General features: G+C 39.6%; 1 protein-coding gene across 2 annotated transcripts; it reads right to left on the bottom strand.

Moving 5' to 3' along the window:
- Nucleotides 1–3,374: 3,374 nt before the first annotated feature.
- On the bottom strand, nucleotides 3,375–115,869 carry LOC126470144 (ERI1 exoribonuclease 3-like). 2 transcript variants are annotated; one of them, XM_050097759.1, is made up of 7 exons: nucleotides 115,795–115,869; nucleotides 115,530–115,691; nucleotides 75,298–75,432; nucleotides 44,555–44,752; nucleotides 17,510–17,606; nucleotides 16,890–17,075; nucleotides 3,375–6,209 (listed from the first exon to the last, which is right to left on the bottom strand). In XM_050097759.1, exons 2-6 carry the CDS (start codon nucleotides 115,656–115,658, stop codon nucleotides 17,011–17,013), a joined length of 624 nt encoding a protein of 207 aa, XP_049953716.1. In that variant the 5' UTR covers nucleotides 115,659–115,691; nucleotides 115,795–115,869; the 3' UTR covers nucleotides 3,375–6,209; nucleotides 16,890–17,010. The 2 variants fall into 2 exon arrangements, with proteins under 2 accessions (XP_049953716.1, XP_049953715.1); XM_050097758.1 differs by lacking the exon at nucleotides 115,795–115,869 and having other exon boundaries at nucleotides 115,530–115,782.
- Between the last annotated feature and the right edge of the window lie 28,310 nt (nucleotides 115,870–144,179).

A 144,179-nucleotide genomic window follows, 5' to 3' on the forward strand; every position in this document is an offset into this window, starting at 1 on the left:
GCATACTGCTTCTTAATATTACACCTTAACATTTAACCAATGTGAAATGTTCCACAAATTTACCACTTATCTTGTGATAAAATACCATTATATTCTCTCTCTCTTTGTTATGGACATTATCTTGAAAATACACACATTTAGAGAACTGCCATCCATAATACTGAATCAAATTTTGTCCAAGTCATTCTCTACTTCCTGACAGTGTCCAACAACATAGTTTCCTGTAGACAGCGGCATAAGGAAAACAATTTGATATTGCTCCTGATCCTAGCTGATAAACCTTTTATGTGTATAGAGATCATTAGTGATCTTACTATGCTTTCTTGAGGCACACCAGATGTAACGTACACTTCTCTTTAATATTCTCTGTTCAAAATAAAATACTAGGTTCTGTTAGTAAAAATTTTTCCCACCAATTTCATATCTGTGAAGATACTCTTTATGACCACATCTTGATCATTAGTTAACAGTGTGGTGCAGTGTCTAATGCCTATGAGAAATATAAGAACATTGGATTTATCTGTTGAATAGTATGGTGCTGTATAAAATGTCTTTCAGAAAGATAGGAAAATGGACTCTACCTGTTTAGATGCATTTACTGTTTGCTAGATATCTTGTGGGAATAATGCAAGCTGTGTTTCACCCAAATAGTTTTTCCTTAAGGTATGCTGATACTTTGAGATAAGCTGCTTTTTACCCCAGGAAAACCATAAAAAATTAAAGTTAGAAACTCTAAGAATGAGGCTGCTATTAATAAGGCAGTATTATTATGGAAAGTTTTTGCAACAACAAAATTTAAGCTTCTGTTTCTAATCATTTTTATATAATGCTGTTTCACCAGAGGAGATCTTTGCTTTCTGTAGGTTCTCTACAGGTGTTACCTTATTATGGAGTGAACGGGAGTTTCATCAGCACCATTAATGGGAGTTTCGTCAGCATCATTATAATTACCTGGAATATCAACAGCCTTCACAACTATATGACAGCTACTGTTCAGACAAAAATGAAACCCTAACTTGTTTTTATTCCCATTTGAAGCATGAGATGGCTTTTGAGTCCTCCCTTGCTTTCTTATCTGTGTAGGTTGTCATCTCAGCTGTGCGCTTATACTCTGATGAAGTGCCAGAGAAACTGGTATAGGCATGTGTATTCAAATACAGAGGTATGTAAACAGGCAAAATATGGTGCTGCGGTTGCCAATGCCTATGTAAGACAACAAGCGTCTGGTGCAGTTGTTAGATTGGTTACCGCTCCTACAATGGCAGGTTATCAAGATTTAAGTGAGTTTGAACATGGTGTTATAATTGGCGCACGAACAATGGGACGCAGCATCTCCGAGGTAGCAATGAAGTTGGGATTTTCCTCTATGACCATTTCATAAGTGTACCTTGAACATCAGGAACTTGGTAAAACATCAAATCTTCAACACTGCTGTGGACAGAAAAAGATCCTGCAAGAATGGGACCAATGAAGACTGAAGAGAATCGTTCCACGTGACAGAAGTGCAACCCTTCTGCATATTGTTGCAGATTTCAATGTGGGCCATCAACAAGTGTCAGTGTGCAAACCATTCAATGAAATATCATTGATATGGACTTTTGGAGCCAAATGCCCACTCGTGTACCTTTGATGACTGCACAATACAAAGCTGTACACCTCGCCTGGGCCTGTCAACACTGACATTGATTGGACTGTTGATGACTGGAAACATGTTGCCTGGTGAAACGAGTTTCGTTTCAAATTGCATCGAGTGATGGACATGTACGGGTATGGAGACAACCTCATGAATCCATGGATCCTGCATGTCAGTTGTTCAAGCTGGTGGAGGCTCTGTAATGGTGTGGGGCGTGTGCAGTTGGAGTGATATGGGACCTCTGCTACATCTTGATGATACGACTCTGACAGGTGACACATATGTAAGCATCCTGTCTGTTCACCTGCACCCATTCATGTCCACTGTGCATTCCGATAGACTTGGGCAATTCCAGCGGGACAGTGCAATGCCACACACATCCAGAATTGCTACAGAGTGGCTCCAGGAACACTCTACTGAGTTTGAGCACTTCCACTGGCCACCAAACTCCACAGACATGAACATTACTGAGCATATCTGGGATGCCTTGTAACATGGTGTTCAGAAGAGACCTCCACCCCCTCGTACTCTTATGGATTTATGGACAGCCCTGCAGGATACATGGTGTCAAATGCCACGTCATGTTGTGGCACTTCTGCATGCTTGCAGGGTCCTACATGATATTAGGCAGGTGTACCAGTTTCTTTGGCTCTTCAGTGTAGTATGTACATTACATTTGTCCATTTGACGTAATGCAAAGAGATTTCTTTTGTGGCTCAAAATCTGTTCATCTCTAAAGGTTTGTGAGGGTTTTTTTTTAAATTGCATGAAAGAATCACAGTATAGATTCTCCCATCATTCCCATAAAGCAGTTTTTGCAGTTACCTTTTCTAATTTCGCTGAACTGGTTGACAAAGTCACAGATTCTGCAGACATTTACATAACAATTCCAAACATAATCCACAGAAAAATAGGAATGTCACTAAATGTCTTGTCAACAGAGTTAAAAGAATTTGTTCACTGGAACATCTACATGCCAAATTAAAACATCTGAAGCAGGCTTTCCAGAAGCATGACTATTTGAAAAAAGTAGTAAATAGAGTTCTGTGACCAAATGAATTACAAGAGTCAAAAAGACAGTGGAAAAACACAGTTTCATTCCCTTTTATTAAAAAAACGTAACTGCAATTAAAATTACTTCAAAGTTACAAATGTACAGCTGTTCCAGTTGAAATCTGTAAGAAAACTGTACAGGATATTCTATTTTCAAAATTTTTTTGTCTGAACTCTACAAACTTTCTTTTTCATCATAGTTCACATCTTCTGTGATGTCATTTTCTGAAAATTCTCTTTCCTCTAAATCAAGGAGATAAAGCATGAGCATTTTTATTACTAACCAAATCACACTTCACAATTTTAGCATGGCAGAAATATGTTGCTCCAACGACCCACAAAATGGAAGAAATATACACACTTTTCCAAGTTGTCCACATCATTTAACGATCAATGCTATATTTACAGTCCCCATTGAGCATCACTCAAAAGCAGGAACCGCAAGAACATATAAAGAAATTAAAGAGAATAGCAAGGAAGTTACCTTCAGAATTATGGGGAGGGGATACTTTCAGGTAGGCTAACATAGCTCATACTTTTATGGGTTCTGGCCCCAAAGTGTTAACATTACAGGGAAAAAACAAATAATATGTTTACCAAACACATCATGCTTTCTGTTGAATAAATATTAGTGCTCTAGAAACTGTCTCCAGTGTGCAGTACATAAAGAAAATATGAAAACACATAAAACTGTTCTGAGTGTATATTTTTTATTACATGCAACAAAATTCAGTTGCTGACAATACAAACTACATCACATTTCTGCAAAAACAAACAAAAAAAAAGGTCACTAAAAATTCAAGATCACAGATTTTTCCAGGTTGGGTAGGGGGAGGGGGACAATCCTACCTGGAAACTTTTGAGTGTTCAGTTCCATAGTTCTGAATTAATCCAACTCTCAAGACGTCATGCAGCTTGTATTTTATACCCCTACTGTCATTGTCAGTGACCAAACAAACCTGTGTGCAGTAGCTATTAGGGACGGTACTCACTGAGGCAATATGATGTGCAATGTGACTCGTGATACAATGCAGAAGCAACCCACATTGGTGGAGTGCATAAAAAATGTAGCGGAAATGACTATATTTTCAGAAGGATACTCACCATACAGTGGAGATGTTGAGTTGCAGACAGGCACAACAAAAAGACTGCTAAACAAGTAAGCTTTTGGCCAAAAGGCCTTCTTTTGAAGTAGACAAAACAAACACACACACACACACACACACACACACACACACAGTCTTTTTCTTGTGCCTGTTTGTGTCTCAGTGTCTCCACTTTATGGTGAGTAGCAATCTATACTTCTCATAATATTGTTGTTATCCCACCTTGGATTTTCCATTGTGTAATGTATCAAAATTGTTTTTAACACTCAGAGAGTCATACCTCTTTCCAGTTATGAGTAAATATGTGACATATTTGGAAGCTGTCCACAATGAGACTTGCAGCAACACATTACACATGAAACTATTGCCACCTGCCATGTCTTGTTGCTTGACATATTGCTAATGTGGCAACACAAGTGTTGCAGGGATGACTGACATGTCACATGACCTTTATTACAACAAGTCATATCATGTGTTGTATCGCCTCAATGAGAAAAACTCCTTAGTGAATGCAGTGCTCTTTAGTACTGATATGTAATTTATAACAATAAGTACAATTACTAAATATGGTAAAAAGATTCTTTCAGTTTTGCAAAATAAGTGCACATTGTGGCAGCAGTGTGCCAAGAAGGTGGAGCTTGCTTGTCCGCCCTCTGTTGGTGCTCAATAAAAAGTTTGCATTATGGATGAAAACACACACACAACACTGGTGTGTGTGTGAAATATTCTACCAAGAACCGATGGAACAGTCAAACCAACACAAAAAGTTTACAGATAGTATAAATTGCATTGCCATAAAAAGTACAACATCAGAACTTCATGTGGTGTGGAAATGTGCTCTCCTTCAATAAATGTCAATTGGAACTTCTAAGAAACACAGTCTTCTGGATGTGCTATAATACATATACTGACTAACCAATTCTTAATGTATTTAAGTAACATGTACAAACAAATATCACTTTCAGTACGCACAACAAAAATATTCCCTGCAATAAAAGGATAAGTCCAACAGATAAATACGGAAAACACTCTACCATTATAATTACACGTATGACACAAAATGATTATTCTTTTTGGACTGTACTGATGGACTGTTACAACAATAGTTAAAATAAATTCATATCGGCAGTATAGATACAAATCAATTCACATGTATTTTTCAGTTTTATATTCAATCTCTATATGACATCAACCTCTGCATAATATAATACTGGTGAACATTAATGCTGTCATACTCATTTCCTGTATGATTTCAATATCTACAGCACCAAAATAATAGCACAGCAGGTGAATTAGGCCACCCAGATAAAAAAGTCATATAAAGTAATATACTCAAGTTCACATACATAATACGAGGGTTATTCCAAAAGTAAGGTCCGATTGATTGCCAAATTGAAACCACAGTGAACATCAGAAATGTTTTACTTGTAACAATTAGCTACACCTTTCAGCTACTTCTCTACGTAGTCGCCGTTCTGACTTAGACTTTTGTCATAGCGTTGTACCAACTTTTCAATAGCCTCATCATAGAAGGCAGCCGCCAGTGCTTTCCGCCAATTCTCCACGCTGGCCTACACCTCGTTGTCTGTGTCAAAATGTTGTCTTCAAAGACAGCGGTTCATGTGACCAGAGATGAAACTCAGGGGGAGACAATTGCGGACTGTATTGTGGGTAATCTAACATTTCCATTTGAAAACGATGCAGGAGCATCTTCATTGCCCCTGCAGAACGCGGCTGAGAATTGTCGTGAAGACGAAACAGCACGACAGTTATGTAATGTTGGCTGCATAGCTTCAGGCGAAATTTCTCACCAGGCCCTCGTACTTGGCGGCAGACACGATTCTCTAGACATCTTTACGCACTCACTGCGAGCTCAGAAATGAGAAGAGCGACGTGATGCTAAACTGGGGTTATACTAGAGACACTACCCAACACATCTGTGCAAAGCTTTATCGGATTTTCATAGTCGTTTCCATTTCGCGACCGATCGGACCTTACTTTTGGAATAACCCTCGTAAAATAACCAACTTATCTCCTTCATATTCCACACTTCACTGTAACTTTTCAGTGACTTCAGTCATAAAAAATATGACATAAACTAGCAAAATCAGAAAACATATACATAAAGTCAATTAATACATTCAACATACTATATGAAACTTTGGCTGTATCAAAAATAGAGAAAAAATAGGAAAACATTTCAGAAATCAGATCTGACTGCAGATATTTCTGACCATCTCAACACAAACAAGCATCACATGATGTCCAAAATTAGTCAATCCTTACACAGATGTGGTGTGGCAGTTAATTTTTCCTCTTAAAACCAACACAATACTGGTATACATCAACATAAAACACACTATCCTTTGTCGTGAAGGTATATACACATTTCTTCATAATTTTAGGTAGTAATAAACCTGTAAAGAGGAACCTTGTTAGACTATTTGCAGCAACATGTATGTGCATACATTACAATGCAATGCTTAATATGCTCAAAATTACACTGCATGAGAAAAAAAGTGAAGCAACCAGAATGAAAGGCGGAAATGAAATGAAACTTCTCAGGTAGGGAAGATATCAGATGTTATTACAGTGGTTATAAAAACAAGTCAAACTTGCAAAAAACTTGGCAGTTAAACCCATTTGTCCGAACTACTTTGCTCTTGCTCTGGCCTGGATGCATGCACTCATTAAGTTGAGAAGGGATATTACTGGAGAAGGGGGAAAACGTGTGACAGAAGAAAAATAAATAGTTATAAAATGTGGCAATAGATGGCGCTGTAAACATTATACTTTAATAGTGGTCAACCAAAAATGACAAATGAATCATACAACAATGCCTAAGGTGTACATTCGACATTAAACAACCCGTACAACTCAGTGTGATGGGAAAAATCAGTTTTTTAACTGTCCTGAGGCCAAAAGCCGCATAAAAAGCATCAATCAAAATCAAACCAGATTGTTAATTTCCTTGCTACTGGCGCAAAACATGTTCAACATGCTGTCCACCGTTTTCTGCAACAAGTTGAAATTGAGAAATGTTCCACAACTAATCGAAATGTTTCCGGGCTCATGTTCAGAATGTGTTGTGCAATGCATGCCTTCAATGCTGCTAAGTTTGCAATCGGAACACTGAACACAACATCTTTCTGATAGCCCTACAGCCAGGAGTAACATGGATTAACATCAGGTGAGCGGGATGGCCAGGCTGTAGGGAAATGGCAGCTGATAATTCTAGGATTTCCGGAATGGCGCTTCGGCAACTGCTTAACCGGGTTTGCAATGTGTGGAGGTGCACCATCTTGCATAAAAATGATCCCATCCACACATTTGGAGAGCTGGAATGGTGTGGTTGCACAAAAGACACTCATAGGGCTTACCAGTGACAGTACAGGTAACAGGACCGGAAGCACCTGTCTCTTCGAAAAAATGTGGTCCTACGATAAACATTGCCTTAAACCCGCACCACACAGTGACCTTTTCAGGATGAAGTGGTACTGGTTGATTTGCGTGTGGATTTTCCATTGTACATATTCGACAATTCTGTGTACTGACATATCCTGGCAGATGGAAGTGGGCTTCGTCTGTCCACAAAATCTTCTGTGGCCAATCACTGTCCACTTCCATGCAAGCAAGAAAGTCTAAAGCAAAGGTCTCTCTCGTTGGCAGGTCAACAGGAAGCAACTCATGCACATGGGTAATTATGAATGTACACCAAAGCAGGATGTTTTGTAGGATTTTATGCACCGTGCTCATGGGTATGTCCAATGTTCGGGCAATTCTCCGTGCATGACACGTTTGCACACCACCACTCATCTCCTCCTGCATTGCTGTGACCACTGCTTATACTGACATAAAATCAATTCATTTCCTCCCTCTACCAGGTTGCACACCAAAAGAACCCATATTTTCTCCAGACCCACGGCACTCATCGGACCAACACCTTTTTTCAAACCCTTCAGTGTCCGGAACTTCTGCAGAGTGATGTGTGCACAGTGATCGTTCTTGTAATATAGCTTTACAAGCAGAGCGTCATCCTGCATTGACAGAGTCATGGCGAACGTCGCAGACGTGAAAGGAGGAAAAGCCGTGTACCTGGCGTCTTTATACCAACTTCAATGGGTCGTGCGCATGCCAAGTGTTTTCATTTACGTATTCTGACACATACAGCGCCACCTATTGATTAATTTTCGTACTATTTTTTTCATCTGCCATACGTTTTTCCCCTTCTCCGATAATATTCCGTTGCAATTTGATGTCATTCTGACCAGTGGTGTTATTTCTACAATGTTTTGAAAGTTTAACTTTAGTTATAATCACCCTGAATTTGCCATGTTTTAGAGCACTGTCCTGCTGAAAAATAGCACAACAATACTGTTGCATGAGAGGGAACACCTGAGGACGCCTGCAGTGTGCTCCCAGTATATATACCTGTTGGAAAACTAAGTAAGGCATGGGAGTCAGTACCTAGCGCAAACAAAGGAAATCATAACATCCACACGCGAGATGCGATGTGGGCAGTGCCTGACAGGCAACTGAGACTCTCCCCCACCACCGAGCACAGCACGAATCCTGCGAAGCCAGAACTCTGGACCCACAGGTATACATACTGGGAGCGCACTACAGACCCTTCATTCCATAATACCATCTGATGATGGCGGAACGGTTGTTCGCCGAAATATGGTGGACCTTTGACGATTGTGTCCAGCAGTACACCTGAGAACCTTGGAAGCATCATATATGCTGGGAAAGCCTCGGATCGCATATTACTCCATTACCGTATTTACTTGAATCTAAGCCGCAATCGAATCTAAGCCGCACCTGAAAAATGAGACTCGAAATCAAGGAAAAAAAAAAATTTTCCGAATCTAAGCCGCACCTGAAATTTGAGACTCGAAATTCAAGGGGAGAGAAAAGTTTTAGGCCGCAACTCCAAATCAAAACAAAGGTGGTCCATTATAATATGAGACACAATTTAGGTTGAATAAATGATGATACAGCTACAGCAGTTTAGTTCGAGTCATAAGCTTAGCAGTTAAGCTTTACCAGGCAGCCATTGCTATGCGTCAGGCGCTCCGTCAGTATTTATACGGGTACCCTTCCATTTCACGTGCTTCGTCTGGTTTGAATCGATTGCTTACTTTGCTTTGATCTGATAAGTGCCGTTTTCTTTGTTATAGGTATTTACGCCACTGTAAGCTGAAAATGCATTACTGTACTGTGTCATGCACTGTTTGTCGCATTCTGATAATGAGTGTTTACGGCCTGTCGCCGCTCGCGGCATGGCTTGCTTTTGTGCGCGCTACTGCCACTTACAATTTTTTTTAAAAAAAAAAAAAAGAGGAATCGTCTCATTAGCGAAACAATGGCAAGAGACTGCTATTTGTTGTTACTTACACTGCTGCTTTCTTTGATAATGATCAACAAGAACCAAATAATAAAAAATGGTTCAAATGGCTCTGAGCACTATGGGACTTAACATCGATGGTCATCAGTCCCCTAGAACTTAGAACAACTTGAACCTAACTAACCTAAGGACAGCACACAACACCCAGCCATCACGAGGCAGAGAAAATCCCTGACCCCGCTGGGAATCGAACCCTGGAACCTGGGCGTGGGAAGCGAGAACGCTACCGCACGACCACGAGATGCGGCCAACCAAATAATAGACTGCGTATGATAGAACATGTTCTGAACGAGAGTTAGGCGAAAATTTTTCTCCGTTTGAAAATCTTTGCGGCCGCTTCTTTAGTACATCAAATTCCGCACAGAAATTAGTCATCTTAGATTTAAAAACCTAGTCAATTGCCGTGCTTCATTTCTGACTGTATCACTATTAGGCATAAAAATAATACGAATATAAACATGACACGATACGTATATTCTTCCGCGTTTGCTGTTGTCTTGCTCTAGTTTCGTAGTTTATTAGGCAGACAGGATTTAAATGAGATAGCAGCAAACACGAAAGAATACATGGCAAAATGTTTATATTCGTATTATTCTTATGGTCAAGAGAATAGTGCATGTGATTCACATTTCATCAGGTTCCTATTAGCAACCATCTTTTCTCATAGGTAGGAAAAAATTCAGAACGTAGAGTTGGCCATATTGACAAACATCCCAAACAGTCTTGCCAGTCGTATTTTCATAGTACATTGAAATTCTGCTACATTCGAAGATGAACAATACGGAATTTGTATTTACTTCGTTGGATAATGTATGAAAATGGTCGAAACTCGGGACGGAGAAAAAAAAGCTCGTCTTCCACCTTTTTTTAAAATTTATTTATTGACGCAGAGGTTTTGGCGCCAGTATTTATCTTTGTGTCTACAAAGCATGCTACATATATTCGACAGCAGAAGTTAGTTGTGGCGGCACCTACTAACATTTTTCAGAACTTCTGCTTCCTTTGCACTCGACTAAGCCGCAGGCAGTTTTTTGGATTACAAAAACAGGAAAAAAAGTGCGGCTTAGATTCAAGTAAATACGGTGCTTGTTCTCGGATGGTAACGCAGATGTGAAGGTATTGTAATGTACTTGATGTAGAGTTTTAAAACTACTGTAGGCTACCGAAGACTATCAGAAGTTAGTATAGACTACGCTAGTTTTTGTAGTAGCCCTGATCAATTAAGATCATAACCATGTTACCTTTACATTAGGTATTTTGCATACTTATCAGGTGTTACCTCATATCTATCGCTTTGTTTGCATATGAAGACATGGGGGAAGAAACGATGAATCTTACTTTATATCAAAATTTTGTTTATGCTTCTGTTAGACACATTGAAGTCCATATTGTCTGCTGGTATATTTGTTTTCTCGAAAAGTAATGAGTATTAGCAGTTATAAACACATTTAGAATCATAAGACGAGGGAAAAATTATGATTGTCATGGAGCTTTACAAAGTAGACATGAATGTTTTGCATCTGTTTGAATAATATTAAAACCAGGTTCATGTTTGTATTTCAATGTTAGTAGTACTGGATATCAGTTTAAAGTATTTCCATTGTTGTTTAGATGAATTATTACTTTAACTGTTTAAAATGACAATAAGTTCAAGAGCCACACCGATTAAGTTTAGTATTCTTGAAAGTCTTGAAAGACTCATAGTGACATGATGTGCTATTTTGTTAGTGCAAAGGTGTTATTATTTCGATTTCTACAAAGGATCCAAATAAAAATGCTGCTCCAATGTGGAAACTTAATACAAAAAAAGGGCAGAAGTATGGTCGAGTATCGGATGCTACTAAGAAAATAAGAAACAACACGCATGAAACTGGAAAAAACTGTGAATGTTTTGAGAGAATTACTGAAAGTGAAAGGTAGATTATTATAAAGCATTTTAATGGATTACCTGATAGGAATGCTCAGAATTTACATTTATCTGGCCTAATAAAAGCCCATTTCATCAAACAAAGATGGAGTCATAAAAATCAAGCCGAGTCTGATCTTCATAATCATTCGTACACATACAATTTTTGGGTAAAAAGAGGTGAATTATTACATGAAGAACATGAATTCTACAATGCCTTCATAGCACTTCATGGTATAATCCCACAATGTCTGCAAACTATTCAACAACAGCTGACCATGTATGGTATGGTACGTCCTGATGGGAGAGGTAAAAACAATAACAGACCCCACTCTGTAAGTAATGAAACATGGTTAAAGGTCAATGAATATATTCAGTCCTTCAAAGGTCGCCGTATTCATTACTCCTTGAGAAAAACATCCAAAATATATTTGCCAGAGGAAGTCAGTGCAAGGAGACTACACAAAATAAATATGGAAATTAATCCAAACATGCCCATTTCATATGATAGCTAGTTATGCATTTTTAACAATGAGTATAAAATTCCATTATGTTATCCTAGGTCAGACACTAGTAGTGAATATATCAAGCAATATTGTGTACTACAAATGACAGATGGCAATACATCTGTTTAATATCCATGTTCTGACATCTGGTGATTCTGTGTATTGCTGTTATGATCAAACCATTGCAAAGAAAGGATTGGATGAAGTAGTATCGATGCTTCACCACTATATCTTCAATATTCTTCCACCTAAAGTGAAACAGCTACACATTTTCTGTTACTCTTGCGATGGACAGAATAAAAATTACAGTTTTCTGCTACATTCATTACACTGTAACAACACGTTACCATTCACATAAAATCACAATAACATTCTCTGAATGGGGGCACTCTTATTTGGAGTGTGACAAAAATATGGCGCTCATTCCACAGAAACAAATTACTGAAGTTCCTCAAAATTGGTATGCCATTATCAGAGATTGCAGAGTGAAGCCTAACCCATTCAAAGTAATTGAATGTGACCAAAATCTTTTCAAAGAGTGGACAAAATGCTTTTCTCTTCGAAATTTCTACACGCCAAAATTATCTACACCTTCAAGACCATTGAAAGAAGTTAAAATTGAAGTGCAGCTGCCGCGTCTTCTTTCTCCGAGATCAGGAAGCTACAATGGACCATGGGAAATTACAGTAATGACCATGAAGAAGAAGACAACAGAAGATAAACTAGCTGATGGAGAATTCATGTTACCTGGCCCAGCCTACTCAGACTTCATACCAGTTCCACTGTTGAAATGGAAAGATCTTCAAGTAACTATTGAACTATTCTCAAATATGTACTGGCATATTTCTATAAACTTAATTCTTCTATTCTAAAGATATTTTATACACTTTTTTTTCAGGAAATTTCAAGACTTGTCTCCAGTGAGACATCGAAAAACTATTATAAGAACCTACCTCAATGAAAAAAAAGTGTTAAAAGTGTAAACAGGTTTCATTGTTTTACATTCTTAGAAACTTAAATTTGAGTAGTCTATTACTTCCTTAAAGTAGAAACCTCATTAACATAAAATAATTAGAACAATGAATATGAAATATGTCAACAAAAATGAACACCCATCATTTTTTCTGCTTCTAAATTATCATCAATTTTGAAAAAGTGTTCATTGTTATTATTACACAGTGCTAGTAACAGACTAGTCAATACTATGCCTAATATGCATACTTCATGTTAACCACAACTGAATTTGAATTAATAAGTAAATGTTCATAAAAATTTTTTCAAAGCTTAAAAAATTGTTTTTCTCTATAATGGTAAAAAGTGACATTCATCTTTTTCCCCGCATGTCTTCATATGTGATTAGTGTCTTACTAGATTCTCCTAGAAACCAGAAGAGCTGAACCGTCTAGAAACTGAGTGGCAATATAATGGGCCACATAACCTACAGAACGTTTTTGTTCTACATTGTAGTCCTCCTGTCTGTCATTCAAAATTAAAAAGTCTTCACAGCAAAAATTAAATTGTCAATGTTTAATTTAGAGTATATTAGAAAATTGTTGATTTGTAATGCAAAGCAGAGTGACAATATAGCAAAAGTAAAAAAAATGCAATGCAGATTGCCTTTGATCATGAAGAAGAAGGTTCCACTGAGTACAAAATAACAATAATTATTATACAGACTTTTTTATGTTTGTGTGTACTTGAATCAAAAGTAATTGCTTTGGTTATATAAAAGTGCAGAAGTTACGTAATCAACTAATTTTTATGACTTATAAAATCAATTTATATTATTAAGGATATAAAATACACAATGAGCTAACACTGAATGATGTTCAGTTCTAATTATGTGTAAAACAAACAAACAAAAAAAAAGAGAAGTCATCGGCTCCCAACTTCTCTCTCATACATTCATTTATGTTTCTTGCCCTACCAATACTACCATTTACGACCGACCCTTAGTTTTAGTAAAGCACAACTCTAGCTTGGTGCACAACATGGTGATCCTCCCTTCTGATGATCAGAAGTGGTTTACCAGAATCTTGATGACGAGTATGCCTGACCATTTTCTCATGCTGGGCCAGGTCCCATTTGAATGTCCCAAAACATTAATATTTCACAATTAATCCTAATGAGGCCCCTTTCCAACACTGTCAGGTGCTGATAATGCTGTCTCATATAAGTACATGACATCTCCATTTCCTTCACAGTGATCACTCAACAGCTGATGCAGTTCATCACTCCCCTTATATATCATACCAGGCCTTGTAACAACACTAAACATTAACAACGCTAATGGACTCTGATAACTGCTCCACCTATTACAGAGAATTGCAACTCTTAATCATTTACATAGCCACAAATAGTGTGTACATGTACAAAGTTACAATGACTTCTGACCATGTCTTCAGGGTGCTTCACTACTTTTCCTAGCAGTGTATATAAGCATGGAAAAGAAGATTTCGTTCCCCAAATTTCATACTCAAAAACCATTTGATCATGAAACCATTACACTCGGAGTAATATACTTTCTGCTAAATACCCAAGTTCAAGTGGCTTGCAATATGATATTAAATTACTAATGTGGTACGTCTTGATTGTTAACTTCAAAACTTTTCCTTCAGATGGAACAATTCTCCATGATATAAAACATACTAAGCCAAACAGTATAATACTTCACTGAACACGAGGGGGAATGGGCACCAAAATGTCACAGAAATATTTTACAAAACATATGAACCCCTCAAGTCATGAAATAAATATATTGCAGTATTACTACAGTCGCCAAATAAATGCTGTAGGCCTGACAGATATTTTAGATTGCAAAAACTTTTTACAGTATATTTATGATATAAGATGTTTAGATACATATGGAAATACAAGCTGAACTGGCCATGAGGACATTTAAATTAGTCAGACATTTTTTCATATCAGCGACATAGAAATAGCTCACTGAGGCAATGTATGGGTTTTGATTGAATAATAACACAAAAAACTGACACTGAGCGTCTTTCTGCGGGCAAGTGCAGAAGTAAAGCTGTGAGTACCAGGCGTGAGTCGTGCTTCGGTAGCTCAGATGGTAAAGCACTTGCCCGCGAAAGGAAAAGGTCCCGAGTTCGAGTCTTGGTCGGGCACATAGTTTTAATCTGCCAGGAAGTTTCATATCAGCGCACACTCCCCTGCAGAGTGAAAATCTCATTCTGGAAACATCCCCCAGGCTGTGGCTAAGCCATGTCTCCGCAGTATCCTTTCTTTCAGGAGTGCTAGTTCTGCAAGGTTCACAGGAGAGCTTCTGTAAAGTTTGGAAGGTAGGAGACGAGATACTGGCAAAAGTAAAGCTGTGAGTACCGGGCGTGAGTCGTGCTTCGGTAGCTCAGATGGTAAAGCACTTGCCCGCGAAAGGCAAAGGTCCCGAGTTCGAGTCTCGGTCGGGAACACAGTTTTAATCTGCCAGGAAGTTTCATATCAGCGCACACTCCGCTGCAGAGTGAAAATCTCATTCTGGAAACATCCCCCAGGCTGTGGCTAAGCCATGTCTCCGCAGTATCCTTTCTTTCAGGAGTGCTAGTTCTGCAAGGTTTGCAGGAGAGCTGTAAAGTTTGGAAGGTAGGAGACGAGATACTGGCAAAAGTAAAGCTGTGAGTACCGGGCGTGAGTCGTGCTTCGGTAGCTCAGATGGTAAAGCACTTGCCCGCGAAAGGCAAAGGTCCCGAGTTCGAGTCTCGGTCGGGCACACAGTTTTAATCTGCTAGTAAGTTTCATAGTCAAATAAGTGTTTCAAACTTTCATACACCAATTTAGATAGATAAATATGTATGTATTTATTACGCTTGTGTGTAATTTCATAGTGTTTTTGTTTTGTATATTGGTACCTTGGTTGCTATGGGATTATTTATCAATTGTCACTTTTTATTTGTAGTTCACTGTTGCTATTTGAGTTTACACATTGTCAGTTTGTCATTGGGAGATAGTGAGTGGAGCTGTGGAAGCTAAGACATGGACTACGGAGGGGAGAAATCTGAACATTTCTGATATATTCTTCTGTTTGAGTTCAGTAGAGGAGTGACAGCAGCAGAGGCAACCAAAAACATTTGCGCTGTGTATAAAGATAGCGCCTCTGGACAGAGCATGGCACGAAAATGGTTTTCACATTTTAAGGAGGATCGTTTACACATTAGTGACTCTCCATGTTCAGGAAGACCTTCGGGGTTTGATGGAGATTATTTAAATACTTTAATCCACAATCATCCACAAAGATGTAAAAAAGAACTGGCAAATGCAATGAACCATGATCATTCCACAATAATGCAACATTTACATGCAGTGGGGAAGGTTAAAAAATCTGGTACCTGTGTACCATGTGCTCCAAGCCAAAATCTCAAAAATCACTTGGGTGGCTCTGCTTGCTCATCATCAAATGGCTCACTGACCATTCCTTTGCTGTATCTTTATTGGTGACAAAAAATTATCTCTCTATGCTAACATCAAGGAAAAGAAAGAAATGGTTGAACCCAAACACAGCAGGAACTCCCCGTACAAAGATCTGCATGGATCCACGAAAGACAATGTAACACAGCTGGTGGAACAGCAACAGTGAGGTGCACTACTAATTTCTTCCCTGACATGTAACGATCACCGCTGACACTTATTATCAACAACTGAGACCTCTTGCAAATGCAGTCCAAGAACAACAACCAGGAAGACTGTGTGAAGTGATGCTACTCCATGATAATGTCCACCCACATTCTCTTAGACTGACAAAAAAAAACTATATAGGAATTGGGTTGGGAAGTCATTCCACACCCACCTTATTTACCTGATCTTGTCCCCTCAGATTTTCCCCTTTTCACTCTCATCCTGTTCATGACAAGATGTGTGAAATTAATGTAGTTTTAACATGCTGGTGCTCCAGTTTATGCACAAAGATCATAGCAGACACCTTCCAATGACAGGAGGATTATGTCCCTCAGAGATGCACTTAAATGGAGGAGAAGTAGTTAAAGATTCATAACCAATTACTGGGTCAGTCTGTCCATAAGTTCACTAATTATCTATGTTGAAGGCACATCTGCAGCATGAAGATTCCCAATGACCCATAAAACATTAGTGTGATTTTGAGCATTTCATCTCTGGTTAAACAAACTCCATGTCATCATCCAGACACATAAATAAGCTCGTTCTGAGATATTTCTGTTCATAATGGTGCAAGTTTCATGTTGTAAGCTGCTTAACTACATACATTATAACACTATATAATGTGTATTAAAAACAAAATAAACTGTACCTCTTCAACGTAATTATTTTGCCAATTCCGTGTGTATAATCTTCAGTTCATTATTTGGCACCATACTCATGGCAAAAGAAAACACTTCTGTTCCTGCCACATCACAGTTTATGTACTGGAGCTAATTGAAAACATATCCTTTCTCTGCCAGGAGTTTCATAATTGAAACCATGTTGTAGCAGTCATCTGTAAAATAAATGACACTGTTACAAATTATAGCTTCTTAACAAGAATAGTAACAAAGAAAAAGGTCACACTACACATTATAAAATGAAAGCATTGCGTAATAACTGAAAACAGAGGTGTAATAAGGACTTCAAAAAGAATAATTTTACGGCTAACCAGAGACAAGATAAATCAGATAACACAAAAATCTGGATCTTAAGTGAGCAACATAAAGAAAAAACTAAGTAATACTGTTATTTTGTCGAAAGTTATCATGGTGGGACTGTGCGAAAATACAGTTTAAGTCACACAATAAAGTAAAACCCATTCTTAATAACTAGCATTATTAATAGTTCCCACTTCTGTATTTACAACACTAAGAATTAACCTGTAAGTACTATTTTACTTTCAAAACAACCAAATTATTAAATAAAACATATTATTAAGTATCATACCTATACCAGAATGCTGGCGGCCAGAAAATTTTATTCCAAATCTTTCCACAGCACTTTTTAAGCTGGATGGGTAATGGCCAGTTGCCCTGGCGATGCACTGATGAATGAAATAAACATATAAAATTATTTTTGTATGCACTTTGTGAATCTACCAGAGCACAATGCCCAACAGTAACAGCACCAACACAAAAAGATCTGTTTCACAGTGAATAGCATTTTTTTTTTTTTTTTTGCTGTAGATCAGCTGTGAGATCAATCAAGTATGCATATTTTAAAGCTCCACAACAGATGTTAAGAACTGTGTATGATACTAGCTTATAAATAAACTCTTGAAACAATTTCTCTCAGATCAAGAGAGTTGCTAAATCTTTAGCAGGTTCCTTCATATTTACTTGTGACTGTTGTGGTGGATGTTACATTACAGATCATGCTGCTCAGCAATCTAACAACTTAGACATAACATGTTTGCTCACTATAAATATTAACTAAGGACAAAGAGGAAGAAAGACTGGCAGAGACTTTAAGCAAAATACCTGCTCAGCACTTACCTGAAGTACACTATGTGATCAAAAGTATCCCAACACCCCCAAATACATACATTTTTCATATTACGTGCATTGTTCTGCCACCTTTCTGCCATGTACGCCACATCAGCAACCTCAGTAGTCATCAGACATTGTGAGAGAGCAGAACTGGGCGCTCTGCAGAACTCATGGACTTCAAATGTGGTCAGGTGATTGGGTGTCACTTGTGTCATACGTTTGTACACAAGATTTCCACACTCCTAAACATACCAAGGTCCACAGTTTCTGATGTGACAGTCAAGTGGAAACGTGAAGGGACACGTACAGCACAAAAGCGTACAGTCTGACCTCGTCTGCTGACTGACAGAGACCGCTGACAGTTGAAGAGGGTCAGAATGTGTAATAGGCAGACATCTATCCAGACCACCACACAGGAATTCCAAACTGCATCAGGATCCACTGCAAGTACTATGACAGTGAGGCGGGAGGTGAGACAACTTGGATTTCATGGTTGAGTGGCTGCTCATAAGCCACACATCACACCGGTAAATGCCAAACGATGCCTCGCTCAGTGTAAGGAGCATAAACATTGGACGATTGAACAGTGGAAAAACGTTGTGTGCAGTGACTAATCCTGGTACACGATGAGGTGATCCGATGGCAGGGTGTGGGTACTGCGAATGCCCAGTGAACGTCATCTGCCAGCGTGTGTAGTGCCAGTGCCAGTGCCTACATTGATGTTTCTGATGGTTTAAGCATCTTCTTGCTTCCCACTGTTGAAGAGCAATTTGGGGATGGTGATTGCCTCTTTCAATCGCCAATCTTGGTTGTGTAGGTTTTGCTGTAGACACAGGAAGAGAGTGGAACAGGAGGGGAAGATTGCTGCCCTTCAGATGGAACTAGATAAAGCAAAACAAGAGCTGGAAAGGTTACGGGTGGAGAAGGGAAAAGAGAGGTGGGAAGTGACAACAGGTTATAGAAGAAAGAGGAATAGGATGTTCTCAGACAGTGTGGTTGTGAATGTGGAAAAAAGGTTTGATCTGTTGTCACAATTGGAAACTATGAGCCACAAATAGATGTAGGAGTAGGATAGGACAAAACAAACTTTCAAAAAGTGTTTGAAAAGTAAGAAGCCAGGAAATGCTGTGAAGAAGAAGACAGTTTTGTTGTTAGGTAGTTCACAACTGTTGCAGGATGAACTAGGGTCAGGTTACAAGTTTTTTTAAACCTAGTGCAAGTCTGGGTCAGGCTATAGAGGATGTAGGCTCACTTTGCAAAGACTTCATAAAGGAAGACACCGTGATAATAGTGGGTGGGGTGGGCCAGAGCATAGATAAGAACCCTAATTATTCAACTGAGAGTGACCTGGTAAAGATAGCTTCAGCAACAAGACATACTGGTGTTGGGCTTGTGTCTGTTCTGAGGCCGCCATGACCCACCTCATTTAAACTCTTCTATTAGGAGACTTAATTTAGAGATGGAATGGCTGCTTGGATCAGATATGGGGTCTCATATCAGTGTGGTTCCTGTTGACTCAATCAGCAGGTGGGATTATACTAGGCATAGCCTCCACCTCAACAGGAAAGGGAAGGGAAAACTGTCTGGGCTAATAGCAAATATCTTGGGGAGGGGGGGGGGGGGGGGCACTGCCACAAGTTATCAGTGATTACAAGTGACAGATCAGCAGTTTTTTAGGGTAGGGAGGACAGAAACAAAACATGTTCAGAGACCAGCTGAAAATGACATTCACATTGATAAAACAGGCAGCCAGAAAACAAATTTTAATGTACAGAATCCATGCAGGCAACCTCTGGTTGAAACTAGAGATACTCAAAAACTGGCAGGAAAATTAGGGTCATCCAGTGTACAAAATCAATTATTGTTATTGCATCAGAATATCCAAGGACCAAGAGATACGCTTAATGAGTTACTTATTTGTGTTGAAGAATTAGAGTTGAGCAAACCAGTTGATATAATCTGCCTCTCTGAACATGTGACCACTTGTATAGATATGTTAAATGTTACAGGATTCAAGTTAGCTTCTTAATTCTGTAGAGAAAATATGGAGAAAGGAGGAGATGCCACATTTGTAAGAAAATGTTTTCATTTCAAGACTATTGATATTAATAAATTTAGCTCAGAGAAGCATTTAGAAGCTTGTGCAATTGAAGTAGTATTTCATAATAAGTCTTTTATAATAGTATGTTAGTTCCTACTGTGAACTTTGCTTCTAGGATATGTGAATGCTCTGAGACTGCTACTGATAACACCTTTGTAGACAGATCTAGGGAAAAAAGTTGTATCACACAACCAATAGTAAATGGGATATCTGATCATGACATGCAGCATCTTCTGTTAAATGTTGAAACTTGTCAGGATAAAAAATCTATTAAATCTGCGTACAGGAGGGTAATAAATAAGTCAAAAATTGAGAAATTCGGGAAATTGCTCAAAGACATGAACTGGATAGATGGTTACAATACTTCTGACTGAAATGGAAAATACAAAGCAGTCATTAATAAAGTTACCTCACTTTTGAAAACTGATTTCCCCTAAAGGTAGCTTACATCACACAGAAGTCAAAAATAAACTGTGTATTACACAAGGAGTAAAGATATCCTGTGGGACAAAAGGGAGACTGTATTACTATCTAGGAACAACTCTCATGTTAGAATTGTAATGCATTACAAAGAATGCAGCAAAATATTGAAGCAAGTAATCCAGAAATCGAAGCAGCTTTATTATGAGGAAAAGATAATTACATCAGGCAACAAAATAAAAACTTTATGGGATATAGTGAAGACAGAGACAGGTGGGGCCAAAAAGGAAGAGGAACAGATAGCTCTAAAAATAAATTAGATTTTGGTAACAAGTGCATGTAGAATTGTAAACCTCTTAAACAAGTACTTCATTTCTGTTGCTGACAGCTTGGGGTTATCAGGTTCGGTGAACAGTGCAATGGAGTATCTCAGACAAATCTTTAAAAATAAAGTCAGTAGACCATGTACCAGTATTTACGGATGGCTCTAAACAGGGGGACTCTGTTGGTTGTGCTGTTGTTTTCCCTGATCGTGTCGTCAAGTTACGGCTTCCTGCGGCGTTTACCATCTTTGATGCCGAATTGTTTGCGATCTTGCGGGCACTGGAGCAGATGAGATGTGTTCCCAGTCTTAATTTCCTCATCTGTTCTGACTCCCTGAGTGCCCTTCAGACCATGCAACACTTGTACCCAGCGGATACGGTCGTCCAGAACATCCACGATGCCCTACTCCACCTGCAACGGCAGGGGAAGGAGGTTTCCTTCTGCTGGGTGCCGGGGCACGTGGGTATTAGGGGAAACGAACTGGTGGATGTGGCTGCCAAAGATGCAGGTTCCCTCCCTCACGTTGTTGCATGTGCCGTCCCCCTCCATGCTGTTACCTCCCTTTTGCGTTTTCGCTTTCTGCGTCAGTGGGAAGAGGGGTGGCTGGCAGTCGGTGAAAATAAGCTGCGTCTGGTCAAGGCCACCACGCAGCCGTGGCGTACGTCCTACCAGTCATGCAGGCGGGATGAGGTTCTCCTCACTCGCCTCCGCATCGGGCACAGTCCCTTAACGCATGGCTTTTTACTCCGGCGGGAGGACCCCCCAATCTGCAGTGCTTGTGGCGTCCAGATTACTGTCTGCCACATTTTACTTGACTGTCTTTTATTCTCTGACCAGAGGGCAGTGGTTTCTTTGCCACCGGATTTGCCCTCTATTTTACAAGATGACGCAATGACTGTAGTTAAGGTCTTACGGTTTTGTGTCCTGTCCATTTTGTTGCCTCGGATTTTAGGGAGAGGGTTTTAATGTGCTGCTGGGTGACTGGCTCACCCAGGTTTTAGGTAAGAGGTCAGCCAGTCACGATTACCTCCTTGTTTCCCTTCGGTTTCTGTTCTCTTTTCCTTGTCTCCCTTCCTTTTTAGTGTGTTCCTTCTCCTCTTGTTTTGCCTCTGTCTGTGAGGTTTGTAACTGTGTCAGGCCTGTGTCTTTTAGCCATTCTCCTTGTTCGCTGTTCGTCTTAGTCCCTTCACTGCATGTGTTCCTGTTTTTATGCGTTTGGGTGCTGATGACGATGCTGTTTAGCGCCCGTAAACCTCACACACACACACACACATAAAGACAGTAAAATGGAAATAACACTCACACCTCCCAAAGAAGTAGCATCCATCATAAAATCCTTAAAATCTAAGTATTCTAGTTGATAACATATCAACGAAGTTAAAGAGTGCTCATGTGAGTTGAGTTCTATCTTAAGTTATTCATGTAATCAATCCATTATCAGCAGAACATTTCCAGACTGGCAAAAATTAGCTGAAGTTAAGCCTCTTTACAAGAAGGGGATAAAGAGATACCTTCAAACTATTGACCAATTTCACTTTTGCCAGCTTTCTCAAAAATATTTGAAAAGGTTGTGTTCAAGTGTTTCCTTAAGCATCTGACTCCAAATAATATATTGCCCAAGTCCCAGTTTGGATTTCTTAAGGATTCTGATATAGGGAAAGTTATCTACACTTACAGTGAGAATGTACTTAATTCATTAGATAATAAATGAGAGGCTTCTGGCATTTCCTGTGACCTGTCAAAAGCTTTTGACTGTGTGAACCACAGCATTCTCTTAAGTAAATTAGAATATTTGGTGTCACCGGCAATGCTGTGAAATGGTTTGAGTCTTATCTCTCTAACACAAAACAATGTGCGTCACTGCGAAATACCTGTGCAGTAAGCAGTCGGTCATCATCTGACTGAGAATTAATTACATGTGGTGTTTCTAAAGATTCCATCTTGGGTCAACTGCTGTTTCTTGCAGTACATTAATGGCCTCTCATCTGTTACATTACCAGATGCTAAGTTTCTTGTGTTTGCAGATGATACAAATATTGTAATAAGTAGCAAGTCAAGTATAGATTTAGAAATAGCTGCTAATCAAATTTTCACTGACATTAATAAGTGGTTTAAAGCTAATTCACTGTCATTAAACTTTGAGAAGACGCACTATATGCAGATCAGAACTTGTAAGAGGACTACAAACTGCAGTGCAACTTACCTCCAGTGGTATCAGCCTGTGAAGCAGGCTTCACATGAACAATGTCGAACACTGCCCAACCAAACCTATCATGGACGGATACCACACATAAAAGGCTTGAGTACAAAGTGTAAGTTTTATCTGTTGAAACACGATTTCAAGCAGACATATTTATATTCTCTTATTCATGATTTGGCCACATGTTTTGCCCCAGAGGAAGTCATGCACTTGGAACTATTACTTTTAGCAAACCCAATATTAGAAGGTGGTGTGAAAATTACTGAGAGCAGGACAATGACTCCAAATGTACTAAGATATGTCAATGATAGGTTAAACTTACAGATCAATCAACTGCACTCAGTTGTTGTGTTGCATCACACCTGCCCTCTCTTCTAGTATAGAGATGCAGTTCTCCAATGAATGAAAACCAGCTTGTCTGATAAACAGAATAGGTGAACCTCCAGTTAATCCTTCGCCCCTTTTTCTAGTTGTAGTCAAAAATAAAAATTATTTCATGAGAAGCAAATAATAACCTTTATGTCTTGAGTGCTTCAAGTAGTATCCACATCAACAACATATCCAACTGCCACCTACAAGTTCAAATGGTTCAGATGGATCGAAGCACTATGGGACTTAACATCTGAGGTCATCAGTCTCCTACACTTAGAACTACTTAAACCTAACCTAACCTAAGGACATCACACACATCCATGCCCGAGGCAGGATTTGAACCTACGACCATAGCAGCAGTGTGGTTCTGGGCTGAAGTGCCTAGAACCACTCGGCCACAGCGGCCGGCTCCACCTACAAGTAATGCTGCAGTTATATTGGAGCAGTGCAGCACGACCAGAGCAGCATGGCGTGGCAAGCAGAGCAGCAATGGTGAAACAAACCAGTGCTGTTCAGAGTGTGTGATGCTGCAAGTGATGGGGCGCGGAGCAGAATGGCACAGAGTGGTGCTGAGAGAATCAAACACGTTTGTTTTAAACAGACAGCGACCAGAGCATTTCGAGTGACTCTGCTGCGGGTAGCAGAGTCTGTATTGTTGCTGGCACTTGTGTTTCTTTTGTTGTAGTGTTGAAATAAAATTAAATGATCATATGGCATTTATTGAATGGGATACCCCCTTCGGGTTTTGGCTGCTGTATTTCAAGTCTTTTTATTAGTTGACACCACTTCAGTGACTTGCATGTCAATGATGATGAAAATGGTGATGAAGGATACACAACACCCAGTCCACTGCAGCGAACTGAACCCGAGCCCCCTTGCATAGAGGAAATGGTATCAGCTGAAGCTATGAGCGAAACTGTCCTTTATGGGACCACAAAAACAACTATCAACTCAACTGATTCATTCTAGACAAGTTTTGTGATGAGGTGGCAGCACTATTACAGACTGTAAGTACAGAACACATTTCATTAATTTCTTACTCTCCCATTGTCTTAAAATGAGAGGCGATAATAAAGTTGAAGTAGCACAGCTGAGAAACACATAAAAATCATGTTTTACTAAGTGAGAAAATGTTTTCGAAACTGTCTCATTTGCACAGCTTCATTTGAAGGTCTGTTAAAGTTTCGTCCTGTCTGATGTATGTCTTGCACAGAATGCTCAATGTCTACTGTATGTTGCTCATCGATACTTAGAGATCGTTGTAGGTCAATGACAGTGTTGTGGAGAACATGTACATTTCACATCATCATCAACAAATTCTGCTAAAGTTTCTATTGGCTTCCAAAATATGCACCACTTTGTGCTCATTATTCCAAAAGCACATTCTATTAATCATCATGGTCCAGAAAACTGTTCATTAAAATATTCATTCCATGGATCTAAAACACATTGACTGTAATATTTGCTAACATGCCCCAATGCATATGCCTCCTCTCCAATGAATACAAAAGGCAATTCAACTGATGTATTTAGTAGTGGAGTGTCTGGCAGTATATTAAGCTTCCCTTCTTGCATCAAGCGAAAAATACTAGAAGAATAAAATCTACCGCCTTCCCTTTCCTTCCCAAACCCTCAACATCGTCTCTAACGAATTTCCCCTGATGATCTGCAACTGCTAGTGGTATGATTAAATGAAAATTTTTGTAGCCGTAAAACAATGTACCGGCATTTTCTGGGCATTTTAGACCAATTTGTTTTCTGTTTTTTAGATTAGATTAGATTTACTTTCATTCCAATTGATCCGTAGTGAGGAGGTCCTCCAGGATGTGGAACATGTCAGAAAAACAACAATACATGACAAATATTTAAACTAAAACAAATAAGCTAATGTACCATTCCACAGGTCCCAAGTGGAATGATCGTCATTTTTTAATGAACAGTAAGAGTCATTTTACAAATACTATTGCACTGAATTTAAAATAAAAAAGTTTTATATTTATTTATAAGGTAAGAAACATGTAATACAACTACTGTAATACTTATTTACAATGAACACATTACTGCACTGAAATGGTGCAGAAGTTAGATTATACTTACACACACACACACACACACACACACACACACACACACACACACACACACACAAATTTTCAGTGAACACATTACTGCACCGAAATTGTGCAGAAGTTATGTTGTACTTATATACAAATCAGTTGGTTTTCCTCAGAAATTCATCAATGGAGTAGAAGGAGTTGGCCACCAATAAATCCTTTAGGCTTCTCTTAAACTGAATTTCATTGGTTGTTAAGCTTTTTATGGCTGCTGGCAAGTTATTGAAAATGTGTGTTCCTGAATAATGCACACCTTTTTGTACAAGACTAAGTGACTTTAAATCCTTGTGAAGATTATTCTTATTTCTAGTATTGATTCCATGAATTGAGCTGTTGGTTTGAAAAAGTGATATATTTTTAATGACAAATTTCATTAAGGAATAAATATATTGGGAAGCTGTAGTTAGTATCCCTAGTTCCCTAAACAGGCTTCTGCAGGATGTTCTTGAGTTCACACCACATATAATTCTTACTGCACGTTTTTGTGCCCGGAAAACTTTAGCTTGGCTTGATGAATTACCCCAGAAAATAATCCCATATGACATTATGGAATGAAAGTAAGCATAGTATGCCAGCTTTTTCATTTTTATATCCCCTATGTCTGACAAAATTCGCATTGCAAACAGAGATTTGTTAAGACGCTTCAGCAGTTCTGTGGTGTGCTCCTCCCAGTTGAATTTATTATCAAGCTGTAATCCCAAGAATTTAACACCGTCCACTTCTTCTATCTTCTTGTCATCATATGTTAGACATATACTCTTGGGACACCCCTTACAAGTTCTGAACTGCATGTAGTGTGTTTTTTCAAAGTTTAGTGACAAAGAATTGGCTAGGAACCAGTGATTAATGTCTACAAATATTTTATTGGCTGATCTTTCTAAGACTACACTTGATTTGCTATTTATTGCAATGTTTGTATCATCAGCAAACAAAACAAACTTGGCATCTGGTAATGTTACTGATGAAAGGTCATTGATATACACAAGAAAAAGTAAGGGCCCCAAAATGGAACCTTGTGGGACCCCACATGTAATTAGTTCCCAGTTGGATGATGCCTGATAGCTTGATACATGTCTCTTTCCTAATAACACCCTTTGTTTCCTCCCAGAGATATAAGATTTGAACCATTTTGCAGCATTTCCTGTTACACTATAATATTCTAGTTTACTTAAAAGGATATTGTGATTTACACAGTCAAATGCCTTTGACAGATCACAAAATATACCAGTTGCCTGCAATTTTTTGTCTAATGAATTAAGTACATTTTCACTGTAAGTGTAGATAGCCTTCTCAATATCAGAACCTTTTAGAAATCCAAACTGTGACTTTGACAGTATGTTATTTGAGATAAGATGGTTATAAAGACGACTGTACATTACTTTTTCGAAAATTTTTGAGAATGCTGGCAACAGTGAAATTGGACGGAAATTTGATGCTATTTCTTTATCTCCCTTCTTAAACAGTGGCTTAACTTCAGCATATTTCAGCCATTCGGGAAATATTCCACTGATAAACGACTGGTTACACAGATAGCTTAATATGTTACTTAGCTCAGAATCACATTCTTTAATTAACTTTGTTGATATTTCATCATACCCACTAGATGTTTTTGATTTTAAAGATTTTATGATGGACATTATTTCTGTTGGGGTAGTGAGGGTCAAATTCATATTATGGAAGTTACTTGAAATGTCTGGTCTAAGGTAATCCATAGCAGCATCTACCGAACCTGACAACCCCATCTTTTCAGTAACAGTTATAAAATGTTTGTTAAAAAGTTCTGCAACACTATACACATCTGTCACCAATGCATCATTTACTCTTAATGCTATTTGTTCCTCTTCTGTGAACATCACCAACTGCAGATGGAAAGTTGTTCATGTTACATAAATTATTTACAGTATTTAGAAAAAGGCACTCACGTGTAGAGTGGCTGGAGGCAACCCCACAACAGTCTGGTAGTTGACTACACAATACTTACAATGGTTGTATTTCCTATTGTGAATGTCACAGCGACGTCTCAAAAACTACTACTGGTTTCTAGGAACCTGTAACAATTCTCATTTCATCAGCTATTGACAACCCTTAAAAATGATGAGCCTTAAAAATAATGTTATTTCACTGGAAAAATCTGTAGTAGCTTGAATACCAGTTAGATATGAAAGTTTGGCCTATTAATCATATGACAAAATATTCTCCTCTTTGAGTACTATCATTTCCTAAAATCTTGTTTTGATATCTCAAACTGTTTGTGAGATATGAGGAATGTTACAAATATTTCATTCTGGCTTTTTTGCTCACACTTGAGTTCAGGATGAAGTGCTTAACATACAATCTATTTTCTCAAGACTGGTGACAGACAGTGATATTATTCTAAGCTTAAAGTATAATTCAGTATGTCAGCCACATTTCATATGCAGGAACGTATGACCTAACATGCACCAAATGCAAATTCATAGCAAGTGCTATTTTTCAATGCAAACTTTTTGAAATTCTTGCAGTAAGTTACTTAATTTTGAAATATCACAATAACTATGACCATTAACAAAATGATAGGCAGTTCATCATTAAGCTGGCGAGTTAACCTATGAGATGTATGAGAATCAAATTTTTTCACTGAATAGTTTCTTTTAAATCATTTGAGAAAGACTACAGATCGGCTGGCACGCATGTTTGCAGTCCATGCAGTCAAGTGAGCCTGCCCGGTGGTTGCACTGTTCCCTACCCCACTATACCCAGGCACAAAGCAGCACTGTGGCAACGGCCAGACACACAGCTCCACTCTGCATTGTTGTGCCACTACGCTATAACCCGCGACTAATAAATCATCACTTAAGCCACCTCGGTTGGGTCTGCCATTTCTTGCGAGGGCACTCTTCTCCTGATTCATATTATGTACACACTATTACCCCTCAGCTGATTCCTGGTATCAGATCTCCACATGAATTACTGATTGATTCACTAATAAATAATAAGAACGTTAAGCCAATAATAGACCAGGTGCTTCCATTTCATTGGACAAGTGGCGAACATATGTTCTCTTTGAATCTGCTCTCTTGCTTGCTCAAAAATATGATTATGTGCAAAAGGTGATCATCAGTTACCAATTAAAGGCACATTCAGCATCAAAGTTATTTACCAAAATGCCTCACAGTTCCCAAAGTTGAGAATTTATATGGCCTTCAAACATTTCCTATTTACAATTGACAAATTAATCGCTTTCTTACCTATACATGTATCAATCTAAGCCATGAAAGACATATGTCATCAATTTAAGGATTTGTTTTTGTCTCGTCTGGTCTCAAGTAACTATCAATTATGAGGCTCACATCACACTGAAACCATCAGCTTCTCCCAGTTTTGCCGATGCAAAACAGAAACTAGATCACTTGAAGTATTCAAAAGTACAGTGTTTGTGCATCACCAATAGTCATAATCTACATCTACATGCATACTCTGCAAGCCACCATATGATGTGTGGCGGAGGGTACGTTGAACCATTACTAGTCATTTCCTCTCCTCTTCCACTGGCAAACAGAGCAAGGGAAAGACGACTGTCTATGTGCCTCCATATGAGCCCAAATTTCTCTTATCTTTGTAGTCCTTATGTGAAATGTACATTGCTGGCAGTAGAATTGTTCTGCAGACAGCTTCAAATACCTGTTTTCTAAATTTTCTCAAGCTTGTTCTTCGAAACACACACACACACACACACACACACACACACACACACACACACACACACACACACACACACACACACACACTATGGATTCTCAAAACATCTCCATAATACTTGTGTGTTGATCGAACCTACCAGTAACAAATCTACAAACCCGGCTTTGAATTGCTTCAGTGTCTTCCTTTAATTCAGCTTGGTGGTGATCCCAAACACTGTAGCAGTACTCGAGACTGGGTTGCACTAGTCTTCTATACGCAGTCCCCTTTACAAATGAGCCACACTTTCCTAAAATTTTCCCAATTAACCAAAGTCAATCATTTGCATTCCCTACTACAATCCTTACATGCTCATCCCATTTCATATCGCTTTGCAATGTTATGACTCAATATTTAATCGATGTGACTGTGTCAAGCAACACACTACTAATGCTTTATTCGAACATTACGGGATTGTTTTTCCTACTCATCTGCACTAGCTTATATTTTTCTGCATTTAGAGCTAGCTGCCATTCATCACACCAACTAGAAATTTTGTCTAAGTCATCTTGTATCCACCTACAGTCACTCAACACCATCTTCCCATACACCACAGCATCATCAGTAGGCAGCTGCAGATTGCTGTTTCTCATCCACCAGATCATTTATGTGTATAGAGAATAACAGTGGTCCTATCAGACTTTCCTCGGGCACTCCTGATGATAATACAGAGACTTAGCAGCTCACTCCACTTGGGCTCAGTTTTCAAGGCTGTCACTTTACAAGCCAATATGGATACTTACTTAATAATTTACTTACTAAACTGGAAGGTGATGAATGATAGATGAAAATAAATTTATCAGACAAAAATTTGCAAATACCATGTCTTTTACCAATAGAAGCATATCTGAAAACTACAGGTAGACCTGCAGTTGGAAGTGTGTGGATCAAGTTTCCATTGAAACAAGGCAGAAGTTATAACCTCACAACTCCCCCTCCATTTCTGCCTACATGACACCTATCCCAGTAGAGGATACACTAAAAATGAATAAGTCATTCAACGTATTATAGATGATAAGGACAAATAACATACAAATATTTTTTAAGTGTAGGGAGTTAAGATTCGGATTTTATGTCTGGGTAGGGGTGCAGCCAGGGGAGAATATCCCTGGGACAATAAAAGTGGTGCGAGGTGTTCCTCCCCAACTTTACCCCATAAGTTGACTACTAAAATGAGTGCTTTAACTTAAGTAGTAATATACGTTTTCCCACATGGAGGTTAATAAACAATATGCTTTCATTACATCATCAGCACGAATACATGGTAATCACTAGCTGAAATGTAAATTATGGCGTAGGTCGAGTGGGTCTGGACATGCCACTAGGACATGCAGACTGTCAGGGTCACTCTGGAGGTGTACGGGGGAGGGTTCTCTTGTTGTAGTACGTAGATGTATGTGTGGCACGTATGATCAGTACGGATGCTACAAAGGCGCAGTTTCTCTTCGAGAGAGGCGAAGTGGCATGCCCCCCCCCCCCCCCCCCCCCCCTTCTTGATGGAGACTTTTATCCTTTGGAGTTTGTTGGCTTCCCACTACTGTAAGATACAGCAACTGTAAGTCAGATTCTGAAATTTGCACTGCCAGCACATTTATTTTGGGGATTCCATTAACTAATGTAACAGCACGATCACTGACTGAGATGCCTATTTAGGTCAGCATCCAGAGGAATGACATGGAGATTCTGGTTTGTGGAGATCATGATGGTGGAGATCAATGGCTGAGTCCATGAGTAATTGTCAATCATCTTCGAACTTCTGAGAAAGTCTGTGCAAGAGAATATTTCTGTCAGGTTGAGAGCTCTGTGCCTTTGCTTTAATTCTGCCTTGTAGATACTGCATACTTTGGGCTGTTCATAAATTTTTTTGTTGATATATCCGTATCCAACTTCTTCATTGTTCTTGGAGACGGCAGGGTTGTACTAAAGGTGGCATAGACATGAAGGGCTGAACAGAACCTATGGTGATGAACATTAGGGTCTATGTGATCCTTTATACCACAAGGGACATCCATTTGCACAAATCGAGGAATACATCAGTGAGAAAACTCCATTTGTGGGTTGTGTGACCAAATTATTATGGAGAAAATGAGCTCCCAAACCATGCCTTCTAGTGTAACTGTTGTTGTTCTCCACGTTTTCAAATGGTTCATAAAAACAACTGATGTTAGGGTTCTGGAAAAGTCACATAAGAGGGATGGTCTGACCCACAGTAAAAATCTTAAACTACATAATTGAGTGTTGTTGGAGATGAACACTCAAAGGAGACTACTGACAGGGTTCGTGCAGAAAACTCCAGTAGCAAGGTGACCTCCATGGAAATGCACGGAGTCTAGCAGGCCTAAAACTGAAGGCGCTGTTCGCCTGCAAGTGTCCATTCCATAGTCTGATTGAGTTAACGTCAATGACTGATAATATTTTACTAGAACTTGTCAACCCGCCAAGTGCACAGGCACCAAGGGATGGAAAAGTATCATGTTGTTATTTTATATCTACGAGAGGCCTTTCCTTATGACTGTAAGTGCACACTGTTGCAACAGTGTCATTTCATCCAAGTAGCATTATATAGTAAACACTACTACCAACAGATGTCTACTGTTAACATGGTGTATGTAGCAATCATGTCGTAGGTTTCGACTGTTGCTGCCTAAAAACTCGCTCATGTTCAGCAATGGCGTTTGCTACGATGTTGTAGCATGTTTAAGGTCAGTGAGCAAGTGCTAAAACAAATATGTTATCTGGCCAAAGGCTTCTGATTTTTGCTGACTGAGGACAGGTGGAAGACTGAGTCAGAGTGCTTCAGTGTAACTGATAGAATAATAAGTGAAATGAAAAACGGGTCGCACATGTATCACACCATTTGTCTGATGTTAATTTCCTATCAAGAAAACACTTTAAAAGAAAAAAGCTCTGTATATTATCTTGAAAAATGTGCAGCTGATTTTGATGCCAAATGCAGCAGAGATATTAATAGCTGCTTTCAAGTTCCAAGTGAAATGTCTGAACACGAACATTCACACAACTTCCCATTTGTAAATTTTAAGATTTTCTGAAGTATTTGTTCAGAAATGCTTATGCTAACATCAAAATAGCTTTGATAACAATTATGACAATGGAAGTGACTGTAGCATCTTGAGAATGGAGTTTCAGAAAATTAAGGATGCCAAAAAAGTATTTAAGGTCAAATATTGGTGCAAGTAGACTGTCAAATTTAGCCATCTTGTTGACAGAATAGGACACATATGCTAAATTTGACTTCAATGGCACAAACAAAGAATTTTCTTTGCTCAAAACAAGGAAATATGAAGTAAAATTAAGTAATAAGCACATTTTGGAAAGGGTCAGTTTCCCAATTCTTAATTATAGCCCTTTTTTCTTTTATTTCTAATCTGTAATTTATGTACATTCTCACTCCACAGAGGCTTGTGCGCTGATATGACACTTCCTGGTGGGTTAAAACTGGGTGTCTGGCCAAGACTCAAATTCAGGACCTTTGCCTTTCGCAGTAAAGTGCTCTACTTGCCCGTGAAAGCCAAAGGACCAGAGTTCAAGTCCCGGCCCAGCACACACTTTTAATATGCCAGGATGTTTCATATCAGTGCACACTCCACTGCAGAGTGAAAACTTCATTTTGGAAACATCCCCCAACTGCGGCTAAGCTATGTCTCTGCAATATCCTTTCTTCCACATGTGGTAGTCTTGCACGTTTCGCAGGAGAGCTTCTGTGAAGTTTGGAAGGAAGAAGGTGAGGTACTGGCAGCAGTAAGGCTATGAGGACAGGTTGTGAGTCATCCTTGGGTAGCTCAAGTCAGTAGAGAACTTGACTGTGAAAGTTAAAGGTCCTGAGTTCGAGTCTCAGTCCGGTGCACAGTTTTAATCTCCCTGGAAGTTTTATTTTCAATTTATGTACTATTAATGATTTATATGAACAAATAAAACCTGTTATTTAAAATACAAGGTGATTACAATTAAAGTTACAGTTCCAAAATGCTGCTAAGAACGACACCAAGTTTGAATGAAATATTATGGAAGAAGTAGGAAACTTCATGGAAAGAAAAAAAAATTATGAAAATTTTACCAGTACATGGTACTGTAAGCAGCAGAATATGCAAAATAAAAGAAGTGGGGTGCACAGCTGTTCCTCTGTTTGTGTCTGCAAACCACAGCATGACTGTCTCAATGATGATTAGCACACTGCCGGCAAAGCTTTTCACAAGAACAGTGACCACATGAGCTCTGCAGAAGTTCCTGACAGTTAATGTTATGAAAAAAAAGGCATTGGTCCATTGTCTGCCAAGGAACTGGAGAAAATGATAATGAAATTCAAAAGACAGGCTATTTTTAAGTGCAATGTGGCAGAGGGAGGAAAACAACTGAATCAACAGTAGAAGCGTGGCCACAGCATTACAGGAGGGGTCGAGCAATGGTGTGCAGACATGTAGTGTATGGAAAATTGCCCTAACTTTGGACATGCCTAATGCATAACAATTTACGAAACATCCTGCATTGCTAGCCATACAAAATTACCCACGATCAGGAGTTGCTTCATGCTGACCTGCCCGTAAGACAAATGTTACTCTAGAATTTCTTGCTCATATGGAAGTGGACAATGAATGGCCATGGAATTCTTAGGACATACAAAGCCCATTTTTATCTCCATTGACATGCCAATACACAAAACTGTAGAATATGGGAAACAAAAAATCCACTGTCACATTAACAGGTATCACTTCATTCTGCAAAGGTAACTGTGTGGTGCACGTTCATGGTGTAGTTCATCATAGGGACATATTTTTTCGAGGTGATGGGTCCTGTTATCTGTACTGTCACTGTCAAATGCTATGAGAGACTTCTGTGCACAAACACTATTCCAACCGTTCAAGAGCTTCCATGGGTAGGGTCATTTTTATGCAAGATAGCACTCCTCCCCACACTGACACAGCCAGTGAAGCAGTTGTTGCAAAGGCATTTTGGAAATGTGAGAATAATCAGCCATCATTTCCCCACAGCCTGGGCATTCAGATCACCTGATATTAATCTGAGTGACTTCTGATGTTGTTGTTGTTTTTTTTGGGGGGGGGGGGGGGGGGAGGAGGAAGGAGACCAGACAGCGAGGTCATCGGTCTCATCGGATTAGGGAAGGATGGGGAAGGAAGTCGGCTGTGCCCTTTCAAAGGAACCATCCTGGCATTTGCCTGGAGCGATTTAGGGAAATCACGGAAAACCTAAATCAGGATGGCCGGATGCGGGATTGAACCGTCGTCCTGCCGAATGCGAGTCCAGTGTCAGTGACTTCTGACTGTGGGGTTATCTGAAAGATAATGAATTCAGTGCTCCGATTACAATGTAGCTGAACTGAAGGCACACATTGTGCATCACATTCCGAATGTGACCCCTGAGACATTCCACTCTGTCGTGGAATGTGCTATTTCTCAATTTCAACTAGTGGCAGAAAACAGTGGACAGCATACTGAACATGTCATGTGCCAGTCTCATACCAAACACTGATTTCACTGATTTTTAAGCAGTTCTTGGCCTCATGACAATTAAAAACCAAGTTTTCCTACCCTATGTGGTACAGCCTTGCCATGGTGGATGGACTTATCTTACTGACAATGCCACAACTGTTGAAAGATAAACTTATGCAGTCATGCATAACGCACTGTTGGTTTAATGTGCTACTTGCACCATACTCATCATACTGTGATTCATCTGTCATTTGTAGCCAAACCCATTTATGTTATGACGTTTACAGTACCATCTAGTGGGAAAATTTTCATTTATTCTGTTTCCATAAAATTTCCTCCTTCTTTGATAATATTCTGTTCAAATTTGATATCGTTCTGTGCAGCATTATTTTGTTATTGTTTATAAACTGGAACTTTAATTATGATCAGCCTCTATATCTTACTAAAACACTGTATAGTAACTGCCATAAACAATAAAATATATACACTGCCTGACCAAAAAACTGTGTCATCCAGAAGATATGGTCTGATGTCACTATGACTTCATACACGTACACACCATCAGTGGGTATATAAATGAATTTCAATTCTCTGTGATGTATAAAACAGCCACCAAAGTGCATTAGTATTATTCGTGTTTAATGTTGTTACCAAGCCTGATAGGTTACTGCATTTACTCGAATCTAAGCCACACTTTTTTTCCAGTTTTTGTAATCCAAAAAACCGCCTGCGGCTTAGAATAGAGTGCAAAGTAAGCGGAAGTTCTGAAAAATGTTGGTAGGTGCCGCCACAACTAACTTTTGTCATCGAATATATGTAGCGCTACACAGGCATGTTTGCAGGCACATAGCGCTACACAGGCATGTTTGCAGGCACAAAGATAAATACTGGCACCAAAACCTCTGCATCAGCAAAAAAAAAAAAAAAAAAAAAAAGAGAGAGGAGGTGGAAGACAAGCCTTTTTTTCCTCCGCCCCGAGTTTCGACCACTGCATTTTCATACATTATCCATCGAAGTAAAAAAAAAAAAAAAAAAAAAAAAAGTGGAAGACATAGGGGGGTCATAAAAACACTAGTGTATAGGGCCAATAATATTTGTGAACCAGGCTACTTACAAGAAGAACTAATCATTTACGAATGGCCTTTGCGAAAAATGGTTATACGAAAAATGAGATTAACCGAGCACTTCACCCAAATAGAAAAATGCCTAAAAATAGGAGACAGCAACAACCATCAGCTGGAAAAGTATTTCTTCCGTTCATCCATAATATCACGGATTGCTTTGGAAAAGTACTAGCCAAGTTTCAGGTAGAGACCATTTTTAGACCTACTAAGAAAATTAGTGAATGCCTAAGATCAACAAAAGATGCTCGTCACCCCCTAGCCACCCCCGGGGTGTATAAAATTCCGTGTAGTTGTGGCAGGGTTTACATAGGAACTACAAAAAGAAGCATCAATACACGGTTGACGGAGCACAAAAGAAACTGTCGCTTGGGACATATCGACAAATCGGCAGTAGCGGAACATGTTTTTAAGGATGGAGATCACAAAATAAAATTTGGTGAAACAAGCGTGCTAGCGAGGACGTCGCACTATTATACACGTATGTATAGAGAGGCAATTGAAATCCACAAACATCAATACAATTTTAATCGTAAAGAAGAAGGATTAAAATTGGATAAGATATGGCGGTCGACGTTGCATCAATCACGTGACAATCGATTGCCTGCAATCGAGAGAACAGACGATAGCCAGAGATAGCTGCACATCGACGCCATGTGACGTATGGTGGCACCCCCTACGATCTCTATATAAGCGGCGGCCCCGGCTCCTAGCAGCCAGTCGTCGACTCACCTCGGAAGATGTTCTCCGTAGTTGAGAATGAAACGTCAGGGAGAAGAAGTTCTACAGATCGACCACGGCAACTTAGCCCGGAAGAATTTACTGATAAAGATGCCGGCCGTGAAAGCCTACATGGAATGATAAAAGTTAGATCGCTAAAAAGGAAAATGTTAAGAGACAGTAACTGACATATGCACAAATGGCGGTATTACAGATAACGAAGTAAATAGTATACAGCTTTCAGAGTGCACAGAATAATACAGAAAATTACAAAATAAATAGCTAAAGAAGCCTAATGAATGAAAACAGACTACCACTCATAATCAGCGCCCTCTGTTAGCACCAACTCCAGAACGTCGCATTGGAGAGAACTGGTTATTCTATATTCGGGTCACTGTTCAGTTTGCGACCATGTCACAACTTGCATAACCTTTGAAATCCACAACAGGGTTGCTGTTAAACTGATTGGTCTGTAGCTGCCTATACTGTGGTTTTCTTTGCTAGGTTTCAATACTGATAAAATCATACTTCTCATCCAATAGGTGGGGAAAAAGTCCTCCTGCTTGATCTTGTTAACCATCATCAAGATACTTTGATCATTTGAGTCACCAAGTTAGTGAAGCATTTGATTGTGTAAGGAATCCAGGCCTAAAGAGCAGCTTCACATTGTGCTACTGCAATGCTGAATTTCCATTCTGTGATAGGGATGTTATCGATCTACATGTGTCAGGTGTTAAAATGTAGAATATTGCAATACATAAAGATTCGATGTGGCTGAAAATTGTTTGAAGCTGAAATTTTGACTTAGTATGTGGCCGGTAATTTCGCTATGTCAAAGGAATTGGTATGAAGTACTCTTCAATCTAAAATTCTGTTTTGCAGCGGTATCTGTACCCATTGAATCAGTGTATTGTTCCCAACAATCCTACTTCCATTGTTTGATTACATAATGTGCGTTTGCTTTTAATTAGTTTATATAATTAAATGAAACAACAAGTTCACAGTTACCAGTCACCGTTTTATTTATTTCCACGACGCGTTTCGAAGGTTTAAACCTCCATCATCGGGTGGATTTACATTAGTAAGTATTACATTTGTGTGTGTGTTGTGTTACGATTTTTGGAGGAACTTGTGTAATCAGTACCTATAAAAGGGGTGAGTGTGAAAAAGCAGTGTATTCAGTGACATGTGAATATCCATACTGTAGTCATCCGATATTTGAGAATGAGAGCACATGTAGACTTGGAACAATGTTCACACATAATTTCAAACCTCTATGAAACTTATTCTCCGGACGAGCCCCACAAAATGATGAAAGCAAAAAAGGTTATTGCTTACTACTGCCACATGATGCATGACATTTTAATTTATTACTTCTTTACTGCTAACTCTGTGCCACAAGTTCATCCAAAAATCGTAACACAACACACACACAAATGTAATACTTACTAATGTAAATCCACCCGATGATGGAGGTTTAAACCTTCGAAACGTGTCGTGGAAATAAATAAAACGGTGACTGGTAACAGTGAACGTGTTGTTTCATTTAATGTCAGTAACAGTCACAGTAAAGCCTAACCTAAAAATGTTCGCATTTATAGTTTATATAATATTAACTGAGTACCTGGCATTGTCCAGATGTGTATTTATTCCAATCTTTCATTAGTCTATCTTCTCTTTCCACTCTATCTGCACAGCTCCTTCACCCCTTCTCTGTTCTCCACCCCCACCCCCAGCCTGTCCATCTCCTCCTTCCCCTCTGTCTGTTAACCTGTTCCTCCCCCTCTGTCCATCTACTCCTTCCCCTTCTGTCCATTTCCACTTCCCTTACTCTATTTCCTCCTCCCCCCTCCATTTGTCAAGTTCTTCCCCTCTCCCTCTCCCCTCCTCCTTGTCCCTTTCTCTGTCCTTTTCCTCCTCCCCCTCTCTGATCATCTCCTCCTCTCCCCTCTCTCTGCCTATATATTCCTCCTTGTCTCTGCCCATTTGCCATTCCCTCTCTCTCAGTCCATCTCATACTGTATCTGTAATCATCTACTCCTTTCCCCTTACTGTCTGTCCATCTCCTCCCTCCCCTTCTCACTTCATGTTATCACAATCACCCCAATAGGATGCTAGCAGTTCTTATCCCCACAATATTTCTTCCCCGTCAGTAACCAATTTGTGAACCCAGTTTGATTGAGATCGTTCTAGGGGTTTAGAATGAGCTTTTTACCTGTGGCTTTGTAAGCGTATGCATATGTGAAATATATTTAACATATTCCACACAAATTTGTATACATATTTCACTTGTATCTGCAGCAAATTTCACCCTGCAGTTTCACATTCGTGCAGCACAATTTCTATGAAGTCGTATCTCTTGAACTATGTGCTGTACAATAATATAATTTTGCAGGTACATTCACTGGTATATTCAGATACTGCATGTGAAATGTGTTGAGAATCGAATTAGTAGTAAAGACGTGATAAATTAAGACATCATGCATAATGTGCCAGGTTTTCACAGATCTCACGAGTTTATGATGTCATATCTCCTGAACTACATGTTGCACCATGATTTATTTTTCTATGTAAATTCAGGAGGAGGAGGAGGAGGAGTAGGAGGTGATTAGTGTTCAACATTCCATTGACAGTGAGGTTATTAGAGGCATAGCACAAGCTCAGTTTAGGGAAGGCTGGAGAACAAAAGCAAGCGTGCCCTTTCGAAGGAACCTTCCTGACATTTGCCTTAAGCGATTTACAGAAATCACGGAAAACCTAAATCAGGATGGGTTTGAACCATTGTCCTCCTGAAAGAGTCCAGTGTGCTAACCACTGCACTACCCTGCTTGGTATGTAGATTCAGCAGCATATGTTGATACTGCCTATGAAATATGTTGCAAACAGAGTTAGCAGTAAAGAAGTAATAAATTAAAATGTCATGCATCATGTGGCAGTAGTAAGCAATAACCTTTTTTGCTTTCATCATTTTGTGGGGCTCGTCCGGAGAATAAGTTTCATAGAGGTTTGAAATTACGTGTGGACGTTGTTCCAAGTCTACATGTGCTCTCATTCTCAAATATTGGATGACTACAGTATGGATATTCACATGTCACTGAATACACTGCTTTTTCATGCTCACCCCTTTTATAGGTACTGATTACACACTTTTATTAGGCCCCTGCTTGGAGGATGTTGAGGGCAGAAGATTGTGATCAGCTTGGAGCACTATGGATGATGAGACAACCACTTCCTTCTCCGAGAGCAGCCAGCTTGTAGATTATAAATGAAATCAATACATAATCGAGTAATGTGTTGCAGAAGTGTCACAAAAATTGATGGTGAGTTACTACAAGGACAAGATCCAGCATCTTCGCTCACTTCTGTAAATAATATTAATAATCACTATGCAGAACACTGCACATGGATCAAAACTGTATTCTTATGGTGCACAATACTGTTATGTAGCTAAGATTGGCAATGAGTGTACACATTCCGAAGTGGCACAAACTCTGTTGACTTCCATCAATCACAGAAGGGCCAGTGCGAGATGAGTAGGTGGTTTTACCACCCCTGCAATGATTGGCAGACAGTAGGTGATATGTGTACCAAGTCTGGTTGAGATCAATCCAGTGGTTTTGGAGATCTGTCACATCATAAATTCATATGTATGTACATCCATTTTTATAATATATATGGAATAGATTACTGGCAGAGGTATGTCTCATTTGTCATTCTAATGCTTTTTGTCTGTTTTCTATGGCCTCAGCTATTTCTTGAGACCACCATAGAATACATCACTATAGGCACGTAATTGTATCACAGATTTGACACAAAGACTGCAGAGTGCTAAGCTGATCACAGAAAAGGTGCCAGGAGTGGCACTAAAAATGCACTGGAATCTTTGTATTCATCAGATAAAGGTTGAAATCCAGAAGTTGGGTGCTTGACTAGTTGACCTCTACTCATTCCATTGTCACTGCATTGCACATAATTGTGTATGTTGACATCAGCCAGCAGGATAAGATATAACAATTCTTCCACCTTCCAATAAGATACATCCCTACTTTTGGGGGGAGGGCGGTGGGGGAGGGGTTCCTAAGTTGTGAATTATTACCAAGGCAGACAGTCCGATTCTAATGGCTATGGCCTAATGGTGGTGTTCTGTAGAACCTGCTCACTAAAAATGGATGGTTGCACCAATGTGCAAATGCCCCCTGAAGCTCCTATCATGTAACTAAAGACATGGTACTTTCAACCCGAGACATGGTTTTCCGGTAATTGCGATTCTTGCAGTGCAACACATATGTGGAGAAGGGTGACATCAATTTCTTGAGTTCTGCCAGGTGGTGGTATTAACTGCTAAAGTTCCATTGTATGAGCATTAAAAGAGAGGGAATATGAGCAGTGAAAATGAAAGGTGAGTTGTTTCTGTTTCCTCCCCAGCTTCCCTTACTATTGGTGTAACATCCTCTGTCTACAGGTACTTCTACTGTAATGGGACATTCAAGGCCCAAGAGTTGTAACAAAGAGGTTCTTGATTTACATGTTATTATTATTTTGCAAATGTGTTCAACACAATGTTCTGCCATGGTTCAGAATGTCTGCCCAATATAAGACTTCCCACACTGGCATGGAATATTATATAAGTCATGTTTCCTAAGGTGTATATCAAACCCCACGCCAATTTGGGATACCTTATACCAGGTAGACATGCCAAACTGTGCAGGAACGTTGTGTTGAACACCATTGTCATACAAGCCTGGGACAACCTGAGAAATCAGCGGTAGTTTAGCACTGCCTGATCATGAGGCATCATATGTTTTACAAGAAGACTTAAGTTTTATATTCAGCATCATATTTCTGGAACCATGTTCTTAGGGAGGCCATACATATCTGTACAGCGGGCAATCTTATCAACAGTGGTTTTCAGTTAAGCACTGCCTGGATTCCAGCTGCCATTAAATGAAAACAGAAGAAACAAGAGTTTCCGATTCATGACTCAACACAGGGAATTGCTGACGTGTGATTCAGTTTTTAAGCACAGGAGTGTCCAGTAGCACAATCTTTGCCCACAGCACATGCACGGAAGGCCTTTCTGCAGCTCCCGCCAGGGGGCACAAGTGCTGCTTTCCTCCAACTGAATCTCAATGTAGAGAAGTGTAATGTGCTGCAAATACACAGAAAGATAGATCCTTTATCATTTAGCTACAAAATAGAAGGTCAGCAACTGGAAGCTGTTAATACCATAAATTATCTGGGAGTACGCATTAGGAGTGATTTAAAATGGAATGATCATATAATGTTGATCGTCGGTAAAGCAGATGCCAGACTGAGATTCATTGGAAGAATCCTAAGGAAATGCAATCCGAAAACAAAGGAAGTAGGTTACAGTACGCTTGTTCGCCCACTGCTTGAATACTGCTCAGCAATGTGGGATCCGTACCAGATAGGGTTGATAGAAGATATAGAGAAGATCCAACAGAGAGCAGTGTGCTTCGTTACAGGATCATTTACTAATCGCGAAAGCGTTACGGAGATGATAGATAAACTCCAGTGGAAGACTCCGCAGGAGAGACGCTCAGTAGCTCGGTACGGGCTTTTGTCAAAGTTTCGAGAACATACCTTCACCGAAGAGTCAAGCAGTATATTGCTCCCTCCTACGTATATCTCACAAAGATACCATGAGGATAAAATCAGAGAGATTAGAGCCCACACAGGGGCATACCGACAATCCTTCTTTCCACGAACAATACGAGACTGGAATAGAAGGGAGAACCGATAGAGGTACTCAAGGTACCCTCCGCCACACACCGTCAGGTGGCTTGCGGAGTATGGATGTAGATGTAGATGAGTGTATTTCACACACACATACTGCCAGGCCCTGGCCAGATAACTGTCTCCCCCCCACTCAATTATTGTCAGCTGCATCTTGTAGCAGCGACAACAGTATCTATCACCATCTGAAGATGTCGAACAGCTGTATTGATGAAATATTCTGGGATTCACACAGTATGATCCGGTGGCAAACTCGAGAAGAATATTTGCAACAGATATGTTAGGAAAGCCTGAAAAATTTTATTATTATTACTATTTTGGAGTGCCAGCCTTTGACATACGACAGGTTATCAAACATTTTATGTTCCTGTATCTTCTTTTCCTTTTTAAACATCAGGCAAACTTGTGTCCAGGACGAGTGAAAATAATATGGGTAGTTTGTGGACTGTGGAGGTTGTTGGTAAGTGTGATTGTCATGTGGAGTTCAGCATTTCCATATATACTTCTGAAGGAAAGTGACATGATATATAATCAAAAAGGAAACACTGAAAACATGTCGAGCTTAATGTCATATCTCTATAACATGAACTTTATTTTTTCTGGCAAAATGTAAATATGAAGGTACCTGAGTCAGCCTGAGTTTTCTTTGAGCCTCTCTATATGCATCATACACCCTGAATGCTGCAAAATTCCATGTTTGAATTCTTCATCAAATTGGAGCATTAGGCCTCTTTAAAAGATAATTCCGTTGGTCACATCACTGCTTTTGTCTGTAATAATAGTGAGAGGGATACCTTCTAACTTTGTAGAGGCTCGATGAGAATGTGTTTCAGTCAAGGCTTTAGCAAATAAGGATACATTTTGCATTTTTTCCAAGGAGCTTGTCCATTCTGCCTCTGTCATATACTGCACAGGCGGTGATTTGTTCTCTACTGTACACAATTCCCAGTTTATTTGTGAATTGTTCTCCAATAAATGGTATTTTTGCACCTACACGGAAGTTTTGTCTACATTTATGTTGCACAAACAATACTGTCCTTAGCAGAGGGCACATAACATACCAAACTCACTTCACCTTAATCCTGTTCTACTCACAGATGTTACATATGCAAAACAATTGTCAGTACCCATCTGAACAAGCACAATTTCTCCAATTTTAACACTGTGGTCATTATGTGAGGTGTGCTGGAAAAAGCAATATATTATTTCGTTCTAATTGGAATGTGGGTTCAGCATGTTTAGCATAAGACTCTTTACGACACACACTACATTTGTTGTCTCTTATTGCAGCTTGTTAAGTATTTTTATAACACTCTCTTGACAACAAAACAAAACCATGACAAATCATGCACCTCATCTCTGAATCTTCTTTTTTCTTTTATTCTGAGTTGGTAGGGCTCCTAGACCAATAATCAATACTTAAGAACTGGTCTAACTTGGTGCTTGCCATCAAGACTGCTCTCTGATAAGGCTACACCAGAATCTAGCATATAAACTGGCCCAGAACGGGTCTGAATCAAATGGGATGCAATCTGTGGAGGGTGCAATGAGTGTGCTACTGGTTTGGCTTAGGTACTATTATCGTGGACTCTGTTTGTCCTAAGCGGAACTCTGATACAGCATGAACTGGACTTTGCTTTGGAATACAGACTAAAGTTAGATAGCACTGTTTCCGAGGAGCATCCTATATAGAACTCTTGTTGTAAATAAACCAGGGTAAATTCCCACTAGCTTGTGTGTAACTCACCTTTAAAAATGCCAACAATATGAGAAATTAAATCAAAATCAATGACTGTGCAAAAGTTTAATTTTGTTTTTGATGAAAAGGAGAAATTCAAAGACACAGTTGTTTGTGGTTACATGTAAAAAAGTGTATTCTCACATCAGACACAAACACAAGACTCTGAATTTGTCAAAACATTAGGATGAGGCACAAAAAATAATATAACTCATTTTTATAGTACTAAGAGAGCCAACTGTAAAGAATTCAGCAACCAAAAATAACTGTGGTAGAACATAAGGTTAAAAAGATATCTCTTATCTGCACAGACACTGACTTCCAATGATACCCCCATCAGTCAAGTGACCTTCCCTTTAGCAAAACAGTTGTTTCTCAATTCCATGTTAACTTACAGAGATATCTGTCATTTCTGCATCTATATGCAACTGAAAATATAAATATATTCATTTACCTTCTTCAAATCAAGCCATTTTCTCATGCAGCTTGGAACAGCAATATTTGAAATCTGGCACTGAGTTGGCAGCAGCCTTTCGAAATCCTGGTTACCATATGTTACAAACACACATCTGTTATTGAAGTCATTATTGTGAAGCCATATTCTGAACTGCTGAAAAATGCTCTCAAATGTCTCGGAGTTATCAATTATCTCCTGGAATGAAATATGACAAGAGAGAGGAGTGAAAAATACTGCACACAAATAACAACGCAAAAACTGTAAAATAGCTGTGTAAGTACAAGAAAGTAATAAATGAGAGCTAGTAATTACAATAGCAGACAGAAAAAGTGGCTACTTACCTGTTACTTAAACTAGGATAACTGGTGTGAGGCTGAGTGTATATATATTCTCCTTGCTATTCTATCTTATCCAATCACGGTTTCTAAGTGACTTATCCATCTGGCCTACTTTAAAAGCCTTCAACATCTTGCTTCAGTCCTTGTCTCACATAGCCTTAGGAAAAGGGAACCTTTAAACCCAATGTTTTATAGTTAACTCTCTTTTTAAGTGATGGTTATACTAGTGCCACCTGTGATCTTGGTACATACATAATTTTATCAACTACTTTATTTAATAGTATAAATTCCCTATAAATCAATTTTGACAAGATACAAAAAAGGATGGAAATTTATAGTTAAGGTCCTGTTGACACCTACATATACATGACTAATCTGCAAATTCACACTTAAGTGCTTGGCAGATGGTTCATCGAACTACCTTCAGACCCTTTCTTTACCATGCCATTCTTGAATAGCAATTTCTCTTTTTTATCACAATGATCATTTCTCCATATGCCAGTGGCCATCAACAAAACATTTTCACTTCTGGAGGGGAAAGTTGAAGATAGAAATTTCATGAAAAGATCTTGCATAATGAAAAATGCCTTTGTTTTAATGATGCCATCCCAATTGACATTTCATATCCATGTCAGTATCACCCCTACTTCGCAGTAATACAAAACAAGCTGCCCTGTTTTGAATTTTTTTGGCATCCTTTATCATACCTATTTGGTAAAGATCCCATACCATGCAGCACAACTCCAGAAGAGGACAGGCAAGCATAGTGTAGGCAGTCTCTTTATAGACAGTTTGCACCTTCTAAGTATTCTGCCAATAAAACAGTCTTTGGTTCACCTTTCCCACAATATCAATGTGACCATTCCAGATCAAATTGTCCGTACTGTAATCCTTAGGTATTTAGTTGCACTGGCAATGTTTGATTTATCATGTAAGTGAAATTTAACGGATTCATTTTAGCACTGATGTGGAATACCTCCACACTTTCCCTTATTTCGAGTCAATTGCCACTTTTCACATCGTACAAATATTGTGTCTAAATCATTTCGCAATTGGTTTTAATCTTCTGATAACTTTAGTAGACAGTAAACAACAGCACCATCTGCAAACACCCTAAGAGGGCTGCTCAGAGTGTCTCCTAAACCATTTAAATAGATTAGGAACAGCAAAGGGCCTACAACACTTCCTTAGGGAATGCCAAATATCACTTCTGTTTTACTCGACAATTGTGACCTTTCTGACAGGAAATCAGGAATCCTGTCAAACAATTAAGACAATACTCAATAGGCAAGAAATATGATTAGGAGACAATTTGTGGCGCAATTCCCAAATTGCCAGGTAATTTGAACTACTGAATCATGTTCTTCAACCCCAGTGGGGAAACAAGGCCTCTCCATATTCCTATAATGCATTGACACTCGCAAAGAGCAGCAGTGCTATTGCAGTTGTTTTGACACGACAGTTTTATGAGTAAAGCCCTACTCACCTTGTCCATATCCATGTTGACTGTCTACAACTGTAATGCACAATGACGCTTATGTTTCAACCCCACGTTGCCATACCAACAACAGTGCATAATGGCAAGTAATGACACTAACACTACAAATGCGAACTCTGTAGGCACAGTCTAAATATCATTCCTATAAACTTGGATACCCAAATGATAAACAGTTTTCAGTATACATTGGCTCAGGTAGCTAAAGTTTAATTATAAGCACCCTGAACTTCTAAGTTCCTTGTGTTAGCAGTGTTCTAGATTTGAATTTCTTTGGTGTAGGAATTCTGGAAAACTACATTTTGTAACTCTGTTTTAGTGGCATTGTCTCTGGTAACATTACTGTTGCTATCATGCATTGAAGGTGTGGTGTCACCGCCAGACACCACACTTGCTAGGTGGTAGTTTTAAATCGGCCGCAGTCCATTAGTACATGTCGGACCCGCGTGTCGCCACTGTGTGATCGCAGACCGAGCGCCACCACAAGGCAGGTCTCGAGATACGGACTAGCACTTGCCCCAGTTGTAAGGACGACTTTGCTAGCGACTACATGGACGAAGCATTGCTCATTAGCCGAGCCAATACTTAGAATAGCCTTCACCTAAGTCAATGGCTACGACCTAGCAAGGCGCCATTAGTAACATTGCATGTATCTATGGAGTCTCACTTATATCGTCAATAGCGATGTACCAAGGATGGATTAAAGTTAAGTATTCCAGAAGCTACGTACTTTTCTTTATAGCATTCATTACGTATCCTGTTACAGACCTATCTCTTGCCTGCGTAAACTAAACGCGTGCCTTTCGGCTACTTCCGTGGCGTGGCTGTCTTGCTACGCCACAACAGTTGGCGACGACGATTAAAACGATTTTCTTCTTTATCCTTACTTGATTTATTTGTGTCATGACTTCGCCACACTCTCCAGATGTACTGTCCGAATTTTATCGCTTGCAGAATCAGCAGACGCAGGCGTTATTGGATGCCCTTGGACAGCTCGTCCAGGGTCAACGTGCACTGCAAAACGATGCGGCCGCCGCCGCTTCACCGCTACCGCAGCCACAACATGCAGTTGCACCCCCATTTCGTCCCTATGAACCAGCTAAGGAAACATGGACGGAGTGGTCACGCCAGTTTGGATTTCATCTCACCGCCTACAGAATTCAAGGTAACGAGCGGCAGCCTCATTTATTGGCGTGTGTAGGGGTGCAAACGTACTGTGTGATAGTGAAATTATTTCCCCGACGCGACGTAGCAACTCTGTCCTACGAAGAAATTTTGTCGGCATTAGATGCCTATTTCAAAGAAACAGTCAATGTCGTTGCAAAAAGGTATACGTTCTTTCGTACAAAACGTACGGCCGGTCAGACTAATAGGGAGTGGGTTGCAACATTGCAAGGCCTTACTCGGGATTGTGCTTTTGAGTGTGAATGTGGACTCCCTTATTCAGATACTATGGTACGTGATGCAATAGCACAGAACGATTCTGATGTTCGCATACGGGAACAGATTTTGAAACTCGTCAATCCCTCCCTTCAACAAGTGATAGACATATTGGATAGACAAGACACGCTTGACTTTGCTCAGGAATCATTTGCAACTTCGCCAGCCGTGTGTAACATTAACCGGCCCGCCGGGCGCGCTGCACGGACCGGTACACTGCCCTCGCGCACGTCCACGCAGCTGCCGCCACGCTCTAAACCAGGTGTGCCGCGCCAGCATACAAATGCAGTGAAATCATGCCCGCGGTGTGCTACTAGACATTCGCGTGAAAATTAGCCGTCACGCCAAGCTATTTGCTTTTTCTGTAATAAGAAAGGACATGTTCAAAGTGTTTGCCAGAAAAAGCTCAGATCAGACAATCACAACCATTCCAGGCCTTTTGCTTCGCGCCGGAATCGCACCAAGAGTAGTAGTGTAGTAGTAGAGGGGTTTGGTGGGCGCACGACAGCAAGGTCTTCAGCGCCCGTGCAGTATCATAGTGAGGCGGGTGTCAAAAAAAAAAAAAAAAAAAAAAAAAAAAAAAAAAAAAAAAAAAAAACCTCAGAACATTGACATAAAACGGAACATAAAACACAGGGAACAATCATTGAAAAAATGTGCTCACCCACACCGAAGCGTGGGATGAAGCAGGGCGTCAGCAGTAAAACATGGACAACACAGGAAGAAAATGGTAGAGGGAGCTAAAACAATGTAGCAGATGGAAGTGGCTGGCTGACCACAAGGAAAAAAGGGAGGAGTCAGCCACACTGCAACACACTAAAACCTTCAGCCTAAAAGTTTAGGCCAGAGTCCAGACACATCACAAAACTTAAAAACCCTAGACACACACGCCTCATCGTTAGCTAAAACATAAGGTAGATCCCCATCAACTTGTGCTTCTGCCTGTGCATCACGGTATAAAATGCAGTCTGTTAAAATGTGCCGGACAGAGATGGGCACACCACAAGCATCACAAAACGGAGGATCCTCCCACCGTAATAAAAAGCTATGTGTGAAAGGACAGTGCCCGATCCGAAGACGTGTGAGGGCCACCTCTTCCCGCCTGAGCAACCGGCAGGAGGAACGCCACGGCCGAGTGGTTGACTTTACCGACCGCAGTTTATTGGCCGTCACCGCCAGCCATTCGTCCTCCCACAACTCCATGCACTTCCTGTGGAGTGCAGCGATGACTGACTGCAAGGGGATAGGACACTGGACCACATCCTGCTCCCTGCAGGCCTCCTTGGCAGCCCGATCAGCCTGTTCATTGCCCCATATGCCGACAAGACCAGGCACCCAGCAGAAGGATACCTCTTTACCCCGCTGTTGGAGCAAGTACAGTTGGTCATGTATCAGCTGGACCATCTCCTCAGTCGGGTATAGGTTCTGCAGCAATTGTAAGGCACTAAGAGAATCGGAGCAGAGAAGAAATCGATCGCCCCGAACACGATGCATCTGCTCCAGTGCCTTCAGGATCACGTGGAGCTCCGTTGCAAAAACGGTATATGCAGCAGGGAGGCGAATCCGGGTAACATGATCAGGGAACACCACAGAACAGCCAAGGAAATTCTCCTGTTTGGAGCCATCCGTGTAAACGACAGTGAAACCGTGATGCACATCTAAAATGTTAAAAAACAGTGACTGGAATGTAAAATCTGGCGTGCCATCCTTCTTAAAACGAGTCAAATCTAAAAGAAGTTTGGGTCGCCGGAGGAGCCATGGTGGAGATCTGCTCCAACCGCGACGTAAAACACGAAGACCAGCCACAGACAACGCAGCGAGGCAATCCTGTGCGCAAATCCCATAGGGCTGCGTCGCACGTTGCCGGGTATGAAATAACCGTGCCAGAGGAGGCTGAGCAACGGTATGGTAGGCAGGTGTGTAGGGTGTGGACAAAGTTTTATACGCCTGGCGTACCGTAAGTAGCCATCGCCGCATATGAAGTGGCGGTTCACCTGCCTCTGCACAGAGGCTTGGTATGGGGCTAGTTCGGAATGCCCCAGTGGCCAACCGAAGCCCTTCATGATGGACAGCGTCCAAAATCTTTAAGTACGAAGGCCTCGCAGACCCATACACCGTGCACCCATAATCGAGCCGAGATCGCACAAATGCCCTGTAAAACTGGAGCAGGCAAGTCCTGTCAGCTCCCCATGTACTGTGGCTAAGACATTTTAAAATACTTAAAGCCTGAAGCGACTGCCGTTTCAGGTCTTTAAGATGAGGTAACCACGTGAGCCTTGAGTAAAAAATGAGACCCAGAAATCTCACCGTGTCTTTAAAAGTAAGAATAGTGTCCCTCAAGCGCAACTCAGGAAAGGTTAAAATCGAACGAGAACGGTTAAAAAGAACACATACAGACTTCTAGGTGGAAAACTTAAATCCACTCTTCTGCGCCCAGTCATCCAAACGCCTAATCGTAAGTTGCAACTGACGAGTTGTCGTTGCAAGGCTTGAAGAAGAGCAGAACAAAGAGAAATCATCCACAAATAAAGAACACTGGACAGGACTTTTCACTAGGGACATAATGCTATTAATAGCGATGGCCAACAGAGTCACACTTAAAACGCTACCCTGAGGGACACCATTCTCCTGCTCAAAGCGATCAGACAGGACGTCACCAATTCGGTATCTAAAATATCGTGGCGAGAGGAAAGACTGAATAAAAAGAGGAAGACAACCACGAAAACCCCATTCGTGAAGCTGCGCCAGGATGAGACGCCTCCAAGTGGTATCGTAGGCCTTCTCGATGTCGAAAAATACACCTAGAAGGGGATGACGGCGGAGGAAAGCTTGTTGTATAGCCGCCTCCAGGAGGGCAAGGTTATCGAAGGTGGAATGAAACCTCCTGAACCCACACTGAAAGCGACTAAGGAGTTGCCGGGATTCTAACTTCCAGACAAGGCGGCGGTTGACCATCCGCTCCATGGTCTTCCCTATGCAACTAGTGAGGGCAATACTACGGTACCTACTTGGGCTCGTGCGGTCTTTCCCAGGTTTTAGAAAAGGGATTAAAACTGCCTCACGCCACGCGTCCGGAAAGTGACCCGACGCCCAAATGTCATTAAAAAGTGCGAGGAGGAGTTCTCTGTTGCGCATTGTGAGGTGCCATAGCATACTGTAATGGACCCTGTCATGACCAGGGGATGTGTCACGAGCTCCAGACAATGCAGAACCCAGCTCCCACATAGAAAATGGGCAGTTGTAAACTTCATGAGAGGTGGACTGGAAGTTCAGACTACATCTCTCAGCAATCGCTCTATGGCGCTGGAAACCTGGATCCTGACTGGTTGTTGCAGTAACTGTGGCAAAATACGCTGCCAGAGTCTGGGCAATGTCTCGCGGACCCATGTGGAGAGTGCCGTTAGTCATTACAGCAGCTATGGGGCACCTCCCTCCTCTGCCAGAAATTCTCCGGATGGTCTCCCACACAATGGAACTTTTGGTGGAACGATTAATGGTGTTCAGGAACGTTTGCCACGACCTCTTCTTGCTCTCACAAATAATGCGGTGACATCTTGCCCTCACCAACCGAAAGGCTGCAAGATTCTCAGCAGTCGGCCGACACTTGAACCGACGCAGAGCCGCACGCCTGGTCCTGATTGCAGAGCGGCAGTCGGCACTCCACCAAGGCACAGGCGGCCTTTTCCGGTGGCCTGTGGAATGGATGCTGCAGCGGCGTGGTGGACCGTGTGGGTAATATGATCTACCCACATCTCAACATTCGCACAGTGTTCGAATTGGGCCAACTGGCTATAAAGCGTCCAGTCAGCTCCACTGAGCACCCATCGCGGTGGTCTCCTTTCAGGGCTCACGTTATCTGGCAGGTGAATCCAGATAGGGAAATGATCACTGCCGTGCAAGTCAGCGACCACTTCCCAGTGAGCACTGGCGGCAAGAGCTGGAGAGCAAAGCGAGAGATCAATGGCAGAGAATGACCCAGTCGCTGTGCAGAAATGAGTACTCTGTCCTCCATTGAGCAAGTAGGCACAGGATGACAGGAGAAGCCTCTCAACTGCTCTACCCCTGGGGCAGGTAATTGCAGAGCCCCAAAGCACATTGTGGGCATTAAAATCACCACAAATAATGAATGGCTGGGGGAGCTGTGTAAGAAGGTCAGTGAGGGCCGCTTCATCAAGAGCATCATGTGGGGGCAAGTAAAGTGAACATACAGTCAATGGATGACGCAAGTGCACAGACACAGCGACGGCCTGTAAAGTCGTCGTAAGTGATAGAGGCGAGGAGTGGTAGTCCGTCCTGACGAAAATACCTACGCCTCCTCCAGCTCTCTCTCCATGCAGGTCGTCCTTTTTGTGGAGTGTATAGCCTCGTATCTCAGGGGAGTATGATGGATGGAAATACGTCTCCTGGAGACAGAGACACAGTGGTCTACCCTGAGAGAGTAGACGAAGTTCCTCCACATGCGTCCTGAACCCTTGCAAGTTCCACTGGAGTATGGGAGCCATCTATTATGGGGGTAGCACCTTCATCCTGTCTCTCCGACGGGGCGGTGAGACTGCAGCAGGTGGAGGGGCAGGCGTGGGGCGAGATGATTTCCCCACACAGACATCGGATTCCATCAACTCTGGGGAAGAGTCAGAAGAAGCCTCACGGAAAACCACATCTGCATGGTCAGACGGTTTACTACGGGATTTGACCCGCTGTTGTTGCTGTACGGGAGCTTTCTGCGGTTTGGTGGGCTTTGGGGGAGCTGATGTTGGAGTGGTAATGGCTGTACAGGGCTTCGGAACATCCTCAGATGTTGGAGGCGTCAGGGGCTGGCCCAAGTTCGCCACTGTACCTTTGTCTGCCATTCGAATAGGGGCTACTGGCTCTGAAACACTGGCTGCGTTGCAAGTGCACTGACAGCTGCATGTATTAGTGCCAACACTCACCACCTCTGTCTGCGTGGAGGCATCGACTTTCGGAGTAGGCTTCTGAACCAGGGAGGCAAAAGATGTAGCAAATGTGGGAGGTTGCATCGACTTAAAGATCTTCTTGGCCTCACCATAGGGGATACGCTTAGTTGTTTTTATTTCCTGGACTTTGCGTTCCTCTAAAAATATTCGGCAGTCCCTACTCCAAACAGGGTGGTTCCCAGAGCAATTGATACATTTGGCTGGAGAGGAGCAACCAACTCCGTCATGAGCAGCGTTACCACAGTTGCCACAAGTCGCATCGCCTTTGCATCCTAAGGTGGTATGCCCAAAACGCTGACATTTGAAACAGCGCATTGGGGTCGGGAAATAAGGCCTCACACTAAGGCGAAGAAAGGCAGCTTTCACATGTTCAGAAAGTTTCATGCTATTGAAGGTTAGAATAAAGGAGTCGGATTTAACACGATTGCCATCAACCCCCCTCATGATATGTTGAACATCAACGATACCTGCCGGAGCCCACTCACGTTGCAGTTCTTCCTTGGGAATGTCAACTAGATCCCGGCACGTCACAACACCTTTGCTGTAGTTCAAGGTGCTGTGCAGTTCAGTGTCTATGGCATACTCTCCAAGGCATTTAGCAGATTGGAGGTTAGTTGCTTGCTGGGAAGTGGAAGTTTCCACTAATAAGGTCTCATTACGTAAGCGCTTCACCGATTTTAAGGAGCCACAGATTCCCTCCAATCCCTTTTGTATATAGAAGGGCGAAACCTTCTCAAAACTACCCTCCTTCCGTTTCACAATGAGAAACACATTCGGATTACCAGAATGCATTCTGTTACCTAAGACTGGACTGTTTAAAGAAGCGCCGGAGTCAGGGGGACTGACTGCACGGGCCCTCTTAAGAGACTGGGTGTTAGAACCTTCCAGCGGCCCACGCTTTCCGCTGGGAGGAAGAAAAGAGGATTTCGAAGGATCCATCTCGGTCCCACGAGCAGGTAGGGAACTACAAGTCCACCTAGACAGAGCCCCGCGTACCTAGGTAAGCCTTATACAACTGAGGTGCGGCAGGTTCCCCAGAGGTTGCCCGCTATCGACTGTTCCACCTCAACAGCCATGCATATCATCAGCGCGCAGCACACCTTGAGATTGAGGGGTGTTTTATAGAGGTTGATTCCATCCTCACGATCCGGGCGGTCAAGCCAAGATCCCCATTCCCTGAGACACACAACGTTCCACCGCCGCGCCGCACGGTGGTCGCTGAAGTATGCTCAGAGGCTACGGTGACGCCAAGCCCGTACCCAGCAAATGAATGCTGAGCCCCTGGGGGCATCGCACCAAGAATACTCAGTCTCGTGAACCTTCGCCCATGGACATTCATGTAATTAATTCCACTTCGTCCAGTGCCTCTGTCTCTAACAGTGACTGTGTTCGTCCCACAAATACTGTGCGTCGACGTCGCTGGAAATCACGTCAATTAGCAAGTGATGCTGTCCCTGTATCAGTTCAAATTGCACGAGACAGTCGCTCTTGTCGTCAGCAGGACAATAAACTTTTTGTAGATTTGGACTTTAATTGCAAGGTCATACCATTCCAGCTCGATACCGGAGCTGCAGTTTCATTGCTCAATCATGACACGTACAAACAACTGGGCAAACCTCCGTTGCGTGCCGCAAATTTTAAGTTAAATAGTTATTCAGGTCAGAATATCCCTGTGTTAGGACAGTGCACTCTTCTTGCAACATACGAGGGACAAACAAAACTTGTGTCATTTTACGTTCTTCGTTCTTCTACTGCAGTGAACTTGTTTGGTTTAGATTTATTTCAATTGTTTAACTTGTCTATTGTAAATCAGGTCCTATCAGTGAATCAGACTGTGCCTTCCGCCAGTGTTTCTCGGCTATGTGAAGAATTTGCAGACATTTTTGCACCGGGCCTCTGGTGAGGTGCGTCGGCATCTCAATCAGCTGCGCCTCTGTCGTCGCACGGGTTCTGCCGTTCACCGTCTGCTTTCAGCGACGGTGCCGTCCAGTCAGCGCCCTGGGGACCCATCTACTGGCTCGCCTCATCCCCAGGCGTTACCGACGCTGCCTTCCATTTTGCCCCATGGCGACGCGCCGCCGCCGCCGCTTGTTCTCCCGCTGGCGCCGCCCGCAGTGGACGCGTCGGTGCAACCGCCAAGCGCCTCCCTGGGTCACGCGCCGCCGATCGCTTCCCGTGACCAGCCGTCGTCCGCCATGGAACTCTTGCCCGCTCCGGACCACATGGCGTCTTCGCGCGTCGGGTACCCCGACGCAATGGAGGTCGACCCTTCGGCCCCTCCTGTCTCTTTACGGGCGCATACACCGCATGTTGACGTGCACCCTGGACTAGGTTTTCAGGCGTTTCCTAGCTCCCCTTGGACCGAATGGCCGGGTGCGGGTGGCACAGCCTTGCCTGTTGTTAGGCTCCCCACCTCATCGCATAGACACCACACTTGCTAGATGGTAGTTTTAAATCGGCCGCGGTCCATTAGTACATGTCGGACCCGCGTGTCGCCACTGTGTGATCGCAGACCGAGCGCCACCACAAGGCAGGTCTCGAGATACGGACTAGCACTCACCTAGTTGTAAGGACGACTTTGCTAGCGACTACATGGACGAAGCATTGCTCATTAGCCGAGCCAATAGTTAGAATAGCCTTCACCTAAGTCAATGGCTACGACCTAGCAAGGCGCCATTAGTAACATTGCATGTATCTATGGAGTCTCACTTATATCTTCAATAGCGATGTACCAAGGATGGATTAAAGTTAAGTATTCCAGAAGCTACGTACTTTTCTTTATAGCATTCATTACGTATCCTGTTACAGACCTATCTCTTGCCAGTGTAAACTAAACGCGTGCCTTTCGGCTACTTCCATGGCGTGGCTGTCTTGCTACGCCACAACAGAAGGTATTTATTGTGTCTTGCCACTGGTATGTTCTACATTTGACTAGAATTTCTTCAGACTGTTAGCAACATTACTTCTTGTGTGTGCTTATACGGTTAGTTTGGAAAGAGTGCAGATTGCCCTTAAGAACGTGACAAGCGAATTTTTTTCTGCTTTTTGAAAATATATATAGTTTTTGTTTATTTTTGGTGAATATGGATGTTGCCATATTTAGTCTTGCTACAATGACCTTGTGGTCACTAATCCCTGTACCTGTCATGATGATTCGCTAATGATTACTTGTTGTTAAGAGGCCAAGTACATTATTGTAACACTTCAATTGGGCTTCTGAACTAACTGCACGAAATAATTTTTAGAGACTGCATTTAGTACAACTCTGGACAATGTTTTATCCCTACCACCAACAACAAATTGTATGAGTCAGGTACCTACTTGAGATAAGACTCAAATTTTCCTTGAACCCTTCAGCAACTGTCATCTGAGTCAGGGGTCAGTAGAAGGTACCAATTACTAACTTATTCCAGTTGTTAAGTATAACCTCTACCCATATTAGCTCACACCAACTGTCTACTTAAATTCCACTACAAGATACACCACTTCTAACAGCAACCAACAGCCACCACCAACAGAAGTGCATCTATCCTTTCTGAACATCATCAGGCTTGGTAAAAACTTTGGCTGAACTTATCTGTGGCTTTAGCCAGCTTTCAGTGCCTATAACGATTTCTGCTTCAGTGCTTTCTATATGCGCTTGGAGCTCTGTTTCTTTCTCAACACAGCTACAACAATTTAAAATTACAATACCAATGTTTCCTAGATCTACCTCCATCCTGTGTTTGACCTGTACCCTTTGAGACTGAAACAATTTTTACAATTCTGCAACCATCTAACCTAAAAAGCTGCTCACAGTCCACTCCACATAGCAACTGCCGCCCATGTAGTTGCCTCCTGTGTGTAATGGATACCTGATCTATTAAGCAGAACCTGATACCCCCTACCTTATGGTGCGAGTCAAGGAACTCTGCAACCTACATGGATACAGGACTCCCTGAGCCTCTTATTCAGAATCTCCACTCAGCTCTGTACCAAAGGCCCACAGTTGATCCTGTCAATGATGGTACATGTGGTGAGCTCTGTCTTTATGTTGCAAGTTAGACTGGCTGTCTTGACCACTTCAGACAGACACTGGAAACCAGAGAGAATCTCTTCTGATAAAAAGTGACACACATCATTAGTCTTTTTCATGGAGGGTACTACAGCCAAATATTTATTGGAAGAATGTGGCATTTTTTTCTTCACTTAGGCTTTTATTTATTTATTTTCAACACTGGTTTTGCCTTATGAAGTTATTGTCTAGTGCATATCTGTACAGAATAGAATATTTATGTTACTGGCATGAAATAAGAACACAATGGTGTTAAGGTAAATTCGCAGAAAAAATAGTTACCATTAAGTCTGGCAAATATTTAAATTGGCAGTGTCTTCACAACCTGTGTCTCAATTTAAATTAGTTTACAAACTATTCAAGGTGTTTTTACAGTTTTGACATTTATTTTGTGCATATAAGGCAGAAAATATGCACAGATAGAATACTGACCAAAGAATAAAAGTGTAGGTGTCTTAATGATATCAATATATACATAAAGAGAGGAACTAATAAAATGAAGTAAGATGAAATTATTAAAAAGTGTTACAAAATGGTAAGTTTGAAAATTTAAAGTTCGTTTAGTATATAGATAATGTTAATAATTCCATCTGTCAGCGTGGAAATCATGTGTGACTAATCTTATATGTCAGTTTGGCAATTACAAATGCAACAGCTATAGTTTCTTTTTCTTTCCTTAATTAGCCACAAGCAGAGCGCTAACAAAATTGTTGAGGTATCCTCTGTTTTTCATCTGTCCATTTGTTAATAAGTGTATCTGGCTGATTTTTAAAATGAATAATATTTTTATCTCTTCCAGAATATCCATTTTCTTCCCTTCTTTGACTGATGAAGCATTTCGAATTTGTTGAAAATGTCTCCGGATACCTGTTTGTTGTGGATATGTTTTATAAATTAGCGACAGTGTTGTTCTTACAAATTAATGTGTGTAAAACTAAATTATGGTATCAAATGAACATAAACATGTGATATGGTCTTCAGCAGAGAAACTGGAAGTGCTTCAATGGTTACATAAAGATGAGTCTCTTCATAATACTGAAAGATGACATAAAGGGAAGAGGAAATTATGCAGACCTGAAGAGGATGGCAGATGACCAGACAGCCTGGAGAACTATCATGTGAAGACCTGCCTTTAGGCAGAGCACTGATGATGATGATACTGAAAGTGAGGTAGTGGTTGGCGTAACAACTGCAAAAGACTGGAAAAAAAAAAAAAAAAAAAAAAAAAAAAAAAAAAAAAAAAAAAAAAAAAGCAGGAAAAATCTTGAATTAAAAAAAAACGGTGAATAGAATCAAGATAAAACACCCCATGCACCATACGACAGCAATTTTGAGGGATTTGCCAGATGCTGAGTCCAGTGACATAAGTGAGTGGATCAGTAAAGCTAACGTTGACTGCAGAACAGAAGAATAATTAACTGACAACCAAATCATTGACGCTGTAATTCAAACAAGTAATGAGAGTGAGAAAGATGGAAAGATGATGATGGCAATGAAGAAAATGAACCTACGGCTCAAGTATCACAAACAGACGTTAAAAATGCATTTGATATAGCCCTTCAATACATCGAACAAAGCCCTACATTTACCTCAACAGACATGTTGAGGTTTAGGAAATGGCAGAACATCGTGGCAAAATCAAGGTTGTTGTCTGCTAAGTAAAAGAACGTTACAGATTTTTTTCATCCTTCTTAAGGACAGAAGATGCTTTTACTGTGTGATTTCTCATGTTTTAAATAGTTAAGTGCAATTTTGTGTGTGTGTGTGTGTGTGTGTGGGGGGGGGGGGGGGGGGTGAGGTTGTCAATGCAGTACTGTAATAAGGTATATAGAGTCGTTAAACTTTCACGCACAGTAGCAATATCTTGCCATAAAATACAGACATATTTTACAGTACAGACACTACTGTATGTTACACTTACATGAAAGTGTTTTAGTGTGCTTTGTAACTGTTTCAACACAGAACAATATTTCAGACAGTATTTCCAGTTGAAAATTAAAGCTGTACTGTATTGTGAAGTTAAGGGTCAATATACAAGTTCCTCTGATAATTCAACCTATTTTGCATTCTGACCGTGCTCCATGTTCTGTAGGGAAGAGGTTAGCGACATTTTACTGGATTCAAAAGAAGAGTAAATTGACAAAGAAACAAACAGTCTTGCTTCTGTGATTGGAATTATTATTTATACCTATCTAAGTCATTAACAGATGGTTCTGAGTCCTGACACTGAAACACAGACACGCATGGTCGACTGGTAGAGCCGAGGTGGCTGCGAGATCAGATTCTAGACAGCGCCCTCTGAGTGTCCCATCCAGTAAACAAGTTGGGCCCATACAGCGCAGCGCCACACAGATCGACGACGCCTAGTAAAGTCGTGTATTTTTGAGCCTTTCAGCCCTTGGGACTCAGTGATATTATTGCCGCAGTGGCCACAAACAATTCGGCCTTCGAGGCATTAAGGCTTAATCCCATGGATAGTGGCTTCACACCACTGGCTGGTTGGCCAAAGTGCCTGAACCAAATGTCCAAACCTGCGGTTCCTCTCCTACTGAGCAGGAGTGCTATGGTAATGACACAGTCAACAGTAGGGTAAAATAAAGCTATCTCATGACAGCCTACCTAAATTGGTAAATAAGTAATAATTACAACCATGCAACCAACACAGTTGGAAAAATTTTAAGAGTAAATTGGTTTCTTCTGATAGTAATAACCTTTATACAAATACTAGCCAAGTATCTGGTGTTGATTGGGTATGTATTTATTCCAATCTTCCATTAGTACATTTCCTCTTTGCCTCTCTTTTTCCATCTCCGGCTCCCCCCCCCCCCCCCCCTCTCCACCATATCCATTTTCACCAGCCTCTCCCTCTGTCCACTTCCTCCACTCTCTGACCATCACCTCCCACCACTCTCTCTGTCCACCTACTCCTACTGCTAGCTACCCCACTCTTCATCATCAGCTCGTCCCCCATTTCTCTGTCCATCTGCTCCTCCTCCTCTACCTCTCTAATCCCATCTTCACCTTCCTCTTTCTTTGTCCATCTCCTCCTACCACCTCTCCCTGTCCATCTCCTCCTCACCCCTCTAGCTGTTCATCTCCTTCTCCCTCCTCTGTCTGTCCACCTACTCCTCTCTCCTCTTCTGTCAGTCTCCTCCTCCTCCTCCTACTCCTCCCTTTTCTGCCAATTTCCTCCCCCTCTCGTTTTATCTCCTCCTCCCCCACTCTCTTCCAATCTCTTTCTCCCCCTACCTCTGTGCATCTCCTTCTGTCCCCTCTCTCGGTCCACCTCCTCCTCCCCCCATATCTTTGCCCATCTCCTCCTCCACACTCTCTGTTTGTCCATCTCCTTCTCCCCATTCTCTTTCCCCGTTATTACCACAAGCCCAACAGGAGGCTGGTGGTTCTTACCATCACAGTATATCTTTTCGGATCATAGCTAATATGTGTACCAAATGTGACCGATATTGTTCCATTGGTTTAGGATGAGCTGTTTTCTAGCGTCTTTGCCTGCATACACACGTGTCGAATATACTTAAGACATATTTCACCTGTATCTCTAGCGAATTTCGCCCTGCAGTTTCATTTTTATGCATCTCAATGCTTATGACATCATATCTCTTGAACTGTGTATGCACAGTGATATAATTTTTGCAGGTGTATCTAGCGGTATGTGGGTCTACTGCCTGTGATATGTGTTGTGAATAAAGTAAGCAGTAAACAAGTAATAAATTAAAAGTCTACATCTACGTCTACATCTACATCCATACTCCGCAAGCCACCTGACAGTGTGTGGCGGAGGGTACCCTGAGTACCTCTATCGGTTCTCCCTTCTATTCCAGTCTCGTATTGTTCATGGAAAGAAGGATTGTCAGTATGCTTCTGTGTGGGCTCTAATCTCTCTGATTTTATCCTCATGGTCTCTTCTCTAGATATACGTAGGAGGGAGCAATATACTGCTTGACTCTTCGGTGAAGGTATGTTCTCTAAACTTTAACAAAAGCCCGTACCGAGCTACTCAGCGTCTCTCCTGCAGAGTCTTCCACTGGAGTTTATCTATCATCTCCGTAACGCTTTCGCGATTACTAAATGATCCTGTAATGAAGCGCGCTGCTCTCTGTTGGATCTTCTCTATCTCTTTTATCAACCCTATCTGGTATGGATCCCACACTGCTGAGCAGTATTCAAGCAGTGGGCGAACACGCGTACTGTAACCTACTTCCTTTGTTTTCGGATTGCATTTCCTTAGGATTCTTCCAATGAATCTCAGTCTGGCATCTGCTTTACCGACGATAAACTTTATACGATCATTCCATTTTAAATCACTCCTAATGCGTACTCCCAGATAATTTATTGAATTAACTGCTTCCAGTTGCTGACCTGCTATTTTGTAGCTAAATGATAAGGGATCTATCTTTCTATGTATTCGCAGCACATTACACTCGTCTACATTGAGATTCAATTGCCATTCCCTGCACCATACATCAATTCGCTGCAGATCCTGCTGCATTTCAGTACAATTTTCCATTGTTACAGCCTCTCGATACACCGCAGCATCATCTGCAAAAAGCCTCAGTGAACTTCCAATGTCATCCACAAGGTCATTTATGTATATTGTGAATAGCAACGGTCCTATGACACTCCCCTGCGGCACATCTGAAATCACTCTCACTTCGGAAGACTTCTTCGGAAGACTTCATGCATAATGTGGCAATTTTTCATGAATCTCAGTGTTTATGATGTCGATCTCCTGAATTACATGTCGTACATTGATGCATTCAGTGGAATCTGTGGATACTGTCTGTGAAAAGTGTTACAAACAGTTAGTAGTAAAGAAGTAATTAATTAAAATTCATGCTTCACATGGCAGTTTTACTGCACGAACAGTGACAATGTAGTATGCAATAAACTTTTTCCTTTTGTGGGGACTGTCAGTGAGAATACATTTTGTAAAGATTTGAAATTATGTTCAATGTTTGTTGCAAGCCACTATGTGCTCTCATTCTCAAATACTGGATGAACTAAGTTGGATAATCGTGTGTTATGGGCTACACTACTTTTCACCACCACCCCATACTCTTTGAGAGGTAGGAGGTTCTTATCCTCCCAATGATTTTTTACAGACAGTAGTGACATGTGTACCAACTTTGTTTGGTATCGGTTCAGTATTTTAGGAGATGTGGTACAAGGTTCTTATCCCCCCATGTGTACCAACTTTGTTTGGTATCGGTTCAGTAGTTTAGGAGATGTGGAACATACAATAAACATACTTCCATATTTATAATATGTATGGATATATATACATTTCTAAACCATATATATTAAAATATGTATCCTATGTCTGTCCAAATGTTTATTAGAATAATGTTTAAAAATTTGAAGTAAATCATTCAAGAACTTTTTGAGAGTTTTCCTAACAACATAAAACATTGATGTGTCTTTATAAAGTAGTATAGATTTTAAATATATATTTATGCACCACAAAAAATTAGTAGACTATGTCCCTCCAAAGGTTTATTAGAGAGTCATGTAAAAATCAGAAGTAAGTCAGGCACATACTTCTCAAGACTTTTGGTATGTCCCTGTTAAGCAGATTAGTCAAGCTGTGAATTTTCACTGCTTCTTTAATGACGCTGTCCGATTACGAAGACTTCGAGAAGAGAATTTTGATGTTTTTGTATTCCATATTTTGTCCTGTACTGAGACAATGCTAAGCCACTGCAGATTTCTCTGGATGGTGCATGTATGTTTCCTTGATTTGCAACACATCTGTCCTCCACAGTGTGACAAGTTTGTTAAAGGTATGATGACCCACAGCTACAGGGAATCTTGTAGACACCAGGCCTTCTTAAACCAAGATTATCTTTCACTGAGCTTGAAAGCAGACGAAAGATGCATTTAACTTTATGTTTCTCCAATAATCTTCTTGTTTGTGAAGAAATACCACCAATGTGTGTAAAAACAAGCATTCCTCTTTGTTTTTCACTTTCTTCCAGCTCCTCACTTTGTCTAGCACATGTTGTGTGTAAGGCATGGCAAATCTCCCATTCAGAATATCCAATCTCTACAAGGAAGGAAGGTACGGAGGTAGGGTAGCTCATCAGATAAGCTTTCTGAATCCAATATGGCTTGTGCTCTGTGGAGCAATATCCTACGCGTGCCATTTCATTGTGCTGGTTGGTGACAGCTGGAGGCCAGTAAATATAAGTCCGCATGCGTAAGTTTACAGTACACAGTGTGACCCAAGGTGCCATCCTATTTTCTCCACACCAACATGTCCAGGAGTGATAGTTCGCCATTTCTCTCCATCTCCATAGTAACCCTGATGTTAGAATGAAGACAATTTAGGTGTTGCAAAAATGAATTCAGCAATGCAGTGCCGTGGGGCCAGATGACAATCTCCATGAAATCTTCAGTAAAAAGATTGGCCACAGTGGGTGGAAAGGGCTTACCCAATGCGACACCGTCAGTGTGTTTAAAGTATTGGTCACTGAATGAAAAGTAAGTCTAAGTGAGCACGTGCTCAAACAAATCAACAAGCTCCCCTTCCAGCTTCTCACCAATGAGCAACAGTAATTCCTACAGTGGCACTCAAGTGAAAAGCAAGATCACAATGAAACTAATGAGAATATCTGATGGTACAAGTCACAAGTTCTTGAGCTGATGGACAAAATATTCTGAGTTGCGATGTTGTGCTCCCATTTTCTCACTAAAGGGCTCAATTGTGCTACGTTGGTACCCTACACTCTAACACTGCTAACTATTTGCTGAAGGAGCACAGTATCCTTATGAATCTTAGGCAATCCATATAGTCTAGAAGGAACTGGTGCCTGTGTATGAAGTTTCTTGGCCACAGCATCAAAGATTGTGCTGTTCTTGAGAAGCTCTAAAGTTCTCCGTCATAAATTGATCATGGTGGTCCTCATTTAGAAGGCGATACGCAGAGTCATTCAATAATGGCTTCATCTTATTTAAGTACATCTTTTTGGAGAGGATAACAGTTGTGTTGCCTTTATACACTGGTAAGATCACAATATTAGGTCCTCACACAGAGATTGTAGCACTGACCTCTCAGCAGCCGAGATATTATTCTTGGGTGCTGGTGCCCACGTTAGTGTGTGGCAAATCTGGAATCCTTGTTCAACAGAGCTAATAACATCCAGAAAGGGAGATGTCTTCAGGCTGTGGCAAAGTTCAGCTCCTTCTCCGAGACCAAAACTGCCATGTCAGAAAGATATCTGTCAGTAAGGTTGTACATGGTCCCTCTACAATGTTAGCCATCTAACTTTCCTTCTTACGCCCACCCAGGGCACCATACATTCTGGATATTATTAACTCTGTTGAACAGGCAATCCCGAAACTGTTCAATCAGATGGGAGACTTGCTGTGCTCTGACATGTGTGCAAGTGCACAAGAATATCTTGGCTGCAGAGAGGTCAGTGCTTCGATCTACACGAGGATCCTAATAATGTAATCGTACCAGCAGATAAGGCAACACATCTGTTATCCCCTCCAAGCAGATGTACTTAAGCAAGATGAACCAGTCATTGGACAACTGTGCATACCACTTTCTAAAGAAGGATCCCATGAGACCAAATTGCAATGGAAAACTTCAGAGCTCCACAAGACCAGCACAATCTCTGATGTTGTGGCCAAGAAATTTCGTATACATGCACTGGTTCCTCCCAGACTATACAGATTGAATAAGAATCATAAGTATACTGTGCCTCTTTGTCCAATAGTTAGCAATAATGGGTCACCAACATACAACCTAGCTAAAGATGTAGCAGCACAACTGAGCCCTTCAGTGGAAAAATGAGAGCATGACGTTAAATGCATTTTTCATCCACCAACAAAACTCAGACCTCTTTTAGGCTCAGTGAAAGATGATCATGGTTTAAGAAGGCTTGGTGACTATAAGATTGCCTACAGCTGTGGGATGTCATACACTAGAGAAACTTGCCGCACTGTGGAGGACAGATGTGTCTACCATTGACATCGTACATCTGGACTAGCCAGAGAAATCTGTAGTGGCCGAGCATTGTCTCAGTACAGGACACAGTATGGAACATAAAAACACCAAAAGTCTCCCATTGACATCTTCGTACTTGGCACCGTTATTAAAGAAGCAGGCCATGATGGCCATGTTAAAATTGCAGTAACCACAAAGAACTGTTAGTCATACATGGGATGATGATGTGGTGGTGACACAGATATTCAGCTGACAGTGGGGAGGATGGGCACATGCTAGCATGGGCATATATTTTGGCACGCAGCTCCCGACAGAGAGAACTGGTGGGGAGGGGAGGGGTGGGGGGTGGGGGCTAATGGCAATGTACAGTATGACTGACAGCCTCTGTGTGTATTCATCATCCAAGAGGTGGCATAGCTGTCTCTCTCACTATCAATCAGCATATCTCTACTATTGGTCACCGAATTTGGCGCATTCACACCTGCACACTTTCTTCTGAGACTGTCATAAATAGGAGGCTTCGGTCACAGCCTCAGCAGTGTGTTCCCTGACGAAGTACTGTGGAAATTTTACAACATCTGATATCTCACCCGAGAATCAAATTTAAAATATAAGACACACCATCCACAAAACAGAACCATTAAATATCTCTTACATCAGGAACCTATACAATTAGATGTGACATAATGCACACTGGCCAAATAGGTAGGAAATTTGGATTAGATTAAAAGAACACATGAAATGAAATGAAAATAATCAAATTCCATTTTCAGTCATTTCAAAAATCAGTCAGATAAACTTATTGACAAACAAACTGAAACAAAAAACAGAAAATATCTCTACAATTTTGTCAGCATTCTGCTTAAGGCTAATAAATAAATAAATCCATTGGTAATTCCCATGCCAACAGACGTCTCACACAATTTCCACACTGACAGATAAAAATCAATCATGTTAACTATACACCAAGCGAAATTTAAATTTTTTAACTCCCCATTTCATAAAACCTTTTAAATATTTTATATTATTTTATTTGTTTCTCTTTTCAGTATCTCCTCTTGCAGATATCGCAACGGAGCCGGGGGTAAGCTGGCATGTTTATCGAAGCAGAATAGTGTAAACAACTGCCATGGGGGGAGGGGCACAAATTATGCATGGTATGGCTAGACCCGCTGATGGAAGTGCTTACCTGGTGGTGGCAATAAGCCAGGCGGGCAGTTCTATTGCTGAGTTCAGTCACCATGGACTCAGCTTGTTCTTTACGCCATGCATAGTTTCCAAGTGTTTAGTCATCAGCCAGCTGCGACAGCCGTGTGCTGTGTTTATCTCCACACTCATCTCTACACAGTTTCAGATTTTCTGCTTCCCCGTAGACTGACTTGCACAGCAAGTTTAATTTCCTCTTACAGTGTTCACTTTCCCAGTTGATGTCAAGCCACTGTCAGACCATTCAGTACCTTGTGCTGACAGTGTTGTTGACCAGCATTGCCACACCTGGGCAGATACTAAACTCTCTTTATCAGACATCTGCCCTTTTATTCTTTGGGCAACATTATATATGTGCACAGTTCCCACCTTAGACGCACAAAATAAATATCAAAACTCAAAATACCTACACCAGTTTGTAAACCAATACAAAGTGAGAAACATATTGTGAAGATAGTGCCAATTTTAACATTTGGCAAATTTGAAGATAATAATTTTTCTACTAATTTACCTGCACACCATTGTGTTCTTATTTCTTATTGGTGACAAAAGTATGCTTTTCTGTATAGACATTCACTAGACAATGGTTTCATAGGATGAAAATGGTAGCGAAAATAAATAAATAACAGCTAAAGCAAAGAAAAAATGATTCACTCATTCAACACATCTTTAGTACCGACATGAGTCACTACCTGCAGCAATTGGCTGCCTCCTGTGCTCTTCATACCTTCCAGTAAGATCCCTTTAACACCTGGGATGACTCCCTCCTCCCCGGTATGCACCCAGAGAGCACACTGGACTTGTTCCCCTCCTTGGGCCCCACTATGCCCATAACACTGGAGCTCCCAACTACCAGTAATCCCACCCTCTGGTGAATGTCCACATCTTACAGGTCAAGAGGCTTCATCTGAAACAGGACAAGTGACTGCATCTGGCTCAAGGTCTCTATCAGCCACAGACAGCACCTGAAGCCTTTTTATCAGACAAGGCCAGGGAGGCCTTACGATCAGTCCCCTGCCTGCCACACCTAGAAATTACACCTCACTCGACCACGTATGAGATGTCAACCTCAATGTGAGTGGTAACCAGGCCAGCCACAGTAGTGGGCTGGGGTGGCATGAGGGACATGCAGAACATTCCTTGGATCCCCACATCCAGCCCCCCACAAGTGAATCCCATTGCAACAGCCTCAAGCTGCGTAACCAAGCCAGCACCGTCTTGTATGGTGCAAAACCACACTACATAGAACACAAGAAATTTACAATTAACGTACAAAAGCACACAGGCAAATCTTAATGAGTAAGTTGCTCCTACTTAGAAGCTCAAAATAAACACACAAACAATGTACTGATCTGCTGCTGCTAGTGCAGACATCAGCACCTGGCTGAGCTCTACAACAGGCAATGGCTGTTCAAATCAAAACAAATGACAGAAGTAAGACAGAGGATTTAAATATCCAGCACACAGTTACTGAAATATGAGACTATGCCTTGTAAACACAGAAGCATACAAGAAATTTTTGATTTAACTACAAAAGCACACAAACAAATCTAAATGAGTAACTTGCTTCTATTTAGAAGCTCGGAAAATGAACACACAAATGATCTAACCATCTGTTACTGATGGCACAGAGGTTGCTGCCTGACTGGTTGTTAGAACACAAGATCAGGTGGATGAATATGGGGAAGCAAACTGATCATCTCCTAACAAAAGAAACCAGCTTGGCATTCACATGAAATAATTTAAGAAAATCCTAAAGCCAAGTGGCCCACTCTTCTCAAGTAAGAGTCTAGTATCACAATCGCTGTGCCCGTTCACTTCGTAGACTCCCAGAAGCAGTTTGGGAAGTGATAACTTTTGCATCTCTTCATGTTATTCACATATTCTAAAGACACAACATGTTTATGATAACAGAGATCTTTTTGGTAACATACGTTAATAAATCATCCTTGACGGAGTTGCCATGCCATATGACAGTTTTCCTTTCTGTCTTTAAGATGAAAGTCTATTTGCATGGTAAATGTGTGTGTGTCTTAACTGGGCAATATGACTTATATGTTGATTGGTTCTCTCTTATTTTATTGTGCAACCAGCTTAAAAAGGACTACTTAGATAAAGAGGATTATTTATGCATACCGAACTTTTGAAAAACTTTGATCCTTAAACTGGTTTAATACAGAAATGCAGTATTTGACTTTCAATTCATTCCTGTCTTTACAGGACAGTAACACATACTTTTAAATTTTTATAGTGCAGTTTCTACTGTTAATAAATAATGGATACTTGATGTACCTTAAAACTATAGGTTTTGCTTTTATCATTTGTTTTACACCAGATTTTTAAAAATCACCTTGCTAATGCAGTATATTTGATAATCTGGCATTTACAGATCCCAAGCACACCAGATTATCGAGGTCCTACTGTATTTTGTCTTTCATGATATCAGCCTTGACTGGGATGGTGATGCAGAAATATATTCTCATGACGATTAGAATTAATTCCAGTTGGCATCGCCACTGTGAATGTAATATTTCAGCAAGTCACACAACTGAGATGTTTCCAGACTTTGTGCTGGTTATTGGCTTGACACTCGAGTCCAGTATGGGGAGATGTACAATTTCAGCACATTTGATTGCAACCAAATTGTGGGTGTCTGACATGTGAGACACACTACCCCTGAGTTCATGTAGGCTTACTATGAATAGGGTGTACCACAAGTACATCGATTTGAAGAAAACCCAACACCACAGATTGTTACAGATGGGCCAAATAAATTAGTTGGGGCAACTATATCTACATTCTGTGTGTGTGTGTGTGTGTGTGTGTGTGTGTGTGTGTGTGTGTCTCTCTCTCTCTCTCTCTCTCTCTATATATATATATATATATATATATATATAAAACAAAGATGATGTGACTTACCATACGAAAGCGCTGGCAGGTCGATAGAAACACAAACAGACACATACATACACACAAAATTCAAGCTTTCGCAACAAACTGTTGCCTCATCAGGAAAGAGGGAAGGAGAGGGAAAGACGAAAGGAAGTGGGTTTTAAGGGAGAGGGTAAGGAGTCATTCCTTAAATATGTCTGCTTGTGTCTGTATATGTGTGGATGGATATGTGTGTATGTGCGAGTGTATATCCGTCCTTTTTTTCCCCCTAAGGTAAGTCTTTCCGCTCCCGGGATTGGAATGACTCCTTACCCTCTCCCTTAAAACCCACTTCCTTTCGTCTTTCCCTCTCCTTCCCCCTTTCCTGATGAGGCAACAGTTTGTTGCAAAAGCTTGAATTTTGTGTGTATGTATGTGTCTGCAGTTGGTTTCGCATTCATAAATCACATTTAAATGTGAGAAGTCACATTATGCCTCACACAAGGCGACCATCATGGTGATCACTGCCGCAACTCCCCTTGACGCAGCAGCAGACAGAGGTGTATTGCCAGTGGTTTGGCCAGTGATCACGATGATGTTCAGTTTGTGAGGTGCTCAACTGCACGATCATCAGTGCCCGTACAAAGTCCCATTTTTTTCACAGTACAAGCTAGCCACTGTCACGAATGATGAGGATGATGATGAAATGACGAGGACAACACAGACAACCAGTCCCCGCTCAGAGAAAATCCCCAAACTGGCCGGGAATCATTCCCAGGACCTCGTAATTCAGAGGCAGCAACGCTAGGGTTCGGCCAGTGATAACACGGTTCTGCACATAGCTTCAAAATGGAGGTATTCACATGTGAACATTCCTAGGAGAAAGGACATTGCCAAATGCAACAGTGTTGCAATTTTAATGACCAGCAGTGTACATTCTGGTTTGCATGGCCAGTAATTTGCACAGTAGGTGTCATCTTTCTGAAGTGTTAAAACAAGTGGCTGTGACCTATTTTCAAGGTCTCTGTGAGACTGCAGTTCATGTTCCTGATGCTGTCCGGGTATGCTGATATGGCGGGGCGGGTGGGTGTTTAAACTGTTACCTGGCCATAGTGTCCTCTAGAGATTACTCACCCACTGAAAACATGTGGTCATGGGTTTCTAAGACATGCACACCATCACTCTCCAGCCATTATGACTGACGATTTCTACCCAGAGTTTAAGCAGCCTGAAATGCTGTACCTCTATGTCATCCACACTCAGATCAATTTGATGTCCAGCTGAGTTACAATTATTGTTGCTGCAAGAGGTGATAGCTTTATGTACTGTATCAGTTCAACCCTAGATGACTGGGAAACTGTGGCATGGTCAGATGAGTCCCGATTCCATTTGGTATGAGCTGATGGTAGAGTTTGAGGGTGACAGAGACCCCTTTAAGCTATGGACCCAAGTTGTCAACAAGGCACTGTGCAAGCTGGTGGTGTCTCTATAATGGTGTGGGCTGTGTTTACATGGAATGGACTGGGTCATCTTGTCGAACAGAAGTGATCACTGACTGGAAATGGCTATATTCGGCTATCTGGACATCATTTGCAGTCATTAATGGACTTAATGTTCCCAAACAAGGGTTGAATTTTTATGGATGTCAAAATGCCATGTCATTGGCCCACAATTGTTTGCAATTGGTTTGAAGAACATTACGGACAGTTCGAGTCAGTGATTTGGCCACTCAGATTGCCCAGCAGATATCCCTTCGAACATTTATGGGACATAATCAAGAAGTCAGTTTGTGCACAAAATCCTGCACTGGCAACACTTCTGCAATTATGGATGCCTTTACAGGCAGCATCGCTCAATATTTGTACAGGTGACTTCAACAATTTTTTGAGTTCATGCCAGGTCAAGTTGCTGCATTACGCTAGACAAAAGGTCTGATACGACCTTAGGAGGTATGACATGACTTTTCTCACCTCATTGTATATGCATAATAAGTCAATTTTTGTTGTATGGTATTGCAGTTTTTACGGGCAGCATTGTACATCAACACCAAAGACATATGTTTGCTTGCGTGGCTAAGGAACTATTTAATTACACAAAAAATAAGAAATCGGCCACTTTCATATAACTTAATTTATGCCAAGAAGTGCTTTGGGGTTTTCGCTCATCTTTTGTTGGTTATCTCATCTTATGTCTTCATCATTATTGATTTTATGTTGACTGCATTTTGAATGCTGCAGCTGCCTGTGCACAGTAATTCACACACACAAACTTACTTTTAGATTCACTCGTACACTGATATAGCACAGCATTTGCTATGTGCCCAACTAATGTGTTCATTTACATTTAAAAATACATCTGAAGCAAAGTTATAGTTTTGGGGTATATTTGGAATTACTATAATTATTTTTTTTTTAAATGGCAGTTGCATTTGCACAACATTGCCAACCTCCAAACCTGATGTAAGCTTATGTACAAAGGAGGAAATGAATGGTGTCCTATTCCTCACTTAACATACTAAGAAGGTGTGCTGAAAAGTAATGCTTCAAAATTTTTTATTCTGTTCTCAATATCGGTTGAGGTATTACATATCATGCATATTACTCATTCAACTTTGCCACTTCACTGAGGGAAGTTGCAACCCTCTACCACTAGAGGCTCCGAAGGAAGGAACAGTGGGTTTAACGACCCATCAGCCGTGCCCTGTCAAAGGAAACATCAAGGCGTTTTTCTGGAGCGATTTAGGGAAATCATGGAAAACCTACATCTGGATGGCTGGGCCTAGGTTTGAACCATCGTCCTCCCAAGTGCGAGTCCAGTGTGTTAAACACTGTACCACCTCGTTTGGTAGAGGGTTCAGAATTGTAGTGTGCAACATGGCAATGTGTAACTTAATTATGTCAGTGCTCTGCGAGACCCTCAGAAACTGAATGCATGAATTCTAAGAGTTAGTCCATATGTGGAGCACCCAATCCTTCAGCATGATAATGCCAGACCACACATGAGTGCTGCAACATTTGCAACAGTCTGACGGCTTGGGTTTGCTGTCATCAGTCATCATCCATATAGGCCTGACTTGGCTCCATCTGATTTTCATCTGTCTCCAACATTAAGATTGTTAAAGAACATCTTCAAAGACTTCATTTTAATAGTGATGAAGCAGAGCAAGCAGAGATGAGGTTGTTGCAGCGTCAACAAAGTCAGACATTCTATAATGACAACATCGACAAACTGTTTTTAATAGTCAGGGCACACAAATGTAAGTCTGCAGTTGTAATGTACAATAGTCAATGTTTCAGTACAACCATATAATTTTTCAATAGCAACAATATAATGGAAATTCTGTCAGATTCCACTTCTAAATTGTAGAAAAACCTTTTGTAAATTCACAATCAGCAAGAAACTAAATGAGATTCTCAATAACATGCAAAAATTTGAAGATACATACTTAGTAGAGAGTAGTTATAAACCAATTCATTGCATAAGGGGCACCCAGATTTCAAGCAGATGTGAAATGGTTCCAACTATATGGCCAAGGCCAAATGGCTGTCCCATCATTGTCAAACTAGACCTGCAGTTATATATACAACTACTTCTACTACAATATTTGCATAATTTTATATCTTTAATCTCTACACAAACATACCCTCCAAGGAAACAAAAGAAATAATTAAAAATAGCTTGTATGGGCACAAAAATCTAATTTTATAAGAAACATACGAGTTCACTGATTTGTTAACTCTAGGCTAGCCCCCCCTTTTTTTTCTTTTTTCTTTTTTCTTTTTTTTTTAAATAATAAAAAGTACCTTGAGAGATGGTTTAGCTATGGGCAGCTGCCTTGTCAGTTTACATGTTTATATTTTTATTACTGACTTAGAATATAAATTATTTAGAATGAACCATCAGCTAGTTATTAAAGTAATATGTTATAAAAGACATGTTGATGACATACTGATCTTATTCGATAGTACAACATTATAAATTGGAGACCATGCACATTAAATGAACGAAATGACTCAGAATATCATCTTAACCAATGAACAGAGAAAGGTTTAAATTTCTGATGTCTCTATCAATAAAACGTCAGGTCACACCGGTAAGTACAAAATTGTTTACTAAAAAGCAATGCTCTACAGAATGCATTAAATGCCAATGGAACCAGCTGATCAAACTTGACACCAATAAAGTATTTTACCTTTGCCTAATACTCTGCTTAAGATGGAAATCGTGTGACAAAAATAGCACAGAAGCTACGAACACTGAAACTGGCCAGCAGAGACAATAAAATGATCAATATGAAAATAATATCCATTTGTGCACATTCTCAATGACACTTTTAATGATCAAACTATTCTTTGCAATTTTCGTAAATTACTTCCACAATATACTAATCAAGTACAGTCCTACGAAAAACATAACAATAATAACGAATGACCAAAAGCACAATAATGTTCTGTTCTCCTTCCCAACATCCACCAATTTAGTAGTCATATTACTACTGTTTCATTCTTGTTAAATTACTTATTCTGTTACTGCCACCCAGTCGGTCAGTGCTTCTTTGTTAGATAATCATTTAAAGTCTATTTTTAAATACTGAAATTGCTAATACAGACATCTTACATCATTAATCCAGTATGCTGATGTTTATTTGTGCTTCACTGACCTAAATAAAAAAAAGAAAAATATCCACTTGTAAAACAATCTAGCAGTTGTCATTACAATACACACATGGCATGTTAAGCAAGGAACATGAGATCATTCATTATTTTCCTCATACAGAAACTTCTATCAGATTTGAAGATCAGTAATATTATTAAGTCTACAAACATGACTGATTTCAGAAGTAGTTTCCAAACATACACAAAAATTGTAACTTGATTTTAGGTGTATTTTCCATTGCTAACAAACATAAAGGAGAGTCACATGGCAAATGCTCTGCTATATCAGAATACCAGTGAATTTAAAAGTGTGTGTATGTAAAGCATGTACATGTGAAGCAAGGACTTCCAAGATAAAAATAAGTGGTCTTAACTTTAAATTAGACATAAATTTATAACTCAGGAAATGTGGTAGCTAAAGAAATTGTCGCATTGCACAAGGCAGCTGCAGTGTTCAAAATGTAGTTGACATAAACTTACTAATGATGGAGGCAAGTGTGTTGTGCCAACTGAATATGTGTGAAAACCCACAGCCAAAGAGTTCAATCACCAGTACAAAGGACATAATAAGAAATTAACCCTCTTGGTATATTAATGCACAACTGTTTTTGACCTTCAAATATGGTCTTGTGCTGGGGCAAGTTTCATAAAAATAATAATAATAAAAAAAAATCAACAGCAGTGAATGAGCAGGTTGCTATAAATGATTTTTGTGTTCTGCTGGAAAATGTGTTGAGTGGGCATGGCATAAAAGGAAAGAAACTGATGCTGGAAATTTGTGCACTAATCAGATGTTCAATTAGTGGTGACCACTTTTGAAGTAGCGCCCATCTGAGTCTACACACATCTGCAGAGTTCCATACACAGCTTCAAACATTTCTGTTTGTTTTCCTTGATCCTGAGGGCAAGCTCAACTAATTTCACCTTCTAGTACAGCACAAGAACACATCTGTAATTAACTGTTCATCTACAGCAACTATTCTCTTATATAACATTAATGGATAACATGACTGCTGTTCATTAATGGAATGACTGCTCTGCAAGAAAATATTTTAATGACTTCCATGCACACCCCAGTTGTGAAGCTGACTAAGTACATCGTACCTCCATGCAGTGCCATGTGCTTTTCCAATATCAAAGAACATCCTTCCTTACAAGGTGCTGTCCTCTTAACCCACCTACAGCAGGATCAGGTTAGCTAGGTCTGAACAATACTACTTGAAGCCATACTGGAAGCAACTAATTAGTTTTTTCCTTTGTAATACTCACACTGGACAGCAGTTAACCATATGCTCAAGGGTATTTCCTATGCAGTTTGTGATATCAACACTATCACAACAACTTGTGGAGATAATATTCTCCCACTGTTTTAGGAGGTGTATTATTTGAAGTTGACTGCAGAATGATTCTATTGCAGCCGATGTATATTTCACATAAGGGCCATGAAGATAAGATAAGAGAAATTGGGGCTCGTATCGAGGCATATAGACAGCTGATTTTCCCTCGCTTTATTGGCAAGTGGAACAGGGATGGAAATGGCTATAAGTTGTACAAAGTACCCTCCACCATGCACCATACAGAGACTTGGGAGTATATTACTAGATGTATATTATGGCTTTCATTAACGAATCTAGTTACATTACCACATGTAATCCCTTTCCAGGTATTTCCACCGGAAAGACCACAATAATATAAACATTTTAACAGTTATAATGGTACACAAAATTGTAGTACTAGAATTCTTTTTCATGAATTACCTGAATTATTCCAGTCCTGGCCACACAAAAATCTGACAGCAGAGGATTGCATATTGGCCTAATGTAATGGTGGAATTGTGACAGAACTTCAAATGTTTTGCCACTAACTTTCAAGCATGGAAACTCTATTATTTCCTGCAAGGTAAAATAATATTTATCAGTAATAAGCATATATAATCCTCACCAGTTATTGTAGAAACCTTAAAAGGTGAACTGAAATTGCAAAAATACACATAAAATGAACGATGTATCATTGCTCCACAGAAAATTGTACTTTTTATTAATAATAACAAAACATTATTGAATAACTGACAACACAGTACATCATCAATGTGCTGCACTGTAATAAGTTTTAAATCTTGATGTATTTCATATTCAAGGCAGAATAAGAACTCCGTTACAGTAGGTCTAATTGGCTATTATTAGCAAAGAAGAAAGGACTCATAAACTTTTTTCTCTGGCCTTTATCCTGTATCTTCAAGAGACTGGCATGTTAATTACTGGATTTGGCAAATGTTTATGGTAGAGCATGGCCACGTGCCCTTCCTGTCACTACACCTTCTCCCCTGGGACAGAATTTGTGTACCCCAACTGTCTCTATCCAGTGTTATCCTATGTGAAATTGTTCACGAATCTGGTAACTGAGGTAGAACATGTGTGCCAGCCCATTACTGTAGGAAACTGCTAAAAACAAGACACAGGCTGGCCAGCACACCAACCCTTGTTGTTAATGCGCCAGGCTGATTTGATCCAGAGCCAGCACATATGTTTGAATCCCGGAAGCGGCATGCTTATATGCACAGCTGTCCTAGTGGGTCTAAGGAAAGATGTATTAGGAATTAATATTCCCTTAACAATAAGGTCACTAGAGACAGAGCACAAGCCTTCATCTGACAAGGGTGAAGAAGGAAATGAGCCATGGCTATTTCAAAGGAATGATCTTTATATTTGCCTTAACCCTATGGTGCACATTTTCACAGTAGTGGACAACTGTTAACAGTTGCTCTTTGGTGTTTTCAATCAGTCCTGAGATGGCAAATACACACAGGGAACAACACCAGTAGGGAGTGTCTACTGGAGTGGGCTGCGTGAATATGCAGCCTCAGGACTGACTGAAAATGCCAAATAAGTGACATTAACAGTTGTCCACTGCAGTGAACAAGTGCACCATAGGGTCTGAATGAGGGAAAAACAGACTTTTTTTAATATCAACATTTCACTGAGTTGTCATGTTTATGTTGTAGTAATGGCTAGAGAATCACTTATGACTGGTTGAATACTGACTACTTTCATGCTGTCTTCAAATGCAAGAACACTAGCCAATAATTTGTATTCATCTGGGTCCACTCAGTCGTATGTGTCATAAGGTGCTATCTAATAAAATTTCACATTTTTGCAAAATTGTGTTGAAATAGTTTAAAACTAATGTTAAATTATAAGTTATGGTTTGGTGTAACGATATCAATATCTCACTAAAGACATACAGCTGCAGGTGGTATCCCACCCAAAAGCAGCACATCACTAGCCACAGCAGGATACACCACACAGGTATTTATATGAAACAAGATTCCATTTAGTCACTGACCATAAATGGCTTCAAGCATTTTTTCAACCCAAAAGCTAATATTTCATGGAGAGAGAGAGAGAGAGAGAGAGAGAGAGAGAGAGAGAGAGAGAGAGAGCAGCCTCTATAATAATGAATCTATAAGAGCCTACGGGTAAGAATGCAGATACTGATAAATTTATCACAACTTGGGGGCATGATCTGGCATTTGATAAAGATGAAATAGTTTGTCTACATCTAGAGATAAGTTGCAGGAAACTATAAAACAGTGGTTTTCAAACTGTGGGTTGCAGCTCCCGAGAACATTGTGGCCTTACAGTACGGATGCTGCAGTCATTAAAAAAAATAATAATAATAATAATAATAAAAAATAAAAAAAAATTGATTTATATGCTTTCTGAATAAAGCAACAGCACATGTGATAGCAGTGATATCTAGTGGGTCAACAATTAAGTGTTGTTACTACTGCAGAATGGTACATGGCAGTCAAATTGTATTACATGACTCCAATTGCTTTCATTCAGTAACAGTCAGCTCTAAAGTTAGTTTTATTGAATGCAGATCATTTTTAATTGTTGTTTATCTTCTGTGATATGTGTTTCTCTGTCAGGATGGACAAACTTTTAAATGTAAGTACAAAATATGATGCCTCCCTGGATAGTCATGCATGTTTAAGTGCCGCTTCTGGGATGGGGAGGTGCGCTGACGCCAAGTCGAATCCGTCCTGTGGATTAATAATAATTGTTGGTGTGCTTGCTAGCCTGGATACGGTGTTTAGGCAGTTTCTCGCATCCCACTAGCTTAATATCAGACTCGTATCTAACTCCTGCTTCAGTTATGCAATTCGCAAATATCAAGAATTAACAGTACATGCAGGCAGCTGGGGTACATACATTTTGTCCCTGGGGTAATGGAGTGGTGACAGGCAGGGCATCTGGCCACCCCTTAAATTAACCATACTAAATCTGTTCCTAAGCATGCTAACCTTGTGCCAATATGGGACAAAGGCACCAGAAAAAGAAAGAAGCACAAAATGTGTTGCTTCAAATGTGTCTTGCCATTGTAAAGACATGAATAGACAAAAATGTAATGTGTATGAAGGCAGTTACTTGAATTTTGGTTTTTACATGTAGTACTGCTAGAAATGAAAAATAACTGTGGTGTTTCATTTGTTTCTAAGTTCCAGTACGCTTCCAGTGGAAATGCTGCAGCAGTGTCAGGCCTATCAAGATGACCTCTTCAGCTGAAGTGCTAGGTGTATCATCATAACTCCATACAATGGAGCAAAGCAACATCCTGCAAAAAAACTTCATTTTTAAATCCTCCTGTAACCTTGTCAGGAGATTGCAGCAGTAAGCTCCTCACTGTGCTGGTCCTAGAAAACCATCAGCATCACATTGCCCCATAGTGGTTGGGTCTTCGCTGTTTTTGGTGGTGGTGAATTCATATCGTGTGTGAGAACCTCTATCATGTACAAAACATCCTGAAAGGTGTAGAAAACAAATCCATTCACTTTTTCCACAACTGCCTCAAATTTGATATATCGGTCTTTGAGCACTTTGGTCTCCATTTCTCTTGTGATTCCTGGTTCTTCACAGAGAGATGATCTGCCACTTCGTTCACCACTGCCTTTTTAACAGTCATACCCAAAAATTATTGGGCACGGTGATGCTGATGGTGATGGTTTTCTATAAGTGCCACAAGTCAGGTACTAATAGATTATGCTCTCGAGGAGCATACTACCACAGTCTCCTGAAAAGGTTGCTGGAGGCTGTCAACAGGCAGTGTTGAAGGGAGTTGTATAGAGAAGTGTTTCTGGTCCACAACAATGCCAAAAATCACTATCCATAGGGCACCACTATTAAACAGCTTCTTTGGGCTATCAAATTTTGCCTCACTTACACATTCTCCTGATGTGGCACCCTATGACTTCTTCCTCTTCCCTTAGATGAGGAAAGCATTACATAACAGGCATCTGTAGAACATCAATGAGGTGTTCTCAAAGTGTAATTATTTCTAGATAGTCAAAATTCAGACTGGACTTCACCAACCATGGTCGTTGCCAAGTCATCCAGTGTTAGGAAAAATATGTTACACTGAAGGGCGAATAGACAGGATTGACACCATTACCATGTTTTGTGGTTACAGTTTAATTTTGCTAGGTGACTGAATGTGTCTGATGATGTTAATATCAGTTGGTTGAAAAACTCAAAAGTAATAGTGATTTCACTATTGAGTTGGATGAATCTACTGACAATCACAATGATGCACATCTAATTTGTTGTGTGTTGTTTATATGTGGCAACAAAATTTCATGAAGATCTCTTTTCTGCACAAAAATAACTTGGAACAAAAGCAAAAGACCTCTTTGGAATACTACGTTCTTTTACAGAAGAAAATATTAACTGGGTAAATTGTGTAGGCATATTTACATATGCAGGTTGCAATAAGGCTGGCTGTTATGCTGGACTCTGATCCATGAAGATACTTCTCATGCTGTTTGGATACACTGATGCTGGCACTTCTCAGTGAATAAAACAAAGAGCATGAGCCCTGTCTTTCATGAGGTTGCTCAGTCAGTAATCAAAATTGTAAACTTAATTAAAAAGAGGCCACTTAAGTCAAGATGTTTTCAACGAATGTGCTTTGGTATGGAGACTGAGCACATTTCCCTAATTTATTACAGTAACTCTCACTGGATTTTCTGTGTGAATGTCCTGAAAAGGGTGTATGAACTCAGGAACGAACTTTACTCTTCACCTGTTCAAGAGAAACAAACGAATTCCGAGAAGTTTGTAGACAGTGACTTTGTTTTGATGCTGGTGTATCTTCGTGACATCTTTGAAAAACTCAGTTCATTGAATGCAGCCCTTCAAGATAATCTGACCAACATTCTGCAAATGTCAGATGAAATTTCATCCTTCAGAAATAGAAGAGAAAGTTGGATGATAAAGGTAAGCTGGCTGATTCGGGAAGGGGACCAAACAGCTAGGTTATCAGTCCCATCGAATTAGGAAAGGATGGAGAAGGAAGTCGGCCGTGCCTTTTCAAAGGAACCATCCCAGCATTTTCCTGAAGTGATTTAGGGAAATCACAGAAAACATAAATAAGGATGGCCGGATGCGGGTTTGAACTGTCATCCTCCCAAATGCGTGTCCAGTGTGCTAACCACTGCTCCACCTTGTTCGGTGGATGACAAAAATATACATTATGTTTTCCCTGCTCTTCACCCAGTTTTAAAAGACATTGTCTTTCAGTTGAGTGGAGAACTGAAGTATGTTTGTGGATCATTTATCTAAACTCAGTCACCACTTCATGAAGCATTTTCCAAATGAAGCACTTTGACCAACACCTGGATCAAATACCCTTTCAATACACAACTTCCATAAACACACACTACACAAGGAAAAAAAGCAGTTTATTGATCTTTCCTCAGATTCCAAATTGAAATTGAAGTTTGTTTTCTGACTACTGCTTGAATTTTGGAGCTTGGTTATGTGGGAGTATCCACAAGTAGGTAACAAGGCCGTAAGAGTTTTGATACCTTTTACAACATCCTACTAATCTGAAGTCGGTTTTTTGGCACTGGCAGTCACCAAGACAAAAAAAACTGGTCAAAAATGAATGTGGAGAAAGAGAAACAAGTCGGAATTTCCAATCTAGCACCAAAATTTGAACAAATGACAAAGAAGCAAGCTCATCCTTTCCATTGATTCAGTCGCAAGAACAAGATGCACCAATATTAAAATTTGGTTAACATGTGTTACTGCCAACAGCTAATAAAGAAATAACCCATCTTATTGATTTATTTTCAAAGTTTAAGTTTATTTATCCCACACTTTGAGTTGAATGTTATGTGCGAATGGAGCCGCAGATGTTTATGTTCAAGTCAAGGAAGTCGTGACCCCGAAAAGTTTGAAAAGCACGTCTCTAAACAATTTTTGGTAATGGCAAATATCGTAGCACAGGCAATGAGCACTGATGAAACCTTGCCCAAAGTAGTACAGGACAGCTTTACACTCATTTTTCTGTTGTGGTTTTACTCTGAATAATAAATCAGTATTGAGATTTTCACAAACTGATATTTTCGTCTTGTTGTAAGACAGGGAACATCACTGTGTTTCAACTTACATAAAATAAGAGTTAGTCACCATGAAAATATATTCAAACCAACTTCCCAATAATTTAGAATGTGTATAGGACAAAAACAAAATATTATAAATTGTACCACATTAGTCTCGTCATGTGGTGAAATACTAGAGATATCATCAGATGAACTAGCATACATAAATTTGTCTGAATACAAAGTACCCTCAGTTAAAATGTGATGTACTAACTCATACAGATGCTTTGTGAATTTGGGTGTTCTCACTGGAGCAAGAAGCTACGCATCAATGGACTGCATCCTATTTGTAGTCACGTTACATTTTTTCCTGCTTGAGAAGCTGTAAAAAGCATCATGGCCAAATAACTGCCTTTACCAGCTGCAGTTTACTGTGTATCATACCTTGCAGCCCATCTTCCTACTGACACTGGACTACGTACATCAACAGTAACAAAACTTAAAAGTAGCACAATTCATTTCCAAAACTGGTCCACTACACACACAATTAGCACTGTTATGGGATAAAATGAAATATACACTTACTGCTTTTTTGTATTTAGTACTGTTCAACCTGAACTCCAACCTGTTCCTCTCCCAGATCTCATGGTGGCAATCGAACTCCAGATTGAAGCTTGGCAAATGGTTAAACTCTGCATGGACGATTTTTCAAGGTATTATTTGGGAACACCTCTGCACTAGTATCGCAACTATCTCTTCCAGAAAGATATATGTGGTTTCCTATACTTGTGTTGAGCTAAAGAAATGATTCCAAAACACATGAGTTCACTGGGGCTTTAACTACACAATCCTAAAATGCTGAGAGGTTCTCTGTGGTTGATAAACATTTTCATAATAAACTGCAAGCCTGCAAGGGGTAGTCGTGAAGTTTTAATTATCACTTTTAAAAAAAAGTCCCTTGTAGGTATTTGTCTGCAGTAGTACCCAGTGATATCTCTGTATTACATTACCATAGCACGGTACTGGAGGAGTCAAAACAAAATGGTGTAGCCCAAGTGAATTGTCATGTGATAATTATCTGCATCTGAAGAAGATAACACTGCAACAATCTACTCTCGAGACAGTGGAAGTGTACAATAATGTGTCATCATATGACACAATGGTAAAGTGGTGCAGACGTGCGGTCAGACAAGTCTGGGTGACAAAGTGGTTGACTATCTATTTTTGAAGATCTAGGAATAACAAGAGAAACGGAGGTCCTAGTGCTCGATGACCAGTGTATTAGAATCAAGGTAATTGTGGAAAAGGTAAAAATTGGCCATGGATCAGTTTTCAACACCTTGCAGGATACTTTGAACATGACAGATGTTTTCACACATCAGGTTCTGAAATTGCTCACACACTCTAAACTCTAAAGGATCCATAAACAGAAGCAGCAGCAGAAAAGTTGCCAATCAAGATTATTTCTTTAGCTAAAAAGGAGCAAAGCAACACCCTGTAAAACACTACTCCCATAACCCAGTCAGAAAATGGTGGTTGTATGCTCCGTAAGAGTCTAATCTGTTAGCACCTCACTATGGTGCTCCTAAAAAACTATCAGTGTCACCTTGCCCTAGAACTGTTGGGTTTTCACCCTTAATGGCTGTGGTGAGTTCAACTTGTGTGTGGCAATTTCTGTCATGTTCAAAATGTCCTGCAAGATGTTGAAACCTGATCCATGACTGATTTTTCACTTTTTCCACTATTGCCTCTACTGTGATATGTGGTCTTTGAGCACTTGGGCATCCACTTCGCTAGTGATACTAGTTCTTCTCAGAGAGGTGATCTGCCGCTTTGTGGTGGGACTTCACCACTCCAAAAAAAATGTGAATACCAAAACATATCAGACAATGTGATGCTGATGGTTTTGTAGGATTTCCACAGCAAGGTGCTAACAGATTATGTTCTTCAGGAGCATACCACCACAATCTTTAGATGATGTTACATGAGGTTATCAAGACAAAGTGTCACAGGAAATTGCTTGACGGGGAGTTTTTGCTCCACAACAATGCCCCAGGTCATTATGCACACAACACAATCACATACACTGCTTCTTTGGGCTATCAAATTTTGCCGCACTCCCATATTCTTTTGACATGGCACCCTCTGATATCTTCCTCTTCACTTAAATGAGGAGAGCACTTGTGGCAAGCAGTTGCAGAGTGAAAAAGAGACGTTATCATAACGGAATGTTTCCTGAATGGTCAAAATGCAGAATTCGACAATAAACGTCACTGGCAAGTCACCTATAGTCGGGAAAAATGTGTTACATTGAAGGGTGAATACGTATAAGGATTAATACCATTACCAAGTTTCCTGGTCACATCTTAATTTTTCGAGGTGACAGAACTTTAAGCTGCCTCTTGTGCTCCATTGGTGATTCTCTTTATTCCATCAGGGAACATGTTTTCATAGCTCACCTGAGGACTGGAATGGATCAGCAGGGAGGTGAGTAACTTTTTAATTAACACATTCTTGGATGCTGTCACAGTGTTTAAATGAAGCCAGTTGGCTGCAATTGTCCATTTAGGTTTATTGAACATCTATTTTGGTCATTTCTTTCTGGTGTTGCACGAATTGCTAGGCATAGTCAGACCAACACATTCGAATGTTGGCAAGTATATGAGAAGAATTATGATGAAAATGACCAAGAATTGTGAAAAAGTGAATGCTCTACTCTGCAATAAGACGATATACAGCTTATGAAAGCATGAAGTATACATCAACTTATATATTCCGCAACCCACAGTACAATGCATGGTGATGGGTAAATTGCATTTCAGAGTGGAACTTTAATGTAGAAACCAGTACAATGCTCTTACAGACTTAGCTATCTGGCCATATTTTAGACTCAAAGAGCATGGCTCATTATGGAAGTCAAGCGTCTGAGTTCAGGCATCCATTAGGCAGCAAATAAATGGTATTTAATAGATATTTTGGGATAACATCACTTTATCACTAAATATTGCTAAGCAAAAGAAACATAGAAATTGTTAGCTGAATAAAGTAAATAGAAAGGAAGATTAATATGCTTGCTGTGCCTTGTCAAAAACTGGATCTGAAAGTTAGTGAAAGACTGTGCCAAACAGTATGTTGACTAGAGGTGACATTTCCTCAGAGAGCTGGACCATATAAGCTCTAACCTCAGGTAGACTACAGGCCTCTGTAATATGGAAGTTGTCTACAATCATACAGAAACAGTTGTGTTACATTATAAAGAAAAGTGACTGGCAGTAGTAATAACTAAACCTTACTGTAACAAAGAATGTAGTAAATTATGTGTCATTGTTGTTGAGGACTTCAATATAAAGACTGGTTTGATCATAGCTTGCCCTGCTGGTTTATCGAGTGAAAGTCTCTTCATCTCTGTACATCCATTTGAACCTACTTACTGCATTCAAGCTTTGGTCTTGCTCTCTAGTTTTTAACCAATACAGTTCCCCCAATTATTAAGTTAACTTTTCTATGCTGACTCACAATGTGTCCTAACAATCTATTTCTTCTTCTGTTCAAGTTCTACCATTAAGCTCTTTTCTTCTCTATTTGAAGGAATACTTCTTCATTAATTACTTGATCTACCCACCTAACCTTCATCATTCTTCAATAATCCCACAATTCAAGAGATTCAATTCTCTTCCACTTTTTTCTCCCATAGACTGTTACACTTCGGACAAATATTTATGTATAAGACTTCCTAACACTTAAATTTCTATTTGAGCTTCAATTCCTTTCCTAAATTTCTCCTTAGTTTCCTATACTCCTTGGTCTGTTTACAGGGTGACACAGCTACGACAGAGCACCCCACACACATCGAGAATAAATACAGTGAGGTATAGTTTTTGCTACGTTATAGCCAATAATGTGGCCAATTTTCAGATGGATGTTTTTTTTTTCAACATTTATAATGGATTATTACATTGATTTTTAATGGAACTACAGTAGATCATCAATTACCCTAATGCCAACAAATCATTAAAATATTAGCCAAAAGTGTTGCAGTTCCCAAATTCAAAAATTTGCAAATGCCATGTAGCAGTTCTGCTGATGTCGGGCTGGCGATTTCAACAGTTTCCTCCTCCCAGCCAAATGTCATTGTTGCTGTTCTGTGTAGATGTCTAAACCTTCACTTGTGACTGATTGTGATGTCGTATTGGCGTTCACAATAGTGACTAAATGTAAATGTATTGTTCTTGGTGTTTCCCATCAACTTAAAATAATTCACCAATAGATTAATGGTTATAGTGAATCCAGCACAGCTCAGAAATAACAGTGATACTATTACAAAATTTGTGAGTGTGCTTCACAATGAAGATGTGTGCTTGTACAGAAAAATTATGAAAATGGCAGAAATCCAAGATCTAGACACTGCACAAGGCTTGGAATAAGCTCTTTCTTTAACAAGAATCCATCGCTGTACCTGAAGAGGCACCAAAGCGGGTGCTTGCCACATCACAAATGGTAGCCACACTGAAACCAAATGACACTTGACATGTTTATGTGAAACTTCAAGCTGTTTGCTGCAAAATGACACATCTACCAAGTCTGTAAGTTATCTCAATAAATTTCTGTATCATTCCAAAATTGTGAAGTCTTTTTTGACTCACTCCATAAATGATTGGTTACCAAAAAAATCAGTTACTTCAACATCTCTTGTCCAAAATTGCTTCAGGCAATCAATGTTCTATTATTTTCTGTGCCATGGGTATGAGTCTTTGACAAGGACTTCATCAACAGAATAGGGATGGAACTTATTCAAATAGTAACATGATAACAGTGCCCCAAAACACTGTCCCACCATCAGGAGAAAGGGTCCCACAAATGTCTGCTCTACTGTACCACATGTAAGCAAAGGTTTAACTCAGGCAGTGTGTATTATTATGACTATCATATTAAGTGCTCAAAATACCAACCTTGAGCACTGCTACGTGCTATAAAGTGATTTTGGACACACAATACTGCAAGCTGACTTTCACTGAAACTTACCACAGCTCAGGCTCATGATACATGTTATTTCATGTCTTAAAGGATCATCAGTGTTTTCTTGTATACTTCTTGTTTTAATTTTCCCCAGATATAAAAGTACAGAAGTTTTACATCTGGTTGGTTAGTTACTTACATGCTCCATGGATCATTTTGCATGACAGATCATAATGATGTGGAACGAGTCTTTTTACATCCACATCGCAAATAGAATGAGTTGTCAAGGAAAAACTTTCTCAGTTTGCTTTAAAATTTTACTTTGCTGTCTGTCAGACATTTTATATCACTGGGTAAGTGATCAAAAATTTTTGCTGCAGCATTGTGCACCTCTTTTTGTGCTAAAGACAACTTTAATTTGGAGTAATGAATGTCATTTTTCCTTCCGTTATCGTAATTATGTACCTCATTGTTCCTTTTGAACTGTAGTGGATTACTTACAACAAACTTCCCGAGGAAATAAATATACTCATCCAACGATCTCCAAATGTTCTATTAACACAGTCTGTAATTATATGTATGGAATGGGTGAGACATTCATCATGTAGGTAACATATGGATTGCGTTATGTCCAACAGGGACGTCTTCCCATAAGTGCAGCAGTATATGCTAAGAACACTAGATACTTGTAGCTATGAGAGCTGCATTAGTAAAACAGGAACAATGATGCAATTCTTGATAAGCCTGGACCATACATTGGGAAAAGAAGGACTGTTTATCCATTTCTATCAGCCAGCAAGGAGTTTCAACTGACCAGTAGTGCATTTGCAAAGATTGATTTGACAATGTTTTGCAAATGATGGACCGTCCACGCGATAAATCTTGCAAAAAAAATGGCATGTAACTTTACTTTTTTGCAGAACCATTAGTAGAACTGGAACTAATTTTGAAAATCGATGTCATGAAGCTTTTGATGGAGTCTTTTCCTGGCCTTATCCCATGTCTTCATAGTGTTGCCTTGTTACTGTGGATTTGGCAATGTTAGTGGTAGAGCTTGGCTGGATGTCTTTTTGCCCCCCCGCCCCCCACTATGAAGGAATTTGTGGACACCCATATGTGAACGTGTGAGAATGTTTTCCAAAATGTTTGTGAATCATGTAACTGAGTCAGTATGTGGGTACCAGCCTCATATTCACCTAGTCAGATGTGGGAAATTGCCTAAAAACCTCGTTCAGGCTGGCTGGCCCAGCACCCCTCATTGGTAACACAACCAGGCAAATTCGATATGGGACCAGCAAGCCTCCCCATATCCTGCAGCATGCTAACATGTGTAGCTATCCAGGTGGGGTAGCTTTTGATAGAGTAATGTGTGTAATATTTTCAGAACACTCTTTGCCTCACACCACATGTGGATTCTATCTTACCGCTGTTGAATCCTAACTGTATCACTCTCATCAGTTACTGTTCTCTTTAGTTCATGTATTTTATTTTTCATATTTCTAGTTTCTTGAAAAGTTTTTATAATGTTTGCAAAGACAGATGTAAGGACTTGGCACTATCATATCTTTCAGCATACAACTGCACCACTGTTCCAACAGTTTGTTGACATTTACCATAACTGAAAACCATATCAACTATTTCATTGTTGTACACGTGATGAAAGTCTGAAGCAAGTTGACTGACCACTCTGGGAGTTCCACACCATGTTACATTATTGAAGTTCTCTTTGAAGGATCTTTTCAATGTTGCAGAAAAAAAGTATCAGCCCATAAAAAAATAACATGGTGTCCTCATTAGGTAGCTACAAACATTAAAAACTATGTGTATACATTAGAAAATTTGCCACAGTGTCCCTTACAACTTAGCAAAAACTGCACCTTCATACCATACTTACTTATTCTGGATGTATTTGGTGTAGCTTGTCCTAGCTGTCTCACTGTGTATAGACTGAACTTTTTTTCCTTTATGAAAATGTTGGGGGTGGCGGGGGGGGTGGGGTGATATTTACAATCCTGTATCACTCCCTGTTTACTACTGTCTCCCTTTTATTTTCTTTGACTCTCATAACTGCAGTCTGGTTATATGGTCACAAAAATATTCAACAGCTACCAAAGGGAATTAATAACAGGCAATGACAGAAAAAAAGGAAGTAACTTTCATTCTATGCCATTACATCGATTTTATAACAAAGTTAATATTTTTCTACCATACTACACATGTTACCAGTATCAAATATTTGTCTATGGCATAGGATGAGTTGTCCAGAAGAATCATTTCAGATTAGATTTAAAATTAGTTTCATTACCTGTCAGAAATATTTTTGTTGCTGCATATTAAACTTCTTCCTAAGGCCGGTATTACACTATCAAATTTCTTTGTCAAAGATTTGATCAAAGATGTGATCAAATATTCCGTCAAATATATTTGACAAAGATCTTTGACGTAATGCTAGAAGGGGTATTACACTGTCATCATATTTTTCATCAAAGTTCAAGATGGCTGACAACAGCAACTTGTTATTAACTGCAGCAGTTGCATGTACCACAATTGCACTGTGTGCACATGTGGAAGAGAAGCGGGGGGAAAAAAGGAAACATACCTAGGTGAAGCCGTGGGTTTTACGACGACACAATAAAAGCATTCAACAAAACTTGTTACGTAAGCTTATAGTGGAGGATGTCAAGTCGTACATCAATTACTTAAGAATGGATGAGAATACATTTCTGTATGTGGTCAATGAAGTGTATCCTCATATCAGAAAGCACAATATTCACTTAAGAACAGCTACATCTGCAGAAAGCAGGCTCGCTGTAACACTCCGATTCCTTGCTACAGGAGACGGTTAGGTTAGGTAAGGTTAGGTTAGGTTAGGTCAGGTTTCCAATCTTCGTAATCTATTTTTGTATTCAGCGTGCATCACATTGTAAAGCGCCTCATCAGCTTCATACATCTCTATTAATTTTGTAGTTGTCGGCAAACACCAATTGTATTTACCGGCAATGTTTAGAAAAACACTACAGACGACAGAATGCAGCGATGCTAGCGCTCCATGTGGTAACATGTCACATTGCGGTAAACAGAAGACAAGCGACTTCTTTGATCAAATCTACAGCGAGTCCCTAGATTTGATCAAATATTGGACGACATTTGACAAAGTTCCCTATTACACCATCAAATATCTTTGACAAAGATATTGGACAAAGATATTTGACAAAGAAACCAGACAGTGTAATACCGGCCTAAGCCACAGGCAATTTTAATAATGAATAACAAAGTGCAGTTTTTTCTTCTAATGCTGTAACTGCAGACATTATTGTTTTTCTCACAGACCACTGGATTACTTATGATGAATTAAAAACATGTATATATATATTTTCTGAAGATGCAATTATTATGTATAACTCTTTAGATAGAAGCCTAAAAATGACTGTTGTCAAACACCATATATTAGTCTCACTACACATTAGTCTCAATACTTTCTTGTAAGTGATGAGTTGCCCAAAAAAATTATGCGAAATAATGAGTGGAAATAGGCAAAATATTTTAATTTGTTGATTTTTCTTGTTTCTGAAACTAATAGTTACGTAAAGAGCAACAGCTGCTGAACTTAGTTATTTCAGTTTAATACCATGGTTCTTACCGTTCAAATATCCACCACCATGTACAATCATTCTACCCTTTTCACTGACTCTTGTTTATGTGCTACATTAAATGTTTGTTTCATTCTATTACTTTCATAGAATTAAATATCTGTGAACAAGTGTGGACTTAAATTCAAGGGTGATGATAGAATACACTTTATGAAACAAATAGTTTTATTGTAAAATAAAGGCAATCAGTTTGAAAGTGCACATTTGTGAAATCATAAACGATCGTATTTCGGAAAGTAAAGATACACTGTACGCCAGAGGAACAGAAGATTTTTGGCGAGCAAGTTGGCAACACTGGTGTTAACCTTGAACTGTTAGCTTTCTCCTCGCAGTCGTTCGGCAGTTGAACGTTGCTTCTGGTTGGAGTATGTCATGTTTAAAATGGCTGCGCCGATTCAGAATCCCGCCAGATGCGAAGTATGCTCCGTCATACGTTTTCTTCATGCAAAAGGTCAGCAACCAACGGATATTCACAAAGAAATTGTTTCTGTTTATGGGAACATTATGAATCGACAAAATGTAACGAAATGGTGTCGTCATTTCTCTGAAGGTAGGACCGATGTTCATGATGAACAAAGAACAGGTCGGCCACCTGTGATCTCTGATGCCCTTCTTTGAAGAACAGAGGAAGCAATTCGTGCGAATAGACGTCTCACATTGAAAGACAACTCTTTATGACGTTGTGACTGTCAAGTTAGGGTACAGGAAATTGTGTGCACACTGGGTTCCAAAACTGTTAAAGGAAGAACACAAAAAGAAAAGGATGGCGTTTGCACTCGACTTCCTCACACACTATGCTGAAGCAGGTGATGAGTTCCTTGATCACATTGTGACACGTGATGAGACATGGGTTTATCATTATACACCTGAATCCAAGCAACAATCAATGCAATGGCGCCATTCAAATTCACCAAAAGCCAAGAAATGCAAAACATCGATTTCAGTGAAGAAAATCATGGCTTCTGTTTTTTGGGACAGACAAGGCATTCTTCTGTTGGAATTTATGCCTCCTGGAATGACAATTAATGCTGCTGCATATTGCCAGACTTTGAAATGTTTTCGAAGTGCAATTCAAAACAAACTCAGGGGAATGCTGACAAGTGGAGTCCGCTTGCTTCATGACAATGCTCGGCCTCATACAGCGCTCGTAACCACAGCACTACTCAAACAATTCACATGGGACGTATTGGACCATCTGCCATACAGCTCAGACCTTGCGCCCATCGACTTCCATTAACTGAAGTCACATCTTGGTGGAAAATCATTCCACGACGATGAAGAGATCAAAGATGAAGTTGAAATGTGGTTCCGACAACAGGCGGCAACGTTCTATGACTATGGGATACAAAAGCTTGTGCACTGGCTTAACAAATGTTTGGATAGCCGGGGTGATTATGTCGAAAAATAACAAGTAATCCAGTTAATAAGATGTAACTGACCGTTTTCTAAATAAATGTTCCATTTAAGGACTGCGAGCCATTGTATCTTTACTTTTCGAAATGTCCTCAAACGTTATGCGGCAACAGTCAATACACTGTTTGTCCTTGGCATGATGATCACAAGGTGGTTGAGACGTTGCTGCTCAAGTCTGTCCCACTCTTCGATAACAGCTTTACTGAGATCATACAGTGTACGAGGAGGGTTTCTGTGACAATGAGCTGCGAGGACAGTCCTATCAGTAGACAGTCTCCTGGAGGAAGGTGTTCATATATTATCATCTTGTAAGATGAACCCATAGCCCAAATTTTAACTGGATGGAAGAAGAATATGTTGGAGGATCCTGTCCTGATGCCACAGAACCCTCCAACTACTCTTGACAGTGACGAGATGTTTCTGACATAAATACATAATACTGGCCAATACATGGCTGACCTGTCTCCCTGCTGAACAAATGAGACTGCATGCCTGAGATGTGTACAGGTTCCTGGCCACATCCACACTCTTCTACAATGAGCATTTGGAATCAAACACATGATGTATTCATAGATGAAGAGAATTTGATGCCACTGATCAAAGTTCCACTTTAAGTGTTCCCTTGCATACCTTCTTCACACAACATTGTTGTTAGTAATAGACGCCTAGAGGCTAAAGTAATGGAGTAGTTGCATACTGTCTGGGGTGACACAGTGTTCCCAATTTCCCAGAAAAAGGCAGCAGATAGCTTTACTTCGTTGTTCTCAAGTAGTGTTGACCACGGGCAACCACTAAGACAAATTTTCAATGTTTGAGCCTCAAAATTGTGGTCAAATGTTTGAATGGGGTCACTGAGATCCATGTCAATTTGGAAGGCAATTATCCTTGGTAGCTATGTTCCTCATTATAAAGTGACAATAAGTGTACAGTTACAGCTTGAAATGATCCTTCAAAGCTTCTTGCAGACTAAACAGAGTACACAAAGGATAAGTGTATGGAGACAGTGCATTAGCAGAGACTGAGACCAGGAGTATTACAAAAGTGATGGATGTGTTGCAAGGATAACTCCCAGCTATGTAGTTCAGAAAGTATAGTGCTCAACATGCTCAAGTTCAATGACTGCTTCACAATCTGTGCCATCTGGATCCTTCCCTCCAACACCCATCTTTTTTCAATTGTATAGATGGGAGTTACCTTTGTAACACCTCCTTCACTCCTATAATCCTACCAGCCTCTATCTCCACTCTCCACTGACCCACAACCTCGACACCCTCTACCTAACGGTTCCTTATTCTGCTGTCCAATACCCTCCCAACCCCCACCATCATGCCATCTTCATCCTGTGCCACGTCTCACCAGCTCCAGTGTGTGTGTGTGTGTGTGTGTGTGTGTGTGTGTGTGTGTTCTCTAATTCACCAAAGGATTTCTTTTGAAAGGTAGCAAGTTTTCATTCTCTTTTGTGTGCGCCTGTAAATGACTCAATGCTTCTGTTATTTGGTGAGTTGTCTTCTTTATCCTAAATTATTTATCATCATTTAAAAATTCAGTGCTTGAATAATAACAGTTTTGCACAGGGGTAACATGTAATTTTCTTTTCAACAGATCCAGGTTTCTACCTGTGAAAGATTTTCACTCTTAACATGTCACAACTTTTCATAGCCATGTACTGAGGAGTCTGCGTGTACAGAGTTTTAATCTATCTTTGTTTTGTTTATCATGTAACAGGTTGAAATTTTTTATCTGTAAATAGTGGTCAGCACGAATCCCTATGCCCAATATTACACATTTTTAATAACAGTTTTTTTTTAGTATTAATACCCTATTTACACTACTGGCATTTGCTCAAAAACTCTAAACATTATATGATTCTCTCAATCTACCTGTGCCCCACCTCCTTAATTTCATACCTTTCTACAGTTCCTTCAGGTTTAACCTGCATTTCAGAACCAATGATTTATGGTCAATGACCACACATATGCCCCCGGAAATATTTGGCAGTTTACAATATGGTTTTGAAATTTCATCTTAACATTACACAATGTATCTATCCCTTCAGGTCTCTTCCACGCATACAAACTTATTCTTTAATTCTTGAACAATCTGTAAGTTTGTTGGTTGGTTTAAAAGGGAGGGGGGGGGGGGGGGGAAGGGAACAAACTACAAACTACAAGGTCACCGGTCCCTTGTTCCTAATAAAACAATGCCACAAGTGTTAGAATAAAACAGATGAGACATATAACACAAAATGGAAAGAAAGGAAAAACCACAAGTACGAAGGACAGGCAAGGAACACTAAAAGGAACAAAAGAGGACGAGAAAAGAGAGAGACGCTAGAAACAGAAGAGAGTAAAACAACAAAGCAGATTACAGTAGCTGGCCGACCAAGAGAATAAAAAGGAAAAGCCAGCAACACATTAAAACTTCCACCTTAAAAGAACTAGGGTGGAGGACACAGAGGGACAAAGAACATATGTTAAAACTTATGTCAAATGATAAAACTCACCCTCACGAATAAAACATAAAACTAAATCAGCCAATGAGGCGTTACCAGATAAAATGAGCAGCAACGAGTCCGGTAACCCAAGGTTTCATCGCTGGGCAGTCAAAGTGGGACAGAGCACCAGAATATGGGCCACTGTTAACCGGGCGCTGCACCTACAATGAGGTGGGTCTTCATGGTGCAAGAGGTAGCCGTGGGTCGCCGAAGCGTGGCCAATGCGGAGCCGGCACAGGACAACTGATTCCCTGTGAGAGGCCCGCATGGGCTATTATGCCATTTTGTCTCCCAAATCCGAACCCTGCGGCGTAAGTCAGAATGCAGATCAGGTTCAGAGATGCCCATCTGCAGAAGCAGTTTCTGCATAGCCTGTTTGGCCAGCCTGTCAGCAAGTTTGTTGCCTGGGATGCCAGCTAGGGTAGCACTGGTCGATAGCTTGTAGGCTGCTCAAGGAGTCAGTACACGGAAGAAACAATTCATCAGGGCATGAACGGATATATTGAAGTGCACGAGATATGGCCACCAGCTCTGCAGTGAATACACTGCACCCATAGGGCAAGGAATGCTGTTCAATACGGCCTCTGTGGGCAAAGGTGAAGCCAACATTACCATCAGCCATCGAGCCATCGGTGTAAACCACTTCAGAGCCCCAGAAAACTTCAAGTTTTTTGTAAGTTGAGAGGAAGTGACAGCGGAGAGTTAACAGAGTCCTCAGGGCCATGCGAAAAGTCCAGACGAAGCTTCGGCCTACAGCTACACCACGGTGGTGTACGTGAATGAACCTCGAGGAGAGGTGGTGAAGGGAAGGACTCCAGTTCAGACAGAAGCAATCGCACACGAACCGCAATCGTTAGCCATGACCTGGGCTGCCTATGCAGGAGGTGAACTGTCGTGGTTGGGAAAAGAAGGTGGTAATTAGAATGTTCAGGAGAGCTATGAATGTGTGCAACGTAACTGGCAAGCAATTGTGCACATCTGATCTTCAATGGAAGGACTCCAGCCTACACCAAGTAGGCTTGTCACCGGTCTCGTCCTTAAAGCTCCTGTTGCTAGTCGAACTCCGCAATGGTGCAATGGGTCAAGCAAACGCAATGCTGAGGGCACCACCGAACCATAAATCACACTCCCATAGTCAAGGCGGGATTGAACAAGGGCTCTGTAGAGCTGCAGAAGCATGGAACAATCTGCACCCCAGCTGGTGTTGCTCAGGCAGCGAAGGGCATTGAGGTGCTGCCAACACTTCCGTTTAAGCTGACAAAGATGAGGAAGCCAAGTCAAACGAGTGTCAAAAACCAGACCTAAGAATCGATAGGTCTCCACTACAGTGAGTGGATTGTCATTAAGGTAAAGTGCTGGTTCAGAATGTACAGTATGACGCTGACAGAAATGCATGAGACACGTCTTCATGGCAGAAAACTGGAAGCCATGGGCTAGAGCCCATGACTGCTCCTTGGGGATGACTCCCTATAGGCAATGCTCAGCAACACCAGTACTGGAGCAGCAGTACAAAATGCAGAAGTCGTCTGCATACAGAGAAGAAGAGACGGAGGGCCCGACAGCTGCTGCTAGACCGTTAATGGCCACTAAAAATACAGAGCCCTGCGGGACTGCATTTTCCTGGATATGGATGGAACTATGGGAGGCACCAACTTGGACATGGAAAGTACGGAGCAACAGCAAGTTTTGGATAAAAATCAGGAGCAGGCCCCAGAGACCCCACTCATACAATGTGGCATGGATATGATGTTGCCAGGTCGTGTCATATGCTTTACATAAGTCAAAAAAGATGGCAACTAGATGTTGGCATCGGGAAAAGGCTGTTCAGATGGCAGACTCGAGGGACACAAGATTATCAGTGGTAGAGCGACCCTGACAGAAGCCGCCCTCACATGGAGCCAGTAGGCCACGTGACTCCAGGACCCAACCCAACCACCGACACACCATACGTTCCAGCAGCTTACAAAGAACGTTGGTGAGGCTGAGGGGCCGATAGCTATCCACATCAAGCGGGTTTTTACTGGGTTTGAGCACTGGAATGATGGTGCTCTCCCGTCATTGCGATGGAAAGATGCCATCACACCAGATCTGGTTGAAGATGACGAGGATTTGTCATTTTTAGTCAGATGAGAGATGTTAAATCATCTGGCTGTAGATCTGATCAGGTCCAGGAGCTGTGTCGTGGCAATGTGCAAGGGCACTGAGGAGTTCCCACTCTGTAAATGGGGCATTATAGGATTCACTGCGGCATGTAGTGAATGAGAGGACCTTCCCTTCCAGCCACCATTTGAGAGTGCGAAAGACTGGGGGGGTAATTCTCCGACACAGAGGCTCGGGCAAAGTGCTCAGCAAAGTGTTCGGCAATTGCTTTTGCATCAGTAGATAACACACCATTTATGGTGACACTGGGAACATCTGTTGGGGTCTGGTACCCAAAAAGATGTTTGATCTTTGCCCAGACTTTGGAAGGTGACGTATGGCACCCAATGGTTGAGACATCTCTCTCCCAACATTCATGCTTCCGTCGTCTGATAAGTTGGCGAACGTGGGCACGGAGCTGTTTAAAGGCTATGAGGTGCTCCAGGGAAGGGTGCCGCTTATACCGCTGTAGAGCTTGTTGACGCTTCTTAATTGTTTCAGCGACTTCCGGCGACCACCAAGGGACTGCCTTACACTGGGGGCACCCTAAAGAGCGAGGGAATGTGTTTTCTGCCACAGAAACAATTGTTGTAATCACCTGCTCAACCATTACATCGATGTTAACATTTGGGGGAGATTCAACGGTGACAGCAGAGGTGAAAGTTTCCCAGTCCACCTCGTTTAAAGGCCATCTGGGCAGGCGTTTGTGAGCTTGATGCCGGGGCAGTGACAGGAAGATGGGGAAGAGGTCACTTGTCAACACGTTACAAGATTCCCAAGAAAGCAAATGCTTCAAAGACTGTATCTATTCTTATGGCGCAAAAGATCTGTTGGGAGACATACCCACTAGAATCACTCCAACTAGTATAAGCTCTATAGACCATATTACTAATTGTGAAAATATTGCCACAGCTGCTGTTGTAAATGGTCACATCTCTGACCATCTAGGCTAACTATTAGTGCTAAAGGGAGATCCTTGTATAAAACCAAAGAAAATTTATGAATACAAAAGGAATCTCTCTGTTACCAACATTGCCAAACTGAGAGAGAGCCTTGGTCATGAATCTTGGCATCTAGTATTTCAAGCCAAAGGAGTGAATAATAAATGGGATGCCTTTCTAGATACATTATCTTATCATCTAAATAATACTATTCCCATCAGAATGATAAATATTAATAAGAATAAGGCAAGACAGTCAAGGCCCGTGGAATTTGATAATTCTACCAAAGAACTGAAAGAAAAAATGGAAGAAATGTATTCGATACAGAGAGAGACCAAAAACAATGAACACAGGGATAAATACAAACAATACAAGTACCAGTTTCGCAAGCAAGTCAAAAGATTAAAGGCTGAAAAGATTAACTCGAAAATAAAAAATTCAGATTGTATCTCCAAGACCTGCTGGTCAATAGTAAATGAAATAAGAGACAGTAAAACAAAACTGAAAGGTAATATCAACATACAGATATCTAATAACAATACTGATGTCACCAATCCTCAAGAGATCAGTAACATTTTAATGACTTTTGTACCATAGATAACGTACCTGTTGGAAGTCTTGCTGAGGACAATTCTGAAGCTAATCAACTCCATGAACTTGAAATCAAGGATATTTTGAAGCTCATCAGAGAATGTAAAAACAAAAAAATCCGCTGGCTGGGATGAAATTTCTCCATTTTTACTTAAACAGTCGAAAACAATCTAGTGTATCCTTTGGTGCATCTAATAAATAATGTCTTAAAAGAAGGAGTGTTCCCTGACATACTAAAATTAGCCATTGTTCAACCTCTCTACAAAAAATGTGACAGACAACTAGTAGAAAATTACAGACCACTTGCCTTAACTTCCGTTTTTAGCAAGTTAATTGAAAAAATAATTCTGAAATATACGTTAGAGCTTTAAAATAAGCACAACATCCTGGGAGATTTTCAGCATGGTTTCAAAAGTGGTCGTAGCACCATGACTGCAACACTTCAATTTATGCTGAAAGCTCTTGACAAAATTGATGAAGGCACGCAAGTAGCTGGAGTTTTCCTAGACCTATCAAAGGCTTTTGATGAGGTTGATCATAAGGTACTTCTGTCAAAACTGGCCAGAGATGGCATAAGTGGAAAATTATTGCACCTCATCACATCATATTTAAAAAACAGAAGACATTGTACCTCAATCTCACACAATAGTGGAGGAACATTAAAAAGTTATACATCAAGGGTCAGGAGTATTAAATTTGGTGTACCTCAGGGATTGATAATTGGTCCCTTCCTTTTTATATGTTATGTCACTGACTTCCCAAAGATAGTAAAAAATGATACCTCCATTAGAATTTATGCAGATGACACTTCAGGCCTTTGTTGGGGAAATGATATTCTTAATCTCAGCATAGAGGTAAAAACATTTATAGATATTGCAAAGGAAAATTTTGAAAATGGCCAACTAAAAGCCAACTTACAAAAAACAAATATAATCCCCTTCAATGTTGGTGATTTGCAAACTTGTATTGATTCTCAAGATAGTATTACTCTAGGGAAAATCTGCAGTGAGTGTAAATTCCTAAGTATATGCGTAGATAGCAAACTACTATGGACACAACAAATTGACAATGTATGTGCAAGGCTATCATCTATCCTGTATGTTTTAAGAAGAATAGCTCCATATGTCAATATCCAAACAATGAGGATGATGTATTTTGGTTTAATACATCCATTTCTAGCATATGGTCTTGGACTGTGGGGTGGGGCTTCCAAAACTCATGTAGACTGAGTATTTAAACTCCAGAAAAGAGCCTTGAGAATATCAGGAAAAAAAAGATGCTAGAACATCATGTAAGGAATTGTTTATAGAATCTGAAATGCTGACTATCTATTCAATGTACAATAGTATTAACTGTAGAAGATAAGAAATATACCTGTTGTAATGCAGAAATTCATGATCACAATACTAGACAAATACAAAATTACCATATGATACACAGAAGACTGAAAAAACCTGCAAACAGTCCATATATTAATGGAGCAAAATACTTCAATGCACTGCCAAATAACTGGAGACACATTCAAAAAACATTTAAAATTGTGACTCATTGAGGAGTGCTTCTATAGCCTACTGTAGAAACTAGAATCTAAAGTATTATTATGTCAAATAATTTGGACTACATTCTTAAGTTCCTATTATAAAGTAAAATTAGATTGTGTACTGTTGTATTGTACTACCAATTGCTATGCATGTAATTACATGTTTCATGCAAATAAATTACAAATTACTACCACACAGGTGCACTCCATTGGACAGATGGGAGAAGTCCTGGGCTGCAAACTGATAAATAAATGGCCAAGTAACTACCATGAGCCACACTGAAATGTGTGGTGGACCCAGTATTTAAGAGGCAGAGGCCAAACTGAGGCAGTAAAGTTTCGACATCCCTGCCTCGGCCAGTAAGCATGGTGCTACCCCCCATGGGGTTATGTGTGTTAAAATCTCCCAAAAATAGGAATGGTTTAGGGAGTTGATCAATCAGTGCAGCTAATAGATTCAGGGGTACTGCACCATATGGAGGAAGATACACATTGCAGACAGTTATTTCCTGCATTGTCCTTATTCTGACAGCCACAGCTTCAAGAGGGGTTTGAAGGGGCACAGTGTCACTACAGACTGAGTTCAGGACATACACACAAACTCCACCTGATACTTGATTATAGTCACTACGGTTCCTGTAATATCCCTTATAGCCATGGAGGGCAGAGGTCCCCATTGTCGGGAACCAGGTTTCCTGGAGGGCAATGCAGAAAGCAGGTATAAAGCTTAACAGTTGGTGTAGCTCAGCCAGGCAGTGGAAGAATCTGTCGCAATTCCATTGGAGGATGACATCATCATGAGACTGGGAAGCCATGGAACATTCAATGAAGCAGTTTACGCCTCAGGGTCACCTGCTGCCACCGATTTTTTGCCTGAGCAGTCTATCTATATCCAAGTGTCTGAGGGTCTGGTGAGATCCAGGTCCTCAGCAGATGTCAGAATTGCCACCCCATCCTCAGACACACAGCTTGTAGGTAGCAGTGGTGTGGGTGCCACCACAATTTCCTTGATCTTACGAGTCTTCCTTTTGGATTTCTCTCGCTGCTCCTTGGGTTTCCCTGGCTGGGAGGACTTCACTGGCTCAGTCTCCGGGACTGAGGATGAGTGCGAAGCCCTAAGACCAGCTGCTTTTGAGCGATTCAGCCACTGGTGGGTGTCATCTTTCCCATTAGCAGAAACCTGGGAAGGGAGTGACCCAAGGGACCCCTTACTAGCGACAGAAGCCGAACATGACTTATGCTTCTCCGGCTGAGAAGTGGGGATGGGAGGGAAATGCCCCCACCATCAAGGGAGCAGGTGTAGTCTTCCAGCTCAGAGAGGTGACTGAGGTTGGAGGAGCTGATGGTGCCAGAATTGTTGTAGAGGTGGCGTAAGACAATGTCATACGTAAAGGATGCAGGTGTTCAAATTTTGTCTTAGCCTCAGTGTAGGTCAGTCGGTCCAGGGTCTTGTACTCCATGCTGTTCCTTTCTTTCTGGAGAATCCTGCAGTCTGGTGAGCAAGGCAAATGGTGCTCTCCACAGTTGACACAGATTGGATGCGGGGTACATGGAGTATTGGGATGTGATAGGTGTCCGCAATCTTGACATGTGATGATGGAAGTACAGCGGGAAGACATTTGACCAAACTTCCAGCACTTAAAGCACCGCATCCAGGCTTTACATCACAGCAGTAGAGCATCACCTTGAGCTTTTTGGGCAATGTATCACCCTCGACGGCCAAGATGAAGGCAACGGTGGCAACCTGATTATCCCTCGGACCCCAGTGGACACGCCATATGAAATGTACACCTTGCCACTCTAAACTGGCACGCAGCTCATCGTTAGACTGCAAAAGAAGGTCCCTGTGAAATATGATACCTTGGACCATATTTAAGGTCTTATGGGGCGTGATGGTTAAAGATACATCCCTCAGCTTGTCACAAGCGAGTAACATCCGTGACTGGGCAGAGGATGCTGTTTCGATCAAGACTGACCCAGATCTCATTTTGGACAATCGCTCCATCTCCCAAACTTGTCCTCTAAATGCTCAACAAAAAACTGAGACTTCATCATCATGAAAGATTCCCCATCAGCTCTCGAACATACAAGATACTGGGGCGAATATGATTCATCGCCACCCTTAGCCTGAAGTTCCTCCCATGGTGTGGCCAGGTAGGGGAATGATTTTAGGTTGTACTTCTGTGCGTAGAATTGAGCTCGTGAACGCTTAGAGACTGCTGGTGTTTGAGCACCAGCAAGAGATGATAGATTACACTTAATCGCGTGCCATCTGCCCTGATTCCACCCACTCCGACCAGGGGGCCTCCCCATGGGAGCCACCCAGCCGCAGCAAAGGCCACCTGGCAGGATAGCCATTGCCGGGAGTCCCGATGCCCCATGGGGATGGACATCTACCATCTGCCAAGGCATGTGTGGGGAGTTAATGCCATAGGCATCAGCAGAGCGATCACACTGTGGCCAGGGGGCTACAACCAACAGGGTACATGGCAGCCCTACCACAACGGACTGGCTACTGTGCTAGATATTAGGTGCAAAGAAGTCCATGGTCATCGTCGACGCAGAAAGTGACACCGCATAGTGCATGGTGGAAAACGCAACCACGAAGGTCTCCTCGCCCAAGAGAAGGAGAATGAGCGGGACTGAAATGCGACAACGAGAAAGTAGGCTAAAGATCTCAATGCACGATGGACGCGATGCACCATGTAAGGCGCCTTTAACCAATTGGCTCACTCTTCGGGAAAATTTTGAAAAATGAGGTCATACCCTACAGGGGGACCATCATGTAAAGGCTGAAATGTGTGGAATTCCTTTTAGTCGCCTCTTACGACAAGCAGGAATACCTTGGGCCTATTCTTACCCCCAGACCCGCAGGTGATAATCTGTAAGTAATGATCAAATTATGCTCTGCGCAACATTCTACCAGGCAGTTGCCCTTTTCATGCCTTTGCCCCATTCCATGTTAAAAATGGTTCAAATGGCTCTGAGCACTATGGGACATAACAGCTCTATGGTCATCAGTCCCCTAGAACTTAGAACTACTTAAACCTAACTAACCTAAGGACATCACACACATCCATGCCTGAGGCGGGATTCGAACTTGCGACAGTAGCAGTAGCGCGGTTCCGGACTGAAGTGCCTAGAACCGCTCGACCACCACGGCCGGCATTCCATGTTATATTACTACTTCTTTTCCTCTTCTTGTTATCGAATTCCAGTCCCCCATCATAATCAAATTTTCTTCTCCCTCAAGTTTTTGAATAATTTCCTTTCTCTCATCATACACCACTTTGATCTCTTCATTATCTGCAGAGCTATAAGCTGTATAAACTTATGCTGCAGTGGTAGGTATTGGCTTCATGTCTGTCTTGGCTAGGATAATGCATTCACTATGCTGTTGATATCTTACACACATTACTATTATCTTCTTATTCATTACTAGTTGAGAAACCTGGCATTGCCCATGTATTTATTTATAGCTGTGTCAAAAAGTGGCTGTGTGGGATTTATTTTTGACTTACAAAGCTTCTTTATTTACAACCTTTGAAGTAGTATGATTGGAGACATGAACACAGAGCTTGTTTGCTTCACTAACTTGGGAGAGAGCCATGTACGGATGACCATGTAAAAGGAACTGACACTAAGGTCCACCAGAAATTGTACATGTTTACAGCGAAATAATAAACTGTTAGGAAAAAGTGGGATTCAGGGCATAAAAACTCACTAGCCTGTGCCACTTCCCATCAAAATTTTTGTTTCTATGATGTTACATTGGAGAGAAGTAACTTTAAGCCTCTGTGAATGAAGGGTTCTGAGGAGCAAGATAATTCTTGATGCTCTCGATAAGTTACGCCACGCCTAATGTTCAGAAGGACTTTCCAAAGAGTGAGTTAAAGGTTGATCTTCTTCAGCCACAGAAAGTCTCGCTGTTAGTTTGTAATTGTATAAATAAGATTGAGGTCTTTTAATTCTGTCACTGAAGCAAACTTCTGGAAACATATCTGTCACCAAGTTTAAGGCTGGTTGGCTGACCTGGGGGAGGGGACCAAACACCGAGGTCATTGGTCTCATTGGATTAGGGAAGGAAGTCATCCATGTCCTTTCAAAGGAACCATCCTGGCATTCGCCTAAAGCAATTTACGGAATCACGGGAAACCTAAATCAGGGTCGTCAGACGCAGATTTGAACAATCGTCATCCTGAATGCAAGTCCAGTGTGCTAACCACTGCACCACCTCACTTGATAACCAAGTTTTTTTTCTTTTTAAAAAAATATAAATAAATTAAAATAAAAGCTAACCATCTATTGGGTCTTTGGTGTACTAAGAAACTAACAGCACCATGTATTGGTTCTCTTTGGTGTACTATGCAAGTTACTTGACTACGATATACAGATTTACTGATTTCGCTTTGTCTATTAAAAACTTAACGAGACTGCTTTGTTCCTTTCGATACATTTTATTTATATTTTTTGCTAGGAAAAGCGAATGTATTAAGTTTCCTTTGTGATTTGGGTTCACATTTGTTACATTTTTATTTTGTTATGTTTACAAATAAAAATGTCTAGAAAACAGTCATGTCTTTCTGAATACACCTGAAAGGCTAAAAGACTGAGGACTATGCGGTCGCAAGAATCGAATGAAGATCATGAGACGAAAATTTCCATGATTAAACATCTGAACAACTAACAGGAGAACATTCCCAAGTGTCAATACATGATCCTGATGAAATCTGGCGGCTGTGCTGAGGGGACAAAAATAGTGCGAGAGATGTTTTTTTTATTGGTGCCGAAGTTCACTTTTAAGGTGTAAAATACTCCCTGAAATGTAATTTGGCAGTTTAGGTTTAGAGGCAATACCTTCAAAACCATTATATATAAAAAATGTTTTCATATAAAAGTTGATGTAATTAATGTTCTTGAAAACAGTGAAATCAACTTTTGTAATAACTTGAAATTTTGCAAAATATCTCACCACCATTAATTTTGAAAAGCAAAAACCTTTTTACAGCATAAATTAAAGAAGATTTCAATGCACATGCATCCCTGTCTAATAAAACTGGATCCTGAAATACCATTTTTGGGAAACAAGATATACACAAAGTGCTGTCAGAGTATGTTCAGCATATCTAATTAAAATATCTATTCTAATTATTTATTTTACTTATATTTGCTTGCATTTTAAATTGCTATTTTATGTTCATGGTTTTTTTGTTCCTTAGTCTAATGTTTCACACGTAATTTTTTTAACTGAAAATAATAAGTTCTCCAACCGAACAGGCCTCACATGTCCAAACAGCACCAACCGACCGCCATGACATCCTCAGCCTACAGGCGTCACGTGATGCCTGATATGGAGGGGCATGTGGTCAGCACACTGCTTGCCTGGCGATTCTGTTTTTGTGACTGGAGCCTCTACTTCTCAAGCAAATGGCTCCTCAGTTGACCTCACAAGGGCTGAGTGCTCCTCACTTGCCAACAGTGCCCTGCAGATCTGGATGCTAGCCAAACCCAACAGCACTTAACTTCGGTGATCTCATGGGAGCTGTGGCAAGGCCACTGGCAAAAATAGTAATTTATTATTTTGATAGAAAATAATTACAATAATGATAATCTGTAAAGGAATGCTTAAGACACAACATTTTTTACACCATGCACATAAAATGAATGAAATATCTTCACATAACATACTCGAGAGAGAAGACAATATAAAACACAATTGAGCAAGATATCAAATTGTTGCCGGTGATCCTCTGAATATCCTCATTTGTATAAGGTATATTTCAGTACATTGGTACACCTTGATTAAGAGAACTGATTATGTACTAGAGACTGCAGCTTGACTGTATTGTCTCTCAAGTGTAGGTTGATATTACAAGCATTCAACAACACTAGATCTGAAAATCTTCTCACAAAGTTCTTCCAACATCGAAAGCCATACACGTTCCACAGCTGTAACTGTGACATCAAGTCCTTTGGGATCACCAGATGTTTCTCGTTCCCTGGTTATACAATCAAAACAGTCCCCCCCCCCCCCCCCACCTGATCAGAAAGAAAGTCTGTTCTTCTTGCCATCACACTTCACAAATTCCCATTCTACCTATTTTATACCTATCCATTTCCTTTTTAAAATTATCTAACCTAACTACTTGGTAACAGGATCTAACCTACCATGCTCTGACCCATAGAGCATCACTTTTGTTTTTCCTGCTGACAACGTCCTCCTGAGAAATCTTTGTAAAGAGATCCAAATGGGGGCCACATCATTGAGACGTACAGTAGAGCTGCATGTCCTCGGGGAAATGTAATGGTATTGTGAATGGCTGAATGCAAGGGGAAACTACAGCCAACATAGCATGGCCACATTGACTAAGGTTAAATAGCTGGATCAGTCAATACTCCCAGACTGTTGCCCCTGCAACTACTGTAAATACTTCTGCCCCTCTTCACAAACCACAAGTTTGTCTGGCTGCTGCAAAGATAGTTCTCTATTGTGATCACATCTATGTTACGGCTATCTGTATTGTTGAAGCATGGAAGCCACCCTATCTCGGCAAGAGCCATAATTCATGAGGGGATGTGACTAATTATAATTGTTGGAATAACCCAAATACATAAATGATGGCCCACTTGTGAATGACATGTATGTAGAATACACTATTATTAAAATCCTGTGTAAATAAGGATCATGGATAACTATCTGTAATAAGATGGATAAGCTACATGTAAGCTATTACACTCTAGTATCTTACTTACGCAGAACTAATAAGGGAAAAGTAGTAGTTACATCTGTTCAGACAGAAGACAGTTTCAAAAACAATGAGGCAGTTAGATTAGATAGATCATCACTGGACTATTTTGAACTGTTTAAAAGAACATAACTACATATTATCACAATTTTGGTAAACATTTTTGGAATACAGTGATCAATTAATTGTTATATTTAGATTAAAGTTCAGTCTTGATCACGTTATGTCTGTTTTAATGAGTAACCGGTTTCGGTTTTTTCTATAAAACCATCATCAGACCCATTGGCTCCCTTGGGTTGGTAGGTGGAGCTCTCCTTGCTGCTGTGCAGTCAACTGATCAGTTGACTGCACAGCAGCAAGGAGAGCTCCACCTACCAACCCAAGGGAGCCAATGGTTCTGATGATGGTTTTATAGAAAAAACCGAAACCGGTTACTCATTAAAACAGACATAACGTGATCAAGACTGAACTTTAATCTAAATACATATTATCACGTTTATGAGGAATCTGGATTCCTTACTATGCTATCTGTGAGACAGATACAAGCAGTTAACAGCCTGTGGTGACTTCAATGTAGATTTTGTAAAGGATGCTGATAGGAAAAATGATGTGGAAACCTTATTTGGATCCTACAGTTTGATCTCAATAATTAACTTTCCAACACAGGTGGGTAAAGACAATAGGATCTTAACTGATAATGTTTTCTTTGGAGAAGGTCAAAGCAAGAAACCAACTGTCACAAATGCTCCCTCTGATCATATTACACAGTTTGGATAAATAAGATACTGTGTTTAAGTATTGATACTCCTTAGTAAAAATCAGTTAGAATAATTAATGACTCCACCACAAATTTTTGTACAAATAGTGTACAAGAGAAGGCCTGGGATGAAATTTATAACGAACCAAATGCTAACATAAAATTTAACCTGTTCCATGACAAATTCATATTATCATTTGAAAAATAGCTTACCACATAAGTTAACCAGAAAGGGCATTAAACAACCATAAAAAAACCATGGATCATTAGAGGGATTAAAGTATCTTGAGAAAGGAAAAGGGAAATACATCTGTTGGCAAGAACAAGCAGAACGCCTGCAGTTGCAGCACACTACAAGAACTACTTGGAATTACTAAGGGAAGTTACTAAAAATCAAGGAACAAGCACATGATGTCAGGAATCAGTAATTATCTAAACAGACTTAAAGTTATATGGAATGTAGTGCAATGAGAGACAGCACAACCAGCCATAGAAGAGCATAATCATTGCTACTGAACTGAATGTAAGGGCTATAAATGATGAGTCACAAGTTACAAATATATTTAATAATAATTTCTTGAATATAGTGGAAAGTATATGGACAAGAAGTTCAAGAGAAAAGTCACAGCAGTATGTTGAAAAGCAGCTCTCATAAAATTGAGCCATATGAATGTCTCCCCAACTTCTAATGAAATTAAGAAAACTATATATTCTCTCAAAAAATTAAAGCTCATCTGGATTTTACAGTGTTTCCAATAGGGTACTAAAGATTTGTTCCCATATAATATGCCCTGTCTTATCTGAAATACATAATGTATCACTAACTCAAGGCATTTTTTTTCAGACAGAATGAAATAGGTTGTTGTTAACCCCTCCTCCCTTCTTTTAAAAAAGGTGATAGGAGAGGTGGCAATACCTACTGGCCTGTTCCACTACTAACAACATTTTCCAAAATTTTTGAAAAAATGATGTAGTCTAGAATAGCATCTCACCTGAGCAACAACAATATCCTCAGCAATTCAGAGTTTGGATTTCAGGAGAGCTGATCTACTGAGAATGCAATTAACATGTTCACTCACCAAAGCATTAAATAACAAAACAACACTGGTTGTTATTTTTTGCGACCTATCCATGGCACCTGACTGTGAGAATCACAATATCCTTCAAGATAAACTGAGGTTTTTTAGGGCTAATGGTATAGCCAACCAATGGATAATGTCATATCTAACCAAAAGAATGTAGAAAGCTGTACCTGGTAATTCAACAAATGTTGTCTGGGGACATTGTTATGGCTGGGGGGAAACCATACATGGCTCAATTCAATTGTAGGTCTGCTATTGTTCCTCACATATGAAGTAAGCAAAATTAACTTAGTTTTGCAGATGATGCTAGTACTGTAATCAATCTCGGCATACGTACAGCAACCAAAGATTAGATTAGATTAGATTAATACTTGTTCCATAGATCATGAATACGACACTTCGTAATGATGTGGAACGTGTCAGGTTAATAAAAGATGTCTGTACAATATATTACAGTACACAAAATATTGCATGACACTAATGTTTAAGTTGGTTTTTTTCCCCCTCCCTTAATTTATATCTAAAAATTCAGCCACTGAGTAGGAGTAGTTGTCGTCTAGAAATTCTTTTAATTTATTTTTAAATGTTGGTTGGCTAACTGTCAGGCTTTTGATGCTGTTTGGTAGGTGACCAAAGACTTTTGTGGCAGCATAATTAACCCCTTTCTGTGCCAAAGTCAGATTTAACCCTGCATAGTGAAGATCATCCTTTCTCCTGGTCTTATAGCTATACACACTGCTATTAATTTTGAACTGGGTTGGATTAACAACAACAAATTTCATAAGCGAATATATATATTGTGAGGTTACTGTGAGGATCCCTAGATCCTTAAATAGATGTCTGCAGGATGACCATGGGTGGGCTCCAGCAATTATTCTGATTACACGTTTTTGAGCAATGAATACTTTTCTACTCAACGATGAATTACCCCAGAATATGATGCCATACGAAAGCAGTTAATGAAAGTAGGCATAGTAAGCTAATTTACTGAGATTCTTATCACCAAAATTTGCAATAACCCTAATAGCATACGTAGCTGAACTCAAGACGTTTCAGCAGACCATCAATGTGTTGCTTCCAGTTTAACCTCTCATCAATGGACACACCTAAAAATTTTGAAAATTCTACCTTAGCTACAGACTTCTGTTCAAAGTCTATATTTATTACTGGAGTTGTGCCATTTACTATACGGAACTGTGTATACTGCGTTTTATCAAAATTTAAAGAGAGTCCGTTTGCTGAGAACCACTTAATAATTTTGTGAAAAACATCATTTACATCACTTAGTTCTTGGTTTTTGGATGTTATTACTATACTTGTATCATCAGCAAAAAGAACTAACTTTGCATCTTCATCAATGTGGAATGGTAAGTCATTAATGTATATCAAGAACAGTAAAGGACCTAAGACCGAACCCTGTGGGACCCCGTACTTGATAGCCCCCCCAGTTTGAGGAATCAGCTGTTGTTTTAACATTACATGAACCACTTGTTTCAACTTTCTGCATTCTTCCAGTTACGTATGAATTAAACCATTTGTGCACTGTGCCCCTCAAACCATAATGATTTAGCTTATCTAAAAGAATTCCATGATTTACACAATCAAAGGCCTTTGAGAGATCACAAAAAATACCAATGGGTGATGTCCGGTTATTCAGAGCATTTAATATTTGATCAGTGAAAGTGTATATAGCTTTTTCTGTTGAAAAGCCTTTCTGAAAACCAAACTGACATTTTGTTAGTACTTTATATTTACAAATATGGGAGGCTACTCTGGAATACATTACTTTCTCAAAAATTTTTGATAGAGATGTCAGAAGAGAGATTGGGCGATAGTTGTTGACATCCGACGTATCCCCCTTTTTATGCAATGGTTTTACAATGGCATATTTCAGTCTATCAAGGAAAACACCCTGCTCTAAAGAGCTATTACATACGTGGCTGAGAATCCTACTTATCTGTGGGGAACAAGCTTTAAGTACCTTGCTGGAAATGCCATCAATTCCGTAAGAGCTTTTACTTTTCAGTGAGTTTATTATTTTACTGATTTCAGAGGGAGAGGTTGGTGGAAATACAGTTGTTTCAAACTGCACAGGTATGGTCTCTTCTATTAGTAGCCTTGCCTCTTCTAGTGAAGGTCTAGATCCTATTTTCTCCACAACATTTAAAAAATGATTACTGAAAATATTTTCAATTTCTGATTGTTTGTCAGTACACTTGTCATTCAGTTTTATGGCACTAAAGTCTTCCTGTGCTCTTGGTTGCCCTGTTTCCCTTTCAATAATATTCCAAATTGCTTTAATTTTATTATCAGAGTTACTGATCTCAGACATGATACACATGCTTCTGGACTTTTTAATAACTTTTCTTAGTACCGCACAATAGTTTTTATAATATTGAACAATTTCGGGGTCAGTACTCCCTCTTGCTGTTAGATACAGTTCTCTTTTACGGTTGCAAGATATTCTTATTCCTTTAGTTGGCCAAGGTTTTTTATATGTTTTCTTGGAATTATGTTTAGCTATTTTCTTGGGAAAACAATTTTCAAATACCCTTAAAAATGTATTGTGAAATAAGAAATGGTAAACAATGTTCTTGAAAGTATCGCCAAGTCATTTCCTATGATGGTCTCACCCTCAATTTTAAAAAGAGAAAATATATTCAGTTTTGCACATCTAGGGCTGCTACATAAAAGATAACTATAACACGTGGTGAGGAAATAATAAGTAGCATGGAAGCTTCAAAATTCTTTTGTGTCTACACTGATGAGAATTTAAACAGGACAAAGCACATATTGGAACTCCTAAAACAACTTAGTTCAATATTTGCACTTAGAATAATTGCAAATCTTGGGGACAGACAAATCAATAAGTTCACATATTTTCGTTCAGTAACATCATATGGACTAATGTACTTGGGTAACTCATTGTTAAGAAAGAAAATATTCATTGCTCAAAAACAAGCTGTAAGAATAAGATGTGCTGCTCACCTACGTTCAACTTTTAGACATCTGTTTAAGGAGTTGGACACTCTGACTGCTGCTTCTCAGTAGATTTATTTCCTCATTAACTTTGTTGTAAATAATCCACTGCACTTCAAAAGGAACAATGAAGTATATAATTACAATACCAGAAGGAAAAATGACATTCATTATGTCACATTAAGATTGTCTTTTGCACAAAAAGGGGCGCACAAAAATAAATAAATAAATAAATTATCCAGTGACATAAAATGTCTGACAGATAGCAAAGTAAAATTTAACAACAATCTGGAATGGTTTCTCCTTGACAACTCCTTATATTCTGTAGAAGGATTTCTATTATTGCCATGTGTAAAAGGTGGTGGATAGGAATCACTAACTCATATCTGTAGATTTTAAAAAAATTATAAATGTTCAGTATATAGCTTTATTTACAAATCAGTATGCAGTGTGAATGTAAAATGAGTTGTTCCACATCATTACTGTTGATCGTGCAAATGTTCCGTGTAACACGAAACTAACATGTATGTCTAGTATTGATGAACCACTAAATAAGTACAGTATTAGGGTAGGAATCAGGTGATCCTAGTGACTGCACCTTCTGGAGGTAGTACATGCGTAGACTGTATTTCTAAATTGTCCCCCAAAGGGTTATGTGATCTGTGTATGTAGCAGCAGTCACATACTTGAGTTCACACACCATGCCTACACCTATCAACATACTATGAAAAAAAGAGACCCCATTCTGTTACTCAAAGGTGTGTGGCAGCGCTCATGTCAGTGAGCTCAATTAATTTTTAGTCCATGCTGTATCATGAACTTCACATGTAAACAACTGGTAAAGCACATTCAGAGCTCAGTGGCAGAACAACAAGTATTTCTTGAATAGACTATGTTGTGATGTATAAAATGATCAATGCACATGACTACTACATAATGGGTAAAAAAGACGACCATTCTTAACAAAAAGTGCTTGCATAGGTTAACTATCTTCATCCAAAGTTTGTCAATAACACTGCAAAATAGCCTCTGTTACAATAACTAAAGCAGAAATTACTATCACTAGAAACATTATATGACCTACACAAGCTTTTTGATTGAGACACTCATTATAATCCTCATAAAAATGTAAAGAAATGTATTAGTTCCCAGTCACATAGCAATAGTCACTCTGAGTTTGAAATGATCAGACATACGAAATTTCATAAGCCATTAAAGAAGAAGCAAATTATACCCATTTTGCAGATGACAAGAGCATAGGAATATAATATCAGTACTGGAAGGACAGCTGGTAAAATATTTGGTTCAAGGAAAATGGAATTTCACTGAATTTTGCCAAGAATCACACAGAAGCTGTGATTATGTCACGGACTACAGATAAAAAAATCTCATTTTAATGAAAGTGGATTTCTCTTGCAAGCAGTTCAAAATGGAATATTTCAGTTAATAATACAATGAAGTTGAAATTCTGGTGGCAGTTGCTGAACTATTTATACTATGTGATCAAAAGTATCCAGGCACCTGGCTGAAAATTACTTACAAGTTCATGGCGCCCTCCTACGATAATGCTGGAATTCACCCTTAGCCTTCATAACAGCTTCCACTCTCGCAGGCATACGTTCAATCAAGTGCTGGAAGGTTTCTTAGGGAGTGGCAGCCCATTCTTCATGGAGTGCTGCACTGAGGAGAGGTATTGATGTCAGTCGGTGAGGTCTGGCATGAAGTCGGCATTCCAAAAAAACTCAAAGTTGTTCTATAGGATTCAGGTTAGGACACTGCAGGCCAGTCCATTACAGGGATGTTATTGTTGAGTAACTACTTCACCATGGGCCATGCATTATGAACAGGTGCTCTATTGTGTCGAAAGATGCAATCACCATCCCCGAATTGCTCTTCAACAGTGTGAAGCAAGAAGGTGCTTAAAAAAAACATCAATGGAGGCCTGTGCTGTGATAGTGCCACTCAAAACAACAAGGGGTGCAAGCCCCCTTCGTGAAAACACGATCACACCATAACACCACTGCCTCTGAATTTTACTGTTGGCACTACACACGCTGGCAGATGACGTTCACTGGGCATTCGCCATACCCACACCCTGCCATCGGATTGCCTCATTGTGTACTGGGATTTGTCACTCCATACAACTCTTTTTCCACTGTTCAATCGTCCAATGTTTACGCTCCTTACACCAAGCAAGGCATCTTTTGGCATTTACTGGCATGATGTGTGGCTTATGAGCAACCGCTCGACCACGAAATCCGTTTTCTCACCTCCCGCCTAACTGTCATAGTACTTGCAGTGTATCATGGTGCAGTTTGGAATTCCTGCATGATGGTCTGGATAGATGTCTGCCTATTACATATTACAACCCTCTTCAACTGTCGGTGGTCTCTTGTCAGTCAACAGATGCGGTCAGTCTGTACACTTTTGTGCTGTACGTGTCCCTTCACGTTTCCACTTCACTATCACATCAGAAACAGTGGATCTAGGGATGTTTAGGAGTGTGGAAATCTCACATACAGACGTATAACACAAGTGACGCCCAATGACCAGAGCATGTTTGAAGTCCATGAGTTCCGTGCACCCCATTCTGCTCTTTCAAGATGTCTGATGACTAGTGAGGTTGCTGATATGGAGTAGCTGGCAGTAGGTGGCAGCACAATTCACCTAGTATGAAAAACGTATGTTTTTGGGGGTGTGCGGATACTTTTGATCACATAGTGTACGATACATCATTACTATTATGACAAGATAGTTGGTGTCTGCTCTTTCTGTGGTAGAATCTCACACACACACACACACACACACACACACACACACACACACACACATATATATATATATATATATATATATATATATATATATATATATATAAAAATTGTTGAGCCTAATGAAATAGTTTATGATAATGTAAACCAAAGATTGAGAATGTTTCAAGTCTATCCATGAGACATTTCCTCATCTAGTAGAAGCAAAATTGAAATTGTTGGATGTAGCATTTGAATTGTGATGTTTGATACCAACTTTGGACGGGAGGGTGGGTGCGGCTGAGACTGATACGGAGGCTGGGATATCATTTAAGGAGTTTATTACTAAATTCTCAGGCATAAAAAGAACTAACATTGTATTACTGTTCAACTCAAAAATGCTGGGAAGTTCAAAAAGACTGACAGCAGTAACATACAGTGTACTGCGAGGGTGGATAGATTTTATATCCTTAACATATTAACATAGACATGGATGTAATTTGGTTCTAGGTATCCACATAGTTGTTTGTTTTGAAGCTGAACGTCAACTTGAACATTACAAAGAATTAATAATTGATACACATATCACTGATATAGAGATACATTACGTAAGTAGACTTACATTCCTGCTGTTATGCATACAACTGTTTATTGTTTTCTGTATCAAATATCACTGACAATGAGTTAGACACCCAAATACCAGTTTGGCTGTTAAACATTTTAAGCCCAGTTCATGGTGTTTAGGAGACATCCTATAACAAACATTTACAAGCTGTGGAGCACATAGCGGCTGACCCCGGCGGAGGTTCGAGTCCTCCCTCGGGCAGGGGTGTGTGTGTTTGTCCTTAGTATGATTTAGGTTAAGTAGAGTGTAAACTTAGGGACTGATGACCTTAGCAGTTAAGTCCCATAAGATTTCACACACATTTGAACATTTGGAGCACATAGCAGTCAAGACTGTTAAAAGAGGGACTGTTTGAGGAAATTCAAGACTCGCTTTTTGAACAGTTACCTTCATTTTTTCCTGAAAACTTGACATGTGTTAGTCAGAAACAATGTATGTGCTACAAGAAGACTTCGGAGCACAGTAAAGATGGGATCAGGGATGACTGAATGCCAGTACAATGAGAGACTACCGTTTCTCATTTTTCTGAGATGTAGAAAAGGATATTCATAGGAATATACAGTTATATTAGATGCATTATGCAGAAGAGAGCTAAAGGAAATATTAGCCTATGGACACACAATTCCTACGCAATAAGTTGGCGTTTAAAGGTTATATTTAAATAAACCTTTGCTCAAGCTGAAGAATTAAATTATTCTTCACTCCAATTACACTTGTTCTGTTAATTTTCTAGTTTGTAACAAATCACAGTGTGACAAAACTGTATGTGATTAAAAAATTCTGCTGCACTTGTAATCAACACGATTGTCACCACATGTGATTTAGTAGGATGAAAAACAGTGTCTTTCATATTCATAAATTGTGAGAGCTTATTTAATGACTTTGGCTTCAAGTATCTTGATAGGGATTCTTAAGATTAATGTTTTTGGATATAATATAATTTATACTACTTAGTATTAAAATATTTTACAACTTCATGTAAGTGTTACTGTAATATACTTTTAAAAATGCAAATATCTGAAAACAATTTGTAATGTAATGTACTGTATCTTTATTGCCACTTAATGAGGGTATCATTTTCATCCATCTTCTAATAAGTGTACTTCCGTAGTTACTGTCATTTTCTAGAAGATGGTCCAAGGCTACATGTTGTAATGAGATGTTAAAATTGCAAAGTGGAACATCTCTTCTTCCCTCAACAACACATGAAGTAGACATATCAAGGCAGTGACTGGTTACTGATTATGCAGTATTGTTAAAGAAATAAAATGGAGAAACTGGAGACTGGCAGCTCTCAAAAAGCACCAACAAGACTGGCAAATTTGGTAACTGCTTACTATTAGTGCTTTCAGATCAAATGGCATCCCACTAAAATAGGATGCATTCCTATATGGGCTATGGTGGTGGGTTGGAGTTACAGTACATCAATTAGATGAATATTAACCTTCATCAAGACTAACATTGGTATTTAGAGTATGTTCTTAAGTGATGCTCGGTGCATTAAATATTACACAACTATTATGAAATCAAGAATTAGTCTGTTTTCAGAACCATATGATACTGATTATCAGTGATACATCGATATTGTTGACTAACTTTCACGCAATCATTACCGACACCATTTTATCGGTTTGTTTATCCTACATGTGGGTGTTCCATAAAAACTTAATCCTATAGAAGTTTCATTTCCTCTTGTAGCTGAAATCAATGACATTCGAAATTATTGGATCTCAGGGTGAAACACAATACAATTTTTTAATCAGGAATATTATACATTACTCCTATCTCCGTCCTGAAACGACAAACTATATGTTAAGTAATACGTAACTGTTTGCCGGTATATGTTCGAGCCGGTAAAATAGCGAGTAGAAAAATCGCACAATTTCAATATCCGTCGGTCTGTCCCTCCACGATCAACTAATAAAATTACCGAACTTCTTACCTGCGGTGAAATCTGCTCTGGATAATCACACGTAGCTTCAAAATCGAGCACAAACAAGTTTTCGTAAATCTGCGGTGAAGGGCGCAATGTTGTTTTTATAGTGTACTTCAGAGCCTTAGAAGACATCATCCGCTGCGTACTCCTTTCTTTTAAAGCATCTACCTTCACGTGATGAAACAAACACAACACCAATGGAATACAAAAGTTGACAATAACAACTAGTATCTTATCATTTGTGTTCAAATACACAGTAGTCCGCACTTACATCAAAGTTCTTCTAAGCGTCCAGTTCCGAAGACCTTACATTGTGTTGCGCCGCGCAACTAATCTTTCCATCCACCCATTCGAAGGCATAGCCCGTAAAGTCCGCTACGTTGGAAGGCTAGTAAGTGATTCCATACGTGGTACCTGATCGTCTACTGGTACGGTATTGAAGAGGACATCACCTGTGCGGGCGTAATCATGCAGATTTTAGCTCGAGAACATACAGAAATATTGGTGAAAAAAGGCTGTTCCACAAAAATTGGGTAAGAAAACAGATTTCTAGCAGAAATTAGTTGGGGGTGACAAAACCGCTAAAATAAGTGCTGTCGACAAAGGACAGATGTCGTTTGAAAAGTAAATGACTGAGTAAAACTACTTCTGAATTCCTTTTTTTGCTACATTTATTTGCTCTAGAAGCCATATACACATATGTGAGACGACATGGCAGCTAGCGTTAAGTTACGAGTAACACCGAGATATAAAACTAGTTCTTTGGCGAAACGTCTGATGTTAATTTGAAACCCCACGATATTTCATCGTCGCATCTGACCGACATATTCGAGTATGACAAACACATTATTGAGCTATGACTGCAGCCTCCCGTTTACATCATTAAAGTGTGAAACTCGCAGCCGTTAAGACACCAAATTCGGTGGCCGCTTGCGAGGAATTCCTGATCGGTAGCGTGTAGGACAGCTACCTCACCTGTCGGACGACGAGTCAAGGACCTCGACTCATGTACGCACAGAGGCTGTCGTTCCTTCTTCGCACTGCCGCCAAAAGGCCCAACGACGTCTTTCGGATGCTGCGTGCCGAAATACGGGTCCACACTGGCGTTGTCGCTGTTACCCAAATAACTGGCCATCAAAGCGTCATCTCTTCGGTGACCAGTAGTTTCACTTTGTGGTCGTTGTGAATCTAGTAGTGTCAGCGCTGGATCCCATGCTGTAGTAAATTGGTGAACCTTATCTATATTTACAAGATTTGTTGAGACGCGAATTTCGACCGATTATTTAAATACGCTGTCGAAGTACGGAAAGTCGATGGGAGAATTTTAGTACTTTTGTAATCCATAGATTAGATTGGATTAACTTTTCCTTCCATAGAAGCAAATAATGACAATATTTTCGTGGATGTGGAACATGTCAGAAAGTATAACACAAAAAACATTAAAAAAATTGATTATAATACTTACTACCCTGGTCATTTGTCAAGAGACTGTCAAGATATGTGAATACATTACAGTAAATGGAACCGCTAATATTTATAGAATTAAGATGCTGTCAGAATGAAACATTGATGTGCACTTTTAACAAATTTATCATACACAAAATACCTAATCCTGACTGTTGTGACCAAGTGCTGTCAAAACTGAAATCTAAAAGAGATTTTTACTTAGCCTATTATATCCAATCGTATGATTTATCATATGCTTGCTCTTCTCAGGCATATTTGTTTTCAGAAGATCTTTGTCAACAGCTGAAATATTTCTTTTATGTTTCATTGTTAGTTTGAAATTCCATTGTTGAAACTATCTGTAGGAATGGAGATCAGGATCGTTTATATCCTGGTGGAAAGCATTTGTTCTAGTGCTATTGACTCTGCTGCTTCTCGTTGTGGACAGGCGGTAAGTAACGATAAAATTATGATGTGCAGGTTCATAATTTATATTATTACAGATGACTAATCTGAATACTTAAATGCAATATATAATCACAAATCGGAAAATAGTACTTTATTTGCTTTGTCGTCGTACTGGCTTATATCTTTATGTATGAAATATCATACGGTGTGCAGTAAGGGGTCATTTTCTCGCAGTTGATCCGATTTATTTCAGATATAATTTGGAAAAGGAGAGGGACTTAGAAGAGGTTCTAAATATCATGTTCTCGACAGAAAAAGATCATGAAACTTTGTATGACGTATTTCATACTTGTAGAATCTTGAATTTGTACTTGTTCCACCAAATGATGGTGAGGACACCCATAAATATGATGCAGGCTGTCCCGCCACTGTTGTTGGTTTAGAGGAGAAGGCTCTGGGACAAACTGCAGGGATAACATCAGTAAGCACTGAAGGCCTTGTTGAAAATGTTACATCTTTACCCACTTAAAAGGAAAATCCCTGCTGTTCCAAATCATGGTTGGGGTCCTGAGTTAGGAGAATAAGATACCGGATAGAGGAAAGACTAGACTCTTCACAAACATTTGAGGTATCTTGTGATCCTACACCTGATATAATAGAACATCTCCATACATCAAACTCGGCCCCCAATAGATATTTTTCGTAAAATTTTTGATACTGATTTAGTTGAGATTGTGACAAGGAAGACAGTAAAATATGCTGCTCAAAAGGGACACAACATACAAACAAGTCACGATGATATCTACAAATACATCGCTATTTTGCTGTTATCTGAATATTATAAGGTCATGCACAGACATATGTACTAGGAGACCAGACCTGACACAAACAATGACATTGCTTCGAATTCCTTCTCCAGAAATACTTTTGACAAAATTCATAGATTCTTCCATGTCAATGGTAATGACAGCATTGGAAAAAAAGATAAAGCTTATAAGGTTTGGCGATTAATTTCACATCTAAATAAGAAATTTCAAGACATTATACCCCCTCTAGGGTCAAACTTCTCCTTGGTGAGGCCATGGAGCCTTATTATGGCCACCACTTTGTGAAACGGCTTATAAGAGGCAAGCCAATTCACTATGGTTTCAGATGGTGGTGTTTAGCTACATCTAATGGATATCTCATCAAATTTCAGCCATATGTTGGTGCAAGTCAAAGAGATCCACATAAGACACCGGTACATTCTGTAGTTGAGAAGCTCTGTGTGGACTACATCCCTCAGAACATCACACTGTACATTGATAATTACTTTAAATCTTTTCCCCTTCTTTAATCTCTTACTTCAAATGGAAGCAAATGCATAGGAACCCTGAGAAATGACCACTTGGAGAAGACACCCATGCCCCAGATGTAAAGAAGGCACCATGAGGTACTACTTATGCATTATGTGGTACAGAGAATTCTATCACACTTGTGAGATGGAACAACAATAGTCAAGTGACTCTGGGGAGAAATGTATTGGATGAAGGTGTATTAGGTGAAAGTAAATTCTTGAAGTGGAATAGAGAATCAAGAAAGAAGGTTTCTATACCATAACCTTCCCTTGTATGGGAATATAATGGCCACATGGGAGGGGTAGATCTTTTCAACAATCATTCGGATAAGATCAAAGAAATGGTACTGGCCACTGATCAGGTTCTGCCTAAATGGTGCTGTTCTGAATATGTGGATTCTACACCAGCAGCTAAATAACAATGTAAGCTTACTGGAATTTACCAGACGAATTATACTTTCAGTTCTGACTTCACCCAACACTGAAAAGCCAAGAGTTGTGATGCCAAGATTTCTGTCGCAGGTGCAACAAGACATAAGATTCGATAATGCTTGGCACATGACTGATTAGCAGAGCATGCAAAGAAGACGTGGACAGTGTGGTATATGCACTAAATTTCCCAGTATAAAATGCAATGTGAGACTCCATCGAAAGGGATGTTTCATTTTGTATCACTGGCGGTAATAAGACTAAGTTGTCTAATAAACTATTATTTTTGTCATTTGTCCTCTATTATTACAATGTCTTACGTTATTCATGAAATGCAGTACAGTTATTTTGTTGATTCTAGTAAATGAATTTGCCATGCATTGTTAATGTATAAATAAATAAAGTATCCTTCAAATATAAATAAAATGAACATTACAATACCTGTAAATTATTATCGTACCTTTTCTTCATTTATTCGTGTAATAAATGATAATCACAAAAAGTTCAACATATAACTTTTGATAAAATTGTGTGAGGAATCCTACCCCTTACTGCCCATCGTCTGATGAATCATACAGCAATAACTTTACCCCTTACTGCCCATTGTACGATATATCATACATTAAAAAATTATGAATTTGTGGCTACCATCGTAAATTAACGTTCATAATGTGATTATTAACTCATGTGGGTAGTGGATCTGAAATTTAATTTAAAAAAATTAATTCTTGGTTAAGCTAGTCTAACAGCCCCTGTTAAGATATTCATCTATAGAGTATAAGGAGTTGCCCTTCAAAAAGTCTTTCAGACTCTGTTTAAACTATGCTTTATCTGAAACCAAGGTTTTAATTATTGCTGTTAATTTATTGAAAATGTGTGTTCCTGAATATTGGAATCCTTTTTGGACCAAGGTAAGTGATATTACATCTTCAGGTAGATTGTTCTTATTCCTAGTATTGATACTATGTATTGAGCTATGGCTTGGAAATAGGGATATATTATTTGCAACAAATTTGATTAAGGAATAAATATACTGAGAAGCGGTGGCTAGAATACAAAGTTCCTTCAACAGGTTTCTACATGATGTTCTTGAATTTATGCCACAAATGATTTTTATTACACGCATTTGCATGCTAAAAACCTTTACTCAGCTTGATGAGTTACCTCAGATGATCCTGCATGACATAATAGAATGAAAGTAAGCAAAATATGCAAGTTTTTTATATTTATATCTCCTACGTCTGATATCATTCTCAATGCAAATATAGATTTGTTTAGGCACTTCAGCAATTGTATTGTATGCCCTTCCAAACGGAATTTATTACCGAGTTGTAATCCCAGAAATTTGACACTGTCAACCTCTTTGATCTGCATGTCTTCATATGTTATACACATGCTGGAAGGAAATCTCTTACAGGTTCTGAACTGCATATAGTGGGTCTTTTCAAAGTTTAATGGCAGCGAATTGGCTGCCAGTGGAAATTTGGTTAGCCGCTATTTCTAAATCTGTACATGACTTGCTACTTATTGCAATGTTTGTACCATTTGCAAACAAAGCAGATTTAGCATCTGGCCATGTAACATACGAGAGGTCATTAATGTACACAAGGAAAAGCAATGTACCCAAGATGGAATCTTGAGAAACACCAGATGTAATTAATTCCCAATCGGCTGAACACTGATTGCTTACTGCACAGGTACTTCGCAACAACACCCTTTGTTCCCTGTTAGATAGATAAGACTCAGGCCATTTTGCAGCACTGCCAGTGACACCATAATATTCTAATTTACTTAAGAGAATTCTGCGATTCACACAGTCAAACGCTTTTGACAGGTCATAGAAAATGCCAGTAGCCTCTAATTTATAATCTAATGGATTAAGTACTTTCTCAATGTAAGTGTAAATAGCTTTCTCTGTATTAGAACGCTTAAGAAACCCAAATTGTGAATTGGAAAATACATCATTTGCAGTCAAAGACATTTTAACACAATCTTTTCAAAGATTTTTGAGAAAGCCAACAAAAGTGACATTGGCCGATAGTTTGATGGTATCTCTTTATCCCCCTTCTTGTACAGAGGCTTAACTTCAGCATATTTTCGCCAGTCTGGAAATGTTCCACTGATAAGAGATTGATTACACAAATAACTTAACATACAACTCAATTTGCATGAGCACTCTTTGATTAACTTTGTTGATATGTTACCATACCCAGTATATTTTAAGGATTTTATGATGGATATTACTTCTTTATGGGGCATGAGTCTCATTTCCATTTTACTGAAGTTATTTTTAAAGACTGGTCTCAGATACACCATTGTGCTGTTCAACGAAACTGTCAGCAACAGTAATGAAGTACTTGTTTAAGAGGTTTGCAACACTAGATACCCTCGTTACCAGAGTCTCATTCATTTTTAAAGCTATCTGTCCCTCTTCTTTTTTGCACCTACCTGACTCTGTCATCACTGTATCCCATACAGTTTATTTGTTGCCTGGTATAATTACCTTTTTCTCATAATAAAGCTGCTTCGGTTTCTGAATTACTTGCTTCAGCATTTTTCCCTGTACTGAGACAATGGTTGGTCATTGCAGACTTCTCTCGATGGTTCAGGCAAGTGCATCATTGATGTGCGATGCATCCGTCTTCCAAGGTGGAACAAGTTTGTCTTCGCTATTGGTCACTGAATTTGGACCCTACACATCTGCACAGTTCCCACTTCAATTGGCTTAAATAGGATGCTACAGCAACATAATACCAGGGTAACTAACAACAGTAAATACTCCTTATTATCACTGTTGTGTGGCAACTGCATTCCTAAAAGCACAAGTACTAAAGATTTATCTGAAATTCTGCTCATTGTGTACAATCTTCAGAATGTAAATCGAAAAGAAGACTCAAGTTACATTTACGTTACGTTAGTCATATTACATGTATCCAATTGAGTGTGTTCTCTGAGATGTAGAAAAAAATTCAAAGATGTACATTCAAATTAATTTAAGTGCAATGCAACAAAAAACTTTACATTACTGTGTATCATATTCACCTGTTTCCTAAGTTTGCAACAGTGTCTACTAGTTAGGCGAAAAATATGAACGCAATGTCGCTGTGAAAAGGGACTATGAAATGAAATACTACTGCCATGTCTCACCACACCGCCATTGATTTTAAAAGTAATGTAGTTCTGAAAATCAATATGATGTGAACAACATTCCACCCAAATGTAAGTTCTCGGAAATATCACTCTGCCTTCCCTGCAAAGGAATTATTAAAACTATTAGTGAATTATAATTTTGCTTTTCTGATATCCTAAGGTAAGAAGCATATTTCACATTAATTTTACAATTTACACTATACCTTTACCAACTGAAGCTTTTTCAACTATATCAGGCAAATCGCATTAGAAGCTGTTCTATAAGTTCTTTACAATTAACTTGAATTATCCAGGAGCATTTGTCATGCAAGAGAAACCTAACATAAAATAAATCAATTACACAAATGTGAAACACAAGACAAATTCAAAACCATTACTTTATTTTCCCCATCTTCCCAAATCAATTCGCAGACATTAGTATTTTTCCCACTCTACAGCACTCGAAGTGCACTCTAACTGTTCTTCTATCGTCAATGTCAATATTCGATGCAGTATGGACGGTTTGATAAGACCAGGTTTAAGGCACACTGAAAGAAAAATTGGTGGAAGGAAAGTGTCTGCCATTCGTACCTAGCCACCTCCAGCCGCTTCTTTTCCTTTTACCTACTGAGCCCCCGTCCACACACCTCTCTACTTTGTCTTTCTGAAGTGAAATCTTCTTTCTCTTTAAGAGAGGTATTCCTTACACGGAAGTATTGCCATAATTTTAGCAATATTTTATGGAATTCTAGAATGCAACAATAACCTACTAATTTCAGGGAGCCCTTTCATACATTTATATCCCAAGGAACTCTTTTATACATGTCCAATGATCTTTAAAAATCAAACATACCTTCAAACAGGTGTACTCTAGTTTCACTTTGACAAAAGCCATAATCCTTTGTTCTCATCACCTTAATCTTTATTGCTATTTGCTTCTTTCTATCCTACACCGTTACTCATGGCAGCTGAGTCCCTCATTTAATGTAAATTTATTCTATTTACTATTAGTAAGGTTATTAAACGAAAATAACATCACTACATTAAAGAAATATTTTACTACAAAGTGTACTTCTACCTGTACCTCATAAGAAATGCCACTGCACTGCAGTCGCATTCCAGAACATTTAACTGGCTGATGACCACTTGTTAGGGCTACCTTGTAACTTCAGTGTGCGGTTCTTAAAGCTGTCCTCCACCGAGAATGTTTATTTGAAGGACTAAGTATTCTATATACCACTGTTGTTAGGTTTCTGCAGTCCTTTCTATAACACTTATTTGCTCATTCTGTTACTATACATTACCTATAATTTCAGCCATTTGCATAAGAGTTTATTAAACTTGCTTGGCTGAAGTGTTGATTGTGAAACAATCACACACCTTCACACATGATTCGTGTCTTCACCCACATAGTTCTTTGTCAGATTCATAGCAGACCCCTATACATTGCTGACTTACCATACTTTCATGTAAAAGTTATTCCCATTTGCAAAGTTCTTATTACCTAGTACAACAATGTCCCATTCTGACTTTGTGAATTACAGATCTTTAAGACCTTCATTTTTCTGCACCAATTTATTTTATTTTAAAAAGTTCAGTAAATCCTTTCCTTTTCTTTTCACATTTTGCAGGACACTGCCAACTTTTATTTCCTTTCTCTTCATAAATCCTAGGGGCAGCTTGTTACTAAAGGCCATAAGGCCCAGTCCCACCAGAAATTTTGTGTTATAATATTATCTGTGTTCTTTTTTCAGTATTATATCAAAGAGTTTGAGCATGACATGATTTTGGTGTAGTATCAGTGACAGATGCCAGAGGTAATCACGTACAGTTTCCACTGTTCTGCTGCAGAGAAATGATACTCTGAGTTGTCAGTAGCCAGGCCAGGTCTCGCTGTTACTTCTCTCACACTCTACCAGTCAGCGTATCCTTCCACATTGATGAACCTGTTTTCCTTTTCCCATCCAATGCCGAGGGCCAGCATCAATGGCCTGTACTCTCTCCACACTCGCAGATCCGGAGGCTGCAGTCATAGTTATGTCACCAGGCTGTTTCCTTTTTTCTTTCTCGTCCCTCGCCTTAGTATAGCTTTGCACCACCTAGCACAGGCCTGCCAGATGGACCAGTTCGTGCATACCCCAATTTTCCCGCATCCTTTCCACCTGTCTGTTGGTCTATACAATATATGGGGCCAGTTACATTGGGTCCATATGCCATAGTCCGAATTTTCACTTGTGTCACTTTACGCATCAATGCGTAGTTGCTGTCACATGCCTTACTGCATTCCGACCCCCCCCCTCCTCCTGCATTGCCATTCATCAACGTGAAACCCATCTGTTAGTAGTGTCTCATATTCTGGAAATGAGTAGTTGGAACTCGAGTATTCTTAGTGATTTTAAATGAATCAGGTAGACTGTTTGCTAAAAAATGCCCTTTAAATATTAAGTATGGAAGACAAGCTAGAAGTCAAGCAGTTAGGTGCATATTAACCAATTACAGTTTTACATACATAACACATACAAAATAAAAAAGAAGTTGTTGATTTCACTTGTGTGTATACTTTGTTATCAACTACAGTATTTCGTGGATTAGGCACATATTTATAACTTTATATCTACCATATATGCTATTTTTGTAGTGTTTTTAAGCAGTATGATACAAATGAAGAAAATTATATAGGAAACAATTCAAATTATTTCCGTTATAAAGTCTCTTGGCTCTTTATCTGGACCCCACCAACGAAAATGAGCACCATCCACCACTGAAAATCCTCACATTAGCGGAAACAGCTCCAAAACAAATCTTCTTAAGTACAACATTATTGTGAACCCAAACGGTACAGATATAACTTGACAGACAGCAATCTATATAGAACTAGGAAGACATCAGAACCAGGAGACAAAAAATTGTTCTACGCAGGTTGGGTGGACACTGTCACCCTTTCGTGAAGCTTCTGAAACACTGAGGCCCATTATAGCATGTCATTAATGTATCCAAAATGTTTAATTGACTTTGGGTACACTAATAGGTTTTTGAGGAGAACTTTCCCCTAAAAATAGCCCATGATAAGCCATATGATTATTTATACTTACTTGATTTGCTGTTCTCTCAGCCAAACCTATGCAAATTAATCATGCTTGTCTCTTGTTCTTTGTCAAGTTTTTCAGGGTAATGGCCTTCTGAGGTTCCCAAAGTCTGGTCTTTATGTCTTACAAAAGATATTACAAGATGCAATTTACCCACATTTAACTTGAACTAGAAGGCATCAAAATAAAATTCACAGAAAAAATAATTAAGAAAATCAACACCCAGAGTCATATCAACAGTAAGATAAGGAATAATTGAGGACTGGTGTCAATCCCAGTTTTATTTGATTTCAAAGGCACCTGCACCTTTTGCTATTTTTTTATATCTGACCAGCTGCTCCAAAAATTTTATAACTAGACATGAGCATTCTGACCATTCATTTTTACTAAAAGCATCAAAATAAACTTGCACCACAACAGGTATCTCTGAATTCCTGTCTATTAAGAGTTTGGAATCAGTACCATCTACTAGTGCACATAATAGGACTGACACTTTTTATTGTTGGCATAGGATCATCTTCTTAGCAGAGGTAAATTGCTTAAGCAGCGTTTTGTGAAGCAACAGATCAGGCAGGCGTTGTGCCTCACACCATGCTTTGCATGCATCTAAAGGAAATGTAGCATCATCACATCGTCATCAAGTCTTAAGGGCAGTTTGCATTCGGATTTCCCCTCATATATTAATCTATATTTGCTCTCTCTTTCATTATGAGGCACCTCTCTGCATTTCAATTGTTATGCCTTGTTGAGTTCCGAACTGTGCCCCACTAGCACTTTCTTTACGACATATTGTTTTGTATTACTTTTCAGATAGCATAGATCCCATATTTGAATTATAAACATTCTGCCACTCATTTTTGTCCTCCTGTGGTTTATTACCATTCATTAAATAACACTGAAATTCGGAAAATATCATCCACTTTCATTTCATCAAAATGTCATTGTTGTTAGCACTGCAGGGGATCACTCTGCACCTGCCTGCAAATGTCAAGGTTAAAGATGGCATCATCATTTTGCCCTTTCTCTTTCATTCTCTTTAAAAAATTTCCACCGATCTTTTACATTTAAAATAATCCTTGGAATCTCATAATTTACTGTCTCCTGTCCATCTCATACTGAGATGTTGTTTAGTGTGATGGCCCCTGGCGAGATGATTCTCTTCATACCCAGGTGTCACATCATGTTGCCATTACATTGGATTCAACCTGAGTTTGGCAGCCAGCTTTGGATGGACACTATGTTAACTGGCTGGCTACCATCTTGCCTTTGTTGAAAGTTCTTATTTCCATCATAATATGTGAGCAAATATTCTATCCATCCCAAGAATCTCACATAATTGTTGTAATTATCTTTGGATGATGCAGTTAATTCTTGACATATGTAAAAAGACAACATTCTTTCGATACTGGCAGCAAATACCTCAGTGTCCATGCCCAAATCAGTTTGTTTAAGCAGCATCCATGACCACGTATAAATATTTTTTTAAATTTTGTCACACTTGGACTGGTATTGTTCACGATTTCAAAAATCAGCGAATAATTTTCACTGAACTTCAGCAGAGTGATATACAGGCTGAAATTTTTGATGAAATTGTTTAAGATCAGTGCAAGCATGCGAAATCTCGTTAATCCCCCCCCCCCCAAACTGCACCTCCTTTCAGATGTCCAACAACAAAATAAATCTGCTGCAGCACTGATCATGCTATCTGTAACACACTTGTAAACTCTTGTATAAATACATTTGGATGCTTTGTCCCTACCAGATCAAAGTAACTGAACTTATGAGATCTTATAGATACAGATTCTGCTGAGGCAACTGGCGAATGCTGTACCTTTTGTTGTGACAATTGTTGTTGAATTTCCAAGTAATTTTTGACCAGTTTCTCATCCAAAACTGTATTACATGTTAGCTTAATCAGTTTCTCATCCAAAACTGTATTACATGCTACCTGTAGACTTTGGAAATACAGATGCACTTTCTGCTCAACATCGTGTGTATGATTTGTCTCCAGTATAAGGTTACTAAAATTGGTGTGCTGCTCTTGCATGTTATTATGTTAGCACATAATCTAGATAACTCTTTACATACAGCTTCCTTGTGCGTTGCTTGCTTTCTCTCTGTATCTTCAGTGAAAGTGTGATAAGCATTTGTATTGGGTTCCACATTTTTTCTTGAATTTATCTTGGATTCTTGTGCACACATTTAACAAAACCTGCACACTGAATTAAATTCAGAACGACATTAGGAATACTAACTTTAAATCTGGAATTTGGATGTTCATCCAGTTGTACTTTCTAATTGTCAAACTGTGTTCCAATGAAAGTTCCTGACAGATTATGTGTGTTCCAGTGTCTTGTTTCATTTCCAATTTCAAATTAGAGATTTCTGTTGAAACATATGTTTGTACATTATTAATTTCAGTTTTTATATTTACATTCTCACTTTCGATTTCTGATCTCAAACAACTGAGTGTTTCTATAAAGAAAATATTAAAACATTTTGCCCACGTGTTTTCACATATGAATACAGATTCTCCTGTATGGATTCAGACATTATGCAAGTGTCGTCATTACCATTAGGTAATGAATCACTCACGTTTAGTGCAACTGGTACAGTTTTAAATTGATGTACTGATCACACACCTGACTATTCTTCAGCAGCTTTTTCACATTCTTGATATGTGTGGAATACACATCAAGACTGAAAACGTCAGTGTTACTGAAGTCAACTTTAATTCTACCATAATGAATAAAATCTTCAGTGTGTCAATGTGACATTGAAATTACTTGTCCTCTAACCTCAGCCACTTTGGTCCTGAATTTTGCAAGAGTGGTTGGTAGGTGGTTAGTGTTTTAACGTCCCATCGACAATGAGGTCATTAGAGACGGAGTGCAAGCTCGGGTTAGGTAAGGGCAGGGAAGGAAATCGGCCCTGCCCTTTCAAAGGAACGAAACGATTTAGGGAGATCACGGAAAACCTAAATCAGGATGGCTGGAGACGGGATTGAACTGCAAGTGTGTCTAACAATTGCAAAAACACCTTTTTACTAAGCTTATGCGAAGCAATTCGACTTGATGAGTGGCTGGTGATGTAGTGAAGTTTTTTAGCCTGTGACCCTTTGTGTAGCCCCCCGCCCCCCCCCCCCCCCAGTGGCCATCCACATAGCTTACAAAAGACAGCCCCCACTATGTCCCAGCTGACTGCCTTCTACACCGAGCGGGGTGGCGCAGTGGTTAGACACTGGACTCGCATTCGGGAGGACGACGGTTCAATCCCGCGTCCGGCCATCCTGATTTAGGTTTTCCGTGATTTCCCTAAATCGCTCCAGGCAAATGCCGGGATGGTTCCTCTGAAAGGGCACGGCCGACTTCCTTCCCCATCCTTCCCTAATCCGATGAGACCGATGACCACGCTGTCTGGTCTCCTTCCCCAAACCAACCAACCAACCAACTGCCTTCTACCTGCATTCTGTCCCTGTCATCTGCCTTTCTCCATGTGGTGTTGGAGGATTGTAAAACTCTCAGTGCTACCTTAAGGGACCAATCTACCACCTGACTGCGCAGTTCTCAGTGCTTTCTTTAAATTTCCCTGTTATGCAGAGAATGCTTTGAAAATTAGTTTTTCTTCAGTGCTTCCTACTGCAGCATTAATCACATTTTTCTGACTTTGCAACAGTTCCTAGCAGTTAGGTGAAAAGTAAAAACGCAACGTTGCTTTGAAAAAGGTCTCTCTCTGGTGGTGAATAATCAATCCACAGGCACACACAATCCACTCGCACCTAGCAGTTTGATTCAGCTATTTGGCGAGTCCAGCAACACTGTAGGCTGTAAAGCTCACCTACTTCATTTTTAATGCACAAACTCTGATGTTGCCCTCCTTCTAGTGGCACTTCTATACACTTTGAACGAAAGGACAGGCTAGGGAACAGGCTGGTTGGCCAGCAAATAAATACCAAACTCTTACGGGCAAAACAGATTATATTGTTGATGCCCTGTGTTCTCCAATTAAGTTGAAGTATCGTACTCATAATCAAAGTGATATGTGGGCAATACCAGAATTAAAGGAGACGCAATGGTAGCCACTAATTCAGAGTAATCGGCTCCCCAACATAGTTTCTAGGAACTCGTGACACCAGTGGAAGACAAAACACTCTAGCCGGCCGACGTGGCAGTGCAGTTAAAAGCGCTGCAGTCTGGAACCGCAAGACCGCTACGGTCGCAGGTTCGAATCCTGCCTTGGGCATGGATGTTTGTGATGTCATTAGGTTAGTTAGGTTTAACTAGTTCTAAGTTCTAGGGGACTAATGACCTCAGCAGTTGAGTCCCATAGTGCTCAGAGCCATTTGAACCATTTTGAACAAAACACTGGTGAGCTATGTCCCCACTGCTCACTCAGCCAGTCGTCCTCTTGTCTTTTGGAACAATGGCAGAAATAGCTACCTCACATTTCCCTTGAATTCTGCTCTCTTCAAAACTGAACAGAAAACAAAACATAAGTTCGACTTAAATGTGAATCACATCAATTAGTTGTAAAAATTCAACAGATCATTTTAAGACATAATATATAGTAATTTATTCTTTAATTGAATTTACGTTATTGTGCCATATTATATTCAGTATTGTGCATGAGCAGGGGAAGGAAATATTTCCTCTGTATCTCTGATGTATTATAGTGATTGCTAATTCCAATTGTAAAGTAACATAAAATATTTAATTTTAGAGTTTGTATAGAGATATTCTTCAATGAAGTGGAACAGGTTGCCCAACACAAATATCCTTAATTCAGCTTTAAAGTGAAGAATACTATCTACATTCTCTGGTAGATTGTTGACATTGTTGAATACGTGTTTATCCATGTATTTGACTCCTTTCTTATTCTAATGTCAGCAGCTTGAAGTCTTTTAAAAGGTTGTGTTTGATCCTAGTGATATATTCATGCTTTTCACTTTCCTACTGAGAAAAGAAAACCATTGGTAACGATAGAGGACATTAGTAAATACACTAAAATTGATCGTTTCGTCAAGACCTTGAAGGCCCAAGCGATGCTCACCGCCGCCATGTCGTCCTCTCCATTGCAGCAGCGTCTCACACAATTTCCAGACCGTGGAGCAGCTACTATTCAGTCGAGTAGCTCTTCAATTGACATCACGAGGCTGAGTGCTTCCCCTGTCAGTCCTCCCACCAGCTTCTACACATGGCAGCCATCCATGTTAACCACTCAGTTATGGAGGTGGACGGTGGACTAATGGATACACTGCCTAACAAAAAAAGTAAAGCCCCCAGAAGGGCATGAGAAAATTCATTTAAACGTCACAGGTTGAGAACATATGCGATGTTATTGCACGGATTACATAATCGAATAAAAATTACAAGAGAGTTAGCAGTATGAGCCAACTTATTAGTATGACGTTGCACCCTCTCTGGTTCGCACTGATTCGATTGGGATGGGTGTCAAACATTTATTGCATCCTCTCTTGGGGCGAGATGGTCTAAATTATTGTAACTGGTCCTTGATATCCTGTATACTGGCCTTGGGACAGACTTGATGTTAGAGCTGGTTTCACATATCTTCTGTCAGGGACAGCTCTGGGGATCTTGCTGGCCCCAGGAGTACCTCAGCATCACACAGACAGTTCATAGACACACATTACATGTGTGGACGGTCATTATCCTGTTGAAAAATGGGACCACAACACTGTAGCATTCAGGATGCTTGTGACATATTTTTGTGTCGCCAAAGTTCCCTCAATCACTACCAGCACTTATCTGAAGTCATACCCCATGATTCTCCCTCCCCCCTTCACACCATGATCCCAGTAGTAACACCACCGTGCTTCTGCAAAACATGAATGAATATCTACCCACGTTGCCACCATACCTGCCATTGATGGTCATCCAGTGTAGTGCTGAACCACGATTCATTACTAAACACATTGCGACACTTTTCATTAGCAGTCGATGCTTCCCGGTAACTGCACGACTCCAAATGCAGCCGTTTGTATTATGGTCTTAAATACAGCCTACACATGGGATGGTAATATCTTAGTGTGGCTCCTGCTAATCTCCGAGCAATGGTGCAGGATGACACAGAATGTTGCAATGTGTCCATTACTTGTTCTTGGCTGGAAGGCATAGATGTGAAATGGTTACAGTGTGCTTGGTGCAAATTATTGCAGCCTCCCTTGTGGTGATCAGATGTCGTCGACTGGAATCTTGATAATTAGTGTGTGTGCCCTTATCTTCCCATGTAGTACAACTTTTTTTTACTGAAAAAAACTTTATTGACAAAAAATTATGATATTACAATCCACGAAATTCTCCTGTTCTTGTTTCATATAAATTACACATACAATACAGAGAACATCATGAATTACAGCATCACTACGTTACATTGTAGTTTCCGAGTATCCAAAGCACAGTCCTGGTTTTAATTTTAGTTTTCCATGCTTTGATTATAGAGAGTTCGCACTTGCGGTTCTTTTTGTTTTGGTGACTTGCTGCTGCACGTAGGGCGTCTAATTAATGTCTCTGTTGTGTTTCTAGAGTTGTCTGCCGATTGGTCGAAGTGACGCCCTGTGCTGCTGTCTCGACTGCATCTACTGCAGTTTTTGAAACTTTTGTTTCAGGTGCCGGTTTCGGACTCTCTTTGTGCACGATTTGTTCTAAATCGAGTAAGTCGTCGTTATTGCTCCTTCCATCCCATGTTCGATGCCTCTTGGTTTTTCAGCGGCTGCATATCAGTTATAAGGGGTGGCTTTCCTACTTTCGGTTTAGAGGGTAACGGAGGGAAACCTGCAGCTGGTAGTTCCGCCTCCTGTTGTAATACCACGCCAGATCTCGACCCTTCCGCGTATTCATCGCTTGGTTCCCCGTCATGAGTTAAGCTAACGTCAGTTTCCTGCCTCGTTCTAACGAATCTTCTGAAACAAAAGCTCGTCTCGGGCAATTCGTTCCTTGATGGCCACTTTCGTTACAGATAAAGCATGTTACAATCTTCCCACTGTAAGTAACATGCACCTTGTATCCGCAAACAGTTAAATGAGATGGAATATTCTGTCTGACATGCTTTTCAGCTGGCGCGACACCTCTAAAATACCGTACTGCAATTATTTATGTGGGCTAGACCAAGTTTTGTTACGGATTTGTTTCACTTCTCCATACTTTACTAAAACCTTTTTTAAATAACAGTTCTGAACTTTAGGAGGCAGGTTTAATGGCTCTGAGCACTACGGGACTTTACATCTGAGGTCATCAGTCCCCTAGAAATTAGAACTACTTAACCCTACCTAAGATAAGGACATCACACACATCCATCCCTGAGGCAGGATTCGAACCTGCGACAGTAGCGGTCGCGCGGTTCGAGACTGAAGCACCTAGAATAGCTCGACCACACTGGCCGGCAGCAGGTTAAATATGCATACATTTTTGTACTCTATGTGAACGTTTGAAATTATGACAGTACTCACCGAGACGTCACATTGACGGATTTTGGATTTCCCTCGATGTTTGAGCAGAATCCTTTCCAGCAACACAGGGTTTAAAAGCTTCACAAAAAAAGCAGAAGCACTTCATGTCATAGTATGCGGCATGAATTTGATCTGATATGATTCCGATTACTTCCACGATCCAAAGGTGCATTTCTAATGAACTTGGTTGAACATTTATTGTTGCCTTGTCGTATTCAAAACTGACAAGGGGAGACCACGGATTTACTTCAAATGTTGCACACTTTTCGTCGTCCTTCATGACAACATAATGTGCAAGTATTAAGGCGTACTACCTAGATAATTTCTAGACAATCATAAGGTAAGCTTTGCGCGGCGTTTATATACCATGCATTTCCACTCTGAGTATGAGATGGTATCAGTCAAGTGGTTAGCTAGATCTAGTCTCTAGCTATTTCTTCTATTTTTTAAATTTATATTTTTGCCAACACTGGTCATATTATATACCACATTTTAAAGGTAATATAATCAAAAACTAATGTATATGCATGAACTTTTACTGCATTCCCAAAGCGATGGCTGTTAACTAATTTTAATTATTACAACAAATATATTTACAACTATCAGAAACTAAACAACCAAATGTATAAAGTTTTCCTGCAAATATCAATAACATAAATATAAAGACGTCCAGGTGCAAAGTAGTTCTAGTTACCTTAGCCAATTGCAGGCTGAAGGATTTTTTTTCAAATCTTGACAGGCATACATCTGCAGGAGAACTTTATGAATATGGCTGTTTCTTTGTCAACAGGTATAAGCATATTTGTTGTAATAATTAAATTTAGTAAACGGACAAATAACTTTCAAAATTCAGTAAAAGTTTATGCAAATATATATGTTTTTTCATTATACTACAACAGAAAGAGAACGAGTAAACAATAACACAGAACACAGTTTAAACAGATACTTTTCACAGCTTGAAAATGCTATAGTGGAGCTGACGTGTAACACGTTCTAACTGCATGATGACCTAATTGGAACTGACATATGTCCATTGTCACATCCGAATACCCCACAAATCTGGATACTGCAAAATTTCATCAGCTGCCCAAATGGAGACCCACAATGATGCTTCTTTCAAACTCTATCAGGTGCCAATAGCATTGTTTCACAGAATTACATGACATGTCTGTGTCCTGAACAGTGATCACTCAACATCTGATACTGTTCACTTCCCTTATATTCCCTAACAGAGCTGGTATTAATACTAAACACAAACAATACTAATGCTCACTGGTGGCTATTCTACCTGTCATAACTCTAATAATTTGCATACCCACTGATGGTGTGAGCAAGTACAAAGCTATATAGACATCCAACCATATTCTCTGGGAGCTTCATTTTTTTGCTAGGAAGTTTATACATATTGTGAAGGAGATATCAAAATACCCAGTTTTCTAAGGGCTCTGCAGTATATTCTAGAATTAACACGAGGTACTATTATTACAACATGTTTATATATGCTGTATGTTGGGTTTCCCCAGAAAAGGATTACAAACTTATTAGTGAGTGAAAATGAGTACAATTAATTATATTCTAAATTTTTATCATCTACAGCAGTTATTATGCATATTGCAAACATATCAAGACAAAGATTAATTAGTATTGTCAGAGGGGTTTCCAACTAAGAGTTTGATGTATGCATAGTTTCAGAAACTTGAGTCTGTCTACTTCCTGTATTTCATTGTTTTAAAAAACTATTATTACGTCTTACAGACTTCTATGAAACATACTGGACAGTTTGCAACGAGTCTTGTCAAAATTCAATGATGTTCCATCAGCCTTGAACCATCAGTTGATGATTTCGAATATTTCTTTAGCTATCTTCTCAGGTAGGGGATTGGTACTATTTTCTATTACTGTACTTGAATCATCTGCAAAAAGATCAAATTTTCATCTTCTGAAACTGCAAATGATAGACCATAAAATTCTGTGTGTTTATTGTTATGTGATTGACCTGGAACTAATGAATAATACTTTCTGTCATTCAGCTAAGATAAATACTATAAACATGCTGTGTCTACTATTCCATAATATTTCAATTTTTGCATTTGAATATCATGATTCTCAAAATCAAAAGTTTCATCAAGTCACAAAAATTCTGAATGTTAGTACTTTCTGATTTATTTATTCTAGTATATCATTTATGTAGGTACATTCAGGCTCCTCAGCTGGCAGTCATATTTAAAATCTAAACCGTTTACTACTAATTATGTTTTTCTGTACTAAGCACTTCTAAAATTTATTGTACATGAGATTCTTGAAATTTCTAGAAAATACTGACAGTAATGAGGTGGTCATTAACTATTTGTAATATTTTGCCTCCTATTTTGTGAAGTGGCTTGACAACAAATTGTTAGTGAGTGAAAATGAGTACAATTAATTATATTCTAAATTTTAACATCTACAGCAGTTATTATGCATACTGCAAACATATCAAGACAAAGATTAATTAGTATTGTCAGAGGGGTTTCCAACTAAGAGTTTGATGTATGCATAGTTTCAGAAACTTGAGTCTGTCTACTTCCTGTATTTCATTGTTTTAAAAAACTATTATTACGTCTTACAGACTTCTATGAAACATACTGGACAGTTTGCAACGAGTCTTGTCAAAATTCAATGATGTTCCATCAGCCTTGAACCATCAGTTGATGATTTCGAATATTTCTTTAGCTATCTTCTCAGGTAGGGGATTGGTACTATTTTCTATTACTGTACTTGAATCATCTGCAAAAAGATCAAATTTTCATCTTCTGAAACTGCAAATGATAGACCATAAAATTCTGTGTGTTTATTGTTATGTGATTGACCTGGAACTAATGAATAATACTTTCTGTCATTCAGCTAAGATAAATACTATAAACATGCTGTGTCTACTATTCCATAATATTTCAATTTTTGCATTTGAATATCATGATTCTCAAAATCAAAAGTTTCATCAAGTCACAAAAATTCTGAATGTTAGTACTTTCTGATTTATTTATTCTAGTATATCATTTATGTAGGTACATTCAGGCTCCTCAGCTGGCAGTCATATTTAAAATCTAAACCGTTTACTACTAATTATGTTTTTCTGTACTAAGCACTTCTAAAATTTATTGTACATGAGATTCTTGAAATTTTTAGAAAATACTGACAGTAATGAGGTGGTCATTAACTATTTGTAATATTTTGCCTCCTATTTTGTGAAGTGGCTTGACAACAAATTGTTAGTGAGTGAAAATGAGTACAATTAATTATATTCTAAATTTTTATCATCTACAGCAGTTATTATGCATACTGCAAACATATCAAGACAAAGATTAATTAGTATTGTCAGAGGGGTTTCCAACTAAGAGTTTGATGTATGCATAGTTTCAGAAACTTGAGTCTGTCTACTTCCTGTATTTCATTGTTTTAAAAAACCATTATTACGTCTTACAGACTTCTATGAAACATACTGGACAGTTTGCAACGAGTCTTGTCAAAATTCAATGATGTTCCATCAGCCTTGAACCATCAGTTGATGATTTCGTATATTTCTTTAGCTATCTTCTCAGGTAGGGGATTGGTACTATTTTCTATTACTGTACTTGAATCATCTGCAAAAAGATCAAATTTTCATCTTCTGAAACTGCAAATGATAGACCATAAAATTCTGTGTGTTTATTGTTATGTGATTGACCTGGAACTAATGAATAATACTTTCTGTCATTCAGCTAAGATAAATACTATAAACATGCTGTGTCTACTATTCCATAATATTTCAATTTTTGCATTTGAATATCATGATTCTCAAAATCAAAAGTTTCATCAAGTCACAAAAATTCTGAATGTTAGTACTTTCTGATTTATTTATTCTAGTATATCATTTATGTAGGTATATTCAGGCTCCTCAGCTGGCAGTCATATTTAAAATCTAAACCGTTTACTACTAATTATGTTTTTCTGTACTAAGCACTTCTAAAATTTATTGTACATGAGATTCTTGAAATTTTTAGAAAATACTGACAGTAATGAGGTGGTCATTAACTATTTGTAATATTTTGCCTCCTATTTTGTGAAGTGGCTTGACAACAAATTGTTTAAATCTCTCTGGGGAAGCACCATTGTGAAAAGAGTCTTTCTGTAAGTAAATCAATGTGTTACTAAGGTCAGATGAACAACATGTCGTAATTTTACTACTGATTTCATCATAACAACTTGAACAGTTACTTACAGTGAAAACTTTCTTTGGAGAGTGGGATGAAACTGAATGTTATCGAACTTTTTTTGGAAGACTTTTCTATCTACTAAGGAAGAATTTAAACCTAAATTATCTGAAACTAACAGGAAACAGTTATCAAAAGTTACTGCAATTGTTTAGATATCTTTGATCCTTCATGATCCATCTTTAAAGAAATGTCATCATTTTGTTGATGTGACTTTCCAGTCTCTTTTTTACCCTGTTCCAAATAGTTCTTATCTTGTTATAGGAAGAACTTCTTTTTTTCCTTGAAAGTATATTCATACTGATGCTCTGATGATGTTGTTTAGACTTTTGTAGAAAAATTTTTCATGTAATTTCACCTTGTCATCATCTGTGTCTCTTGATGCCAAGTAGTCTTCTCCTGGTTTCGCATGATATTCTGATTCGATTTGCAACCCAAGGTTTAGATGCATGTAATGCAGTGCATCTACCAATTAATTTCTTAGGAGAACAGTTCCTGAAACAGCCCATGACTGTGCTACAGAGCATACTATATTTTTCAATAATACCAAGTATCTTGTGCTCATGTTTCTAGTGTATATATTGAAAAAATTACCATTTTCATTTAGCACTCTTATGTTTTTCAATTATTGTTATTTATCTTATGTTAAATGTTAGCAGTTGACTATCTTGGTTTGTGAGCCCATTAACTGTGGGAACTATACTAGGACATTGCAGTCTCTGTCCCTCTATTAAAATGTCATTATTAGCAGTGGTGTTCGTTCCAATAGCTCTTCTTGCAAATTGAACAAAGGGAGAGAGAGAGAGAGAGAGAGAGAGATAGAGAGAGAGAGAGAGAGAGAGAGAGAGAGAGAGAGAGAGAGAGAGAGAGAGAGAGAGAGAGACATTACCTGAAATGAAAATGGACCCAAGGATTGCTCTAGGATAGGTATGTTCTAAAAATTAAAATTAAAATCTTCACTTAATATTACCATATTCTGCTTGGAAGTTAAGAACTTTAATAAGGCATTAAGGTGTTTTATAAATAGATAAAAATTATCTGTTGAGGCCCTGTATATTGTGACTATCATTATAAATTTTACATAGAAATCTACTTCTGTAGCTTAAGCTTCAGAAAGTCGATCCCTTCAAAATCTATGGGTATCTAGTTGATCAAAAGCATCTGGAGGCCTATAAGCGGACAATAATATGAGGTGCATCCATGTTTTGCGTTTATGACAGGTTGAACTCATCTGAGGCCATTTTCAATGAGGCTTCTGAATGTCTATAGACGAGTGACAGCCCAGTCTTCTTCAAGAACCGAAACCAGTGCTGGTAGTAACATTGGATAATGGGATCTGGAGAGAAGTTAATTTCTAACTCATCCCAAAGGTGTTCTATTGGGTTCAGATTGGCACTCTGGGCAGTCCAGTCCATTTCGAGAATATTATTAGCCACAAACCATAGCCTCAAAGATGCTGCTTTAGGACAGGGTGCATTGTCATGCTGATACAAACAATCCATATATCTAAACTGTTCCTCTTCTGTACACAGTACACAATGCTGTAAAATGTATCCATATCCTTCTCTATTTAGCGTTTTCTTAAGTGCAATAATGTGACTACACCCTAATTAGAGAAAACACTCGCACGCCACCACCTCATCCTTACTTCACTGTTGGCGCTTGGTATAGCATGATTCATCGTTTCAAATCACTCATTCCCAGTCATTCACTGTCAAGTAGTGTCGTTCGTTACACCACCTCAAGCAGCGCTTAACACTGACTACAGATATTTGTGGCTTATGAGAAGCTCCTTGAATTGTACCTCGTTCTTTTTAACGTCCTATGCACAGACATTGTACTGTTTGGACTGCTGGTGTCACTTTGGAACTCATGATTCCTTATGCTGATTACATGCCATTTTTTACAACCACCCTATATAATGCTCGATGGTCCCTGTGCCTCAGTGCATGACGTCTGTCTAGTCTTGGTTTAGCTGTGGTTGTTGCTTTGCATTTCCACTTTAAAATCACGTCACAAACAATAGACTAGGGCAACATTAGAAGGATTGAAATGTCCCTGATGGATGTGTTACTGAGGTGACTGGTCAACGTTCAAAGACACAGGGCTCACGTGACTGACACATTCTGCTGTTATTGCTTTTCTACTGACAACACAACACTCCCTGTCGCCCTTTATACTGGCTGGCCCGCCTGTAGTAACATCTAGTGCTCGTTTCCACTTACATAGGGCTGTCTGGATAATTGTGATCAGATAGTGTCAATCTGTATTCCTTCTTAATTTAAGTGGCAACTTCTCTTGTGGCCATACTTGACCTGCCGTACCTCGATTCTAAATTACATCCACCCATGTTCAGCATTCTAATATCAATGTTCAAATGATATTCAGAAACACTTAATACATGTACATGAGTGTCAGTGCTGCCCCCCCCCCCCCTAAAGATTTCACTGTCCACCCAGATAATTTCTCTTTCACATTTCTGTTGAGATGTTGGCTCAATTTTTATGCTTTGTTTTTATTTTTAGAATTGTTAGGCTTCTAAGAGGTCGCTGGTGTTGCAAATATAACTTTTCCTTTACATGACTTTGTAATCAAACTTGGTGCTGCTATGCTCAACTATCCACAACTAGTAATGTTTATTAATTATTTAGTCCTTCAAATCCTACATGTATAGAATATATACAAGGATATTGGACATGGTTAGGTATTTACAAGATAAAATACAGTTTGTATTGCAAACCTAAGGACCAGATATTGAAGTAATTTAGCAAAGAATCATACATACAACGAACATTAGAGGCAACATACAAAGTAGAATATTCATAGTGCATCTTTATTTTTGTTGTTTGGCTTCTATGTACTCTGTCAGACTGTAAAAGCAATGATCAATTAAATATGCCTTTACTTCAGCCTTAAAACTACAGAGTTTACCTGCTGATTTAATTTCGTATTGTTTACCCCTTCAATAATTCTTAATATTCTCTTTTGCATCCTGAAAAGTTTAATATTTGTTGTTGCATTGCCCCAGAAGATTATGCCATATTTAATTCCAGAATGCACATGGGAGTACTATACATTTAACAGGCTGGCTTTGCTACAACAAGTTTTTAAGATCCTTATCATGTAACAGGTTTTGCTTAGTTTTCTTTGCAAATATTCAATGTGTACCTCCCATTTTGTGTTGTTCTAAAGCCAGAGTCCCAGATATTTTGTGCTGTCGGCACTTTCAAGAACTCTGTCCCTAAGTTCTATTTGTATGTTTGGGTGGTGTCTTCCTTTTTCATTATAGAAGTTCAGTGCTACTGTCTTTCCTTTGTTTATAATTAGCTTTTTATAGCTGAACCACTGTTCTACACTGTTCGTTGTTTGGATAGCGAAGTCTTTTAGTTTTTCTTTTGTTTTACCACTAATAAGGAAGCTTGTATCATGTGCAAATTGGAGGGTAGTTTGGCAATACTTGTTGTACATAAGATCATTGACATAGAGGAGAAACAGGATGGGTCCTAATACTGATCCTTGATGGACGCCATATTTCACATTTTCATATCCTGAATAGTAGTAGCTGATTTTGTTATCGTCAGTATATTGCACTTCAGCTACCTGTTTGCGACCACATAGGTATGTCCTGAGCCACTCATTGGATATATATCTAATTCCTAATTGGTCAAGCTTCAGCAGTAGGGCATTATGGTCAATGACGTCAAAAGCTTTAGATAAATCAAGACATACGCCTGTTACAAACTCACTTGCATCCAGTTTAGTATAGATTTCATTAAGAAATTCAAATATTGCACTTTCTGTTGAATAGCCTTTCCTGAAGCCATGCTGTGAGGGAGAGAGAATTTTATTTTTATTTAGGAAATCGATCTCTTACAAAAAAAATTTCTAAAATTTTTGAAAATACAGGCAGTAGGGATATTTGTCTATAATTTGAAACACATTCTGGATTTCCTTTTTTGAACAGTGGTTTCAGTTTTGCTGTTTTTAAGCATGAAGAGAAGGTTCCAGATCCCAGTGAGCTGTTGCACAAGTGTGTCAAGGGTTCAGCAAAGGCAAGACAACGTTTTTTAATAATTGCATCTGGTATTCCATCAAATCCACATGAGTACCCTGTTTTCAAGATTTTTATAACTAATAAAATTTCTTCAGCATTTGTGGGTGAAAGGAACAATGATGCAGACTCATTTCTCACAATGACTTCCTTTTGCAAATAATAATTGTTCAAGGTCTCTGCAATTATTGTTGAGAAAGAAATCCTTTGTCCTTCATAATATAAGTTTATATTTTTATATTGTTTAGCTTTACTTGTTGTATGATTTTTTATAACTTCCCATATAGCTTTAGATTTTTTTTTGAATTTTCAATGTATTTGTCATTTGCAATTGTTTTAGCCTTACAACATTTTTGAGGATTCCCTTGTAATTCTTCAGGTACAAATGAAATTCATGAGGCATGTTCTGTGTTTTTGCTATATTGTGTAATCTTCTTTTCTTTGCACAAGAGATTCTAATACCTGTTGTAATCAATTTGTTCTTTTTGAAGTTAGGTTGACATTTTTGTTTTTTTAATGGGAATGCAGCTTCAAAGTATGACATGAAGATTTACATGAATTTTTCAAACTTTTTGTTAGTATTTTCACGAGTATACACTTCATACCAGGTTTCTTCACTTAGTCTCTGTATAAAAAAGTTTATTCTTTTGTTAGTGAATTTTCTTGCTTGTTTTTCAAGTTCCTCTTTCTCAGTTGTTTCACTTGGGGTGTGCAAAGCAATAAACTGTGCATAGTGATCACTGAAGCCAGTATTAAGATTTACGGCACAGAAATTGTGATTTACGTTTGTGTTTATTAATATCTGATCAATTGTTGAGCTAGTTGTTGGTGTAACACTTGTAGGAGAATCTATCGTGACTTTTATGTTATATGTTTCCAGTAGGACCATTAAGGTTCTCTGGTCTTTTGAGATTTCTTAAAAATCAATATTAAAATCTCGACATATGATCACTGTTTTGTTGAAGTTTTTTGTAGTAATTAAAGCTGCTTCTAGTTGATGACAGAAATCATATACGTTCCCATCAGGGCTCCTATATACACAGATGATTATTAATGTTAATGCAGAGAGTTCAACTGCGGATACTTCAAAAACTTTCTCTTCAGCTAACAGTTCAATGGGTTTTATGTTACAACAATCAATGCCACTTTTAACAGAGATACATGACCTTCCATGACTGGATGTAATTCTAGAGAATGACGACGAAAGATTGAAGTCTGCAAGTTTTGTGACTTACATTGCATCTTTAGGCAGCCAGTGATTGCACTCAGTGATTGCGCCTATGAGAACACTACTGTATATTCACAGGATTTTATATCAAGTCAAGAATATGCGGCAGGGCAGGGTCGGTCGTCTCCGTTCTCTCTATCACTTATCGAAAGTCCACCTACCTCGATATGCTTCTTTCCTTCGCCTCTTCACCCTGTAGTAGCAAATACATGCTAAGCAGCATAAAGTAGAGTTGATGAAACCGCTACCTAATACCTACCACACAGAGGATGCGTAACTCGAGTTGAAAGTCAGTTCCTCAAAGCTCATATTCAAAACATCGGGCGTTCGGAGGATGCAGTCTACTTGCAGAAAGCATTTAAATTAGACTGAATCTGATTTTTATTCATGTGGAAACACGTGAAATGGCTATCAAGTCCTTTTTTAATATGGAAATGCTGTATCATTCAAAGTTCACTGTCTATACAATATAGTTTCACTCGAAAAGCAGCCAGAATTTTTGCAAGTCCGACCCGACTAATTTTCACGTTTTACCAGGTGCCGACCCACAACTACTCGCGAGTTAAACATTAGGTCGTTTCAGTGGTCTTCTTCGTAAGAAGTGCTCGCAAATGTGTTCCATACAGAGCACGAAACATGCCACGTGGAATAGTTACTGCGACTAGAAAGTTCACACGCTCATAACTCTCAAACTAATTAATTTAGAAACACCAAACTTTCATTAAAATGTTCGTAAATCCAGTCGCTTTAGTCACAAGGTATTCAAACCGCAATTAACTCACTATTTCTTCATTTTCCAGAGAATTTTGACGGTGCTATCTAACATGGTGTTATCCATATGTCAGTTAGCAAGCAACTATCTCGAACTACTCTACTCACTGCCCACTCCACTATATTCTCTTGGGAACAGTTTAGTTCTGATTGACTGTTGATCTAAACGACCAATCAGAATGTTCCTTCCAGATCATTCTCACAGCAAAACTTGCCTTATACAATCAATAATCTGATAGTAATTAACGTAATTAAACCTTCAATTTCTAGTATATTGTTTAATCAAAATAAGCGAAGTATGAATTATTCTCTAAATTGATAAATAAACTTATTCCGCCTCCAACTTTCATTCTGGCTGCTTCTATACAAAAGTAAGCTCACACTGACGTATGCCATCTGAATTATGGTTGCACCATAACTTTCCCACGGTCTAGTTGTACAAAGTTTTACGAAAAATGACATATTAAGTTTTAACTTATGTCCCACATACACTCTCTCAATCATTCTCGCGCACTTACACAACAAAATATAATCAAAGAATAATTTTGGCCCATTTTCATATTATGTAATGCACAGTAACTAAAGTGTTAAAAAAGAAAATTCTGATTACTTGATTTTTATGCACTGGTAACTTTGTAATGGCTTGAAATGATAATGCAAGTCAATCTGTATTTGTTACTAACATGCTTTTAAAAAACAAGCATTCATTTTAGGACTTTTAGGTAATTTTATTTGTCTCCGGTACTATAATAAACAAAAATCTGAAATTCTGACAGCATCATTCCATTAATAACAAAAGGCTCTGTACCAAATTTGAACAAACTCGGATATGGATTATTTAGATTCGTAGAGGGTATGAATCTTCCTATTGATTGACTGTTAGCTATGCAGTTCTCACGACAGGTAGCGTCAGCTGCGCTGTGAACAAAGCGTCAAAAACATTGCCATCCTGCAGCCACTGTACCAAACGGCTGCGTGCCTTACCGAAACGAATGTCATGTCATAATAACTTGCTAGGTTAGAAATAGCTTTAAACTTGTGAAGATACAAATAAATGTTCTACTTCTCTTTCAGTGTA

Source organism: Schistocerca serialis, chromosome 3 (genome assembly GCF_023864345.2).
Source record: "Schistocerca serialis cubense isolate TAMUIC-IGC-003099 chromosome 3, iqSchSeri2.2, whole genome shotgun sequence".
NCBI classification, from domain to species: domain Eukaryota; kingdom Metazoa; phylum Arthropoda; class Insecta; order Orthoptera; family Acrididae; genus Schistocerca; species Schistocerca serialis.

Excerpts from the sequence above, each read along its gene's own strand:
- LOC126470144 (XM_050097759.1), bottom strand. The coding sequence starts at position 115,658 with ATGATGTCTTCTAAGGCTCTGAAGTACACTATAAAAACAACATTGCGC. Across the intron at positions 75,433-115,529 it reads CAGAGCAGATTTCACCGCAG|GAAATAATAGAGTTTCCATG; the intron begins GTAAGAAGTTCG and ends TTTACCTTGCAG. Across the intron at positions 44,753-75,297 it reads CCAGGACTGGAATAATTCAG|GAGATAATTGATAACTCCGA; the intron begins GTAATTCATGAA and ends ATTTCATTCCAG.